The sequence below is a fragment of the Humulus lupulus genome, chromosome 7 (genome assembly GCF_963169125.1).
Source record: "Humulus lupulus chromosome 7, drHumLupu1.1, whole genome shotgun sequence".
In the NCBI taxonomy this organism is placed as follows: domain Eukaryota; kingdom Viridiplantae; phylum Streptophyta; class Magnoliopsida; order Rosales; family Cannabaceae; genus Humulus; species Humulus lupulus.
In genome coordinates, this window is record NC_084799.1 from 2,282,481 (window position 1) to 2,404,376 (window position 121,896).

Below are 121,896 nucleotides of genomic sequence, written 5' to 3' on the forward strand. Positions count from 1 at the left end.
TGTATGGTGAGGTTGGTTGTGGAATAACAGAATTTGGGAAATGAAAAATGGTAGGTGTAAGAGAGGAGGTGGGGTTGGGAGAAGTAGAGCGAGATGAGGTAAAAGTGGGGAAGGATTTTTCATTAAAAAAACAATGTGTCGTATGATGTATATTCGATGAGTATGAGAATCTAAACATAGGTATCCCTTGTGATTGATGTTGTAGCCTAATAAAATGCAATGTGTAGAGCGGTATTGCAATTTATTTTTGTTATATGGTCTTAGGCATGGGAAACACAAGCAGCCAAAAGATTTAAGAAGAGAATAGTCAGGTGTTTTGTGGTAAAGAACCTGAAATGGAGAGGTAGAGGTAAGAACTTTGGTGGGAAGCCTGTTTATAATGTAAAATGTTGCACAAAAGGCAACACAACCAGTAATGAAGTGGTAAGGAGGCATGAGCTAATAATGATAGCTCGGTTTCGACAACATGTTGATGTTTTCGCTCTACTTTACCATTTTGTGGGGATGTATAAGGGCAGGAAAAACGATGATGAATACCACGAGACTGAAGAAAGGGGATAAAAGATCTGAATTCCCCACCATTATCAGATTGTAGTTCTTTAATAGTGGAGTTGAATTGATTTTTAACCAAAAGTTTGAATTGTTTGAACATAGGCAAAGCTTGATCTTTTTGTGTTAAGGGCATAAATACAAGTGAAACGAGAGTGATCATCAACGAATAAAAGTGCATAACAAGTGTCATCTGTGGCAGGGATAGGGGAAAGACTCCATAAATCTGTGTGAATCAAAGCTAAAGGCCTAGAAGCATGAGAAGTAGATAAAGAAAATGGAAGTTTGTGACTTTTGGCAAGTTGGCAAGAAGAACAAACATGGTTTTTATTATATGAGAAATCTTTATTACATTGTTTGAGTACAGAATTGACTATATCAACATTAATATGTCCCAATCGAGCATGCCAAATAGCAGCTGGGGGCAAATTTTCAGTTTGAAAATTAAGAACAGAATGAAAAGCTACAGTAGAGTAAGTTTGTTGAGGAAGAAAGGCACAATTGTTAGGTGTAGCTGGAGAGGAATGGAAGTCTCTGGCAGCTTGGATAGTGTATAGGCCATGTTCAAGGGAGCCTTGATGATGTAGACTCTTTGTGGAGAGGTCCTTAATTTTGTAGAGATTGGAGTAGAATTCAATGTAAAGATGGTTGTCATGACAAAATTGAGAAACAGATAAGAGATTAGTGGCTAATCTTGGAGCATGATATACATTTTTCAAAGTAAAATTATGAGTGGAAGTATTTAAAATAAGAATGGCCAGTAGATTGTATAGGAATGGTATTATCGTTGCTAACAGTGACTGAATCTTGGCCAGTGTAGGGATTGGTGTTGTCAAGATTGGTTGAGTTTGGTGTCAAATGATGTGATGCCCCTAAGTCAAGCAACCAGGTATCATCTTGAAGAGTGCTTGGAGTAGCAACCATTGCTGAAACAGGCGGAATACCAGATGTAGCTGAAGTTGATGGAGCTGGCAGATTTGGGTCAAAACACCGATAACAATTGAAGGCATTATGACCAGGTCTTTGGCAAAGTTGAAATTATGCGAATACCATTGGAAGAGTTGGGTAGAGTGAATCCATTGCCTCTGCCTTGAGAGAGATTCATTGAGGAGCCACGACCAGGTGTAGGACGATTCCATGGTTGAGAGCGATGAGTTTGAGATTGTCTGTAGGTAACATTGGCAGAGACGGTGGCGGCTTCATCAACTGAGTTTTGTTGATCCAGTAATGACTCATGTGCCAAGAGAAGGCTAGTGACATGTTCAAAAGTGACACCTTTGGTTTTGGATGTGATGGAGACTACGAATGAGTTATATTCAACACTCAAACTAGCAAAAAGGTAAAGAATATGGTATATTTCTAAGACCTTTTCAGAGATAGCAGCAAGTTGATTAGAGAGGCCTTTTACCTTCAAGATGTAGTCAATCATCGACAGGGCTCCTTTCTTGAGCGTTTGTAGCTGGAGTCGAACTTGCATAATTCGAGCATTCGATGTTGTGAGTAGATTTGGCGAAGACCGGACCAGGCTGCAACACTTGTGGAATGATCGACTATTTGGGGCATTATCTCTGGAGTTAGTGAGGAGAAGACCCAAGAAAGGATTAATCGATCTTTCTGCCACCAAGTGAGAAATATAGGATTTGTGCTAGTGACGCCGTCAACGGTCTGAGGAGGAGCCGTGGATGAGTCGCCCAAGAAATCTTTGATTGCATTGGCGTAAATCACATTCTCCATCTGAGCTTGCCAGAGGAGAAAAATTGTTTGATCAAGTTCGACAGCCAAAGTGGGGTTAAGCGCTTGTTGACGCCGTTTTTCGTCAGCAGATAAAAGAAGAGAGCACGTAAATAATTAAAGACAATGGCTAAAACAAACAAACGAATCAGACACACGGTTTTTACGTGGTTCAGCAGTTAAATCTGCCTAGTCCACGAGTCTCTGTTATTAATCTCAAGATTATCTCTGAACAATTCTTTAGCATGAATTCTCCAGAGTTTTCTCTCAAGGATCAGAATTTCGGTCCTTTACAATGGTGCATGACTTCTCTATTTATAGAGAAGGAAGAATACTATCCCACATATTTTGGGTAGTTACTCTTTTGTGAATAAAAATAAATGGCTTTAAATGCCAATAATCAGATATAAAAGGAAACGTTCCCCAAAGATCAGGAAACGCATAACTGACTAAATAATATCCCACGATTCTTGGGGATTACATCAATAAATGAGGATCATATCCCATATCTACAACACTTGTAGATATTCAAGGTAATCATAGCGTATCTCCAAGGCTTCAGCATCTAAGGTTTCACGTCATTGTGCGAGCCACTGACATTTCCCGAGCTGACATTGCTTTCGAGATGGCATATCGAGCTCGAGATCCCTCCTCCGAAGTTGTTCCTGAAGATGAGGGGCCCACAGAGCTATCCTTTGAGATCGAGATCATTTCGAGGTCACCATATTCGAGGTCTGTATCATACTTTGCAGGCTCCGATTTACAATCGTAGAGCATACCCTAACCCTCACGAGACCATTTAATGCGAACTCAGCTTTCGAGGTCATATTTGCTATGGCTCGAAATCTGGGTATAACATTTTGCCCCCTCAAAAGTATTTGTTCGAATCTTAAGAGAAGGAAACTTTTGAACTACTCTTTTCGGGAACCATACCGTCACACTCTTAAAAACGGACACGTGCCAGATGGGTATTGCTCACTTTAGGTACTTGAGTACCTTGGGAACATGCCCACGATCGTTCGTCTGACAGCTTTTCGGCGCCATCTTATCACCGACTCCCCTCCATTCGATCTGTTGAGGATTTTAATCAACGCTCCTGATTAATTCGGTTTTCCCACCTATTTATACAAGACTCCCTCTTCGTCTTCTTCACATTTGCTCATCACAGACCAGAAAAAAGAAAAACACTCCCTAAACCTCTTACCACAGTTTATGCTCATTGCATGTTTTCCAGGCCGAAGAAACAAAAGAATCCTGGTTTGTACGAGTCAGTGAGTTCTTTCCTGCAACCTCTTCTCCACTCGACGATTTCGCTGCACTCCCCATTACTGTGTAAGTACGCCATTTTTGTTGTTCCTTTTATACTGTGCTTGCTGTGTATGTTAGTTTACGTTCTTAGCATGATGCGATAGGAGGGTTTGAACCGATAGGTTTTTAGGTTTTCTGGATTTTCACTCTGGAAGTTCGTCTCTGGTTTATATCCAGATTCGACGTTTGAATGTGGTTTCAACTTTCTGGGTTTTGATTCAACTTTATGGGTTTTGAAAATTTTAGGCTATGTTTCTTGTACACCAAGTTTTCGGGTAAAAACCCTTATTCTTGACAATTACACGAAACCCGAAAAAGCCCTTTCCTGGCTAACCGCCACCTTTCTTTCCCTTGAACTTCGGGATTTTCAAAAAAAAATCATCCACGTTCTTTTTCTTCCCTGTGGAACACGCGCTCTGACCCTTTAGTGAGGGTCTAAATTCTTAGTTTCTTGTCCTTAAATCTCCGAGCTCATTCTGTCGAGCTCGTGATCCTTGCATGCATGGCCCTCACCATTTTTTCTTTCTCGTTAGATGTCACAGAATCCGGAAAGACGGTGGGGGTCACTACGAGCAATTCCTTACGAGCCCAAATCTCCGAGCCCGGAATCGATCTTTGCCCGGAACCAGCGTCGAATTAAAGAATACGAGATCGCACGGGAGCAAGAAGACATTCGAGCCCACTATCGTCGCCAGATAGACGAGGTCATCGAAAAGAAGAGAAGGGTTCTTCGAGAAGCCATCTATCCGGAGCCGGACCCCGGACCTAGGCCAGTTCCCCTCGACCCCGCGTTAAAAGTCACGGTAGCATACCACCCGGGGGAACTTCAGTTTTCCTTAATGGCGGAGCCTTCATCTTCGCAGCCTAGGAGGGAGATGTTTGAAGCCGAATTCTACCAGAGCTCGGTTACCACCTCCGACCAGATAACTGACATCCTGGCCATTCATGGCCTTAGCTCGTTGAACACACTGAAGTGTCGAGCTCCGACAAGGCATGAACGGAGCTGCTTCGCTCCTGGGGGCCGCGATTCCAGTGTGAAATACGCGGCCTGGAGCCAGGAACACCTAAAGGCAGGAGCTTTGCTGCCCCTGAAGTCCTTTTTCAGGGACTTTATCGATTTCGTTGGGTTGGCTCCATTCCAACTCAACACCAATTCATACAGGGTGCTGTCTGCCCTGAGGTCCTTGTTTCACGAGCAGGGGTGGACAGGACCTTCACCCCAAGAGATTTTATATCTCTTTTGCTTGAAGAGTAATCCCTCCCGAGCTCGGGGAGGAGATGGTTTCTACTATCTTTCGAGCTACCCCAAAGAGACAAAAATCTTTGAAGACCTTCCGAACCATCCCCCTGACTTCAAGAGGGCTTTTTTCTGGACAGACGGTCTGTTCCCGTCTCGACATCGTTCGTTTAGGCGAATTCGTAAGTATTCTCGTTACTTTCTATTTTTGAGCTCGAATCTTTATCCCGTGAATCCATGTTTAGTTGAAGTGTATCTCGCCTTTCGCTAACTTTCAGCGTCCCACCCCCGACGAGACAATGAAGGAGCACAGAGAGAGCCTGCTCCGACTCCCTTATGGCAGGAGGTCTCTCTCATTTCTGCTACATGAGGACAAGCTTCGAGCTTGTGGCTTGTTGGGACAGGGCCAGTCAACCTCTGACTGGTCCAGTAAAAAATACGAACGCTGGGAGGAAGTGCCTCTGCCCACAGGCATCCTTCCTCCGAGGAGGGAAAAGAAAGCATCTCTCCCAATTCGCTCGAGAAGTCCGCGGTCGGGAAATGAGGCCAATGACGAAGCCTCGAGCTCGGACTCCGATGGAGGTAAAACCCTTCCTACTTCGCGAATGTGGTCCCCCACTTTATTAAAACACAGGCCCAATAGACTAGTCTCGTGCCCACAGGATAGATACCACTTCTACATATGGAGTTGGGTAGATGACTGTGTCCATAGGTTTGATAGTGGGCTCGGGAAATACGACACTATGTATACCACGGACGAGATGTGGAATGGGATAGCTGTGCAGTATGGGACCAATGACTATAGGGACCTTTCGAGGTTATCACCAACTTATAGGGAAGGCCCTCCCCCCGCCTCTTCTGAAGACGGGGGAATTTCATGGTCCCCAAGCTCAAGCTCGGGGGAAAGTTCCAGTTAGGTTTTTTCTTTCACCACTCTATATATAGTGTTGAAGTAACTTGTATTTCTTTTACTGACTCTGTGATGACTTGTGCAGGCAATATGGACTCCGACCTCGACGCCCTCATCGACAATGCGGGTGCCAAGAGGAGCAAGCGCCCCAGGGCAAGGGGACTGACAACTAGTCAGCCTGGGAAAAGCTCCAAGAGATCTAGGAAAACGCCTCCTCCTCCCCCGCCGGCTTCGAGCTCTGCTGCTGCGTCGACTGGCCAGACTAACGCCCCCACGACGATACCACCCTCGCAGGCCGTCGTTTCTGTGGTGGCGCCGGCCTCGCAGACTGGTATCGCTGCCGTGGTCGAATCCCAACCTCCTGTGGCGGGTCAAATTCCTTCTACCCAGCTCGTCAAAAGACCTTCTGCTTCCCGAGCTCAGAAGCTAACCATTTCCACCCATATGGATTCGTATGTGGTGGACAATGCTGCCGGTCCTCACGGGTCTACGCTGATCTCGGATGTAATGTCCCGGATTGGCCAGAGCTACGGCAATTTCGAGGCTCCTCAGTGGCAGTGTCTAACTGGCACTCGGGACCGCACTGTCCTGTACGAGAAGAGTATCGAGCACACTGCCGCGGTAAGTATCCTATATTCCCTTTGCTTACATTTATACTGTCTCGGGGCTAATGATGGTTTCTTCCTTTTTTCAGGCTCTTGCTTTCACTGCCCAGCTCAATTACGAGCTGAATAACGAGGTCCATTCGAGCAGGACCCTTGCCCAAGAGGAGAGGGACCTCCACCTTAGAGCGAATGATGACCTGAAGGCGGCGAACATTAAGCTCGAGGCAGTGGTTAAGGAGCGTGAGGAAATGGCCAAGGAGCTTGGGAAGCTGAAAAATGAACTCGAGGAGCAAAAGAGAGACAACATCCAGCTTCGGGAGACCAATAAGAAGCTCGAGGAAAACAAGGCCGTCACCCTCGACCTCATGGAGGATATCAAAACCCGCCTTACTGCCGAGTACAAAGAAAAGAAGGAAACGACGGTCGATTCAGCCATGTACCGGATGTGGGCCTATAACGAAGAACTGGACACCAGCTTTTTGGGTCCCCACGAGGCGCCGTTCCTTGAACGATGGAATGCTCGGCTCGAGAAGGAAGAGGCTGAACGGCGTGAGAAAGAGAAGGCTGAGCAGCTCGAGAAGGAAAAGGCTGCTCCGAGTACCGTTTCGGAGGGAGCTCAGGAGGATAGTCATGCTATTCGTCCTGAGGGGTCCGGTGCCACTGATGCTGAGAAGGCCAAGGAGACTCCTCTTCTTTGAATCTGACCTCGGGGAGATCAGTTTTCGGGGCTGCGTCCCATTATTTCTGTAATTATTTTAACTTATGCCCACAGGGCTGACACAATTCCCTTTATTATTCTTTTATATGCTTACATTTCTTGGCTCGAAATATTTTGCATATTTTTATAATTGATGGACCGGTTATGTTTATTTAATTCATACAAACATAGTTTAGATTTAGGCTCGAAATTCGATGCATTCATGCATAGTTTATTCGAATTATCCGTTTCCGACCTCGTTATTTATCAAGGTCGTACATTACTTTAACCATGAACTAAAAAGTACTTATATGGCATGTAATATGAATGATTTGGTTAATCTTTTAGTCACTTTTCCTCATCCTTAGTATCTTAGCTCCGAGGTTATGAGTTCGAAACTATTTTAAGATGTTCCAGCCTCGATCTCGACATATTTCGTGATGGGTTTAGGCTCCCATTTATCATTGATCGATAATTTGGCTGGTTTGTTCCAAACCTGTTATGCTTGCACATCTGGTTAAACTCCAAACGTTTTTTGTCTTTGGTAGCTCGGTAATGTCCGAACTATCTAAGCCCGCGTACTTGGTTATTTCCAAATACTTAATGTTTTTGATAACTCGGTTAAGTCCGAACTATCTAAGCTCGCTCGGTTAAGTCTGAACTATCTAAGCTCGCGTATTTGGTTATATCCAAATACTTTTTTGTTTTTGATAACTCGGTTAAGTCCGAACTATCTAAGCTCGCGTATATGGTTGTATCCAAATACTTTTTATATTTTTTATTTTTTAAGCTGGAGGTATGTATACCAATGTTGCCCCCTTAATATCCTATGAATGTGACCATAGGTTATTAAATTAAGAGAGATTGCAAAAATAAAAATAAATTACATGTGAAACAAAGTAGACTCTTTATTTGAAATTCAAAAACAAACTAAGTACAGAAAATCATGGTTACGGGCGACACTTCCTATACTATTGATAATATGGTCTAAGGTGTTCGCCATTCCATGCTCGAGGTATCAGGCTCCCATCTAATCTCGCAAGTTTGTATACGCCAGGGCGGATGACTGATTCTATCTGGTATGGTCCTTCCCAGTTTGGCCCGAGTACTCGTGCTGCTGGATCTCGGGTTGCTAAGAATACACGTCTCAATACCAGATCTCCTACTCCGAACTTTCGACTTCGAACCCTTTTATTGAAATATCTTGTTGTTCGTTGCTGGTAAGCAGCATTTCTCAGCTGAGCCTCCTCCCTTTTTTCTTCGATCAAGTCTAGGGTTTCTTCGAGCTGAGTATGATTGGAACTTTGGTCGTAAATCTGAGTTCGAATCGTTGGAATTTCGACCTCAATGGGCAACATTGCCTCGCAGCCGTATGCTAGAGAAAATGGGGTATGTCCAGTTGATGTCCGAGCTGTAGTTCTATATCCCCAAAGGACTTGGGGTAATTCCTCAGGCCATCGTCCCTTTGCTTCTTCCAACTTTTTCTTCAAGGAACTCTTGAGAGTTTTATTAACGGCTTCGACCTGACCGTTCGCCTGAGGGTGAGCCACTGACGAAAAGCTCTTGATTATACCGTTCTTGTTACAAAAGTTGGTAAATAAGTCGCAGTCAAACTGGGTTCCGTTGTCAGACACAATCTTTCTTGGCACTCCATATCGGCATACGATGTTCTTTACCACGAAATCTAGGATCTTCTTTGAAGTTATGGTCGCTAGTGGTTCAGCCTCTGTCCATTTTGTGAAGTAATCAACCGCGACCACAGCATACTTTACTCCTCCTTTGCCAGTTGGGAGTGAGCCTATGAGGTCGATGCCCCATACCGCAAAAGGCCATGGGGACGTCAACATGGTTAGTTCGGAAGGTGGAGTTCGGGGTATCGTGGCGAATCTTTGGCACTTGTCGCACTTTTTCACGAACTCGAAAGAGTCCGTTTTAATGGTTGGCCAGAAATATCCTTGGCGTATAATCTTCCTGGATAGGCTGTGCCCCCCGGTATGATCTCCGCAGAACCCTTCATGAATTTCTTCAATAATCTTCTTTGCCTCGGGGGGAGTCACGCATCTGAGCAATGGCATGGAATACCCTCTTCTGTATAGTCTTCCATCCAGGATGGTGTAACGAGGAAGTTGATACATTAGTTTCCGAGCCTGACTTCGATCTTTTGGAAGAATTCCATTTTCGAGGTATTCAACGATCGGGCTCATCCAGGTCGGTTCTGTCTCGATCATGCACACATCTTCCTTGTCTGGCTCAGTAATGCTGGGTGCTGACAAGTGCTCTACGGGCACAACATTCAGCTCCTCATTTTCGGCGGAGGTGGCGAGGCGAGCTAAGGCATCTGCGTTTGAGTTTTGTTCTCGGGGAACCTGTTCGATTGCATAAAACTCAAAAAACTCCAATGCGCACTTTGCCTTCTCCAGATAAGCTGCCATTTTTGTGCTGCGAGCCTGGTACTCTCCCAAGATTTGATTAACTACGAGCTGAGAGTCGCTGTAACAATGTATAGCTTTGGCCTTGAGTTCCTTTGCTATTCGTAGTCCCGCCAGTAAAGCCTCGTACTCAGCTTCATTATTAGATGCTTTAAAGCCGAACCTTAATGCAGAGTGAAATTTGCTCCCTGTAGGAGTGATCAGAATAACTCCTGCCCCCGCTCCATTTTCATTTGACGACCCGTCGACGTAAAGTTTCCACAGCTCGTGGGCCGTGGTTGTTACCTCGTCATCAGCGATGCCGGTGCACTCCACTATGAAATCCGCCAACGCTTGTGCCTTGATGGTCGTCCTCGGATGGTAGGTGATCTCGAATTGTCCGAGTTCAACAGCCCACTTTAGGAGTCGACCAGACGCCTCTGGTTTAGACAAGACTTGCCTTAGTGGTTGATCTGTTAATACCTGGATAGGATGTGCCTGAAAGTAAGGGCGGAGCTTTCGAGATGAGTGGATTAGACTGAGGGCGAGCTTCTCCATCAGTGGATACCTTGACTCTGCCCCCAGTAATCTTTTACTGATATAGTAGAAGGGTTTATGTATTCTCTCTTCCTCTCGGACGAGCACCGCGCTTATCGCGTGTTCGGTAGTTGAGAGGTACAGGAATAGTACTTCTCCCGTCTCAGGCTTTGATGGGATGGGCGGTTCGGCTAGGTGCTTTTTGAGCTCCTGAAAGGCTAGCTCGCACTCATCTGTCCATTCGAACTTCTTACTTCCTTTCAATAAGTTGAAGAATGGGAGACCGCGGTCTGTTGACTTCGAGATGAACCTGCTCAGAGCTGCCATCCTGCCAGTCAGGCTTTGAACATCTTTATGCTTCCGAGGCGAAGGCATATCGATGAGGGCCTTTATCTTGTCGGGATTAGCCTCGATCCCACGAGAATTGACAATGAAACCCATAAATTTTCCTGAAGACACCCCAAAAGTGCACTTCTGAGGATTCAACTTCATGTTGTACTTTCTGAGCACGCCAAAGCACTCTTCGAGGTCATCAACATGGTTCTTGTTAAGTTGAGACTTTACAAGCATGTCGTCAACATAAACTTCCATGTTGTTCCCTATTTGCTCTGAGAACATCATGTTTACGAGCCGCTGGTACGTGGCTCCGGCATTCTTGAGTCCGAATGGCATGACTTTGTAGCAGTAGAGCCCTTTATCTGTAATGAAGCTCGTATGCTCTTGGTCGGGAGCATGCATGGGAATCTGGTTATATCCAGAATAGGCATCCATGAACAACATCAGACCATGCCCCGCCGTGGCATCCATGAGCTGATCAATTCTCGGCAGGGGAAAACAGTCTTTCGGGCAGGCCTTGTTGAGGTCCGAGTAGTCAATGCACGTCCTCCATGTCCCATTGGGTTTCGGGACCAACACTGGATTGGCCACCCAATCAGGGTAAAAAGCGTCCCTTATAAAATTATTTGCTTTCAGCCTGTCCACCTCCTCCTTTAGTGCTTTCTTTCTGTCTTCATCCAGCTGCCTTCGCTTTTGCTGCTTCGGGGGAAAGCTTTTGTCTATATTCAATGCGTGGCTCGCTACATTAGGGCTTATTCCCACCATGTCAGAGTGGGACCACGCGAAGACATCCTGGTTTTTCTTCAGAAAGCAAATTAATTGCTATTTTGATTCGTCTTGGAGGTGTTTCCCGACCTTCACCTTTTTTGAGGGATCAGATTCATCGAGCTGAACCTCTTCGAGCTCCTCCAAAGGTTGGAGGTCAACCTTCTCTTCAATCCTTGGATCGATCTCCTCATCAATTTCTAGAACTGTCCCATCTTTATTCTGTATGACAGCAAGTGCTTCCGCGCTTGTTTGTTTCTTTCCCCTTAAGGAAATGCTGTAGCACTCCCTTCCTGCCAATTGATCTCCTTTCAATGTTCCGACCCCGCTTGGAGTTGGGAACTTAAGGGCTAGATGCCTTACAGATGAAACTGCCCCCAGCCCGACCAGGGCGGGTCTCCCGAGCAGTACATTGTAGGCAGATGGTAACTCTACCACCACGAACTCCATCATCTTGGTCACCGAGACTGGATAGTCTCCCAAGGTCACAGGGAGTTCAATGGACCCCATACAGGCGGTTCCTTCTCCAGAAAAACCGTACAAAGTGGTTGCACAAGCCTTCAGGTCGCGAAGGGAGAGTCCCATTTTTTCTAGGGTTGCTTTATAAAGAATGTTAACTGAGCTCCCATTATCTATGAGAACTCGGCGCACTCTTTTGTTGGCAAGCTGTAGGGTGATGACGAGTGGATCATGATGAGGGAACTGGACGTGGGAGGCATCCTCCTCGGTGAAGGTTATAGGCTGAGTCTCAACCCTTTGGCTTTTTGGTGCCCTTGGTTCGGGTTCATATGGAGACCCGTCCCCTGTCTTCAGCTCATTCACATATCGTTTTTGAGCATTTCTGCCCCCTCCTGCGAGATGAGGACCTCCCGAGATGGTTATTACGTCCTCTCCATCTATCGGCGGAGGCCTGTCCTCATCCCGAGATCGGGAGTTATTATTCTATGCTGTCGGAAGCGTGGCTACTCTCTGGCTAGCAGTAGCCTGTCCAGTATTCTGGTTTTTGACGTACTGCCGGAAATATCCTCTCGAGATCAACCCTTCGATCTCGTCCTTCAGCTGTCGGCACTCATCAATTGTGTGGCCGGTGTCCCTATGAAATCGACAGTACTTGCTGGAGTCCCTCTTGGACTTTTGATTCCTCATAGGGTCCGGACGCCTGAAGGGGACCTGGTTTTCATTAGCCAGGTATATGTTTTCCCGAGACTCGTTGAGCTCGGTATGCACTTTATATACGGAGAAATACCTTTCTCCTTTTTTCTTCTTTCCTCCATCAGCCTCGGGATTATTTCCCTCGCTCTTTTTCCTCTTGGAAGGATTCTCCGAGGTAGGCTGTGTAACTACTGGGTCAACCGAGGTTGAGGCGGAGTTAATGTTTATCGTTGTAGTTTCGGTCTGCGAGGTCGCCTTGAGTGTTGACCTCGCTTCCTCTACATTGACAAATTTCTGCGCCCGTCTGTTAAACTCGGTTATCGACCTCACCGGTTTCCCTTGCATGTCATCCCAAAGGGCACTCCCGGGCAAAACACCAGCTCGAATGGCCATCAAATGCCCACTGTCATCCACGTCTCGAGCTCGGGCGACCTCTAGATTAAATCTTGTCAGGTAGCTCTTTAGTGTTTCGCCCGGTTGTTGTCGGACGTTAGTCAAAGTGGATGCTTCGGGTCTGACTCCCATCATAGCTCGGAACTTCTTCTTGAAGTCTCTAGACAATTGATCCCACGAAGTTATAGAATGTCTCTTGTACTTCTCGAACCAACTCTTGGCAGGCCCGGCCAATGATGTCGGAAACAACATACATCTGAGCTCGTAACCCACGTTACTAGCTTTCATGATAGTGTTGAATGTACTCAGATGGCTGCATGGGTCGGTTTTTCCTTCAAACGCTGGGACGTGAGGAATCCGGAACCCTTGGGGGAACTGAGTGTTAGAAATATTGGGAGCAAATGGCTCGAGCTCCTCATCAGAGTCCTCATATCGACCGTTCCCTCGCTCATTCTTCAAAAGCCTAAAGGCTTTTTCGAGCTGATCGATCCTTTCTTGTACTGGGTCCTTAGGCGGTGTTTGGAATTGATAGTCATTAATCGCGATCCCAGGCTCGCGTCTCCGTGAGGGATCTCTACGCCCATTCAGATGATTCCTAAGATCCGGGTTTGTCTGGTCTCCCTTTCCCCTGCTCTGATTCAGGTGATTGCGCAGGTCGGGATGGCTATTGTGATTTCCAGTATTTTTACGACCCCGATCGTGTTTACTGACAGACCTAGTTTCTCCGGACTCATCACTAGTGAAACTCATCGATCGGTCATTCCGTGGTGGATCCTTTCTACGTCGCCTTGTCCCTGCAGTGCGAGATCGGGACGTTTGACTTCTCTCGGATGGCGCGCCTTTTCGCCCCTGGAACGTCTCCCTGTTTTCTTGTCTTTCCCCTGTACGCCCTTGATCCTGATCTCGATCAGGTTGAGCGTTCCTGCGGGGAGGTGAAGGATATCTTATGGGAGACGGAGGAAACCGTATAGGTGACGGTGGTTGCCGTCCTTGCCTCGGCCTGGAGGGTCCAGAATTTGCCCGAGATGGGCCAGTTGCGTTTGGTGCACTACCAGGAACCTGAGTCCGAGCCTCGGCAGGAGCTCGATTGTTCTCAGTTCCTGCAGGCACTTCCACAGGTGGATTAGGCGGGACCCGAGCTCGGGTACTCCTCTGAGGCCTAGAAGGAGCAGATGGCTCTGTTGGTGCTGGAGGTTGCGCTGGCCTCCTTGTGGTAGCATTTTTTCGTGGATGCCCACGGGGCCTCCGGGGAGGAACGTGCACGTCTCTTGGAGGAGGGACTTGGTCTTCGCGCGGAAGCGGGGGCTGAGCCACCTGCGCTTCCGCGGCTATCCTAGTCAACTCCTCGTTACGTTTGTTGGCATCTGCCAGCAGTTGTTTCAGCTGCCGATTCTCCAATTCTACAATAGGGACATAACGCTCAGGGTTATAATGCATGTCCTCATCCCTTGGTTGTGGAGGTGGTCCCCGGGAATCGGAGGACCCACTCCTTTCTTCAGCGTCCGGGTTCTCCATCGGTTGTTTTCCAGGACGCCTTGGGTAATTTTCTTCAGGAGTGTTCTGATTGTTTGCAGCCATGAATCTCTCTAGGATGGATGCTTGAGGCTCTCAATGAAAGCACCAAACTGTTGACGCCGTTTTTCGTCAGCAGATAAAAGAAGAGAGCACGTAAACAATTAAAGACAATAGCTAAAACAAACAAACGAATCAGACACACGGTTTTTACGTGGTTCAGCAGTTAAATCTGCCTAGTCCACGAGTCTCTGTTATTAATCTCAAGATTATCTCTGAACAATTCTTTAGCATGAATTCTCCAGAGTTTTCTCTCAAGGATCAGAATTTCGGTCCTTTACAATGGTGCATGACTTCTCTATTTATAGAGAAGGAAGAATACTATCCCACATATTTTGGGTAGTTACTCTTTTGTGAATAAAAATAAATGGCTTTAAATGCCAATAATCAGATATAAAAGGAAACGTTCCCCAAAGATCAGGAAACGCATAACTGACTAAATAATATCCCACGATTCTTGGGGATTACATCAATAAATGAGGATCATATCCCATATCTACAACACTTGTAGATATTCAAGGTAATCATAGCGTATCTCCAAGGTTTCAGCATCTAAGGTTTCACGTCATTGTGCGAGCCACTGACATTTCCCGAGCTGACATTGCTTTCGAGATGGCATATCGAGCTCGAGATCCCTCCTCCGAAGTTGTTCCTGAAGATGAGGGGCCCACAGAGCTATCCTTTGAGATCGAGATCATTTCGAGGTCACCATATTCGAGGTCTGTATCATACTTTGCAGGCTCCGATTTACAATCGTAGAGCATACCCTAACCCTCACGAGACCATTTAATGCGAACTCAGCTTTCGAGGTCATATTTGCTATGGCTCGAAATCTGGGTATAACAGCGCTTAAGAAAGGACCACAAATTGTTGTTGAGAAATGGAGAGTGCAGAAAGAGTGAAGGTTGAGTCGATGGAATGCGATGGTGGAACGACATTGGAAGCCTCAGTGGTCGCCATGAACGAGGCGAAGAATAACTCAAAAAAAAATAATAATAACAGAGAGTGGTTGGGAAGTAAGAAAGTGAGAACGGAAAAATGAGAGAAAATGGATCATGAAAGCACTGATACCATGAAAGGCGTAATGAAATGAAATGGCTCTAGATCTCAAAAATGATATAGGCAAGCATGTCTTAATTATATATGAGCAAAAGACTACAAAATCAGTACAAGAGAGTTTGTTACGGTATATGAGAAAGCCCAATAGAGTTGAAATTAAAATAACAGAATTGGTTAAAATAGTAACAACATAACTAATCTTGATATTAAGACAAGACTCTGTCTTAGTGTCTAATAGCCCACCCTTACTCACTCAAGCATTCTAAAAGCTATCCAACATTCTCTAGAACAACCAGACTAATCACTTGGAGGTCCCTCGCCACCACGCTACGGTGGATTTATTTGTTTGTTTGTTTACTTTATATTTCTCTTCACTTGAATTGTTTACTGACTTAATCGTTAAAGTCTCTTCGACCGGCACCACTCTAGTGCCACAAGGCTTTCACGGTTTTTTTTTTTGTTGTTCTACGTGTTATATGTATCGTGATTCATCTTTTCGGTCATTATAGATTTTGCCGTCTATAATTATAATCTCCATTATCTTTATAAGATTGTTTATTTTAAGGGACTTTATTAGATTGTTTTATTCACAAAATTAGTTAAAATTAATAAGTAACACATTGTACAAAAATAAGAAAATATAAATGTTGAGGTAAAATTCTAAATGCATAAATAATTATCAACTTCTTGATATTAAAATTAAACAAGTCATAAACAAACATATCATATATATGTTATGTTGAGTGTTTTTTTGTTTTATTTAATGGAAAATTTTAAATTTTGTGTATTTTTATCATTACTAGAAAAATATTTTAAGATTCTTCTTCATCAATTCATATTATCATTATTAAATTTGGTGGCACTTGATGTGAGATATCTTCTCCAAACAATATAGTATAGAAGAAACAGGTACAATGCAGGTGATAAGGCTAAGAATTATAAATATTGCATAAATTTTATTTTTTATGTATTTCTTTATAAAATAAATGACTTATCGGGATTTCTCGTCCCATTATATTTTCGAAAAGAAATATGTGAATGTTGGAACGAGGATTAAAATGGTTAGTGAAGACGAAAATTAGAGAAGAACTCTCTGCTAATTTTTCGTCCTATGTGCATCTTTTATTGTATTGAATGAATTTTTATTTTTATTCCATTTTTTTATTGTACTATAAAATATAAAGTTGTCATTTTCAAACTCAAATCCACACTTGGTAACATTATACTTTGAAAATGGTGTTGGGTTGGAGGGTAAAAACATATCAAGAAATCACTATCCATCAAGAGTAAATATAAAAAAAATAAAAAAAAACTAAAGTGAACTTTCCAAAGAGGTTGTTCTTATATAATCAACAATTTTGTCCTTTAATTTTATCTATGAGTAAATACGAGATTTTGAGGTCAATAATATATCGTGAAAGTTATTATAATATTTTTAACCTTAATATAAATATAAAATTCTATAAAAAAATTTATCCAAAAAATTCATTATTTTTTTAATAATGTCGCTAATTTCATTAAATCAAAGCATTTTCAAACAATAAAAACATAATTTCAGTATGAATATCACCCCACTAATACTGCGATCAACTTATAAACAAGAAATTCTCGCTAATATTCATTATTGATTCTTTATCTTTCGCATATTCCTTAGCTTACTTTATATTTTTTATAGGTCATGTTAATGATTTTTTATATATATAAATGGCCTATCATACATGAGAAACATATTATAGGTTTTTCTTCATTATCTATGCAAAATAATAATTTTATTTTATTTTAATTAGATCGTCCTAAGTTGTGAGAGACTTTATAAAAAAAATATTATTTTTATAAAATTTATATAATTTTCAAAATTATGGGGTCTTTCTATATGTAAAAAAATAGCATTTTTTTTTAAATTTGGGGTCTCATTGTGTTGGGGCCCTAGGCACAGATCTGACCTGCCTCGGCACGACCGAACCTGTTCACTATTAATATATCTTATTTTAGGAATGAATATGATAGTAAAACTTATTTATAATAACAAAATAAGTATAAATACTAAAGGAAAATTCTAGAGTGTACCCCATGTTTTTTGAGATTATTGGTGCACCCTTCTTCTGTTTTCGGTATTGGAATAATTTTCGGCGTAATTTTTTTTATGATTGTGTACTGTAGTTATTTAGAACATCCTGCAAATTTTCAGAAAAATTTGAATAATTTACAATATCGAAAATATAGTTAAAAAATATGTTATCTTCCACGCGCTTAAAAAAAAAACAGTCACGCGTGCAATAGACTATTTGAACATTGTTTTCGGCACTGTAAACTATTCAGAATTTATCGAAAATTTACAAGAGACTCTAAATAATTATAATATACATGGTCATAAAAAAAATTCGCCAAAAATTATCCGGTATCAAAAAACAAGAGAGGGTACACCAGTATGTCCATTATTATCTAGTTACATACAAAAAATTCAAATAGATGTTAGTTTGTATCTTTCATCGTTGTGTTAATATTGATATATTTTGTTTCCATAATAGTTTTGTATATTTTATTTAGTTTCATATAACAAATAAACAGTTTTGTATATTTTATTAAAAATAAACGTATGAGAATAACAAAATGTATAAAATGTATACTGTAAGAATAAATAAAATAAATATTGTTAGAATATTTATATTTAAAATAAAATAAATATTGTTAGAATATTTATATTGTTAAAATAAAATAAACAAATATATTTCTTTTCTTTTTTTTTCATTTTTCTTGCTAAACTGTTGAGTATTTTACTGAAACTAAACATTTGTATTTATTTTTCTGAAACAGTATAACAAACATGATCACTTTTTCCGTTTACTATGATATTTCATTCATTAAAAAAATAATATATTAAAGTCACAATTTATTTATATTAAAATAAATATTAAAAAATAATCTCTATAATATAAATAAAAATTGATATAATATAGTATTAATAATGTTATATAAATTTATAGTTAATATAAATGTAATCCAATATTCCTTTTTTTTCGTAACAAAAGAATAAAAATTTATTTAAATTGTAGAATGAAGAAAACAATAAAATAAAGATTTAACATTATGAACTAACAATGGCGCCATATACAAAAATTATCGTACTGTAGAGAGAGCAGTTAATAATACGATAGGGCGCGATGCATGGGATAATTGCTCTGCTCATGTTTTCGTGTGAATTACGAGGATGACAAGAGATTTAAAAGCGAATTTGCCGGTTCATAATATCATAATCACCAAAAGCTTTCATTTTTCATTAGCTCCTCTCCTCTCCTCTCCACCAAGACCAAAGCTTTATCTCAAGCCTTTAAAAGGGTACTCTTCTTTTCTTCACTTTATCTGTATTTATATATGTATTTGTATGTATATGAATGAAGCACAGAACTGGGTTTGTTTTTCCTCTGCTGAATTTGATGTGGGTTTGTTTCAGAATTTAACTTCATAGTATTTTTCTCACTTTTTCTCTGTGAATTATTGACCCTAATCAGCAGTTTTGTGATGGGATTTTTGTTGATTTTGTTATCGGGTTTGACAATATTTTAAACGAGGATATCGCTTGTGGGAAGGTAGGACCACTTTTTGTTACTCCTTTTCTACTCAATTAATGCACAACTGGTCTGGACCTTTCATTTTCTCATTTATTATATGAACTTTTTTGTTTTCTCTTTGAGATTTTAATTCTGATGTTGGATAGTTAATGTTTTTAAATTTATGACTGTTGGTGTTGATACTGGAGGTTTATTTTTGAAAGTTTGAGACTGGAGTTCGATGTAATTGCTTTTGTGTTGTATACATATTTCAAAGTTTTTTTTGGTGAGAAAAGACTGTTTCATTACCAAGAAAATACTGTTTTATATTGCAAATAAAATCCTATTTTGATTGTTTTTTCATGTTGGATCACCTGATTCCCATAGTTTGTAAACTTTGTAGTTGTTGTGATTGTGAATTATTAGTACAATTCTTGATGTATTTTTACTTTGAAATTGTTTTTGTTACCTTGCTGGTAAACTGGAAGTCTTTAATTATACATGACACAAATATGGATTTGAGCCTAATTTTCTAAAATATATCATTTGCTTATATGTGTATACAAGGTCACCTAGTGGAAGTTCAAAACTTAAAAGCAGCTTAGACTTAAAAAATCAAAGATTGTTTAGTCTAAGTAGCCGTGGTTCTTATAAGTTATAAAAAATGTGTTGATTAACTTTAAGATAGTAATTTAATTTTCTCATCTTTGAGTATGATTTTTGTAATTTTGTTAGGCAATTATTGAGTGCTAAAGAAAATATTTAGGAACAATTCTCTCTTTAAAGCAACAAATTGACCATTGTAAACAGGTCAAAAAGGAAGCTGAGTTGACCCTACCCGAACATGACCCATTTATAGACATGTTGCACGGGGTGTGTTGAGTCGTGTCGTGTCAACCAATTTATAAACATATCATGTCTTGAAAACTTCTGTCATTTATATATATTGTTTAATAGGCTTTAGAGGTTCACCTTAAGAATTCATTTGTATGACGAATCCAGAATATGTGTGCTAGTTTTTTATCCCTATTGAAATTGATGGGTTTGAACAACTGCAGTGTACAGATGGAAGCTAATGGAGTGGCTGAACTTAAAGAACCTCTATTGGAGTGTTCGGATAGTGATAGTGTTGTAATCACAATCCCTGATTTGGTTCACAAGAAAAATGAGAAAATAAGCAGCATTATGTTCAGAGTAAGAGGAATGGAATGTGCATCTTGTGCAGTATCTATAGAATCTGCGCTTAAAAAGCTTGATGGAGTTCGCAGTGTCATGGTATCATCACTTCAAGGTCAGGCTGTGATCAAATATGTGCCAGAGCTGATTAATGTAAGCTATTTCTTTTGAACTCAACATGTTCTGTAAATGATACGGAAAAGTTTTATATATATTTATATAATATGTTTGAATGTGAGAAATGAGAAGAAGTTTATGTTTCTTGCATACTGTTTTAGTTAGTATGTTTTTTCAGTCATCCTGATCATTATAATCTATTATCAATGTTAGTTTAATTCTTACAATCATTATTAATCTTGTTCTGATTTGCTTGAAGTTTGTGCATTGTTCTTCCCACTTTGTGAAACATTTTTTATTTAAAAAAAAGAGTAGTGTATGCTATTATTTATTTATTTATTATGGTGCGAGTTTTTTGTAATTTATAATAGAGTAAAGTCATTCTTGTCTTTAGAAATTATTGAAAGGATTTATGATGAAGATTTTTTATAGGCAAAAAAAATCAAGGAAACTTTGGAGGACACAGGTTTTACAGCTGATGAGTTTCCAGAACAAGACATAGCAGTATGCCGGTTGAGGATTAAGGGAATGGCATGCACAAGCTGCTCAGAGTCTGTTGAACGTGCTCTACAGATGGTCAATGGAGTCAAAAAAGCAGTCGTTGGCTTAGCACTTGAAGAAGCAAAGGTCCATTTTGATTCAAGCGTTATTGATACTGACCACATTATAGAAGCAATAGAAGATGCTGGTTTTGGAGCCACTCTCATTAGCTCTGGGAATGAAGGGAACAAAGTACATTTAAAACTTGAAGGCGTGAATAATAAAGAAGACATAACTGCAGTAAAATCCACTCTTGAGTCAACTCTGGGTGTGGTTGATGTTTCTTTTGATATGACAGAACATAAGGTAACTATTAGCTATGACCCTGATATAACCGGTCCGCGATCTCTTATAAAGTGCATTCAAGAAGCAGGACATGTTCCCAACAATTTTAGTGCAAGCTTATACGTTCCTCCAAGACAAAGAAAGGAAGAACAGTTGCATGAAATTCGAGTCTTTAGGAATCAATTTTTGATGAGCTGCTTATTTACAGTTCCAATATTTATGTTCTCAATGGTACTGCCTATGCTTCCTCCTTATGGTGATTGGCTAGACTATAAGATTCACAACATGCTCTCAATTGGGATGATTTTAAGTTGGATCCTTTGCACACCTGTGCAGTTCGTTGTTGGCCGGAGGTACTGTATTAGTATTACAACTTTCGCATAGTTTTTGTTATCATTTATGGGTATCTTAAACATTTTTAGTATTTTGTTATTGTAAGAATATTCTGATCATAGAAAAATTTCAAATAACAATAATATTTTCCTGTGTTTTCATTTCAGGTTCTATGTGGGATCATATCATACATTAAGGCGAAGATCTGCTAATATGGATGTTCTGGTTGCACTAGGATCTAATGCTGCATATTTCTACTCTGTTTATGTAGTGATTAAATCATTGACATCAGAAACATTTGAAGGCCAAGAATTTTTTGAAACTAGTGCCATGTTGATTTCTTTTATCCTCCTAGGAAAATATTTGGAAGTTGTTGCTAAAGGAAAGACATCTGATGCCTTAGAAAAGCTTACCGACCTTGCACCAGATTCTGCTCATTTGGTAACACTAGATGGAGATGGAAATGTCATCTCAGAGATGGAAATTAACACTCAATTGATACAGAGAAACGATATTATCAAGATTGTTCCGGGAGCAAAAGTTCCTGTTGATGGGATTGTCATAGACGGTCAAAGCCATGTTAATGAGAGTATGATTACAGGAGAGGCCATTCCCATTGCAAAGAAACCGGGGGACAAGGTATAAATAACTTGCTTGGATCTTATTTCTATTATGTAGAATATGTTATTTGCAGCAATACAAATAATATTGTTGGGATAGATAAAGGATACAAGAAAAGTAGGGGTAATGCCGTCCTACAAAAATGCGAGTTTTTTATTGGGAATGCAATGTGTAATTTTTTCTCAATTTTTTGTTTTATTTTGATGTCATGATCATAGGTTATTGGAGGGACCATGAATGAGAACGGATGCTTACTAGTTAAGGCCACCCATGTTGGATCGGAGACTGCTCTTTCCCAGATTGTTCAACTTGTGGAAGCTGCTCAGCTTGCCAGAGCACCTGTCCAAAAACTAGCTGATCAGATATCAAGAATTTTTGTTCCAACAGTGAGTTTTTATGTTTAATCTGCTGTTTTTGTCAAATGACTATCAATATTATAGGAATCTGAATGAATTACTTCATTTAGCAAAGATAAAATTTAAATGGATAAGGTAAAGCTCAGATTCTATAGAGTCTGAAATTTCTTTTAGGAACAGAGGATATAGATGCTGATTATAGATAACACTGCTATCTATTAAATGATTTTGCTTTAATTTTTTTTTTGAGAAAAAAATCATGTGGAATTTTCTCTGAATGCTTGCTCATGGTTGTGCTTTGAATTGTGTTATATGCATTATCAAATAACAAGTTATAAAGTACCGACCATTATTTTCACACTTTTGCACTTAAGAACTAAGAGGTGTCAAAAGGCCATCCACCATTGCTTTTCAGTATTACTTTTTTTTTCTTCTATCGAGTGACATAATGTTTGTTACATCAGGTTGTTGTTGTCGCTATTATAACCTGGTTGGGATGGTTTATTCCTGGAAAGCTTGGTATATTCCCTAAGCATTGGATACCAAAAGACATGGATGAATTTGAGCTTGCTCTGCAGTTCGGTATTTCAGTTTTGGTGGTTGCTTGCCCGTGTGCTCTTGGTCTCGCAACACCAACAGCAGTCATGGTTGCCTCGGGAAAGGGTGCTTCTCAAGGTGTCCTTATTAAAGGTGGTAATGCACTTGAAAAGGCACACAAGGTAATGCTGATGATGCTTGGTGATGATAATTTGGGCTAAAGGATAACATATCTAATATATCAAATTTCTCAATTGAGTTTTCATATTCACCAAAGTGGTTCTTAATTTGAGCTGTTGTTTATGTTTCATTCATAAAGTCTGGTTTGCTGTGAGTAGATTATTTAATCGGAAATTTCTTGTGCAACAGATCAAAATTATTGTCTTTGACAAGACAGGAACTCTCACGATCGGGAAGCCTGTGGTAGTTAGTGATGTGCTCTTTTCTAACTTTCCAATGGAAGAGGTGTGTGACATGGCCACAGCTGCAGAGGTGGGTGCCCATGCTTTTAAATTTATGAAATTTGTGTTTTACATATTATTTCTTCAGTTAGATATCGAAATTAGCACAAGAAACCTCTGCAGCCCAGAATTTAGATGACCTGAGAGAATCAACTTGCATTTACAAAATTATTATTAGAGAACTTGATACTCTCTAGTTTGATGGTATTTCTTTTGTAAAATATTTTCTTCCCTGTGCAGGCGAACAGTGAACACCCAATTGCAAAAGCTGTGGTGGTGCATGCCAAGAGGCTGCGCCAAAAGTTTGGGTCCAATGGTGAATTTATTGCAGATGTTAAAGAGTTCGAGGTGCACCCTGGGGCAGGAGTGGGCGGAAAAGTTGGCCATAGAACAGTTTTAGTTGGTAACAGAAGACTCATGCGCTCTTTTAACGTCCCAGTTGGTCCGAAGGTTGAGAGCTATATTTCAGAAAATGAGCACCTGGCTCGGACATGTGTTTTGGTCGCCATTGATGGGGAAGTTGCTGGAGCTTTTGCTGTAACTGATCCTGTGAAACCAGAGGCAAGGCGTGTCATATCTTATCTGCGCTCGATGGGCATATCCAGCATCATGGTGACTGGTGATAACTTGGCCACAGGTTCTGCGGTTGCAAAGGAGATTGGGATTGAGACAGTGTTCGCTGAGACAGATCCAGCAGGAAAAGCTGACAAGATCAAAGAATTACAGGTACATTTTCCCCTGTAAATATGCATCATGCTGTAACAATATTGAAAGGTCAAATAGGATTCTTACCCCTTAAATTATGAGTAATGATATGTGCACCCAAACATTACACACAGTGACGTGTCACTGTTTTTTAAATCAGTGGGTCTCAGTTTTAATAAATGTGGTGGTTAGACTAATCTGCCACATCATTGTATGTAATGTTTGAATGTTTGAGTGTATATTTTGGGTGCACATATTATTACTCTTAAATTATTATCTTATAGAGTTATGCCTCCGAATTATTTGGCATTGCTCCATAAACTAATTAAACTACTAGAAATAGATCCTCTATCGAGAAAGATGATGTCGTGTGTTAGGAAATAGACAAATAAGATTTTTGCCCCCTAAAGTATCAACATTGCAGAGTTGTGTCCCTGCAAGGATCTATCTTTGTTAGTTTAATTAGTTCGGAAATCTTTTTTGCAACATGAAATAGTTCGGGGGCACAATTGGGTAACGGTGATAATTCAGGGGAAAAAATCTTATATTTATGAAATGTATTTAGTTCTTTCCTAGAGAAAGAATGGAGTTACTTATAGTAACAATAGAATATTAAGAATTATGAGTAACTATCTTTGGAATTGATGATTCCTATGTTTTCAATGGATGCAGATGAAAGGATTGACTGTGGCAATGGTGGGGGACGGCATAAATGACTCGCCAGCATTGGCTGCAGCTGATGTTGGCATGGCCATTGGTGCTGGAACCGACGTAGCTATAGAAGCAGCTGACATAGTTCTGATCAAGAGCAACTTGGAAGATGTTGTTACAGCCATAGATCTCTCCAAAAAAACCATGTCTAGAATTCGGCTAAATTATGTCTGGGCCCTTGGATACAACATCCTTGGCATGCCAATAGCGGCCGGAATCTTATACCCTTTTACCGGAATCCGATTGCCACCTTGGCTTGCTGGTGCTTGCATGGCTGCTTCCTCCCTTAGTGTGGTCTGTTCTTCGCTTTTGTTGCAGTCTTATAAGAAGCCTTTGGAAATTCAACATTCTTGAGGCTCCAACTGACTTCTAAAACCATAACTTGGCTAATTTTTAGTCTCTGTTAGCTTCCATTGTGTACATTTTCATTGATGCATTAATGAAAAAACTAGACTAACTTCTCATGATTTTATGTCAAAGCTATTGCAATGACAAAAAATATATAGGTGTTTGGCAAAATAATATTCTTTTTGACAATGTTTTACAAAGTAAATTTTCTCACACCAAAAACTATATACTCAACATTACATTCCAACAATGGCTAATCAAGCATAGACCAACTGGGGCTAGCTGACATGACTATTTTCTTTTTCAAAAAAAAAAAATTTGTTTTTTTAATTTTAGCCCTATTTTTAAAATAAAATTTTACTAACACACCATTGCATTTGTAAATGTAATATTTCATATTTTACCCTCTATTTAATTTCGCCTCCCATTGATTAAAATCCTAATCCTCAAGAAAAAATAGAAAGTAGTATAATTTTATCACTTTATATAAAAAATTTATATAAAAAAAATATATGGATAATGGAAATTTTTCTTTTTAACAGTATTTTTTGTTAACTTTAATAAAATATTCTAAATATTTAATAGAATATATTTTTAATATTAATTAAAAATATATATTTATTAATTATATTAATATAAATTCGAATATTATGAAATATTATTATTATAATAATATTAAATATAAAACTACATATTTAATAATTATATTAATATAAATTTAAATATTATAAAATATTATTATTATAATAATAATTAATTCAATACTAGATATTAATACTTATATTAATATAAATTTAAATATTTTAAAATTGCACTTAAGTACCCATTCTTTTTTTTGTCACGGCAATAATACCAAATATTTGCTAATTTAGAAAGCTAATTATTTCATATATTAATTGACTAATTTTTAAAATGTATAAAATCAATTTTAAATTATTAAAATCTGAAAAAATTAAATAGAAAAATAGAAGGAATAAACAAAATTGAATTTATATTTAAGGGTAAATATTAGTAGAAATTTAGTGTTATTGTTGTAAATATTCATTCATTTGTTTTGAAAAATATATATAAAATCAATTTTAATTTATAAAGGCATATAAAAAAAACTAATAAAATTTTAGAAAAAGATTGAATTTATATTGAAGTACCAATATTAGTAGAGATTTAGTATTATTGCTATATATGCATTACTTAAATAGTTTTTATAAAATATATAAAATCAATTTTATTTATAACAAAAAAATATTTAAAAAGATTTGGTTCTTAAATGCAACTATTAACAAATATTTGATATTATTGTCGCCAAAGTAAAATAATTAATTGGTACTTAAGTAAAACTATCAATAAAGATTTGATATTTATGTCACTAAAAAAATAACTGGTATATAAGTGAAAGTATTTGAAAACATTTGGTATTTTTGTTGTCATTATGCCAAAAGAGTTATCATATTATATATATATATATATATTTAAGAAACTATAAATAATGCTTTGGTTTAATTTTTATTTTAATATGTTTATGTCATTTTTTTATATATAATATTATTTATTTATATGATAATGATATAAATTTAATAAAAATAATTAATAATTTTTATAAATAAAACTAAACAAACGTGCATTGCACATTGTTTGTATCTAGTAAAACTTATAACAACTACAAATTTATTGACAAATAAAAAACTAAAAAACTCTTATAAAACTTTAGGAATTTTTTTTTTTATCATTTCTTTATGCTATTTTCTCTCATAATTTTTTTTTGCTAAATTTCAAGATCAAAACAAAACCTAAACTATTGGAGCAATTAAAATGATAATATTATTACTTTGGACTAATTTATATTTATATATGAATTTGTTTGCCACTTCACAAATCACTATTTTTTTTCAATAATTGGTACTCTTGAAAAGTCACCCTTATTTTATGTTTACGATTTTAAAATTTGGTATTCTTGAAAAATCACCTCTTTTGTGACAGATCTAAATTGGGCCCAACAAATTATTGACAAAAGTTCGGCCCAATATTAAGCTTAACGGGTCCAAAGTCAAACAAAAAGTCAAAACCCCAGTTAGGGTTTTTGCTCTTCATCTTGCTCGTGGTCTAACGACTTGCAAGCCTCTTCATTTTTCTCCATTTGCAGGAAAAATCTACCGTCGATATGGATGCAGAGTTCGCAGGTTTTGTTTTTTGAACCGTAAATTTGTGATTTTTATTTGTACATATGTAAATAGTTTCTGTGTTTATCTCGATTGGTGTCGAAATGTGTTTTGTTAGTGTAATATGGTTTTCGTGTTATCACAATTTGAATTTGAACCTAAGCTTAGCCTATTCCATTGCTTAATTCATGCTATCAGATGATAAAGATGGGAAATCATCAAAGTCCAGGGGTCAAGCAAAAGAGCATAAGGAGCAGCTGGAAAGACTTAGGCAAAAGGTTAGGAGAATTTTCTTCTTCTTCATCATCTTCTTCTTTTTCTTCAGTTGGTTGAGTTATGGTGGTTGGTGTCATTACTAGTTAGCTTATTTGTGCAGGACCCAGATTTCTATGAATTCTTGAAAGAGCATGACAAGGAACTTCTACAGTTTGAAGATGAGGATATTGAGGTAAGTATGCAAAAATGTGTGTTTTTTGTACTCAACTTGTAAATGCTTCTGATGGGTTGTTTTAGAAATGGTTAAAGTTTTTGCCATTTTATTGCAGGAGGAAATTGATGATGATTTGGAGGAGGAAGAAACCGAAGTAGATGTTGTTGATGATGAACTAAAAGATGGTGATGATGATGAAACTAGTGACCTTGAGGTTGCAGAGAAGGAAGAAAAGCCATCTAAACGCGTTATAACAGCTACCATGGTTGATGAATGGTGTAACTCGGTTCGTAAGGATGGAAAGATCTCTGCTATTCGTACTCTTATGAAAGCTTTTCACACGGCATGCCATTATGGTGATGACAGTGGAGATGACCCTTCATCAAAATTTAGTATCATGTCTAGCAGCGTTTTTAATAAAGTAATGTTGTTTGTACTGAGTGAAATGGATGGAATACTTCGAAAAATGTTGAAGCTTCCTTCTTCTGGTGGGAAAAAAGAGATCATACTAGAATTGAGGAGCACTAAACAATGGACGAACTACAACCATATAGTGAAGTCATATCTTGGAAACGCCTTACATGTTCTGAACCAAATGACAGACACACAAATGATAGCATTCACTCTGCGGCGTCTTAAATATTCTTCGGTATTTTTGGCTGCTTTCCCAAGTCTCTTAAGGAAGTACATCAAGGTATGACATAGTTCTTTGACATTGTTATTGCTTTAAAATTGATGCTAATTATTGGTGTAAGGGATTTGTATGTCAAATATATATTTGTTTTGGTTTTGTCACTCCTTTAGTATGGGAATAACTGATCCTTTTACATTTTCTTTCAGATTGCACTTCATTTTTGGGGTACAGGGGGAGGTGCCCTTCCTGTTGTCTCCTTTCTATTTTTAAGAGATCTATGTATTCGACTCGGGTCTGATTGCATAGATGAATGCTTTAAAGGGATATACAAAGCATACGTTTTGAATTGCCAGTTTGTAAATGCTGCGAAGTTGCAACATATCCAATTTCTTCAGAACTGTATTATTGAACTTTTTGGGGTGGACCTCCCAACTGCATATCAACATGCCTTCATTTTCATTCGGCAATTGGCTATGGTATTGCGGGAGGCATTGAATACAAGAACCAAGGTATTGATAATTTCCAAATCTTTAGATAACATTCGGCCTTTTGACTTGTTAATTCTTTGCATCATCTATGCATATTTGAATTTAAGAATGGTCTTCAAGTCTTTTTTTCTTTCTAAAACTGACTATTTGATCAATAAAGAGTTCTCTTTTTGTCATGAATAAATAAAACTGTCAGCTTTTTCCCAATGCTTTCATTAGATAAGGGGTAGAAAGTTAGCTAGATGCTTTTCTAATTTTCTTTATTTCGAGTAAATTGTCTTGTTTCACTTGTGCTATGCTCTTGGTTATTTTGTTCAGGAAGCCTTCCGTAAGGTTTATGAGTGGAAGTTCATGAGTTGCCTTGAGCTCTGGACTGGATGTATTTGTACCTATGGCAAAGAATCTGACTTAAAGCCTCTCGCATACCCACTATCTCAAATCATTGCCGGGGTAGCACGTCTAGTTCCAACTGCCAGATATTTCCCTCTTAGATTGAGATGTGCTAGAATGCTCAATCAAATAGCTTCTGCAACTGATACTTTTATACCCGTTTCCATGCTTCTATTGGACATGCTCGAAATGAAAGAACTGAACAGGCCCCCAACTGGAGGCATTGGCAAAGCAGTTGACTTGCGTACAATACTCAAGGTATGTATGACCATGGACATCCTTCTTCATGCCATTTGACTTTGTCTTTCTTAACACGTTTTGAAAATTTTTGTGCCAGGTTAGCAAGCCAATTGTGAAGACCCGAGCATTTCAGGAGGCATGTGTCTTTTCTGTTATTGATGAGCTTTCCGAACACCTAGCTCAATGGAGCTATTCTGTGTCTTTCTTTGAGCTGTCTTTTATTCCAGCTGTACGGTTACGTAACTTCACCAAGTCCACCAAGGTTGATAGGTTTCGAAAGGCAATGCGACAGCTTATCCGTCAGGTAATTTCTTTATGTGGTGACCAAATTTGCTCTGCTTTGATTTTAGTGTTGCTCAAAGGTCGTCTTGGAGTGGTCTGTGAATTGATCATTATTGACATGTACAAAGAATGCATCTAATGTTCAAACTCCTTTATTTCTCAGATTGAGGCTAACTCTGTATTTACAAATGAGAAACGCATGTCAATTTCTTATATGCCAAATAGTCCTGCAGTGACATCTTTCCTCGAGGTATGTACTATTTTTCGTGTAGAGTGTTACATCATGAATTTCGTATTGTTTATTTTTGCTATTCATTAGCAAGCTTGGCTTAAGATTTAGGAATACGCTAAGTTCTCTTCGATTGATTTTTTGTTACTGAATTCTATCAAAACAGGAGCAATCCCACACAACATAATTGGAATTTTTTCATATTTATTTTGTTATCATGAACTAATTCTAGTTGATCAACTGAAGAACTTGTTTTTGGCTGTTGTAGGATGAGAAGAAGGCAGGGGCGAGCCCTCTGTCACAATTTGTTTTAATTTTACGCCAAAGAGCACAACAAAGAAACAATTCCTTGATGGAATCCAGGTTTCTTATTAATTTGTTTTTTCAAAAGATTTTTATATTCAATTTTTTTTCATGGTAAGAATCCAAATCTAATATGCTGGTAATTTCCAGTGTTGTTGTTGGTGAAAACTCATCCTTCTTTGGGAATAAGAACAAGACGACAGACAGCGATGACGACGAAGAAGACCATACCCGAAATGAGGAAGGCACAGTTGTGTTTAGTTCCTCCTGGTTACCAGGAACTGATTCTAAGTATGGCTATCAGATTCTCTCACTCTCTCTCTCTTTCTCTTTCTCTCTCCTGGCCTGATATGTGTTCTTAATTTGTGTTATTTTGTTAAATTAACAGGGATGAAAAACCTAAGGAATCGAAAAAGAAGAGAAAAAAGAAGAGAAAGACAGAGCAACTGGATGATGATCAGTTGGCTGTGGATGAAGATGTTGTCCAGGACTTGGTCCTGAGTTCTGATGAAGACGATTCATCGATTGACGGCCATGGCCGGTCTAATGAGGAAGATGAAGATGGGAAACCACCATTGCCTCCAAAACAACAAACCAAGAAGCATAAACAATCCACACATGCATCAAAGAACAAAAAATTTCATGCAAACAAATCAAGGAAGAGAAAGAGGCCAAGTTCTAATAAAGGAGATTAAAAAGATCATTTAAACAATGAGTTCTTTCTTTATGCAATTTTGAGGTCAAGTTTTGTTTTGTTTATGTTATTATTTTATTTAGCTTATTATAAAAAAGAAACAAAAATAGTCAAACACCTTTTTTTAAGGTAATTTTTTTACTGGTGTTCTGAAAAATTAATACACAAATATGTTAAAGCGGCCGTTTATACAGTTTAGCTTAAAAAGATGGAAATTGAGGTTGTATATAAAAAGAAAAAAAATTATATTTTTTGAACTTAACAAAAATTAATGTATTTGGTTTTTTTTCTTTTTTCACCATTTTATTTCAATAGTATAGATTTCACTTTCACTCTTACAATATTGAACCCAAGCCCTTTTAGTGGGGGTTTGTTACATCTGATCATGTCAATTTTGGTGTTTCAATTCATGTTTAAATAATTAATACATCTCACATTATCTAAAATTGGCAATTATTAAATTGACTTTTCAACTTTATTATTTTTATTTTAATGTTTTAAATGATGACAGATATTCATTCGTTGAACATAAATTGAAAACACTAAAATTGAATCAGGAATCTTAATTATTTTTTGTTATGGTTTTTTTTTTCTAAAATCAAAATTACACTCTACTAGTGACTTACACAAATTTGTGTCTTCCATTTGCAAAGGTAGCGACCCACCACTAATGACGCAAGAATTCATCGTTTAGATGGGGAACGAGGAAGGACCGGGACAATTTTTCATCCTGTAATGTTAAACGGGGTGAGGGTGAGGATAACACTTCCCACCTTAAGGGGCTTGGTTTAAATTTTTTATTTATTTTTTCACACTTTCTTTTATGTATTTTATATTTTTATTGATATGTTATCGTAATATAGTTTTTAAAAATTTTAAATTTTATTTAAGACTATTTAATATTTTAAATTATAAATATTGTATAATATTTTAATTTTTATATAATTCACTACTTTTAATTTTAATTTAATTTCTTTTTAAATAAATTGATCTCCTGTGGGGACTCTCCTCCCCGTCCCCAACTAAAATAAGCAGCAATGAGGGTTGGGATGGATGTTAGAATTATAAATAGGAGCAAGGAGGAGAACGGGGTCGAGGATAATACTCCTTGCCAATTCCTCACCCCGAGTGCATTCCTAACCACAATCCAAACCAACATTATACATATTGAATTGAGTTTTTACGTCGATTTTATACAATTTTTATTTTGTGAAAAGTGATATTATGATATATAAAAAATTATGTCTTATTGTACAATGAAATAGATATATATATTTTGGTTCTCTAGTTGGTAGCTAAAGTTTTTCTAAAAAAAATATATATTAATAATATGATATCATTAATGATACAATATTTTAGTATAAATAAAAACAACAATTAATAAATATTTACAACAACAAAAGTGCTTAATGTTAATTAAACGCCCTAATTTTTTTTTGCTAACATACATTTAATTATATAGTTTATATATACATAAAAATACAACAATGTTTATTAAGTAGTTTGAAATTAAGGTCGCCTTCAGAATGTCCTCATCTTTGATCCTCAGCTGGTGATAATCAGATCAAAGATTAATCTTTGAAAATACAGTCTTACCTGGCAACTGATCAAACAAATCATCAATCCTTGGCAGTAGATACTTGTTCTTGATAGTCAGCTTGTTCAACTCTCTGTAGTCAATACACATTCTTAGAGAGCCATCTTTCTTCTTCATAAATAAGACTAGTGCACCCCACGATGAAAAATTGGGCCTGATAAAACCCAAGTCTAATAGTTCCTGTAACTAAACCTTTAGTTCCTTTAATTCTGCTAGAGCCATCCTGTATGGTGCTCTAGATACTGGTTTTGTCCCTGGTGCCAATTCAATGACAAATTATATCTCTCTGTGGGGCGGTAACCCTAGTAGTTGTTTGGGAATACATTCAGAAACTCACAAACTAACCTGGCCTCCTCGGGTCCAACATGCACACCCATAGTGGTATCTACCACACTAGCCAGAAATCCAATGCAACCACCTCACTATCTCCTAGAGACTACCAGATCCCCAGTGGGCAATAAAATCCCAAATCCCACTGCATATTATTCACATGGCCTACACAACCTATCAATTACTCTACTAGATACAAAGGAATGTGTAGCCCCATAATCAATCAAAACAGAATAAGAAGTGCCAACACTAGAAAGCTGACCTGTCACTACTGAGGGTCGAGCCTCAGCCTCTGATTGTGTCAATGTGAACACTTGAGTTGGAGCCAAGTAGTTTGCCTTCTTTGGTTCTTCCTTCTTCACCCTTGGGCAATCTTTCTTAAGGTGGCCAATTGTACCACATAAAAAGCAGGCTTTCGCCCGACATTCTCCTAGATGACGTCTTCTGTATCTGGCACATTTTGGATAAGTCCTCCAACTCTCATTACCTCCCTGGCGGCCAACCTGTATACCTCATGGCCTCCTATTTGGGCCTAGAATTGTAATGATATCTGGTGTCTTCCTCTTCTGGTCACTAGGGCCTTCGCCCATACCAGTTATTGGGGTTTTATGTTGTTGCAAAATTAATAGTGTGTGCAAGTGTACACAGTCGTCAAAACAAGTAATAAAGTGATAAGTTAAGTATCGTCTCCACAGGGATTGAAAATTGGAAATTAAATCTCAAAACTAATTACTAACAATTTGTAATGCCCCACGTCCTGGAATGACGACTGGTCCTACAAACTTACACGAGTCTTTCCAACGTGCTTTGTCCTCACTCGCACGCTTCCTGGGAAAACTTCCCAGGAGGTCACCCATCTTGAGATTGCTCAAAGTTAAGCAGGCTTAACTCTGGAGTTCTCAAGTGAAGGGCCACCGAAAAGTAGATGCATCATCATGGGTAAATGATTTAATTGGAGTTGAAACGGAGCCTTAAGTCAACAATTGAAAAAAATTCCCCTTTTCGATGCCAATTTTCGCAAGTTTTTGCCTTATATTCGTACATCTCTCAGTATTTTGATCGTATCACCCTCTAAATAGCTAGAATTTGCATGAAATTTTATACATAGTAGCCTAAGGCAGAGGGCTACAACTTTTGTGCCCATGACCCTCGCATATTCCATAGTATTCCCTTTTAAAACCTTGTTCGAATTCATAATATAGAAATCGAACATTTCTGAAAGGGGTACCCCTGTGGTGAATTGGAGATTTAACTAATTTCTCTGAAATGTATTACACTCGTGTTCAACTCATTCGATATTTTCCCCCAAGAGATCTCATGTTTAAATGCTTCTATTGGAATTGAAACGGATCCTTAAGTCAACATTTGAAAAAAATTTATCGTTTTCGATGGCAATTTTAGCAAGTTTTTGCCTTATATTCGTACCTCTCTTTGTATTTTGCCTGTATCACCCTCTACACAGCTAGAATTTGCACGAAATTTTATATATAGTAGCCTAAGACATAAGGCTACAACTTTTGTGCCCATGACCCTCGCATATTCTATAGTATTCCCTTTCAAAACTATGCTCGAATTCATATTATAGAAATCGAACATGTCCGAAAGGGGTACCCCTTTGGTGAATTGGAGATTTCACTAATTTCTTCGAAATGTATTACAATCGTGTTAAAATCATTCGATATTTTCCCCCAAGAGATCTCATGTTTAAATGCTTCTATTGGAATTGAAACGGATCCTTAAGTCAACATTTGAAAAAAATTTCCCTTTTCAATGGAAATCTTCGCAAGTTTTTGCCTTATATTCGTACATCTTTGAGTATTTTGACAGTATCACCCTCTACACAGCTAGAATTTGCACGAGATTATATACATAGATGCCAATGACATAGGGCTACAACTTTTGTGCCCATGACCCTCGCATATTCCTTAGTATTCCCTTTCAAAACATTGTTTGAATTCATATTATAGAAATCAAACATTTCTAAAAAGGGTACCCCATTGGTGAATTGGAGATTTCACTAATTTCTCCGAAATGTATTACACTCGTGTTCAAATCGTTCGATATTTTTCCCCAAGAGATCTCATGGGTAAATGCTTCTATTGGAGTTGAAACGGAGCCTTAAGTCAACATTTGAAAAAAAAATCCCTTTTTCGATGGAAATTTTCGCAAGTTTTTGCCTTATATTCGTACCTCTCTTTGTATTTTTCCTGTAGCACCCTCTACACAGCTAGAATTTGCACGAAATTTTATACATAGTAGCCTAAGACAGAGGGCTACAACTTTTGTGCCCATGACCCTCGCATATTCTATAGTATTCCCTTTCAAAACTTTGCTCGAATTCATATTATAGAAATCGAACATTTCTGAAAGGGGTACCCCTTTGGTGAATTGGAGATTTCACTAATTTCTCCGAAATGTAGTACACTTGTGTTCAACTCGTTTGATTTTTTTCCCCAAGAGATCTCATGGGTAAATTCTTCTATTGGAGTTGAAACGGAGCCTTAAGTCTACATTTGAAAAAAAATTCCCTTTTTCGAAGGCAATTTTCGCAGGTTTTTGCCTTATATTCGGACTTCTCTCAGTATTTTGACTGTATCACCCTCTACACACCTCTAATTTGCACGAAATTTTATACATAGATGCCTAAGACATAGGGCTACAACTTTTGTGCCCATAACCCTCGCATACTCTACATTATTCCCTTTAAAAACTTTGCTTGAATTCATATTATAGAAATTGAACATTTCTAAAAGGGGTACCCCTTCGGTGAATTGGAGATTTCACTAATTTCTCTGAATTCTATTACACTCGTGTTCAACTCGTTTGATATTTTTCACCTAGGGATCTCATAGGTAAATGTTTCTATTGGAGTTGAAACGGAGCCTTAAGTCAACAATTGAAAATTTTTTCTCTTTTTCGATGGAAATCTTCGCAAGTTTTTGCCTTAAATTCGTACCTCTCTTTGTATTTTGACTGTATCACCCTCTGCACAACTAGAATTTGCACGAATTTTTATACATAGTATCCTAAGACATAGGGATACAAATTTTGTGCCCATGACCCTCGCATATTCTATAGTATTCCCTTTCAAAACTTTGCTCCAATTCATATTATAGAAATCGAACATTTCCGAAAGGGGTACCCCTTTGGTGAATTGGAGATTTCACTAATTTCTCCGAAATGTATTACACTCGTGTTCAACTCGTTCGATATATCTCCCCAAGAGATCTCATGGGTAAATGCTTCTACTGGAGATGAAACGTAGCATTAAGTCAACATTTGAAAAAAAATTCCCCTTTTCGATGGCAATTTGCACAGGTTTTTGCCTTATATTCGTACATCTCTCAGTATTTTGATCGTATCACCCTCTACACAGCTTTAATTTGCACGAAATATTATACATAGTAGCCTAAGACAGAGGGCTACAACTTTTGTGCCCATGACCCTCGCATATTCTATAGTATTCCCTTTCAAAACTATGCTCGAATTCATATTATCGAAATCGAACATTTCTGAAAGGGGTACCCCTTTGGTGAATGGGAGATTTCACTAATTTCTTCGAAATGTATTACAATCGTGTTCAAATCATTCGATATTTTTCCCCAAGAGATCTCATGGGTAAATGCTTCTATTGGAGTTGAAACGGAGCCTTAAGTCAACATTTGAAAAAAAATTCCCTTTTTCGAAGGCAACTTTCGCAGGTTTTTGCTTTATATTCGAACATCTCTCAGTATTTTGCCGTATCACCCTCTACACACCTTGAATTTGCACGAAATTTTATACATAGATGCCTAAGACATAGGGCTACAACTTTTGTGCCATAACCCTCGCATACTCTACAGTATTCCCTTTAAAAACTTTGCTCGAATTCATATTATAGAAATCGAACATTTCTAAAAGGGGTACCCGTTCGGTGAATTGGAGATTTCACTAATTTCTCTGAATTCTATTACACTCATGTTCAACTCGTCCGATATTTTTCACCAAGGGATCTTATGGGTAAATGCTTCTATTGGAGTTGAAACGGAGCCTTAAGTCAACAATTGAAATTTTTTTCTCTTTTTCGATGGAAATCTTCGCAAGTTTTTGCCTTATATTCGTACCTCTCTTTGTATTTTGACTGTATCACCCTCTACATAGATAGAATTTGCACATAATTTTATACATAGTAGCCTAAGACAGAGGGCTACAACTTTTGTGCCCATGACCCTCGCATATTCTACAGTATTCCCTTTCAAAACTTTGCAAGAATTCATATTATAGAAATCAAACATGTCCGAAAGGGGTACCCCTTTGGTGAATTGGAGATTTCACTAATTTCTCCGAAATGTATTACACTCGTGTTCAACTCGTTTGATATTTCTCCCCAAGAGATCTCATGTTTAAATGCTTCTACTGGAGTAGAAACGGAGCATTAAGTCAAAATTTGAAGAAAGAAAAATCCCCTTTTTGATGGCAATTTTCGCAGGTTTTTGCCTTATATTCGCACATCTCTCAGTATTTTGACAGTATCACCCTCTACATAGCTTTAATTTGCACGCAATTTTCTACAAAGAAGCCTAAGACATAGGGATACAACTTTTGTGCCCATGACCCTCGCATATTCCATAGTATTCCCTTTCAAAACTTTGCCTGAATTCACATTATAGAAATCGAACATTTCCGAAAGGGGTACCCCTTTGGTGAATTGGAGATTTCACTAATTTCTCCGAAATGTATTACACTCGTGTTCAACTAGTTCGATATTTTCCCCCATGAGATTTCATGGGTAAATGCTTTTATTGGAGTTGGAACGGAGCCTTAAGTCAAGATTTAATAAAAATTTCCCATTTTTGATGGCAATTTTTGCAAATTTTTGTCTTATATTCGTTCATCTCTCTGTATTTTAATCGTATCACCCTCTACACACCTCGAATTTGCAGAAAATTTTAAACATAGATGCCTAAGACATAGGGCTACAACTTTTTTTCCCATGACCCTCGCATATTCCTTAGTATTCCCTTTCAAAACATTGCTTGAATTCATATTATAGAAATCGAACATTTCTAAAAAGGGTACCCCTTTGGTGAATTGTAGATTTCACTAATTTCTTCGAAATGTATTACACTCGTGTTCAACTCGTTCGACATTTTCCCCCAAGAGTTCTCATGGGTAAATGCTTTAATTGGAGTTGAAACGGAGCCTTAAGTCAACATTTGATAAAAATTTCCCATTTTTGATAGCAATTTTCGCAAGTATTTGTCTTATATTCGTTCATCTCTCTGTATTTTAACCGTATCACCCTCTACACACCTCGAATTTGCACAAGCTTTTATACATTGATGCCTAAGAAATAGGGCTACAAATTTTGTGCCCATGACCCTCGCATATTCCTTAGTATTCCTTTTCAAAATATTGCTTGAATTCATATTATAGAAATCGAATATTTCTAAAAAGGGTACCCCTTTGGTAAATTGGAGATTTCACTAATTTCTCCGAAATGTAGTACACTCGTGTTCAACTCGTTCGATATTTTCCCCCAAGAGATCTCATGGGTAAATGCTTCTATTGTAGTTGAAACGGAGCCTTAAGTCAACATTTGAAAAAGATTCCTTTTTTCAAGGGAAATTTTCGCAGGTTTTTGCCTTATATTCGAACATCTCTCAGTATTTTGACCGTATCACCCTCTACACATCTCGAATTTTCATGAAATTTTATACATAGATGCCTAAGACACAGGGCTACAAATTTTGTGCCCATAACCCTCGCATAGTCTACAGTATTCCCTTTAAAAACTTTGCTCGAATTCATATTATAGAAATCGAACATTTCTGAAAGGGGTTCCCCTTCGGTGAATTGGAGATTTCACTAATTTCTCTGAATTCTATTACATTCGTGTTCAACTCGTTTGATATTTTTCCCCAAGGGATCTCATTGGTAAATGCTTCTATTGGAGTTTAAACGAAGCATTAAGTCAACATTTGAAAAAAAAATTCCCCTTTTCGATGGCAATTTTCGCAGGTTTTTGCCTTATATTCGGACATCTCACAGTATTTTGACCGTATCACCCTCTACACAGCTTTAATTTGCACGAAATTTTCTACGAAGAAGACTAAGACATAGGGATACAACTTTTGTGCCCATGACCCTCCCATATTCCATAGTATTCCCTTTAAAAACTTTGCTCAAATTGACATTATAGAAATCGAACATTTCCGAAAGGGGTACCCCTTTGGTGAATTGGAGATTTCACTAATTTCTCCGAAATGTATTACACTCATGTTCAACACGTTCGATATTTTTCCCCAAGGGATCTCATGGGTAAATGCTTCTATTGGAGTAGAAACGGAGCCTTAACTCAACATTTGAAAAAAATGTCCCATTTTCGATGGCAATTTTAGCAAGTTTTTGCCTTATATTCGTATCTCTCTTTGTATTTCGCCTGTAGCACCCTCTACACAGCTAGAATTTGCACGAAAGTTTATACATAGTAGCCTAAGAAAGAGGGTTACAACTTTTGTGCCCATGACCCACGCATATTCTATAGTATTCCCTTTCAAAACTTTGCTCGAATTCATATTATAGAAATCGAACATTTCTGAAAGGGGTACCCCTTTGGGGAATTGGAGATTTCTATAATTTCTCCGAAATCTATTAAATTCGTATTCAACTCGTTCGATATTTTTCCCCAAGAGATCTCATGGGTAAATGCTTCTAATAAAGTTGAAACGGAGCCTTAAGTCAACATTTGCAAAAAAATCCCCTTTTCGATGGCAATTTTAGCAAGTTTTTGTCTTATATTCGTACATCTCATTGTATTTTGACCATATAACCCACTACACAACTAGAATCTGCGCAAAATTTTATACACAGAAACCTAAGACATAGGGCTACAACTTTTGTGCCCATGACCCTCGCATATTCTATAGTATTCCCTTTAAAAACTTTGCTCAAATTCATTTAATAGAAATATAACATTTTTGAAAGGGGTACCCCTTTGGTGAATTGGAGATTTCACTAATTTCTCCGAAATGTATTACACTCGTGTTCAACTCGTGCGATATTTTTTCCCAAGAGATCTCATGGGTAAATGCTTCTATTAGAGTTGAAATGGAGCCTTAAGTAAACTTTTGATATTTTTTTTGCTCGAATTCATATTATAGAAATCTGGCTACAACTTTTGTGCCCATCACCCACGCATATTCTATAGTATTCCCTTTCAAAACTTTGCTTGAATTCATATTATAGAAATCGAACATTTCTGAAAGGGGTACCCCTTTGGTGAATTGGAGATTTCTATAATTTCTCCGAAATCTATTACACTCGTATTCAACTCGTTCGATATTATTCCCCAAGAGATTTCATGGGTAAATGCTTCTATTGGAATTGGAACGGAGCCTTAAGTTAACATTTGAAAAAAAATTCCCCTTTTCGATGGCAATTTTTTGAAGTTTTTGCCTTATATTTGTTCATCTCTCAGTATTTTGACCGTCTCACCCTCGACACAGCTTTAATTTGCACGCAATTTTCTACATAGAAGCCTAAGACATAGGGCTACAACTTTTGTGCCCATGACCTTCACATATTCTATGGTATTCCCTTTCAAAACTTTGCTCGAAATTATATTTTTGAAATCGAACATTTCTGAAAGGGGTATCCCATTGGTGAATTGGAGATTTCACTAATTTCTCTGAAATGTATTACACTCGTGTTCAACTCGTTTGATATTTTCCCCCAAGAGATCTAATGGATAAATGCTTCTATTGGATTTGATAGATAGCCTTAAGTCAACATTTGTAAAAAAAATTCCCCTTTTCGTTGGCAATTTTCGCAAGTTTTTGCCTTATATTCGTTCATCACTCAGTATTTTGCCCGTATCACCCTCTACACACCTTGATTTAGCACAAAGTTTTATATATAGATGCCTAAGACATAGGGCTACAACTTTTGTGCCCATGACCCTCGCATATACCATAGTATTCCCTTTTAAAACATGGCTCGAATTCATATTATTTAAATCGAACGTTTCTGAAAGGGGTACCCCTTTGGTGAATTGGAGATTTCACTAATTTCTCTTAAATGTATTACACTCGTCTTCAACTCGTTCAATATTTTTTCCCCAAGAGATCTCATGGGTAAATTCTTCTAATGTAGTTGAAACGGAGCCTTAAGTCAACATTTGAAAAAAAATTCCCCTTTTCGATGGCAATTTTCGCAAGTTTTTGCCTTATATTCGTACATCTCTCAATATTTTGAACGTATCACCCTCTACACAACTTTAATTTGCACGTAATTTTAAACATAAAAGCCTAAGACATAGGGCTACAAATTTTGTGACCATGACCCTCGCATATTCTATAGTATTCCCTTTCAAAACTTTGCTCGAATTCATATTATAGAAGTCGAACATTTCTGAAAGGGGTACCCCTTTTGTGAATTGGAGATTTCACTAATTTCTCTGAAATGTATTACACTCGTGTTCAACTCATTCGATATTTTTCCCCAAGATATCTCATGGGCAAATGCTTCAATTGGAGTTGGAACGGAGCCTTAAGTCAACATTTGAAAAAAATCTCCCCTTTTCGATGCCAATTTTCGCAAGTTTTTGCCTTATATTCATACATCTATCAGTATTTTGACCGTATCATCCTCTACAAAGCTTTAATTTGCACGAAATATTCTAAATAGAAGCCTAAGACATAGGGTTACAAATTTTATGGCCATGATCCTCGCATATTCTATAGTATTCCCTTTCAAAACATTGCTCGAATTCATATTATAGAAATCGAACATTTCTGAAAGGGGTACCCCTTTGGTGAATTGGAGATTTCACTAATTTCTCCGAAATGTATTACACTCGTGTTCAACTCGTTCAATATTTTTTCCCCAAGAGATCTCATGGGTAAATGCTTTTAATGTAGTTGAAACGGATTCTTAAGTCAACGTTTGAAAAAAAAATCCCCTTTTCGATGGCAATTTTTGCAAGATTTTGCCTTATATTGGTACATCTGTCAGTATTTTGACTGTATCACCCTCTACAAAGCTCAAATTTGCACGAAATTTTATACATCGATGCATAAGACATAGGGCTACAACTTTTGTGGCCATGATCCACGCATATTCTATAGTGTTTCCTTTCAAAACTTTGCTCGAATTCATATTATAGAAGTCGAACATTTCTGAAAGGGGTACCACTTTGGTGAATTGGAGATTTCACTAATTTCTCTGAAATGTATTACTCTCGTGTTCAACTCATTCGATATTTTTCCCCAAGAGATCTCATGGGTAAATGCTTCTATTAGAGTTGGAACAGAGCCTTAAGTCAACATTTGAAAAAAAATCCCCTTTTCGATGGCAATTTTCGCAAGTTTTTTCGTTATATTCGTACATCTCTACGTATTTTGAACGTATCACCCTCTACATAGCTCGAATTTGCACGGAATTTTATACATATAAGCCTAATACATAGGGCTACTAATTTTGTGCCCATGACCCTAGCATATACTATAGTATTCCCTTTCAAAACTTTGCTCGAATTCATATGATAGAAATAGAACATTACTGAAAGGGGTACCCCTTTGGTGAATTGGAGATTTCACTAATTTCTCCGAAATGTATTACACTCGTGTTCAACTCGTTCAATATTTTTTCCCGAAGAGATCTCATGGGTAAATGCTTTTAATGTAGTTGAAACGGATCCTTAAGTCAACGTTTGAAAAAAAATCCCATTTTCGATGGCCATTTTCGCAAGATTTTGCCTTATATTGGTACATCTGTCAGTATTTTGAGCGTATCACCTTCTACAAAGCTCAAATTTGCACGAAAGTTGATACATAGATGCATAGGACATAGGGCTACAACTTTTGTGGCCATGATCCACGCATATTCTATAGTGTTTCCTATCAAAACTTTGCTCGAATTTATATTATAGAAGTCGAACATTCCTGAAAGGGGTACCACTTTGGTGAATTGGAGATTTCACTAATTTCTCTGAAATGTATTACACTCGTGTTCAACTCATTCGATATTTTTACCCAAGAGTTCTCATGGGTAAATGCTTCTATTGGAGTTGGAACGGATCCTTAAGTCAACATTTGAAAAAAAATCCCCTTTTCGATGGCAATTTTCGCAAGTTTTTTCGTTATATTCGTACATCTCTAAGTATTTTGAACGTATCACCCTCTACATAGTTCAAATTTGCACGGAATTTTATACATATAAGCCTAATACATAGGGCTACAACTTTTGTGCCCATGACCCTCGCATATACTATAGTATTCCCTTTCAAAACTTTGCTCGAATTCATATGATAGAAATTGAACATTTCTGAAAGGGGTACCCCTTTGGGGAATTGGAGATTTCACTAATTTCTCCGAAATGTATTACACTTGTGTTCAACTCGTTCGATATTTTTCCCCAAGAGATCTCATGGGTAAATCCTTCTACTGGAGTTGAAATGGAGACTTAAGTCAACTTTTGAAAAAAAAATTCTTGAATTCATATTATATAAATCAGGCTACAACTTTTGTGCCCATGACTCTCGCATATTCTATAGTATTTCCTTTCAAAACTTTGCTCGAATTCACATTATAGAAATCGAACATTTCCGAAAGGGGTACCCCTTTGGTGAATTGGAGATTTCACTAATTTCTCCGAAATCTTTTACACTTGTGTTCAACTCGTTCGATATTTTTCCCCAAGAGATCTCAAGGGTAAATGCTTCTATTGAAGTTGAAATGGAGCCTTAAGTCAACATTTGAAAAACATTTCCACTTTTCGATGGCAATTTTCGCAAGTTGTTGCCTTTTATTCGTACATCTCATTGTATTTTGACCGTATCACCCTCTGCACAGCTAGAATTTGCGCGAAGTTTTATACATAGAAACCTAAGACATAGGGCTACAACTTTTGTGCCCATGACCCACGCATATTTATAGTATTCCCATTCAAAACTTTGCTCGAATTCATATTATAGAAATCTAACATTTCTGAAGGAGGTACCCCTTTGTTGAATTGGAGACATCAATAATTACTCAGAAATCTATTACTCTCGTGTTCATCTCGTTCGATATTTTTCCCCAAGAGATCTCATGGGTAAATGCTTCTATTGGAGTTGACACGGAACCTTAAGTCAACATTTGAAAAAAAATTCCAGTTTTCGATTGCAATTATCGCAAGTTTTTGCCTTATATTCGTTCGTCTCTCATTATTTTGACCCTATCACCCTCTACACACCTCGAATTTGCACGAAATTTTATACATAGATGCCTCAGACATAGGGCTACAACTTTTGGGCCCATGACCCTCGCATATTCTATAGTATTCCCTTACAAAACTTTTCTCGAATTCATATTATAGAAATTGAACATTTCTGAAAGGGGTACCCCTTCGGTGAATTGGAGATTTCTCTATTTTCTCCGAAATGTATTACACTCGTGTCCAACTCGTTCGATATTTATCCCCAAGAGATCTCATGGGTAAATGCTTCTATTTAATTTGAAACGGAGCCTTAAGTCAACATTTGAAAAAAAAAATTCTCCTTTTCGATGGAAATTTTCGCAAGTTGTTGCCTTTTATTCGTACATCTCATTGTATTTTGACCGTATAACCCTCTACACAGCTAGAATTTGCGCAAAATTTTATACATAGAAACCTAAGACATAGGGCAACAACTATTGTGCCCATGACCCACACATATTCTATAGTATTCCCTTTCAAAACTTTGCTCGAATTCATATTATAAAAATATTACATTTCTGAAAGAGGTACCCCTTTGGTGAATTGGAGATATCAATAATTTCTCCGAAATCTATTACACTCGTGTTCAACTTGTTCGATATTTTTCCCCAAGAGATCTCATGGGTAAATGCTTCTATTGGAGTTGAAACGGAGCCTTAAGTCAACATTTGAAAAAAAAATTCCAGTTTTCGATTGCAATTATCGCAAGTTTTTGCCTTATATTCGTACATCTCAATGTATTTTTCCCATCTCACCCTCTACACAGCTAGAATTTGTCCGGAATTTTATACATAGAAGCCTAATACATAGGGCTACAACATTTGTGCCCATGACTCGTGCATATTCTATAGTATTCCCTTTCAAAACTTTGCTCGAATTCATATGATAGAAATCGAACATTTCTTAAAGGAATACCCCTTTGGTGAATTTGAGATTTCACAAATTTCTCCGAAATGTATTACGCTCATGTTAATCTCATTCGATATTTTCCCCCAAGAGATCTCATGGGTAAATGCTTCTATTGGAGTTGAAACGGAGCCTTATGTCAACATTTGAAAAAAAAAATCCCCTTTTCGATGGCAATTTTCACAAGTTTTTGCCATATATTCGTACATCTCTCAGTATTTTGAACGTATCACCCTCTACACAGCTTTAATTTGCACGGAATTTTATACATAAAAGCCTAAGATATAGGGCTACAACTTTTGTGCCCATGACCCTCGCATATTCTATATTATTCCCTTTCAAAACTTTGCTCGAATTCATATTATAGAAATAGAACATTTCTGAAAGGGGTACCCCTTTGGTGAATTGAAGATTTCACTAATTTCTCTGAAATGTATTACACTCCTTTTTAAATCGTTTGATATTTTCCCCCAAGAGATCTCATGGGTAAAAGCTCATATTGGAGTCTAAATGGAGTTTTAGGTCAACATTTGAAAAAAAAATTCCCCTTTTCGATGGCAATTTTCGCAAATTTTTGCCTTATATTCGTACATCTCTCAGTATTTTGACCCTATCACCCTCTACACACCTCGAATTTGCACGAAATTTTATACATAGATGCCTAAGACATAGTTCTACAAATTTTTTCCCCATGACCCATGCATATTCCTTAGTATTCCCTTTGACAACATTGCTCAAATTCATATTATAGAAATAGAACATTTCTTAAAGGGGTACCCCTTTTATGAATTTGAGATTTCACTAATTTCTCCGAAATTTGTTACACTCGTGTTCAATTCGTTTAACATTTTTCCCCAAGAGATCTCATGTGTAAATGCTTCTATTGGAGTCGAAACGGAGCCTTAGGTCAACATTTGAAAAAAAATACCCCTTTCGATGGCAATTTTCCACGTTTTTGCCTTACATTCGTACTTCTCTCAATATTTAGACCGTATCACCCTCTACACAACTCAAATTTGCACGATATTTTATACATAGAAATCTAAGACATAGGGCTACAACTTTTTTTCCCATGTCCCATGGATATTCTATAGTATTCCATTTCAAAACTTTGCTAGAATTCATATTATAGAAATCGAACATTTCTGAAAGGGGTACCCCTTTGGTGAATTGGAGATTTCACTAATTTCTCATAAATGTATTACACTCGTGTTCAACTTGTTTGATATTTTTCCCCAAGATATCTCATGGGTAAATGCTTCTATTGGAGTTGAAACGGAGCTTTAAGTCAACTTTTGAAAAAAAAAATTCCCCTTTTCGATGGCAATTTTCCCATGTTTTTGGCTTATATTCGTACATCTCATTGTATTTTGAGTGCATCACCCTCTACACAGGTAGAATTTGCACGATATTTTATACATAGAAACCTAAGACATAGGAATACAAATTTTTTTCCCATGACCCTTGCATATTCTATAGTATTCCCTTTCAAAACTTTGCTCGAATTCATATTATAGAAATCGAACATTTCTGAAAGGGGTACCCCTTTGGTTAATTGGAGATTTCACTAATTTATCTGAAATGTATTACACTCCTGTTTAAATCGTTTGATATTTTCCCCCAAGATATCTCATGGGTAAAAGCTCCATTTGGATTTGAAACGGAGTTTTAAGTCAACATTTGGAAAAAAATTCCCCTTTTCGATGGCAATTTTCGCAAGTTTTTGCCTTATATTCATACATCTCTCAGTATTTTGACCCTATCACCCTCTACACACCTCGAATTTGCACGAAATTTTATACATAGATGCCTAAGACATAGGGCTAAAAATTTCGTCCCCATGACCCTCGCATATTCCTAAATATTCCCTTTGACAACATTTCTCGAATTCATATTATAGAAATCAAACATTTTTAAAAGGGTAACCCTTTGGTGAATTTGAGATTTCACTAATTTATTCGAAATTTGTTACACTCGTGTTCAATTCGTTTGATATTTTTTCCCAAGAGATCTCATGGGTAAATGCTTCTATTGGAGTCGAAACGGAGCCTTAAGTCAACTTTGAAAAAAAAATAACCCTTTTCGATGGCAATTTTCCCAAGTTTTTGCCTTATATTCGTACATCTCATTGTATTTTGAGTGTATGACCCTCTACACAGGTAGAATTTGCACGATATTTTATACATAGAAACCTAAGACATAGGGATACAACTTTTTAGCCCATGACCCTCGCATATTCTATAGTATTCCCTTTCAAAACTTTGCTCGAATTCATATTATAGAAATCGAACATTTCTGAAAGGGGTACCCCTTTGGTGAATAGGAGATTTCACTAATTTGTCGAAAATCTATTACACTCGTGTTAAACTCGTTCGATATTTCCCCCCAAGAGATCTCATGGGTAAATGCTTCTATTGGAGTTGAAAAGGAGCCTTAAGTCAACATTTGAAAAAAAAAATCCCCTTTTCGATGGTAATTTTCGCAAGTTTTTGCCTTATATTCGTACATCTCTCAGTATTTTGAACTTATCACCCTCTACAAAGCTTTAATTTGCACGTAATTTTATACATAAAAGCCTAAGACATAGGGCTACAACTTTTGTGACCACGACCCTCGCATATTCTATAGTACTCCCTTTCAAAACTTTGCTCGAATTCATATTATAGAAATCGAACATTTCCGAAAGGGGTACCACTTTGGTGAGTTGGATATTACACAAATTTCTCATAAATCTATTACACTCGTGTTAAACTCTTTCAATATTTTTCCCCAAGAGATCTCATGGGTAAATGCTTCTATTGGAGTTGAAAAGGAGCCTTAAGTCAACATTTGAAAAAAAAAAAAATCCCCATTTCGATGGCAATTTTCGCAAGTTTTTGTCTTATATTCGTACATCTCTCAGTATTTTGAACATATCACCCTCTACACAGCTTTAATTTGCACACAATTTTATACATAAAAGCCTAAGACATAGGGCTACAACTTTTGTGACCATGACCCTCGTATATTCTATAGTATTCCCATTCAAAACTTTGCTCGAATTAATTTTATTGAAATCGAACATTTCTGAAAGGGGTACCCCTTTGGAGAATTGGAGATTTCACTAATTTCTCTTAAATTTATTGCACTCATGTTTAAATCGTTTGATATTTTCCCCCAAGAGATCTCATGGGTAAAAGCTCCTATTGGAGTTTTAAGTCGACATTTGAAAAAAAAATCCCCTTTTCGATGGCAATTTTCGCAAGTTTTTGCCTTATATTCGTACATCTCTTAGCATTTTGACCCTATCACCCTCTACACACTTTCAATTTGCACGAAATTTTACACATAGATGCCTAAGACATAGGGCTACAAATTTTGTCCCCATGGCCCTCGCATATTCCTCAGTATTTCCTTTGACAACATTGCTCGAATTCAAATTATAGAAATTGAACATTTCTTAAAGGGGTACCCCTTTGGTGAATTTGAGATTTCACTAATTTCTCCGAAATTTGTTACACTCGTGTTCAATTCTTTCGATATTTTTCCCCAAGAGATCTCATGGGTAAATGCTTCTATTGGAGTCGAAACGGAGCCTTAAGTCAACATTTGAAAAAAAAAAATACCCCTTTTCGATGGCAATTTTCCACGTTTTCTCCTTATATTCGTACTTCTCTCACTATTTTGACCGTATCACCCTCTACACAGCTAGTATTTGCATGATATTTTATACATAGAAACCTAAGACATAGGGATACAACTTTTTTTCTCATGACCCTAGCATATTCTATAGTCTTCACTTTCAAAACTATGCTCGAATTCATATTATAGAAATAGAACATTTCTGAAAGGGGTACCCCTTTGGTGAATTGGAGATTTCACTAATTTGTCGGAAATCTATTACACTCGTGTTAAACTCATTCGATATTTTTCCCCAAGAGATCTTGTGGGTAAATTCTTTATTGGAGTTGAAACGGAGCCTTAAGTCAACATTTGAAAAAAAAATACCCTTTTCAATGGCAATTTTCACAAGTTTTTGCCTTATATTCGTACGTCTCTCATTATTTAGACCCTATCACCCTCTACACACCTCAAATTTGCACGAAATATTATACATAGATGCCTAAGATATAGGGCTACAAATTTCGTCCCCATGACCCTCGTATATTCCTCAGTATTCCCATTGACAACATTGCTCGAATTCATATTATAGAAATCGAACATTTTTAAAGGGGTAACCCTTTGGTGAATTTGAGATTTCACTAATTTCTCCGAAATTTGTTACACTCGTGTTCAATACGTTCGATATTTTCCCCCAAGAGATCTCATGGGTAAATGCTTCTATTGGAGTCGAAACGCAGCCTTAAGTCAACATTTGAAAAAAAATACCCTTTTCGATGGCAATTTTCCACGTTTTCGTCTTATATTCGTACTTCTCTCAGTATTTTGACCGTATCACCCTCTACACAGCTCGAATTTGCACGATATTTTATACATAGAAATATAAGACATAGGGCTACAACTTTTTTTCCCATGTCCCACGCATATTCTATAGTATTCCCTTTCAAAACTTTGCTCGAATTCATATTATCGAAATCGAACATTTCTGAAAAGGGTACCCCTTTGGTGAATTGGAGATTTCACTAATTTCTCCGAAATTTATTACACTCGTGTTCAACTTGTTTAATATTTTTCCCCAAGAGATCTCATGGGTAAATGCTTCTATAGGAGTTGAAACGGAGCTTTAAGTCAACATTTGAAAAAAAATTCCCCTTTTCGATGGCAATTTTCACAAGTTTTTGCCTTATATTCGTACATCTCATTGTATTTTGAGTGTATGACCCTCTACACAGGTAGAATTTGCACGATATTTTATACATAGAAACCTAAGACATAGGGATACAACTTTTTTTCCCATGACCCTCGCATATTCTAAATAATTCCCTTTCAAAACATTGCTTGAATTCATGTTATAGAAATCGAACATTTCTGAAAGGGGTACCCTTTTGGTGAATTAGAGATTTGACTAATTTCTCGGAAATCTATTACACTCGTGTTAAACTCATTCGATATTTTTCCCCAAGATATCTCATGGGTAAATGCTTCTATTGGAGTTGAAACGGAGCCTTAAGTCAACATTTGAAAAAAAAATTCCCCTTTTCGATGGCAATTTTCGCAAGTTTTTGCCTTATATTCGTACATCTCTCAATATTTTGAACGTATCACCCTCTACACAACTTTAATTTGCACGTAATTTTAAACATAAAAGCCTAAGACATAGGGCTACAACTTTTGTGACCATGACCCTTGCATATTCTATAGTATTCCCTTTCAAAACTTTGCTCAAATTCATATTATAGAAATCGAATATTTCTGAAAGGGGTACCCCGTTGATGAATTGGAGATTTCACTAATTTCTCTGAAATGTATTACACTCATGTTTAAATCGTTTGATATTTTCCCCCAAGAGATCTCATGGGTAAAAGCTCCTATTGGAGTTGAAATGGAGTTTTAATTAAACATTTGAAAAAAAATTCCCCTTTTCGATGGCAATTTTCGCAAGTTTTTGCCTTATATTCGAACATCTCTCTATATTTTGACCCTATCACCCTATACACACCTCGAATTTACACGAAATTTTATACATAGATGCCTAAGACATAGGGCTACAAATTTTGTCCGTATGACCCTCGCATATTCCTCAGTATTACCTTTGACATCTTTGCTCGAATTCATATTATAGAAATCGAACATTTCTTAAAGGGGTACCGCTTTGGTGAATTTGAGATTTCACTAATTTCTCCGAAATTTGTTACACTCATGTTCAATTCATTCGATATTTTTCCCCATGAGATCTCATGGGTTAATGCTTCTATTGGAGTCGAAACGGAACCTTAAGTCATCATTTGAAAAAAAATACCCCTTTTCGATGGCGATTTTCCACGTTTTCACCTTATATTCGTACTTCTCTCAGTATTTTGTTCGTATCACCCTCTCCACAGCTCGAATTTGCACGATATTTTATACATAGAAATCTAAGACATGGGTCTACAAATTTTTTTCCCATGTCCCACGCATATTCTATAGTATTCCCTTTCAAAACTTTGATCGAATTCATATTATAGAAATCAAACATTTCTGAAAGGGGTACCCCTTTGGTGAATTGGAGATTTCACTAATTTCTCCGAAATGTATTACACTCGTGTCAACACGTCAATACTTTTCCCTAAGAGATAACATGGGTAAATGCGTCTATTGGAGTTGAAACGGAGCCTTAAGTCAACATTTGAAAAAAAAATCCCTTTTTCGATGGCAATTTTCGCAAGTTTTTGCCTTAATTTCGTTCATCTCTAAGTATTTTGACCGTATCACCCTCTACACTGTTGTAATTTACACAAAAATTTCTACATAGAATCCTAAGACATAGGGCTACAACTTTTGGGCCCATAACCCTGGCATATTCTATAGTATTCCCTTTCAAAACTTTGCTTGAATTCATATTATAGAAATCGAACATTTCTGAAAGGGGTACCCCTTTGGTGAATTGGAGATTTCACTAATTTCTCCGAAATGTAATACACTCATGTTCAACTAGTTTGAAATTTTTACCCAAGAGATCTCATGGGTAAATGCTTCTATTGCAGTTGAAACGGAGCTTTAAGACAACATTTGAAAAAAAATTCCCCTTTTCGATGGCAATTTTCGCAAGTTTTTGCCTTATATTCGTACATCTCATTGTATTCTGAGTGTATCACCCTCTACACATGTAGAATTTGCGCGATATTTTATACAACTATTTCGATATTTTTCTCAAAGAGATCTCATGGGTAAATGCTTCTATTGGAGTTGAAACGGAGCCTTAAGTCAACAATTGAAAAAAAATTCCCTTTTTCAATGGCAATTTTAGCAAGTTTTTGCCTTATATTCGTATATCTCTTAGTATTTTTACCATATCACCCACTACACAGCTAGAATTTGCACGAATTTTATACGTAGAAGCCGAAGACATAAGGCTACAACATTTGTTCCCATGAACCTCACATATTCTATAGTATTCCCTTTCAAAACTTTGATCGAATTCATATTATAGAAATCGAACATTTCTGAAAGGGGTACCCCTTTGGTGAATTGGAGATTTCGCTAATTTCTCCGAAATGTATTACACTCGTGTTCAACTAGTTCGATATTTTTCCCCAACACATCTCAAGGGTAAATGCTTCTATTGGAGTTGAAACGGAGCCTTAAGTCCACATTTAAAAAAAAATTCCCCTTTTCGATGGCAATTGTCGCAAGTTTTTGCCTTATATTCGTTCATCTCTCAGTATTTTGATCGTATCACCCTCTACACACCTCGAATTTGCACGAAATTTTATACATAAATACCTAAGACATAGGGATACAACTTTTGTGCCCATGACCCTCGCACATTTCTTGGTATTTCCTTTCAAAACATTGCTTGAATTCATATAATAGAAATCGAACATTTCTGAAGGGGTGCCGCTTTGGTGAATTGAAGATTTTACTAATTTCTCCGAAATCTATTACACTCGTGTTCAACTCGTTCGATATTTTGCCCCAAGAGATCTCATGGGTAAATGCTTCTATTGGAGTTGAAACGGAGCCTTAAGTCAACAATTGAAAAAAAATTCCCCTTTTCGATGGCAATTTTAGCAAGTTTTTTCCTTATATTCGTATATCTCTTAGTATTTTTACCATATCACCCACTACACAGCTAGAATTTGCACGAATTTTATACGTAGAAGCCGAAGACATAAGGCTACAAAATTTTTTCCCATGAACCTCGCATATTCTATAGTATTCCCTTTCAAAACTTTGATCGAATTCATATTATAGAAATCGAACATTTCTGAAAGGGGTACCCCTTTGGTGAATTGGAGATTTCGCTAATTTCTTCGAAATGTATTACACTCGTGATCAACTAGTTCGATATTTTTCCCCAACACATCTCAAGGGTAAATGCTTCTATTGGAGTTGAAACGGAGCCTTAAGTCCACATTTAAAAAAAATTTCCCCTTTTCGATGGCAATTGTCACAAGTTTTTGCCTTATATTTGTTCATCTCTCAGTATTTTGACCATATCACCCTCTACACACCTCGAATTTGCACGAAATTTTATACATAAATGCCTAAGACATAGGGATACAACTTTTGTGCCCATGACCCTTGCTTATTTCTTAGTATTTCCTTTCAAAACATTGCTTGAATTCATATAATAGAAATCGAACATTTCTGAAGGGGTACCGCTTTGGTGAATTGGAGATTTCACTAATTTCTCCGAAATCTATTACACTCGTGTTCAACTCGTTCAATATTTTTCCCCAAGAGATCTCATGGGTAAATGCTTCTATTGGAGTTAAAACAGAGCCTTAAGTCAACAATTGAAAAGAAATTCCCTTTTTCGATGGCAATTTTAGCAAGTTTTTGCCTTATATTCGTATATCTCTTAGTATTTTTACCATATCACCCACTACACAACTAGAATTTGCACGAATTTTATACGTAGAAGCCGAAGGCATAAGGCTACAACATTTGTTCCCATGAACCTCGCATATTCTATAGTATTCCTTTTCAAAACTTTGATCGAATTCATATTATAGAAATCGAACATTTCTGAAAGGGGTACCCCTTTGGTGAATTGGAGATTTCGCCAATTTCTCCAAAATGTATTACACTCGTGTTCAACTCGTCAATATTTTTCCCTAAGAGATATCATGGGTAAACGCGTCTATTGGAGTTGAAACGGTGCCTTAAGTCAACATTTGAAAAAAAATTCCCCTTTTCGATGGAAATTTTCGCAAGTTTTTGCCTTATATTCGTACATCTCTTAGTATTTTTACCGTATCACCCTCTACACAGCTAGACTTTGCACGAAATTTTATACAAAGAAGCCGAAGACATAAGGCTACAACTTTTGTTCCCATGACCCTCGCATATTACATAGTATTTCCTTTCAAAACATTGCTTAAATTCATATAATAGAAATCGAACATTTCTGAAAGGGGTACTGCTTTGGTGAATTGGAGATTTCTCTAATTTCTCCGAAATGTATTACCGCGTGTTCAACTCGTTCGATATTTATCCCCAAGGCATCTCATGGGTAAATGCTTCTATTGGAGCTGAAACAAAGCCTTAAGTCAACATTCGAAAAAGATTTCCGCTTTTCAATGGCAATTTTCGCAAGTTTTTGCCTTATATTGGTAAATCTCTTAGTATTTTTGCTGTATCACTGTCTACACAGCTAGAATTTGCACAAAATTTAATACATAGAAGCCGAATACATAGGTCTACAACTTTTTTGCCCATGACCCTCGCATATTCTATAGTATTCCCTTTCAAAACTTTGGTCGAATTCATTTTATAGAAATCGAACATTTCTGAAAGGGGTAACCCTTTTATGAATTGGAGATTTCACTTATTTTTCCGAAATGTATTACACTCGTGTTCAACTAGTTCAATATTTCTCCCCAACACATCTCATGGGTATATGCTTCTATTGGAGTTGAGCTGGAGCCTTAAGTCCACATTTGAAAAAAAATTCCCCTTTTCGATGGCAATTTTCGTAAGTTTTTGCCTTATATTCGTACATCTCTTAGTATTTTGACTGTATCACCCTCTACACAGCTAGAATTTACACGAAATTTTATACATAAAAGCCAAAGACATAGGGCTACAACTTCTGTTCCCATGAACCTCACATATTCTATAGTATTCACTTTCAAAACTTTGCTCGAATTCATATTATAGAAATCGAACATTTCTGAAAAGCGTATCCCTTTGGTGAATTGGAGATTTCACTAATTTCTCCGAAATGTAATACACTCGTGTTCAACTCGTTCGATATTTTTCCCCAAGAGATCTCATGGGTAAATGCTTTTATTGGAGTTGAAACGGAGCCTTAAGTCCATATTTGAAAAAAAATTCCCTTTTTCGATGACAATTTTCGCAAGTTTTTTCCTTATATTCATACATCTCTTAGTATTTTGACCGTATCACCCTCTACACAGCTAGAATTTTCACAAAATTTTATACATAGAAGCCTAAGACATAGGGCTATAACTTTTGTTCCCATGACCCTCGCATATTCTATAGTATTCCTTTTCAAAACTTTGCTCGAATTCATATTATAGAAATCGAACATTTCTGAAAGGGGTACCCCTTTGGTGAATTGGAGATTTTACTAATATCTCTGAAATCTATTACACTCGTGTTCAACTCGTTCGATATTTTCCCCAAGAGATATCATGGATAAATGCTTCTATTGGAGTTGAAACAGAGCCTTAAGTCAACATTTATAAAAAAAAAATACCCCTTTTCGATGGAAATTTTCGCAAATTTTTGCCTTATATTCGTACATCTCTCAGTATTTTGACCGTATCACCCTCTACACAGCTAGAATTTGCACAGAATTTTATACATAGATGCCTAAGACATAGGTCTACAACTTTTTTCCCATGACCCTCGCATATTCTGTAGTATTCATTTTCAAAACTTTGCTCGAATTCATATTATAGAAATCAAACATTTCTAAAAGGGGTACCCCTTTGGTGAATTGGAGATTTCACTAATTTCTCCGAAATGTATTACACTCGTGTTCAACTAGTTCGATATTTCTCCCCAATACATCTCATGGATAAATTCTTCTATTGGAGTTGAAACGGAGCGTTAAGTCCACATTTGAAAAAAATTCCCCTTTTCGATGGAAATTTTCGTAAGTTTTGCCTTATATTCGTACATCTCTTTATATTTTGACCGTATCACCCTCTACACAACTAGAATTTGCACGAAACTTTTTTCATAGAAACCGAAGACATAGGGCTAGAACTTTTGTTCCCATGACCCTCGTATATTCTATAGTATTCCCTTTCAAAACTTTGCTCGAATTCATATTATAGAAATCGAACATTTCTGAAAGGGGTACCCCATTGGTGAATTTGAGATTTCACTAATTTCTCTTAAATGTATTACACTCGTGTTCAACTAGTTCGATATTTTTCCACAACATATCTCATGGGTAAATGCTTCTATTGGAGTTGAAACGGATCCTTAAGTCCACGTTTGAAAAAAAATTTCCCCTTTTCGATGGCAATTTTCGCAGATTTAGAGAAGAAAAGAGATTTTAGGGCAGATTTATTAATTAAGAAAAATTGGTGTCTAAATCAATAAATAAGTTTAAATTAAGGTTCAAATTATAAATAATTAATTAGATAAAGGAATTAAATAATTATTTAATTAATTCATTAATAGAAAAGAATACAGGCATTTATTTTAAGTAAAATGGACTTATAATTAAATGGAAAAATTTCACGGGCCTAAAGCCCATGAGAATTTCGACATAATGGCTTATATTATCTATGATTTTATTGATTTTTTAATTAAAATAAATGACCTAATTGAGCCTATAAAATGAATGCTAAGTGAGAGTTGAAATCAGATTTTTGAATCACTTGTTTTTTTGAGAAGATCAGAATATCTATTCTTAATGCTCTAGATTTTAGATTCTCTGTAAAACATAAGTCCTTTTTCTAAGCCTCAATATTCTCTTCTATTCTTCTTCTCTTTGTATCTATCTCATGTGTTGAGAATTGTCCACACTAGTCTAGGTGGTTCTAATGATACTTTGGAAGGCTGTGAAGAAAATTGAAGATCAGTTCAGTTTCTTGGTCATACCCTGGGACAAAAAGGATTCAAGGGTTAGAGAAACTGAAGGAATGACTAATACATTCCGCTGCGTATAATGTAAGTGTTCTTATCATTATCTCTGTTTAAATTCAATTGTAGAAACATGTTCTAGGTTGTCTTATATTAATGTGTTTATTATATGATTTACATGAAAATAATTAAGATCCTGTGTAAGTTTTCCCAACAACATCTCCAATAAAGGGAGGTCCCACCCTCCTAGTGTCCCTTTTGGCCTCGCTCTCGCGTCAAATCTTGTTTTCAGTGCCTCAGCAGTAAGGACCTTCTCCACTACCTGAGCATAAGTTATCACTCCAGCAACTGAAGTAATTTTAACATCCTGGGTTATCATAATGTTTAGCCTTCAAACAAATCTCTCCTTTCTTATCACATTAGTTGGCACCAAGTCTGCAGCATACTTGGCCAACCTATCAAATTTTAGAGCGTACCTTGTAACATTCATGGTGCCCTACACCAGATTCCTGAACTCATTAGCCTTTGCAGCTCTGACTGCATCGTTATAGTATTTCTCATTAAATAGTTCTTTGAATTCCTCCTAGCTTAGGGTTTTTACATCTCTGGTCTGGGATACCACTTCCCACCAAATTCAAGCATCCTCCTGAAACATGAATGTGGCACAGGCCACTCTGTCATTACCTGCCACCCCTATAAAGTCCAGGATGGAGGTGGTCATACCCATCCACTACTTAGCTCTCAACGGATCTGGCCCTTCCTCAAAGGCAGGGGGCGCTGTTTCCTAAAGCGCTCATAGCGAGCCTCCCACCTATTTTCAGCCCCTAACTGTTGCTATAATACTGGTGCCACAACAGGCAACTAGTGCAGTGTTCCCAGCTGAAACCTGCTGCTGTCTCAACAGGCGGATTTCTTCTTCCTGCCTTTATATCCTAGCTTTCATACTAGCAAGCACCTATTGCCAGTTCTTAGGAGCTGGTGGAGGGTTCTGACCCTGATTGTTGTCTCTGACCTGACTTCCAGTGCCGACTAGTTCATTTGATTGCCCTGGAAGCATACTTCCAAGTCTATATCTACAATCAATGACTCGACACATTAAGTAACAATAACGGTGGCCACACCACTCCCACGATCCAAGACCGGACAACTAAGCATACACATGCAATAACAGTGCTAATAAGCAGTCAATAGCTTTCACATATAACAATCATGCTAATAAGCAAGTTAGTTTGTATTCATGCTCAATCATGGGTCTAATAAGCACATTTTTCAATATTCATAACACCAATAGTGCTAATAAGCACATTTCTTATCAAACACATAACAACCAAGGTCAGACCCTATCAGTATAACTCATGCTTCCTAATCAAGCATGCAAATAATACATTCATATATCAAATAGGCAAGTAAACACAATTTAACATAAATAGTTACTGAACCCTGAGTCGAGCTTGTCTTCAGCGGTGAGTGTACATGCCTAGCTAATCTTCAGGAACCTTTAAACTTAAACCGCTTTGATACCAAGTTGTAATGTCCTCCTAATCCAAGATCGTTACATTGTGTAATTTAAATAGTGCTTAACTCGCTAAACAAGTCATTTGGACTTAAACCATGTAATTAAAACTAACCACATGTTTAGGTACTAAAAATTTTGGTCAAAAGTCAACCATTTCATTAAAAGAGTTTGACTTCAATACATGGGATCCCAACATAGTTTAAAACAGTTACAAACCCAAAAATGTATACAAAAGCTGACCTAGGCGGCAAATCAAGGTCCAACCCTAGTTCGAACTGCTTACCTTGGCCCTGGCGGATGAGCAGACCGCATATGTAAAATGATTACAAACCCAAAAATGTATACAAAAGACGACCTAGGCAAAAAATCAGGGTCCAACCCTAGTTCCAACTACTCACCTCGGCCATGGCAGACGAGTAGGTCGCATATGTACATTCTGCCCCTGAAGCTCTTCAACTCATGGCTGGTCCAACTTTTGTTTTCCTTTACCTACACCATTTAGCACCCGTGAGCCGAGGCTCTGCAAGAATACATAATCATGCTTATAAGGAGTACATTATCATATTATAGATTCATAATCAGCATGCCTAGCAGTAATAACCCTACTCATGCATGCAATTAATCCAGATAAGTGACTATAGAGTCACACTAGGGCCTATTGCCCAATGTCTCAGATAACCAGCCTTAGAGTTGGCCAAGCAGGTCTGATGCTTAACATTCCAGATGAACATAGGGGCGTTCAAGCGTATATCTCACTTTCGGGTTGGCTTAATCCTATCGACCAACGTTTAGTACGCTATTGTCACCCTCGACTTATCAGCTGAGTCCCTCAACCTTCAACTGATAAGTCGATTCTATTAACTTTTGATTGATAAGTTGCGTCTATTGACCTTCAAATGATAAGTCGAGTCTATTAACCTTTGACTGATAAGTCGAGTCTATTAACCTTTGACTGATAAGTCGAGTCTTTTAACCTTTGACTGATAAGTCGATTCTTTAATCTTCAACTGATAAGTCGAGTATTTTAACCTTCGATTGATAAGTCGAGTCTATTAACTTTCGACTGATAAGTCGAGTCTATTAACCTTCGACTGATAAGTTGAGTATATTAACCTTCGACTGATAAGTTGAGTCTTTTAACCTTCCACTGATAAGTCGAGTCTTTAACATTCGACTGATAAGTTGAGTCTTTTAACCTTCGACTAATAAGTAGAGTCTTTAACCTTCGACTGATAAGTTGAGTCTTTTAACCTTCGGTTGATAAGTCGAGTCTTTAACCTTTGACTAATAATTCGAGTCTTTTAACCTTCAAATGATAAGTCAAGTCTTTTAACCTTCGACTGCTAAGTCAAGTCTTTTGAAACAGATATGTTCTTGACTATTAAGCCAAGCTCTTCATCATATAACACAGATGAATCCTCAACTTATAAGCTGAGCTTCCCAATCAGATATACAGACAAGCAGTTAGTACATAACACAGGTAAATACAGCGCATTTAACATGTTTAATAAAACATTCTCAACATAGTAATAATCCTGTACTATAACCAGATCGAGCCCTAAACGCATACTGGGTGCAGTTTTCTTACCTCTAGTCCAAGCATGAGTTAGTTAACCACGACCCTCGAGTACGATCCTGTTTCAATCCATAGCTGTACTCTAGTCACAACCATAATAAATGATATTCATAACTATCGAGTAAATAAAGACCTCCGGATTGAGTCCTAGCCTCCGGGATCTTGAATTATACTAAACCTGGTCGTAGAATCATTCCCAAGCCCTTATGTTTGAGTTCTCGCCACTCAAAACCTACTTTGGCCAATATTCCTATTTTGAGTTGCGGTGCCCCTCATAAGTGCCGCGACTCTCCACAAGTCAGAGAGCCTAGCCTCTCCTTATTCTAGACACGGGCTGCGCGCGATGGCGATTCAGGGAGTCGCCCAGGCTCCTGGGTTCATGAGGGTTGCGGCGCCCCAAGAACAGGGCCGCGACGCGACCCCATGAACCCAGTTTTCTCAAAGCTAAATCCTCCAAATCTCACCCCAAAACAGTACCAAACCCATAATTCAATCCAAAAACATCATCAATACATCCCAGGCAGCAAAACCCAACTCACAAATGGATCAAAACTCACCATAACCATAAAATTCAATCAAGCTTAAGAAACTTTTAAAACAACAAAAACTCAGAAGTTTAGGAGATCGAATTACCACTGATAAATCTGTTTCCAACTAAATTCCCAGGCTATCAAGCTTATAATCTTCCCTAGAATCAATATGACTCTAACCTTGCTTAAACCCGAGCTCTACTCAAGCTTCCTTCGAAAATGCTAACGAGCATGAAGAGTGAACGGGAGAGAGAGAACGAGAGTGAGACTACTTGAGTGTTTTTTTTTTCCGAGTTAATGAACTCAGCCGAACACTTATATACGAATGATCCTAAATGACCAAAATATCCCCACTCAACCTGTTTTCCTCTCAACACCCCGTAAGGGCAAACATGTCATTTTTACTCTCTAATCCTGCTCTATACCCAAATTTCCTCAAATAAATCTGCTAAACCCGGAATATTGCTATTTCTCCCAAAATATGACTCACGCTATAATGAGTCCCGATGGCTATCTAGATCACCCAAAATACCCGTTAGCTCGCCCCGAGCTAAGTATTTCTCCCCGTTGTGACTAAACCACTACTTGCTCCCTAGGATTGTTTCGTGCCGAATAACTCAAACATATCCACAAAATAATTTGGCCCTAATCAATATGTACACATATGGAGAGATTAAGGTTGTTGGTCATGCTGGGAAGTTTCACTATTCTCAGCTGTATAACAGCTCACTTTGCCAGCAGCAAGTTGGCTATCACAAAGCTATCTGGTGCAGGCTGTCATTGCCTAAACATCAGTTTGTGATGTGGCAAACTGTCAATGCTTATCTTTTAACTTGTGATAACTTGGTCCGGTTCAAAGTGATGCTTGATTCTCAGCTGTGTCCAGTCTGTGGAGTGGTTAATGAGTCCCATGGCCACTTGTTTTTTTATTGCTATCTGTCTAGGCAAGTTCTCATATTAATTTTTAGCTGGCTGGGGTTTCAAACTTGGCCAATTGACTTTCCTAGCTGGCTGGTTTAGCTAGCTAACAGGCGGTTTGGTGTGATAGCAGACATCATATTCTCGGTGCTAGCAGCTGTGGTGTATGGAATTTGGAGGAACCAAAATCGGTGTGTTTTTGACAGTTTGTTCTTAGACAACAAACAACATAACTACTAATATAAAAGGCAGGATGAAGTATAGGTTTTTCGTTGTAAATAATAGGAAACTCTTAGCCCATGAGCAAAGGTTTTTAGAGAGATTAACCATGTAATTTTTGTTTATGGGTTTGGTTGTTTCTTTTAGCTTGCGTTGGAGGATTTCCCTTTTGGTTTTGGTTGTAGTTTTGACTGGTGTAATGACCCACTACTCTAGACTTTTGGACCATTAATGAAACTATGCATACAAATCCTTAACAAAAACTTACATTTGCGAAAATACCATATCTTTATTGGAAACTTATAAAAACCAATGTTAAAACTTACATAAATTTAAGTTAGGATATGGGTACCCATTGTCTTTAAAACAAAACATAGCTTAAAGTGAAAAGGAGTTACATAGAAAGTGCGGAAAAATACATGTAAAACCATAAAAAGGTAAAACAAGACTACATCCTCGAAAGATCGAACTCTCGACTCCTTGAATCCATTCACCATCGATACACATCCTCTAAGCGTCACGAATCTTTCCACCTCTAAAGCTTATTTCCTGCACATAAACAGAAAGGAATGAGCCTAATGCCCAGCAAGGAAAAATCTAACACTTAATCATATACATAATTTCATAAGAAACATAAAGACTTAACATAATACATGTAACATACACTTATTATAATGGCCATTATTACTTGGGGTCCCATAGACTAAACAAGCATATGCCCATGGAATTAGTGGGGTCCTACTAGCTAAGTAGGTCATATGCCCATAACCCATTTGGGGTCTTGTTAGTCATATGGGTCATATGCCCAAGCCTACAAACATATACACATATCATAACACTTTTAATAACATAAAACATATAGATAACATAAGCACATAACATATTGATTCTAGCCTATTTTCCTTACCAAAGTTACCGGGATATAATGGACTGATTTGGGACTTTTTGGAACACTCCTAAAACCATAATGAACAAGAGTGAGTCTAAAGAAAGGAGATGAAATGAAAGAGAATAGGAAGACTAAACCATTAAAAGAAAATATGCTTACCACAACTTAAGTGCTTAAGAACTTGGATTCCCTAACCAAAATAAGAATGAGGTTAGGAAATTGAGTAAAAGACTAAGAGAAAGGAAACATAATACAGAAAGGAACTAGAGTTTTGGTTACCTCAATGATTTGCAAGATCAATCTAACCTCCACCGAAATACTATAGAACTCACTTCCCAAAGTGTTTGATAAGCTTATGATGTTTAAGCTTATAGTTTTTCCCAAACCAAGTGTTTACACTCTCACACTCACTTAACACTAGCAGCTTCTGAACTTAGAGCAAATGGTGAATAATGGCTGGGTACTAGGTCCTATTTATAGAGTTTGGGAATGAAAGTATCTTGATTTTACTTGAATAAAAATAATGGCTTTTTAGGTGAAAATCATTTGAATAATCGTTCAGCAGAGGCTGAAGACTCGTTCAGAAGATGCTGGACTGTTGAAGAAGTTTGAATGGCTGAAAGGAAAAGAATTCAAAAACAATTGAACATGTGCTGAAAGAGGCGATATATCGCCCCCTGTAGGCGATATATCGCCTGGGCCAGTATGCCCGAGGCGACCGTGTATCGTTTCGTGTTTTTCGTATATACGTGCTGCGACATATCGCCCCCTATAGCTGCGATATATCGGCACTCGCTGAATATTTAAACACGAAATTACACATTTTTAGCTAAGTTTGAATGGAGTAAACAGCCTTGACTAAGCCCTCAACGTATTCAAAGCTGCTGACTGACCCTATAACATTCAAACTTTACTCCTTATTAAATTTAATCCTCAAAAATACTTAATCCTTAATTACCATTCATAACATGTGCTTAAAATCCTATTGGTTGATATCTAAACCTTATAGTATAATAAATATAATCCTTAATATCAGTCACTTTAATCAAACCTTAGGTTATACTTAATATTCTTAAACTATAGATTAAACTTAGAAAATCTATAAGTACTATTATGAGTGTCCAAATAATTCCCGGTCTGAACCAAAAATCCATAGTAACAAAGATAATGCTATAAATACTATCATACTATTATCTATCTTAGCTAAGTAAAGTTCTTGGACTCTACAATTGGTTTGTTCATTGTTTGATTTGCTAGCAGATTAATGAAGTATCATTCTTCTTGATCAAAAAAAAGAAAGAAACGGGCCCACATGCATGCTTAATACACCTAAACATGCCAATATAGTCATATTATAATATAACTCACATAATTCATATAATCATATATAATAAGCTATATACTAATATAACACATGCAATTCACATAAATATTTCAATATTTCATTTTTGGACCCATAATCAAGGCACTAAGCTTTATTAAGAATTTTTCGACGTTACAATAATTAATTTTTATTTCTATACTATTCAATAGTTCAAATTTAGGATTTAAAAAAAAACATTGATAAGCCTTAAATGTTGTCTTATGTATAGGCTTTTTTTTTAATGGCTTGAGATTGGTATTTAAGGATTACTAGGTTGATAGATTTGTAATATATATTGAGTACTCCATTCAACAAGTAATTTTTTGTTTTCATTTCGATTACTCTTTTGAAAAATATTAGAATGTTTATGTGCTTTTATACATGGCAAATGCTATACATTTCCATAGCTTTTATATTATGAATCTCAGAATAATTGATAACTTTGTTTCAATTTTTGACTAGAAAAAAAGTAATAATAAAAAGAGAGATTGACTATTCAAAAATTCATATTAGAAAAGAAAAACCAAAAAATTATCGAAGAAGGTATGACAAAGTGAAAGGTTTATGTTTGAAATGTTATGGGAGAAACCAATATTTTTTTTTAAATAATATAATATATATATGTAGACACCAATGAACTAGACTAAATACAAAGAGAGTTAATTAATCAAAGTATACATAACAAATAATTTTAAGCTATGATATCTTTAAAATTTTAAAAATGATATCAAATTTTCCTATAAATTAAATAAAAAATTTAAAGAACTCATACTTATTTCAAACTTCCTCTTTGTGATTGCAGATCTACTTAGGTTCGTATTAAGCTAATACGTTATTATTAGTCGATTCTTGAGGCTACTTTAGAAAATTTTCATATTGATATTGTTTATTTTTAATAAGAGTATCTTACATAAAAAAAAGTGCGGGAACATTGACTCAATTATAAGAACATACTCAATCTACCTGTTGCCAATTAACTTTAAGAATGTTACACAAATAGATCTTAACATGGTATCAGAGCTCAATAACTTCAACAAACATAAGCTCTTTACTGTATAATATAATGAATTGCTCAAGATCTAGTTATAACAAAAAAAGAAGATATTATTTACATTTTGTTATTGCATCAAGGGTATAAATAATCTTTATATCTCATAACTAATTCATTACTAAAAAAAATAATTATTGATGCTCTTAGATGTTGGTAAAAAACTTTTATGACATCAATAAATATGTTCTCATTATAAAATGTGTTAAAATTGAGAGTCAATAAAAAATTATTTTTGTAAATACAGACATTTTAAGAGCTTTTCGATAAAGCCTTGTAAAATTGTTCTCAAGTTAAAAACAATTATATTGAGTATTGGCACTATTTCTTAGTTGCATATACATTGACACATTTTTCTGGCACTGATGATGAAAAGTATAGATGAAAACTACATATTTTGTAGTTCAATTATAATAATAAAAAAAAATAACTTTACTAAAATGAAGTAAAATTTCCCAATAAGCAATTTTAGAAAAACAAAATATGAAGAATTAAACTTTAAATTATTTAATGAAAAAAATGAATATTATAATATAACACATAAAAAAGACAAACACAATATACTATAGAAAAAAAATCTAAAGTCAAATTTTTAGTTGTAGAGTCAAATCTTTTAGTTATTCATAAAACAATTCAAAAAAGGAATAATAAAATTAGAAGAATAAATAAGGCTAAACATTAATTATTTTGACGTTACAATATAACGTAAAATTTCACATAGTTTCTATTTCTGACATACAATATTTCTCCTTTTGCGAAAAAATAATAAGTATGTTACCATTTAAAGATGAATAAATAATGTTTAAATACATCTATAGTTTATAAAAATTAAAAATCTTGCCATGGTAGAATTGTATTTTAACTTTATTTTTTGTCAACCAAAAATAATTACTACCTAACAAATGATTATAGAAAGGTTACCAAAGGAAAAAAAATAGAATAGGATATTTTATCTGTCATCCTTATCAACATCTATATGTGGCGTGGTAGCAACCCTCAAACCTATTCCATAGAGATAAATTCTTAGCCGTATGATTGATTTACAAAAGAGTAATAATATGTGCACCTAAAATATATACTCAAACATTACACACAGTGACGTGACAGTTTAACCTAGCCAATCACATTTATAAAATTGAGACCCACTATTTTAAAAAACAGTGACATGTCATTGTGTGTAATATTTTAGTGCTATTTTGAATGCACATATCATTACTCTTTACAAAATGGGCCAATCATAAAATCCATTCTTATATTGATATCTTGACCATTGATTCCCATATGAACAAGCACAAAGAATGGTGAGTGTTTTAACATAAATATAAATTAGAGGCAATTCTAGTCATATAAACTTAATGGTATGGAAATCCTTTTAACATAAATTATGTTTTTTTAATATACATTTTTTTCCCTTAAAAAGCTTACCCTTATACCTTCCCTTACACTATAAATATAAAGCCTCTCTCCTTCATACAAGACACAAAAACAAAGGTAATTTGTGGGAGAGCCATTTGAAAACAAGAGTGAGGTAAGGCAATAGCTATCTTCTATACAAGTCTTCTCTAGTTTTTTTTTTTCTAAAGCTCTTTTCAATATTTTTTATTTTATTTTTGGGTTTTATTGAAAGATCTTTGGCAGATAGTTCATCTTGTACTTGAGATCTTTGCAAGACAATAATCTTTTTTTTTCTTCTCTTTTGCAGGGTGAAAAAGATATTTTTTTTTATTAAAAAAAATACAATTTTTTCCTTTCTCAAAGGACAGTACTTTTTTGTACAATACTGAATCCCAAAAGATCAAAAGGAGTGAGATCTAGAAGAGAACTATTTTTTTGGTATAAATATCCTCTTTCTCTTAATTTTCACCAACCCATCTCCATATATTATTTTACTCATCTCTCTTTGAGATTGTTTTATTTTTCCATGGAGAAGGATTGTATTATTTTACTCATATGTGTTTCACTAATGGTGGTGTGTGCTTTGGAAGATGGCTTATCTTGTACTTGAAATCTTTACAAGACAATAACATCTTTTTTCTCCTCTTTTGGGTATAGATATTTTCTTTATTAAAAAAATACAACTTTTTTCTTTTCTCACAAGGACAGTACTTTTTGTACAATAGTGAATCCCAAAAGATCAAAATGAGTGAGATCTATAAAAGAACTGTTTTTTGGGTATAGATATTCCCTTTCACTCACTTTTCACCAACCCATCTTCATATTAATTTATTATTATTTTACTCTTCTCCTATTGAGATTGTTTTTATTTTTCCATGGAGCAAGATTGGATTTTTCATATACAATAAGGTTGATGTGTTTTGTTGTCATATTTTTTTAGGGACTGTTTGGGTGTTTTACATTATCGATTACTTATCATCATTCTTATATTTGTGTCATTATTTTATCAAAGGATCCATATAAAATATATCCAAAGCTAGCGATAAATCAAAGATTTGATCGGTATACAAATAATCGATATAAATAAAAAAAATGGATCAACAAACCAAACAGTACTATTATTTCTTCAAAGCTTATCTTTTTTTTTTTATAATATTATCTTATATACATATGTACATTTTTATATGGATAATATTGGATTGAACTTATAGACAAAACACATGTAATCGTGTGTCTTTATTTGTTTACATATGTAGTTTGCGTCAGCTTTACAGGTCATTTCTGTTTCATCTCATCAAGTATATATGAATTTTTCGGTTTCAAAATTATTGTTATTATTCTCTCACGGAGAAATTTGTGAAAATGACATATTATTAAGTAGATTTGTAGTCTGATATACTTTTGAATTTTTTTTGCAAAATGACCTCTGTCTAAAATTCGATCAGTTGTCTAAATTTTTCGACCAGTTGTCTAGAATTTTCGACCGATACTTTATTTGAATTTTTCGACCACTTATCTAAATTTTCGACTAGCTGTCTAAATTATGAAAGATCATTTTGCAAAAAATTATTAAAACTCAACTAAAGCACAAAATAACTTTAAAAAATAAATTATTTTTCCAGAAGACCCTATCGAAACACCCAACAAACACATATTGTCTTCTTTTCATTTTTTTAAAGCATTTAATTATATTATGCACTTATATTTGCTTGTACATATCATCAAATAAAAATATTTATATTTTGTGAAAAATTTGGCAGATCTATATCGATCAACATATCATCGTAGTTATGGATAATCATCATGATTATGAATTCTGCTTAAAGCAATTTGAGATGGTCCAAAAGGGGATGGGAATGGGCATGGGTGCCTATAATCTTGGCCATAGCAAAGAAGACATTAATGGCTCTGTGGACCTTACTCTCCAATTAGGCTTATCAACTTATCACAAGAACCAAAACAATAATCTCAATATTATCTCCCAAACCCAATTGATTCCAACTCTAAATAATATTCTTCCTCAATCACAACCACAACAACAACAACAAACCCCATATTTTAACTATATCGAATATGTCTCTGGTGCTCTTAATTTTGATCAGGTATGTACTCTCTCTTTTCTATATATATATATATATATATATTTATATTGTTTATATATATAGGAGAATTCTGTATAGATGCTTCACTTTAAGTCTTATCAGTGGGGCTCTCAGTGTTCTCGACCCGTGAACAGTTTTCGGTACGATTTTTTTATGACTGTGTATATTGTAACTATTTAGAGCATCCTGCAAATTTTCAGAAAATTCCGAATAGTTTACAATACCGAAAACTAAGTTCAAACATGTTGTTGCACGCGTGACTAATTTTTTTCATACGCGTGGAAGCAACATATTTGAACCTAGTTTTCAGTACTGTAAACTATTCGGAATTTTCTGAAAATTTACAGGATGCCCTAAATAGTTACAATATGCACGGTCATAAAAAAAAATCGCGCCGAAAACTTTTCATGGATCGAGAACACTGAGAGCTCCATCAGCAAGACTTAAAGTGAAATTCCTATAAAAAAAAATTGTCATATATATTAGTGATTTATATGATTTATGAGTTGAGTTTGTACATGCAAAACATCAATATGCTTATGTAGCGAGTACTACGTGAACAACGCATTTTTTTTTGTCATTTACTATGGTTTTCCATAATTAATAGTGGTTTTGATTTTAATATATTTTTCTTATTCTTTGATTCCAATTCCTATTTTAGGCATTTAATGATTCAATGGGTCTACACATAAGAATAGTTTTTGTCATTTTTGGTAGGGAATTAACTATACACAACATACAAAAATTAATAAAATAAAGTCAGTCAAAGGTAGTATGCGTACGTTTTAGAAACTTCATTTAATGATGAAAAGAAAATATATATAGAGCATGTTTGAAGTTTCTATAAAGATCATAAAATAAAATAAAATAAACGTATTATTAGGTATGTAACTATATATTTATATAGAAAAATATGATGTCCCATATGATTGAATATGAAGAAAACTTACTATATGATCATTGACACATATATATTTTTATTAATAATGTGTTTTTTTTTTTTTTTTGGATATATGTGTATCAATAGGCTATACCATATGAGGCTGAGGACAATATGAATATGATGAGTAATGGTTTGGATAATAGTGGTGGCAATAGTGGTGGTGATGCTGGTGTAAATATTGGTCATAATGCTATGATGAATTATCTTCAAGAAAACAATGCATACTTAACTAGGAGTGGAAGCTACAACAACATTACTTCTTTTTATAATGCACTTGAAGAACTAGTAACATTATCTCCTCCTTCTTACAATTTGAATTTTCTCAAAGCCCTTTATACTTATACTACAAAACTCCTTATAACTATAATAATAATGACACAATTTTTTTTTAGGAGACACAACTAGAGCCAAGGCAAGACTATGTTCCCTTCAACTTTATTTGTACTGCTCCTTCTACTACCATATCTCCTAGTGTTGATGGTGTTGCTCTTGGCGGTGCTGGTGGTGGTGGTGCTAGTGCTAGTGGTGCTATAACTGGTGGTGTTGGTTCTGGTGTTATTGCTAGTGGTGCTAGCCCTAGTAGTGCTGGCCCTGGTTTTGTTGCTGGTATTACTGGTGACGGTGCTATGGCTCGTGGTGTTGGTTCAAGTATTATAGATGTTGTTGGTGCTTGTAGCGGTCCTAGTAATGCTACTAGCCCTATAGGTGTAGGAGAATCACCGTTGACCAGTAATGCTACCCGAAGGAAGAAAATGAAACGTGTTCTTGATATGAAGGAGCGGTTTGAAGAGGATCGTGGTGATAATTTGAAGAGGTGCTCTAACCGTAATTGCGGTACTGACTCTACTCCTATGTGGCGCAAAGGTCCTCTTGGCCCTAAGGTTCATACACATTTTGATTTTAATTATAACTATTTATTATATATAATAAGTGTATTTTATTTGTTTCTTTACTTTAAGTATGTTAAGTACTTTGGAAATTTGATAATCATCATTTATTATTATGTGCTATGTAGTAGGGGGTGTGTTCATTTTATGTGTCTATGTACTTATAATTTATTGTAAATTATTGTTGTCTATAATTATATATATATAAATATAAAATTATTAATTGAATTTTATATATTTCAGAGTTTATGTAATGCTTGTGGAATCAAATATCGGAAGCAAGAAGAGAAGAAGGCATAGGAGGAGGGCAACACTACTTGAGTAGTTTCTTGGCTTTGCAACCGTTCCACCCTTGAAGATCAATATTATTTACAATAATAAATTATTATATAATATTTGAATTTAATTTTAAAGCTATGTTGGAACAATATTTTAGAAATTCTTCAATAAAGTACATTGATAATGATGAATACACATTACCATAAATTTTTACTTAGTCATCGATTCCATTTGAAACAACACCTCATGCATAAAGAATAAGCATAAAAATTCATCAAATTCTCCAAAATCAACATTATATATTGAAAGAAAATTGCATGCCATATTATTTTCATAAATAACATGAGACATCAGTTCTCATGAACTGACCATAATTGATTTTGACTACTACATTGTGAAATTGTGAAATTCAAGATTTTTTTCCTTCATAATTGTTTAATCATATCTATGGCTTAAAAATGTTGTCTTCTGTATATTTTTTTTTATGGTTTGAGATTGATTTTTAAGGATAGACTGATGGATTTGTAATGGAATTGGGTATTCTGTATTTTTACAAAATTAAGCTTTGGTACCTTTTTTTCTATGAATAATCCTGATATAGTACCTTTTAATTTGAAAATAAGTTAAAAATAGTACACTACCCTCTGATAATTATTGAAAATGCCTAAATTGCCCTGATTGAATTATTTAATGGTATACTTATTATTATTACTTTAAGTTATATATATATATATGATATGTGATATATATAAATTTTCGAAATTTGTTTTCAACATAGTAAATTATTCGGAATTTCTTGAAAAATTTGCATGGTGTCTTAAATGATTACAATGTACACTGTTATACAAAAGAATTATCAAGGTGTAGAGAAAACACAAACTGACTGCACTGATGTTGTAAAAAAAATGAATGCGTTGTAGTCTCTCCCATAAATTATTATTTTTATCATTTGTATTGAGTTTTTTTTTACGTAAAAATATATATGATATATATTAAATAAAAATTATATATGTATAAGATACATATATAGGGAGCTTCTTAGTTAGGGGCATCACTTATGCCCTTACCATAAGGGCATTTTCAATTTTTGGTATTTGGAGAGATTATAACCCAATTTTTTTTATATGACAGTGTATATGATAGTTATAGTAGGCATCCCGTCAATTTTCGGGAAATTATGAATAATTTACAGTATTAAAATCAGAGCTTAAATAATATGTGTTTTCCACGCATATAAAAAAACCAAGCACGCGTGCAAGCAACTGTTTAAACTATAATTTTGGCAGCATAAATTATTCTTAATTTCCAAAAAAATTGGCGGGAAACCTGTATAACTATATTTTATACCATCATACAAAAAAATTGTGTTATAACCAAATATCGAAAATAGAAAATGTCCTTAGGATAGGGGCAAAAATAATGTCCATACCTAAGAAAATTCATATATATATATAAGTGTTGTTATTTGGCACCTTAAGGTGTCCAACACCACATGAGGTGACACCTTACAGTTGGTTAGCAATATTCCACAATAATTATTAAATTAAAATGTGTGAAACCCGATATTGAATTGCATCAATAGCGGTATGCCACCTCCTTGTGGTGTTGGGCACCACTTGTTCCCCTTAGTAATGAGAATTACTAAGGGGCACTAGTAGTGTCCAAAACCACAAGGAGGTGACATATCGCTATTGGTGCAATTCAATATTGGGTCCCACATATTTAAATTTAATAAATATTATGGGGTATCGCTAACCAATTATGAGGTGCCACATCGTGTGGTGTTGGACACCTTAAGATGCCAAATATCAATTCTTAAGATGTACAACACCACATGAGTTGGCAGCCCATGATTGGTTAGCGATATCCCATAATACCTATTAAATTCAAATAGGTGTATTACACCCAAATTTCGATAATGGAAATTTTGATCTCAAAAGTCAGGCTCGTAAGGTGTAAGCCCGAAATAAGTAGATTCGTCATATAATCTTCATTAATGAGAATATTAGGGACAGTCTTGCTGAGTATTAAAATGACGACGTCGGAATTGGTGAGCTCGGAGGCGTTCCAAGGTTACAAGTCAAGCTCGAAGCTACAACGACAAAGGTTCAACACTTGTATAGATCTACTGGTTCAGTTTCTTCCATCAGACAAGACAACTCGAGTTCAGGCATTATCAGCTCAGGAGGGATGATCTCGATAAAGTCTCTTGCTAAGACCAAGGTAAACCAAGTTGACGAGCTCGTGGTGGATGACCGATCTCGAAGACATTCATTCGAGGTCAATAGACACATGTGAACGCAGTTACTATTTGAATATCCCTATATATAAGGGATTGGTTGTAATCTGTTAATAAATCCCGAATATCGTGGGATTTATGCACGTATTGTGTAATTATATGCATTTAATTATATTTATTAATTTGCGATTTGGATAATAACTCCCCTGAAATGTGAGGGGAGATATTCTGTAAACCACTCTATAAATAGCGTGGAACAATTCATTTGTGGGCACAGAAAAATTTGTATGGGGAAGACTCTGTAAAATTGCTTCCAAAAAGCTTTGAGAGAATTCCATAAAGTGAATAACACCAACTCGTGGACTAGGTAGATTTTAACAGCTGAACCACGTAAAAATCGTGTCTTTTATTGTTTGTCTCTTTTGGTATTTTGTTTAATTGCTCTTCATTTCTAAGTTGACGAAAAACGACATCAACAGATACAAATTTAATAAATATAATTGAAAAATTATATAAATAAAACTAAGCAAACAACGTGCTACTTGTATCTAGTATATTTAATACATATTAACTTGTGTAGAAAAGAAAAAATTGAATAAAAATGAAAAAGTAATAATTTATATATGATATATGATATATATATATATAAAACTTTAACTAATAATAGTGATTTCAATAGCTATTAGTTAATTCAATGAGGGTAATTTAGACATTTTTAAAAAATTATTAGAGAGCAAGGTATTATTTTTAACTCATTTGCAAATTAAAGGGTACCAAATGAGTATATCCTCTTTGTAATATTGACTCATTTATGAAAATAATATTTGTAAGTTAAGATACATGTATTTATAAATATCATTATTATTATTATTTCATTTTATTAGTCTTTTTAATGAATATTGGTATGTCAATATATTTTAGACATGGCAAATGTTGCACATTTCCATAGCTTCCATATTGTGAAAATATGAATAAATAATAACTTTATTTTAATTTTTTATGAGAAAAAAGAATAATAATAATGGGATATTGGTTATTTGAAATATTTAATATTAGAATAGAAAAATAAAAAACTTCATATTGAATGAATGGTGACAAAAGAGTGGTTGGTGATTGAAATATTACGATAGGAAAAAAAATCTAAAAATAATACTATGTTATGATTGTGATTAAATGAACTATATAATTCTAATAATAGTATCCACGTTCCTAAAAATGAAATAAAAAATTTAAATGTCTCATACTTATTTGCAAGCTCTCTTTGTAATAGTGATTTTTTTTCTTCTAAGAGAGTGTCCCACATCAAAAAGGTGTGGCAACATTAACTTATTTATAAGAACATAAGTTACTCAACTTCTTGCTATTTAATTTTAAGATAGAATCTTATATAGATGTTAATATGGTATCAGAGCTCAATTCTTCAACGACCATAAAAACCAACCCATACAAAATAGTGAGAAAAAAAACTTGCTCAAGGTCCGATTAAAATAAAAATGAAAAAGATAATATATATTTTGTGATTGTGTCAATGGTATAAAATCTATTAATAATCAAGTGCACCACATAATTTTGCATTACCTAATATTCAAGTCAATTTTCATATCTCATAGCCAATTCACTAAAAGAAAAATATTATACTGATGCCTTTTGGTGTTGGTAAAACTCTTTTGCTAATAAAAATGTTGAAGCTAAGCGTCGATAAAAAAACCATTTGTATGAAATATTTTTGTCAATGATGATAGTCCAAGAGTTTCAATATGTTCAAAATGGTTTTCAACTTTTTTAAAATTTATACTAAGTACCAACACTCTTTCTTTGTTGCATCTTCATTGATGTCTTTTTAAGTACTAATAACGAAAATTGTCGATAAAAAATACATTTTTAGTAGTGCAATTATAATAATAAAAGATTAAATTAAACAAATTGAAGTAACATATCATAATAAGAGATTTTTAATTACAAAAACATAAAATTAAACTTTAAATTATGACAGCACAATGATAGGATGAAAACGTGTACACACTTATATCTTCAAGCACAATGTACACTCGTCATTGATTTCTCATATATAAAGTTAAATTTTTAGTTATCCCGGGCAAAAATTCAAAACATTGAATCTGGAAAAGGAATAATAAAATTGGAAGAATAAATAAAGCTAAATATTAATTATTGTGACGTCACAATATATAACGTAAAATTCCATATAGTTTTCTATTTCTAGCATAAAATAATTCTATTATTACAATAAAATAATAACTATGCTACCATTTGAAGATGAGTAAATAATGTTTAAATACATCTATAGTTCATAGAAATTTATAACTTTCCCATGGTAGAATTGTATTTTCAGTTTATTCAACCAAAAATAATTACTACCTGACAAATGATTACAAGAAGGTTACCAAAGAAAAAAAATAGAAGAGGATTCTCTTTGTAAATCTTATCAACATCTATATATGTGGTGTGGTAGGTGACCATAAGGCCTACTTTATAAAGCTAAATTCTTAGCTGTCAGAGAAAAATATCCCACATGGAAAGTGTGTGAGTACATTCAACAATACATAAGAGTATGTGTTACTCCATTCATCACTAATTGGTTTTGAGATGAAATCTCATGCTTCTTACTATGCATATCATTCTACTTCTAGACCACTTTCCACATTCTAAAACTCTAACGAGTATGTATCTGATCTAAATCCAAAACCAGTTTAAAAAGAGAGCCAAAAGAACTACTTGTGATTTGGGGATAGTGAGCCAAAAAGAGTCACCACTTGTGATCAAGTCATCCAAGATTGATGAGCAAAAATAGCCACCATCTTGAGGGAGGATGTTAGAGAAAAATATCTCATATGAAAAGTGTGTGGGTACATTCAACAATATATAAGAACATGAGTTACTCCACTCATCACCAATCGATTTTGGGTTTTTACCATGCACTCCATTCTACTTCTAGATCATTTTCCACATTCTAACATTAGCCATATGATAGATTTACAATATGGGTCCATCATGATGTTAATGATATCTTGACCATTAATTTTCATATGAATAAGTTCATAAAATGATTAGTGTTTTAACATATAAGAGTTGGAGGCCTTTCTAGTCATGTGAACTTAATGGTATAAAGATCCTTTTAACCCTTTTTTTTTTTTAATATATATTTTTTTCTTAAAAATACTTACCCCTTAGACCATTCTTTCACTATAAATAAAGCATATATCCCCCTCCATACAACACACAAAAACAAAAGAAATTAGTTGTATACAAGAGTTTGGCTATAGCTGTCTTATGTAAGTCTTTTCTCAAAATTTTACTTCTTTTCAGTATTTTTATTTCATCTTATGTTATTCTCTAAGATTTGGGTTTTATTGTAAGATCATCCACTAATGGTGGTGTGTGCTTTGGCAAATGGTTCATTTTGAACTTGAGATCTTTACAAGACAGAAACCTATCTCTTTCTCCTCTTTTTGTATAGTGAAATAGATATTTTCTTTTTTGTTTTTTATTTTTTTTGAAATAAAAGAAGCCATTTTTTCATTTCTCAAAGGAGAGTACTTTTTTTTATACAATATTGATTTCCAAAAGATCAAAGGAGTGAGATCTAGAAAGACAACTACATTATCTTTCACTCAATTTTCACCAACCCTCTTCATATATTTTTTATTTTATTTTATTATTTTACTAATCTCTCTTTGAGATTGTCTTATTTTTCCATGGAGGAAGATTGGATTTTGCATTTATATAATGAGGTTTCACTAATGGTGGTGTGTGCTTTGGCAAATGATTTATTTTGTACTTGAGATCTTTATAAGACAATAACCTCTTTTTTCTCCTATTTTGCATAGTGAAATAGATATTTTCTTTATTAAAGAAAAAACATTTTTTCCTTTCTCAAACTTCGTACTTTTTTGTACAACACAAAACTCTGAAAGATCAAAAGAAGTGAGATCTAGAAGAGAAATATATTTTGTGGGTATAGATATTATCTTTCACTCAATTTTCACCAACCCATTTTCATATATTATTTTAGGCATCTCTCTTTGAGATTACTTTATTTTTTCATGGATTTGTTTGGCTGATATATATTATCGATCAATTATCTCCAATAACCGATATAGATTAAAAATGGATCGACATTCCAAACCATATTTTTTCAAGGCTTATTGCTCTTATAATTCATTATATATATATATATATATATCTGTATTGCTGGATTAAAATTATAGGCAAAACACAAGTAATTGTGTGTAATATTTGTCTACATATGTAGTTTATGTCAGCTTTACAAGTCATTTTTATTTCATCTCATCAAGTATATATGAATTAATTTTTGGCTTCAAAATTAACGATGTTATTCTTATATATTATATAGAGTTTATATTTGTTTGGATAATGTGTTTTGTTTTATTATATGTTTGGATCATGTATTTTATCTTATTATTTATTTGGACTCTGTATTTTGACAAATTATTTTTTAGACTATGTATTTTGTAAAATAATTCAAATAGACCCCTAAATCCGATTTTGATGAATAGAAAATTGAATAATATAACACAGTTGACAGACAGAATGATTGTGTTTTTGTTCTGAGTTATTAGTTTGATGAATTATTTGCAATTTTAGATATTTATTTGAACTATTTTACAAAATACAATACCCAAAAAATAATTTGTCAAAATACAGGGTCCATATAGTTAATGAGACAAAACACAAATTCCAAAAAATATAATCCCTATAATATAATACAATACAATATAAGATAACTCATCCAAACACCCAAAACAACCATACATAATGCTTATTCTCTTATATTATACATTTATATTTGCATGTACATATTATCAAATATTTAAGATTATATATTGTGAAAAATTGACAGATATATTGATCTTTATATAATTGTTATACATGGATAATGATGATCGTGGTAGTGAGTATTACTCAAGGCAATTTGAGATGGTTCAAAAAGAGATGATGGAAATGGGTTCCCATAACCTTGGCCACAACGAAGAGGACATTGATGGCTCCGTGGACCTCACTCTCCGATTAGGCTTTCCTGCTTATCACAAGAACCAAAATAATCCTAATATTATCTCCGAATCCCAAATGTTTCCTCCTCTTAATCCACAACCAGTGCCAGAGCCAGAACCAGAACCAGAACCAGAACCAGAGACTGAACTAGAGCCAGAGCCAGAGCCAGAACCAGAACCAGAGACTGAACTAGAACCAGAACCAGAGCCAGAACCAGAACAAACCCCTTATTTTAACTATATCGAATATGTTACTCGCCCTCGTGATTATCAGGTATGTATTTTGTTTTAAAATAAAAAGAATTATTTATTATATATATTTACATTAATGATTAAACAATTTATGTTAAGTTTAGTACATGCAAAACATCAATGTATGTATGTATGTGTAGATAAGACTACGAGAACAACACAATTTTATATATATTTTTTATTCTCATTGTAAGTATTTAATGATTCAATTTGTCTATATGTGAGAATAGTTTTTGTCATTTTTGGTAGGGAATTAATTATATATACATGACACATATGCTAATGAAAAAAGTCAGTCAAATATAACAAAAAGGTACTATATGTATACGTACGTTTTAAAAGTGTTATTTAATGATGAAAAGAAAATAGAGTACGTTTGAAAGTCTATATAAAGAAAAGAAAAAAACATATTAGGTATTTAACTATGTATATGGAAAAATGAAATGGCATATTCTAATTTGTTTATATATGGTTCTACTATTGTTGTTGTTTCTTGTGGTGTTGGTGATGGTATTGGTGGTGCTAGTTCGCTATTGTTGGCGGTGTTGGCTCTGGTGTTACTGCTAGTGGTATCGGTCCTGGTATTGCTGTTAGTATTGTTAGCATTGGTTTTGTTGTTAGTATTGGTGGTGGTGCTACTGGTGCTATCGATTCCAGGACCCGCCCTGAATTTTATGGGGCTCAATACAAAATATGATATTTTTCAAAATTAATGACCTTTTGTGTATAGAAAAATAATAACATTTTTTTTAAATTAGGCCTTTTTAATTGGGGGCCTTAGGCACAGATCTGGTTCACTTATGCCCAAAAACGACCCTGGGTGTCGGTGGTGGTGCGCTAGTAATGCTACTAGTCCTAGAGTTGTAGGAGATTAGACTAATAGTGCTGATATGGAGGAGTAGACTGAGGAGGATTGTGATGATGATCACGAAAGGTGTTCCAATCGTAATTGTAGTACCGACTCTACCCCTATGTGGCGCAAGGATTTTCTTGGCCACAAGGTTCATTGATATTTTGATTCTAATCATTATTTATTCTATAACTATATTAATTATTTAGTATCAAAGTTGGTGATGATAATAGTACATCATTCGTACTTTACTTTAAATAGGTTATGTAGTTATGTAGATGTGAATTTGTTAATCAATAATTATTGTTATTGGCTTGTTATTCAATTAATTTAATTATGTTCTTGTGTGTTGATTTCATGTGCATAGTCTACCAATAATTTATTGTAAATTAATGTTGTCTCTTAACATTTGTTAATTGATTTTTTTTTATTTCAGAATATGTGTGAGGTTTGTGAACTCAACCATCGAAAGCATGAAGAGAATAGAGCAGCAATGCTTAATTACTAGCTTGGCTATCCCCTTGAAGATCAATAATGTTACTATGAGACATTAAAACTTATGAAGTTATTATATAATAATGTTGAAACTATGTTTGTAATTTTAATTTGCTATGGTTAAAGTACTCTTTCATATTTTCCAAACTACAAGTTATTTGTCATTATTGTTGTTGAATTAATCTTAATTATTTAATGCAATATTTCAATTCCCAATTCATTTTCATGCTTGAATACAGTATTTATTATAAAAATTATTATTATTATATATCTTTAAGTTACATATTAATGTGACGGTTTTATGCGACAAAATGTTGTCGTTTTAGTAGAGAATTATGTCGTTCTTTGTTAAATTCTTCCTTTCGTGTAAGAGCCCAAATACTTAGACTGGAAATGAATAGGCTGGATTGGAATAAATAGGATTATGTTGAATCCATTACTTTGTTTGATATTGTACTAGATTTAACTATTTTTTTAAAGTAAAAATTCTAAATAAATAAAAATTTGAATAATAAAAATATTGATATTTTAAAATAATAATTTTATTTAAAATAAACATTTATTACTAAAAATTATTTAAAATAATATTCAGATATATTATATCAATCACAATCCCAGTCCCCTCCCCTGTAACAAACGGGGCCATAGAGTGTTAGCCTCATTAACTAAAAAAATATTTTTTGTTTTTAAAAACTTGTTATACCTATTTTTGGAGTATCACTACCCATCAGCTCAAATCACGCCTAGAGCCTAGTCAATTGTAACTTTGTATAATTCTTGGGTCAAGTCCAATAACTTAAGAGAGATTTGACTTTTAATGCATTAAGTGGTACTGTATAACAAAATGATACCAAACTAAAAAAACATCACATTTTTATTCTAGTATTCTTTGGATTCCCAAAAATGCCCCTATCATAAATTTCCCACTAATTTTCTCCCATTGTCTTCTCCCTCTCTATCTCTCACATTTTCTCTCTATATCTCTCAAGCTCTCCTACACAAAAAACATAAGGCAACTTAATCTATACAAATTTTCAAGCTTGGATTTCAGGGGCAAGTTGTGAATCATTTCAAGGCAAGAACTTCATTTTGGATTTCGGATAAAAATCGTATGGGTAAGTATATATTTGTTATATGTAGTGAGGAAACTTGTTTATCAACATTGCTTTTGTTATTTCGAACAGATATGTGTATGCCTTCATGTTTTATTGTAATTTTTCACTGTCGAAATGGATTTTCGTTCCTTTCTTGGTTTTTTTTTTTTCTGGGTTTTTTGTCTGCCTCGATAGGACTTGATGGTCCTCGATGGACCTCGATAAACCCTCATATTTTTATATTATTTGTCTACCTCGATATGCCTCGATGAGACTCGATGGTCCTCGATAAAACCATCACACATTAGGGAAAATGACTACCTCGATAAGACTCGATGGTCCTCAATAGACCTCGATAAAACCCTCACATTAGGGGCGTTAATGGCTTCCTCGATGAGACTCGATGGTCCTCGATGGACCTCGATAAAAACCTCAGACTTTTAGGAACAATGGGTACCTCGATGAGACTCGATGGTCCTCGATGGACCTCGATAGAGGCATAGAACTTAATTTATGTAGTATATGCCTCGATGGGACTCGATGGGTTGACCTCGATAGTTTGATAGTTTGACCTCGATAGGTTGACCTCGATATGAATCGATTTTTTGCTGTCTGATGTTATAGTTTTAATTTTTGAACTATTTTTTTTTTGTTTTTTTGATACAGATTCGTCTGTTTCCATATTTGTTGCATTCAATGGTGTTTGGGAATTGGAAAATAAGGATTGGATTTTCAGAGATGCTGAAAATCAAGTTCTGCCTTTGGAGAAGGGTGTGACATATGAGCAACTGCTTGACATTTTGTACGAATAGCTTGAAGTGGATAAATGTGTGCATGACTTGAAAATTGAGGTCCCGTACACATGCCAATCACAATCCGTCATGTGCGTGCATTCATTGGGTTAGCATCGAACTTTGTAGAGAAGTTGATTAATCTATGTGTGACATTGGTTAAGAATGGAGGTATAAGAAATGCACCAGCCTCTCCTAGCATTAATAAATAAGTTCGATTTGAAGAGAACATTTCTCCCCCATGTCATGGTTTCAAAGGAACTCAAAGTGAGGTTGGAACATTTGTTCCCGAGACAAATCCAGACGTCACAGTCCATGATGATATCCTGGTTAGAGATCCGCCATATTTGCATGACACAGCGGAGTACGATTCCTATGGCTACAACCCTTATGTCAATGACGATCTTGTTGCTGATGCAACAGATCTTGGTGGGCCAGATATTAGGGCAGATTTTCCAACACAGAGTTCAGATGTTATGGTAGCTGAGGAGTGCAGAATAGAAGATCGACAAACACCTGGGATCAATAGTAGTCATCTAGGTCCAAGTAGAACCGATGATAATTTTAGATGGAGTTCTCCATTGTACTTAGGTGAAGATTGTAGAACATGGAGTGCTCCCATGTTCACCAAAGAGAATATAGAGGCCTCACATCAACATCATTCCTCAACCAGCAAAGCTTTAGGAGAATTGCACCTTGGAAAGTTCTTTCAGTACAAGCTTGAATAGAAAACCAAAGCATCCATATTTGTGATGAAGAATAATTTTGAGTTTATGGTGAAGAAATCTAGGACTGATGTGTGGTACATTACCTGCAAGGATCCTGATTGTGGTTGGAGATTGAGGGGTAAGAAAAAAATGCGATCTGAAATGTTCGAGATTACTGTATACAACGAAGTACACACTTGCTCAAAAGAATTTTGAGATAAGGACCACTGTCAAGCATCACTGTGGGTTGTTGGACACCTAATCAAGAGGAAATTTGTTGCCGATGGTACTCGGCACATGGAAAACAACATAAGGGAGGACATGAAGCACCATTTTGGGGTCGAAATGAGCTATGAGAAGGCGTGGAAATGCAGAGAAAATGCTCTTATGAATGTCAGAGGACACCTGAGGAATTATACTCCAAGTTACCTAGATACCTATGTCAGTTGGAGCATAAGAACCCGGGTACAATTACTGATTTTGTAGCAGAATATGGTCATTTCTTGTATTGCCTCTTTTCCCTCTATGTTTCTGGGCATGGTTTTCAGTACTGTCGTCCTGTAATTTGTGTGGATGACACATTCTTGAAGAATAAGTATGGTGACCACATGCTCTGTGATGTTGGGTTGGATGCAAACAACCAATTGTTTCCAATTGCGTTTGCATTGGTGGACAGTGAGAACCATAACTCTTAGACTTATTTAATGAGAAAATTGAAGGAAGCCATAGGGGACATTAAGAACCTAGCTTTTGTATCGGACAAGCATAAAATCATTAATCATGCTTTGGAGCATGTGTTCCCATATGCTTATCACGGTGCATGTTACCATCACATCTGTATGAATGTGGTGGCAAAATTCAAAACTGAACACTATCAAGACATCATGGAGTGTGCAGCGTACGCATTTCAAAGAACGGAATTTCACAAGTTCTTTGACAAGATTAAGGTAATTGATCCGCCCATTGCTCAATATCTTAATGGAATTGGTTTTGAAACATGGAGTAGTGCTTATTTTCTTGGTAACCGATACAATATCACGACGAGTAACTACGCAGAAAACTTTAATAATAAAACCAAGGAGGCAAGGAGCTTTCCAGTTGCCACTTTTCTTGAATTCAATAAATTCACTCTTTAGTCTTGGTTTGTAGATAGACGTGAAAGAGCTGCAAAAGCAACAACTGTTTTATCACCTGAGATGGAAAGTGATTTGAAGCAAATAGGTGATTGATAACTCTACAAAATAGAGTTATTTTACCATATTTTATATGCTAATTGTTGCTTAGTTCTTGAGTTTTTAATTAACTTATTAAGTTTTTTATGTAATTTTTAATTTATTAGTGTTAGTGTAGTTTTATAGATTTTTATATGTTTTTATAGATATTTTATTATAATATGTTGTAATTTAATTATATGAAATTTGTATTGTTAAGTTAGAAGTTAAAAATATAATTTTTTTGAACTTAAATGCTTTATTAAATTAAGTTATAATCAATATTTTCAAATAATTAATATGATTTATTTATAATTGAAAATATTTGATTGTTATTTAATTTATTTTTATCTTGTAGGAATTATATTGCAAGCTTGAAAGAAAGAAAAGTAAAGAAAATTAAGGAAAGGTGGCATTTTTAAAGTAAAGAAAGAAAGAAAAAGTGGCATTCTTGAAAATGCCATGATCAAGCCATGGGCCCAAGCCCAATTTCTCCTTACCATCAAGCTTCCACGTGGCCTTCACTCCAAGCTTCCTCCTTCAACATATATGACTTCCACCAAGTCACAAATCACTCCACAAGCTGCTCCAACGTGCCAGCATCTCAGCCCAACGTGGGCCTTCCTCCTTCAGCAGCCCAACCAGGCCCGGCCCGCCTAGCTGCTCCCAGCTGCCATTTTTCAGCAATCCAAGCCCACGGTTCCCAGCCGTGCCCCAGCCGCCTGTCACTGCTGTCCATACACCCCTTGAGCCCATAAATGTGCTCATTGTCCCCTTGTCTAAAATGCCACCTTTTCACCCATTTTCTACACACTTTTTACCCCAAAATCATCATCACTCCTACAATTTACCCATATTTACCATATTATTATTAATTTAATCAATTTACTTAATTTAAATTGATTATTTTAATAATCTCATTTTGGCTATAAATAAGGGTTTTGAAGACCATTTTTGGGGGTGCTTAATGTTTTGGTTACCATCTTTTTCTCTCATTTTCTCTCTACCATTCTCTCTTCCATTTGGGTTTTTCAAGAGCATTTTGCAAGTATGTATGTCTTTTATTTTGTAATTTCTATGCTAGTTATGTGCTTCTAATCTTTTTCATAAGATTATTAAGATCATGATGAAGCAACTTGTAACTAGGTAATATTTATGTTGTATGTTGATTTCCCTTGTAATACAACAAAGTTTATGGATTTTTCTTCTACATATATTTCTTTCATCTTAAATATCTTGTATTTTAGATTGTTAGAACATATTTGCACTTTGTTCTTCATTAGTGCATAAACATAATATTCTTTGTGTAAGATGTGTCATTAAATTGTACACATCCATGCTTAGAACAAAAATATTATGTTTTGCCTTATAAATAATGTTCATTGATTTATTTGTTATTTCATTAGATTGATTTACACTAAATGCTTTGAAATTATAATTTTGAAAAGTGAAGAAAAATCCTATCTTTTTATAAGAAAATTGTGCTTAAAATTATAAATATTTTTGGAAAATGATAGTTTAAATTATTTTAACTATCACTAAAACTTGGGAATCAATATACTAATAAATATTATTAAACTTACATTTTGTGGATTCTAGTATCTTAATAATCTTTTCTTTTAACACTTATTTTCAACTCATTATTGGTTTATTTTCATTATCTTAAATAGTTTTATTTTTCAATCTTTTATTTTATGTTCATAATATTGAAACTTATCAATCTTTGGAACTAGGTTAGAATTTATTACTTTTGATTTAAAATAGTTTCATTTTCGATTTTAGACAACTCCTTTGGGTTCGACATCCTTGCTTACGATCACTATTCTATATGGACGATTCGTGCGCTTGCGATATATAAATTTTTAAACATACCCGTTTTGGGTCCATCAGTGATAAAGTAATTTTCCTGGATGTCCAAGTCCTTGGTCATCATGAATTTCTTGTGGTCGATGGTAATGGTGAGGGTGAGGTGAACTTGGCCATAAAATCATGCTCTTGTTGCATGTTCCAAACCATTGGGATACCCTGTGTACATGTTTTTGCTGCAGCCAGAAAAAGAAGCATAAACATTTACTCCTTGTGTTCCCCTTACTATAGAATCTAGGCATTGAGGGACACTTATAAAGAAACTATTTACCCTGTTGGGAATGAGGATGAATGGATAATCCCTAATCACATTAGAGATACGGTTGTCGGCGTCCCCGTTGAGAAAACCCTTGTAGGAAGGCCCAGGAAGTAGAAAGTGGGTAAACGAAAGACAAACCTCTATACTTCACGCGGCGAAAAGATCGTCAAGCCACGTAAGTGTAGCAGATGTGGTGGTAGTGGGCACAATAGGAAGTCATGTATAGCTAGGCTTTAAAAATTTGTGTAATGTAATTATTCAATTGATTTTGCTGCATTTATTATATTCAGTACTTCTTCTAATACTTTGTTGGTTTTGATCTAAATATATGCATTTATTATTATGACTCTATCAAGGTCAATCGAGTCCTATCGTACATATGAACGGTCTACAAGAACATTTTAACCATAGCACTGGTACCAACTTGTAACACCCCCACTTATTTTAGTTAAAACCATATCTGAGGTGTTACGTTTTAAAACTATATCATAATTATTTTCAGCAGAAATCTGGATTTTTTTTTAAAGAAAACTTATTTCACATTATGTACATTAAACATAAAGTGTGTCTCAAACATATTATACATAAGTATTAAATAACTAATTTTTTTTTTCAAAACATAACTTCTCACTTTATTACAAACATACACACTGATAAACTGAAATAACCCACAAAAGGTCGATATGTTCATATGTACAAATCAGGGTGAGGACCATGCTTCAGTTCTCCTTTGTCATTCACTCATTTCTTTCTCTACCTGCAACACAAGACAACTGTGAGCCTAAAGCTCAGTAAACAAAGTAATGCATGCAAGACTAATGATTACACAATGTCAATGGACATACACAACTTTTTTTTAAATTTTGGGCCCCTTAATATTGTGCACACTGTTTGATTAGGCCAATGCCTGCAGGGCTTTTTACACATATAATATAAAATCTCATGGGTTCTCCTCCGGCTAGCCATCACCACAGTAGGGCGCATTAAAAACCTTATTCCATCGTTGCCCCGTCGGATTCAAGAGTTAAGGCGGCCACACACTGTGATGTCAATACATATAACAATAACTCATATGGAGGAGAAATAAAAACGAGAACATGGAAAACAATATAATTGGTTCACTAAAACCTAGCCCAAATTATTGGGCTACCACTATGAGCCTAACTATAGGCCTCCATTTACACTTACTTACATTCTCATTTGTCTTTTCAAAACAGTGGCACTGAACTTAAACTTCTAATTACAACTTACTTTTATGTTGCATAAAACTTGCCAAGGTATCACATAATTAATCATCATAATATCATACATGGTCTTATATCATACAATAATTCACTATATCACTATTATGCCATGCATACAAATTTATGATGAAATATCAATGTATGTTAATACCACTTACTCACAACATATTCATATAATGCATACTTTCACATAACATGTAATTCTTGTGTTGCAGTTGATTACTTTATTACTTACCTTCTGTCCAAAATATATTTCACCGTGTAACAAGTGGTGTCTTAGGTGTTGATGTGCTTATCCTGACAATGGCATGAATCTCACATCATAATGATGGCAGTAAGGCATTGAACTATCATTTAAAAATATCCATAAAACATCATATCCAAATCAGGCCTAAATTGCCTTAAACCACTTAGATCGAGCGTTAGATTTATCTTAGACACTTGGAGAAATTTTGATAGAGCTTCCCCTTAATTTTAGCTATCCCCAAATATCAAAATCAATTAGTAATCAACATCAAATAACCTACCTGTTGACCGCGTTTTTGGCCAACGACGTGTGAATGTCAAAAATGACAAAAACCTTCAAGAGAAATAAACGACACAGATGATTTTATAGTGGTTCAGCCCCAATATGATGGTAATAACCTAATCCACTTAGAGTTGTGATTATAGATCTGTACTCAAGATCCGATGAACCTGAGTCAACTGAGTTTCTTCAGTGCAGATTACAAGAATACAAAATACAAGAATTCTCTCAGAAATGCAAGTACTCTCTCTCTAGAAAATTAGAATTCGAAAAAGCTCCAAAAGTCCCATTTATGATGCCATAAGCCTTGTATTTATAGGCTCAGGATCATACAGATGATATCCCCCCATAATCGCGATATTTTATTATTCTCATTATATTTAAATTACAATAATATTCAAAATGTAACAGTACACTATATTCGTGGGATAAATGAGAGATTCCCGCGCAAGCCAAGATCGATTCTTGCTGAAGCTGTTTCTGGGATCTCTTACGTAGCCCTGATCTGTCTAGTCGATCCATATCTCATTCAAGCTTGGTCAAACACACCTTCACTGGGAAGACACGCACTTGACTGGGCAGGCATGGTCATGACTTGGCCGGACATGGTCATGACTAGTCGGACATGGTCATGACTGGGCAGACAAGGTCATGCCTAGGCAGACAATCATATGACTGGTCGGACAAGGTCATGCTTGGTCAGTCATGACACTTGACTGGTCAGTCGAATTTCTTAATTGGTCTACCGGGTCACTCCTAAGCCAGATCACTTTATCACAACTCTGAGGAGCCAATATATTTATTGACTATTAATGTGTCGTTTACGGACCATGTACTGCCACTAGTCACCTCTATCGCCACGTCATCAATCTCCAATTTTTGGGGATAACATTTGCCCCCCAAGTTTATTATACGATTTTCTCGTATGATAAACTTTTCCTCTAGTAAAATGTTCTTGAGGTCATCCAAAAGCTCCCATCCGGTTGATAACTTTCACGTAAACTCCCACGACTGAACTTGTCTTGTGATTTCTTCAATTTTTTTTTTTTTTTATCTTGTTGTATTATGTGTTTTGGATGAGAAATGGTGTTTGTGCTAGATGGAATTTAGGGCCTTGCTTTTTTTTTCGGCTTAGGGTTTATGGTGAGGTTCGGGTATGAGACATGGAATATTGCCGTTTGGCCATTGTTTTTTTTTTCTTTGTAAAAAGTATGGTCCGATCGGACCATACATTAGCCCCTTGGTCTCAAGATCCATCCGACTGAATGCTAGCATTGGCTTGGACTAGGCCCCTCGGACAGCCTTGGACACACACCTCGGCACCATCGCTCCTTGGACGCTAGGCTTCTCTCCTCGGACGCGCGTCTTCTCCTCGGGCGCACGCTGGCTCCACGGACACAAGTGCTGCTGGTCGGACACCCTCGGTGTGCCCCTCGGACACCAGGCGAGCTGGTCGGACACCCTTGGCGTGCCCCTCGGACACCAGGCGAGCCGCTCGAACACCCTCGGCGTGCCCCACGGACACCAAGCAAGCTGCTCGGACACCACATGGGCCATTCGGACACCAACCTTTTTAAACACTTTAAGCAGTTTTAGGCATTCTTAGGCATTTGCTTGGGCACATGGCATAGCCATTTAAGCCTATGCCTAAAACTTTCCCTACCAAAAACCACCAAAGCACCTTGTTCGAATCTCCCAAAAGTATTTTGAGAGATTGATTTCTTTCAATCAATCTTGGGAAAAATTGACATCTCTTCTCAAAGAGATTTTTTCACTGCGTGGTAAATATTTTTACTTTGCATTCATTTGCTCGTGTTTGTTTGATTTACTCCAGGGACTCATCGATGTTATTTATGCTAAACAACAGAGTTTCCTACTCAATCGGTGATACATGCTTAGCCGACCAGGGAAGTTGTATCTACTCTCCCGAGCAGAAAAACTTTGCACCTGATCAGCTAAACCTAAACCTTGCACACGGCTAGTAGTTTGCTCTTTATTCTTGTGAAGACAATTGTTGCTTAGCAGCTTTGATATTTTTCTCGTATAGCCGAGCTGTTGACATTTATACTTTACTTTTCTTTGCTAATTTAAAACATTCTAAGTCTTTTTTAGACTTAAAAAGTTACAAGTTTTTTGTGAATAGTAAAGTCACTATGATGTATGCCTTATATTTTCGCATGAGTACTTAGTTTTCTAACTTAGAAATTTTAGACATTTCATAAGTCCATACTAAGTATACTTTCTCACACTCTTGTTGCTCTAACATTTTATGAGCATAATGTTTATTGTCACACGAATATCTGCTCCTAACTTGAAATTTTAAAAATTCCAAGTTACTTAAGCTTTGTCAAACAAGTTAGCTTAATGGCCTTTTTGGACTTCAAAAATTTACAAGTCAGCCTAAAAACATATATATTAACTCGTGCTCTTATTGCATGTGTTAAATTATATACCAGTATATCCCATGTGACCCCCCAAGTTTTCGAGGGTTGAAAGATCCTTAGTCACTTGCTACTTGACTGAATCTGTTCGAGTAGTTAATTACTCGTGAAACACATAGAAGATATGGAAAATATTCGAGTAGTTGAACACTGCTTGAATGTATCGACCAGTTGAACACTGTCCAATTTTGCCGACCAGTTGAACACTACTCGAATAACTAACACACATGCATATTTGTAGCAAGAATCGACCACGCTGCACGTAGTCTCTTTTATTACTCGTAAATTAAAAGGACAAAACATGTCTAATAACGAGTCTTAAACAACCAAAATTGTTCGAAAATAAAATGACTAGTTAGCAAATAACCAGCTCATAAAACAAACTTAAATAACAAGTCTAACAACTCGAAATCAAGCTACCACTCTGAAAGCGGTATTTAAGAATAATATATCCTCTGATGCTCGCCACTCCAGTGGTTTCTGATCCTAGCACTTCCACTCAGAATACCCTTCCCTTGCTTCGATGCTATCCTCAGCTAAGTGTGGACCTCCACATATAGTGTCTAAGGTAAAGTCCACAGGTCCGGGTTGCAAGGGTGGAGATCTTTGTCGTCTGAAACTAGGATTGCTGCTGCCTCCTCCTCCTTGGGGTGTCTCTGCCTGGTACTTCCTCAACTTGCCCGACCAGAGAAGAAACAATTACGACAGTCATCTTTGTTGACTGTCGTAATTGTTAGAATATTTATTTAAATGGTATATAAAATCAACTAATTGATTTAATATATCAAAGTCAATATTTTATTTATTGACAAAATATTCTAATTAATAGTCAACATTATTTGTTACCTGATTTTGTTGTTACTCGATTTTTCATATCCCAACTGATTGAGAAAATGTCTCAATCTGTGGCAGAGACTCTGATGGCAGGTCTCACTCTATAAATATAAAGTACCGGTCTCCAAGCTCACTGTTCATTCTGACTTTCAGTAACTCCATCTAAAAAAGTTAGTGAGAACTTGGAAGCCCGTGTATTCGTTCTAACTTCTGTTTCTTTTCTTTTGTAGATCTAAAGCTAGATCTTGGTTATCAATTGCAATGGCTGGAGGTATATAATATTCGATCATATTTTTGTATATGTTCATTCTATATAATATTCGATCTAGTTTTTTGTGAATAGTAAAGTCACTCTGATGTATGCCTTATATTTTCGCATGAGTACTTAGTTTTCTAACTTATAAATTTTAGACATTTCATAAGTCCATACTAAGTATACTTTTTCACACTCTTGTTGCTCTAACATTTTATGAGCATAATGTTTTTTTTCACACGAATATCTGTGATGGACCCAAAACGGGTATGTTTTAAATATTTATACTCGCAAGCGCACGAATCGTATTTATAGAATAGTGTTCGTGTAAGCACGAGGTCGAACCCAAAGGAGTTGTCTAAAATCGAAAAGAAAACTATTTTAAACCAAAATTAATAAATTATAACCTAGCTCCAAAGATTGATTAGAATTTGTGACAAGAAAATAAACTAAAAGATAATAATAAAGATATTAAAGCCAATCTATAATCATAAATTAATAATAGAAACCAAGATAGTAAAATAAGATTATTAAGGATTAGAATCGACAAAATATAAATTTAATAATATTTATAAGTACATTGATTCCCAAGTTTTAGTGATAGTTAAAATAAATCAAGCTATCATTTTCCAAATATATTTATAATTTTAAGCACAAGTTACTTCTAAAAAATATAGGATTTTTCTCCACTTTTCAAAATTATAATTTCAAAGCATTTAGTGTAAATCAATCTAATGAAATAACAAATAAATCAATGAACATTATTTATAAGGCAAAACATAATATTTTTGTTCTAAGCATGGATGTGTACAATTTAATGACACATCTTACACAAAGAATATTATGTTTTGCACTAATGAAGAACAAAGTGTAAATATATACTAACAATCCAAAATACATGATATTTAAGATGAAAGAAGATATTTGAAAAAGAAAATTCCATAAACTTTGTTGCACAAAATAGGAAATCAACATACAAAATAAACACTATCTAGTTACATATTGTTTCATCATCACCTTAATAATCTTAAAAAGATTAGAAACTCATAACTATGATAGAAATTACAAACAAAAAAATTACAAACATAAATAGGAAAATTTGGAGGAGAAACCCCCAAATTTCCTCTAAAAATACATAGAAAATAACCAAAAAGAAGAAGAAGATGAAGAGAATTGAGAGATTTTGAATGTGTAGAAATTATGGTATAGTAACCTCCCTCTAAAATGGACACCCCAAATCCCTTATTTATAGCCAAAATGAGTATATTAAAATAATCAATTTAAATTAATTTAATTAATTATAATATGGTAAATAGGGGTAAATTATAGGGTGTAATAATGATATTTTGGGGTAAAATGTGTAGAAAGTGGGGTAAAAATGTGGTATTTTTGACAAAAGAGACAAGGGTACAAAAGCATTTTTGTTGGGCTCAATAAGTGGCATGCATGAATGTGGTGGCTTTAGGGCTGCTTTGTGTGAGGCGGCTGGAAGGAGGTGTGTTGGTGCTTCATGTGATAGCCGAATGTTGGTGATTGAAGCAGCTGGCTAGGTGAAGAGAGCTGGCAGGAGGCGTGGACTGCTGAAATGGTTGATTGCATGGGAGGATGATCTTGGCTGGGCATCTTCATGGGCTGAAGGTTGGGCCTGCATGTGAGCCTTGGCTGAATGTTCTTCAAAAATATCACTTTTCATTTCTTCTTTTCTCAAAAATGCCACCTTTCTTCCTTTTTTTTTCCCTTACTTTTCAAAGCCCAAAATTGCAACTTCCCTACAAAATAAACATAAATTAAATCATAATAAAATATTTTCAACTATAAAATAAATCAATTTAATTCTTTGAAAACATTAATGTACGCCCTGATTTTCCCACGGGCTGATTAGCAGGCCGAGTTACTGACTAATCACAATTAGTCCATGAACATCCCCAAGACCGGAGCCCCCGCTTCGAGGTCGTACCTTCTTAGCTCGAGCAATCCCTAAGGACACGCCAAGGTTGCCCAGGAATGGGGGAAAGAACCTGAGGGCCGAAGGTCGGGTCAACACACGCAAGATAAACGTGCATATATCTGACATCACGTGTCTGATATCTCCCTAACTTCTCGGACACGCAGCGGGAACGTGCATGTTCTGAAACCCACGGCTGGGTTGGGCCGTGCGGCCCATTATCTTCTTACCTATCGATTTGACCATACTTATGTGTCAGGTTTAGGAATTAATCATGAATGTCACAGAGTTGATATGACAAATAATAAGGTCACGGGATGACCTCCTTACCAACTTCCAAGTGCCTTCTCCTATAACTATGGAGAAGCTGGGAGTTGATAGGGGTTGGGAAAAATAGTCTCTGAATAGATATATGCTTTGTAACCAGATACCCAGAATATATCAATAATATTGACTAGTGGAGTAGAAGGATTTTAACCTTTGAACCACTTAAAAACGTGCATTGAGTCACCTAGTTCATTCTCTAAGATTTTACATCTGCGACGGTTCTATATTCAGCACTAATACCTTTCTCTTCTTCTCTTAATTACCTGTTGGTGAAGAACCGCGTCAACAGTTTGGTGCTTTCATTGAGAGCAAGTTTGATTAGTGCTGCCACAAACATCCAACTATGGTGACTACTCGATCTAGGCATGGCAACGAGACAGAACAGCATGATGGGCAGGAGGCTCATCATATCGCCATCCCTGATGAACAAATTCCTGAAGTCCAGCAGCGGCCAGGAAAGCAGCCAGCGGGCCAAGACGATACTGGTAGTTCGGCGCCCTGGCCACCTAATCTGAATCCGTGTTATTATACTGCGGTGGAGATGGAGAACGCTCAGCTGAGGAGCCAGTTGGCCACTGCTAGTCGGCAAATCCAGGATATCCTGGCCCGATTTCCCCCTCTCACAACCAACGCTAACGTTGGAGAGAGGCAAGGTGAGGCTCCTAAGTCTCGTCGGGGTAGTCGGTCCAGGCATAGCCGCTCGGATAGACTTCCAGCAGCCAACTCCACCCCTTCATCGTACCATCGAGACGCAAACTTCGGGGAAATGCCTGGGACCAGACAACAGCAATACAGCCGCTCGGTTAGGACGTCGACTCCTAGCTCTCAACCATCCACGAGGACGCCCAGGAGAGCTCGAGGAAATTCCCGGAGGAGATCCGAGGAGGGCCAAAGACGTCAGCCCATCGCCGAAGATCGTCCTGCGCCTCGTCCAGGTCGCTCGGCGCGGGACCAGCAAGCTGGCAGAGCCGAAAGGCCCCCACCAAATTTGATCCGTCCAGATGGAACCCGGATCGCTTCACCAGTCAAGCATCCTCCATCTCCGATCAGATATCCGTCTCCTCCTCGGCCCGTCCGAGACATCCCAGCTTACGGGAGTAGTAGGAGAAACCCACCATCAGCGGGACCTTCCCGGCGTAGCAGGGCGCCAGAAGAAAGCCCAGGTCCTCACCACCAAAGACGGACTCCAAGTCTGTCCAGCAGGAGTCATTGGACCGGTAGTCGCTGGAGTGATCTCTCTGGAGGAGATCTACGTCAGCGACTAAGTTCGGCACAAAGCCACCAGACCACCCAGGGAGGCGACCTTCGAGATTACCTCAACTCTCACAGAGAGGACAGGGCTAGAGATGGTAGTCAGGCTCGCTCGGGGGGGGGGGGGGCCCGATTCGAAGTACGTAACGGAGGTAAATGTCCCAAATAACCTATCTCAAGATAGGAGGGGCAATAACCCACCTAATATGTACAATGGATCCGGAGCTGCTAAACAGCCCCGGAATAACCAAGGATCTCAGGATCAAACCCTCGAGCACCTCACTCAGATGGAGGAACTGATGAAGAAGCTCTTATCAGAAAAGGAAAAAGACGAATATGATTCGGGAGACGAGATGGAACTCTTCGCCCCCAACATAGCAGCGACGGCATACCCACCTGGTTTCCGTATGCCTCATTTATCAAAGTTCAACGGGGACGGAGATCCATCGGACCATTTAGGGATGTTCAACACCTTAATGATGGCCCATAATATTGGCCCGGAGCTCAGATACTTGATCTTCCCCTCCACACTGACCGGACATGCCCGACAGTGGTTCAACCAAAGTAAAAAACAGTCAATCAGCTCCTGGAAGGCCTTCTCAGCCGATTTCAAAAGGGCATTCCGCGCCTCCCAGGTCGCCCGTGTTCAAGCCGACTCCCTGGCCAATGTGAGATAGCAGCCCGGCGAGACGCTGAAGGCCTACCTGAGCAGATTCGCGAACTTCGCTGCCCGAGCTAGGGACGCGGATGATAGCTCCAAGCTCATGGCCATGAGAACCGGAATCCTTGTCGGAGGAGACCTATGGAAGGATATACAGAGGAAGGGAGTCAGCTCGGTTAACGAAATCCTTAACAGAGCCCAAGAGTGGATAAACTTGGAAGAAGCAGAAGCCTCAGCCGCGGGAACCAGCCAGGTTCCCGAGCAGCCCACCGGAGTAGGGACGGAGGTCATGGCAGCGACCCCAGGCGCCATACAGAACAACCAACCGGGTGGAGGCAAAAGAAAGGGAAATGGCGAAAACAATCAGCAAGGCCAAAAGAAGAATAAGTCTGTAGACAAGTTTAACCCCGTGTTCGCGACATATACCGAACTCACCCAGTCCAGGGAAGGTATCTTCCTGGCCAACTCTACTCGGGTCCCCTGGAAGAGGTCGGAACCATTGAAACACCACAAGGGAAAGAGAGATACTTCCAAGTTCTGCCGTTTTCATAACGACGTCGGCCACAATACCGACGATTGCAGGCATCTCAAAGATGAGATAGAGACTCTCATCCGAGCCGACCCCTTGGCTCAATACTCACGGAACAGGGTCCCAGCAAGTCGACCTGCTCCAGACGTCCCAACCAGTCAACCTGGGGCTCGGATAGATCAGGACATCCCTCCTCCCGTGATCGAAGGAGAGATATCCACCATCTCTGGAGGACCGCATATGGCTGGCACGAGCAGAGGCACCCAGAAGAGATACGTGAACGAACTAAAAGCTCACAACGGAGTGGAGTTCATCCCGGAGCAGCGTCAGTCAAAACAGCAACGATTAGAGAAGCAACCGATCACTTTCACGGAGGAAGATGCAGGCCATGTCCAGTTCCCTCATAATGATCCGTTGGTGGTAACAGTCCAGCTCGCCAATCGGAAAGTCAGAAGGGTGCTGGTGGACAACGGGAGTTCGGTGAACCTTTTATTCCGCTCCACCTTAGAGAAGATGGGTCTGACTGTCGCCGACCTAAAGGCGACCTCCATGATGCTGTATGGCTTTTCGGGAGAAGGATCGGCAGCAATAGGGACGATCGAGCTGGTGATCACCCTAGGGGAAGAATCTCGGACAGTCTCTAAACTACTTGAGTTCGTGGTCATTGACTGCTCCGCTGCCTACAACGCCATTTTGGGCCGACCTACGCTCATAGCTTTCGAGGCTATCACTTCCATTCGACACCTCGCCATGAAATTCCCTACTTCAATAGGAATCTGCACCATCAAGGGCGATCAGCTCGCTTCCAGGGAATGCTACAGCATTTCCTTGAAGGGAAAATCTAAACCCGGGCAGCTGGCTATGGCCATTCTGAGTGAAGAGGAATCCCAGGAGCCCTTGGCGGCTCCTGAGATTGAAAAACCTCAAAACGCCCAAGGGGAAAGTGCCGCCCTTAGTGAGGACATTGACCCCCGAATAGGCGAAGACAGGTCCGAGCTCCAAGCTATTGAGGAGCTCGAGGAGGTGAACCTTGATCCACAAAATCCGTCACAGACGGTCAAGCTCGGGAAAAACCTCTGTAGCAAGAGGAAGGCGGAGCTGATTTCGTTCCTCCGGGATAGTTTAGATGTATTCGCACATGGTAGGGATCAGCCCGAACAACCCGAGCTGAAGCCCTTAAGGAAGAGGTGGCCCGATTCAGAAAATGTGGTTTCATCCGAGAAGCGAAATTCCCTATTTGGGTCGCCAACCCCGTGCTAGTTCCAAAGCCCAACGAGAAATGGAGGACCTGCGTTGATTTCTCCGATCTGAATAAAGCCTGTCCCAAGGACTGTTTTCCCCTCCCAAGGATCGATCAGCTGGTGGATGCCACGGCGGGACACGAGCTCATGTCCTTTATGGACGCGTACTCAGGGTACAATCAGATCGCGATGAACCCGGCGGACCAAGAACACACCAGCTTCATGACACCGACTAATGTCTATTGCTACAAGGTCATGCCATTCGGTCTGAAGAACGCCGGCGCTACCTACCAAAGGCTAGTAAACAGAATGTTCTCGGACCAGATCAGAAAAAACATGGAAGTGTACGTCGATGACATGCTCGTCAAGTCAAAGACTGTCGGCAACCATGTTTCTGACCTGGAAGAATGTTTTAGAATACTACGAGAATATGGCATGAAGCTCAACCCCCAGAAATGCACTTTTGGTGTCGCATCCGGGAAATTCCTAGGGTTCATAGTTAATACCCGGGGAATCGAAGCAAACCCTGACAAGATCAGGTCATTGCTCGAGCTTCCTTCGCCTAGGTCGCGAAAAGATGTCCAGGGTCTGACAGGAAGAGTGGCCGCACTGAACCGGTTCATTTCCAAGTCAACCGATAAGTGTTTGCCCTTCTACAACCTGCTCCGCGGAAACAAGAAGTTTGAATGGACAATAGAATGCGAAAGCGCATTCCTCGACCTGAAGGCGCATCTGGCTGAACCGCCCGTGCTATCCAAGCCCAAGGCGGGAGAGCCTCTTTTCCTCTACCTGGCCGTCACTGAGGACGCGGCTAGCGCCGTACTAGTACGAGAAGAGGACCAAGTTCAGAAGCCAGTCTATTACATTAGCAAGAGACTCCTCGGGGCAGAATCACGATACCCACTGATGGAAAAACTGGCATTCTGCCTAATCACGGCCTCGCGAAAGCTCAGGCCGTATTTCCAATCCCACTCGATACATGTCATGACCAATCAACCTTTAAGGCAGGTTTTGCAAAAGCCTGAAGCATCGGGACGTTTGTTAAAGTGGGCAGTCGAACTCAATCAGTTCGAGATGTTCTATACTCCACGAACTGCCATAAAAAGTCAGGCCTTGGCCGACTTTGTGGCAGAGTGCACGGGATTCCAAGAGAATCCAGCGGAGGACTCATCTCAGCTCACTTCGCCCCAATTGTTATGGAAGATCTTTGTAGATGGTTCATCCAACGAAAACGGCTCCGGGGCCGAAATCATCCTGATATCCCCCGAGGGACATATGTTCCACTCGGCGCTAAGGTTCGGGTTCAAGGCCTCCAACAACGAAGCGGAATACGAAGCTTTGCTGGCCGGCCTAAGGATAGCCAGGGAGTTAAAGGCGAGCTCAGTCCAGTGCTTCAGTGACTCCCAGCTCGTGGTTAACCAGGTCTTGGGCGAATATCAGGCACGAGGGCCCAAGATGGCCGCCTATCTGTCAAAGGTAAAAGCCGAGTTGTCTGTGTTTGGGCGAGGATCGATCGAACAGATACCTCGAGAACAGAACACCAATGCAGATGCTCTTGCCAAACTCGCCACCTCGGGAGAGACGGAGACCCTGGGGTTGGTACCAATAGAATTCTTGGAAAAGCCAAGTATAGAAGGATATCGGGCAGAGGTCGAGATGGTCGACGCCAGGCCGACCTGGATGACCCCTATTCTTGAATATCTCGCCGAGGGCAAGCTGCTCGAAGGACGTAACGACGCACGGCGAGTCCTATATCAAGCTCCGAGATATACGACAATCGATGGAGTGTTGTACCGACGTGGGCACTCTTTACCTCTCCTCCGATGCGTTCTTCCAAATGAAGCGAGGGCCATCCTGCAGGAAATTCACGAAGGCTTCTGCGGAGACCACACTGGGGGGCAAAGCTTGGCCTTAAAGGTTCTTAGGCAAGGCTATTACTGGCCAACTCTGTCCAAAGACGCGATCTCATACGTGAAGAAGTGCAACAAATGCCAGCGATTCGCTGCAGTTGCCCGAGCTCCTCCAGTCGAGCTAAGGATGATCTCAGCCCCTTGGCCGTTTGCTGTCTGGGGAATAGACCTGGTGGGCGCCCTGCCCACTGGAAAGGGCGGAGTCCGTTATGCCGTAGTAGCCATCGATTACTTTACCAAGTGGGTCGAGGCCGAGCCGTTGGCAACCATCACGTCTAAAAAGGTGCTTGACTTCGTGATTAAAAGCATCATCTGTCGCTTCGGCCTGCCCAAGAAGATCGTCTCCGATAACGGCACTCAGTTCGATAGCGACATGTTCACCGAGTTTTGTGAAAGGCACGGAATTGTGAAAAGCTTCTCCTCCGTGGCCTATCCTCAGGCAAATGGCCAGGTCGAGGCTGTCAACAAGACTCTAAAGGCGAGCCTCAAGAAAAGATTAGAAGAAGCAAAGGGAGTCTGGCCGGAACAGCTCCCCCAGGTCCTGTGGGCATACCGGACCTCGCATCGGACTCCTACGGGTCATACTCATTTCTCCCTAACCTTCGGGAGTGAAGAAATCCTCCCCGTGGAAGTTAAGGTTCTGTCGCATAGAGTTCAGTCCTACGACCAAGATCGGAACCACGAGCTCCTATGCCATTCCCTAGACCTCGTTGATGAAAGGCGAGAGGATTCGCAACTCCAGCTCGCCCATTATCAGCAGAAGATCACTCACTATTTCAACTCTAAAGTCAAAAAATGCGCCTTTAGCATTGGCGATTTGGTCCTAAGGAGAGTTTTCCTGGCCGGGAAAGATCCCAAAGAAGGAGTTTTGGGACCAAACTGGGAAGGACCATACCAGGTCATCGAAGTCATCAAGGAAGGAACTTGTAAGTTAGCCCGACTTGATGGAGGAGCCATACCACGGACCTGGAACGCCATCCACCTTAAGAAATATTATCAATGATCCACTTGTAAGGCCTGGAAGGCCACTTTCTATATATTAATAAAAAATCAGCTTTTTACACACATTTGCAATTGTAATCTTAAAGTAACCATGAAAGACCATTTCCCAGTTACTTGGGGGGCATATGGTACCTGGATATAACCAGGTCTCCTTAACGACTTAGATGTTGGTTTTTATCTATGGATCGTTGCTCTTCCTAAAGAGCTCGAGACACGGATAAGGGTTAACGCTAACTAAGTCCTATCCTGGTTTTAACTGGGTCATAAAACTTGGAGGTTAACTTAAATTTATTGATCGTGGTTCTTCTTAAAGAACTCGAGATATGGATAAAAGTTAACACGAACTAAGTTTTCGAAATAAGTTCCTGGTTTTAACTGGGTCATAAAACTTGGAGGTTAACTTAAATTTATTGATCGTGGTTCTTCTTAAAGAACTCGAGATATGGATAAAAGTTAACACGAACTAAGTTTTCAAAATAAGTTCCTGGTTTTAACTGGGTCATAAAACTTGGAGGTTAACTTAAATTTATTGATCTTGGTTCTTCTTAAAGAACTCGAGATATGGATAAAAGTTAACACGAACTAAGTTTTTTTTTTAAAAAAAAAAATATATATAATGTAGCCAAAAGCATGAAAAAAGCCTAAGTTAAAAAGTATGGATTAAAGGCAAAGCGTCTCGAGGTGAATACACCTCATCCAAAGGTTACACAAAACACTTAAAAATATCCGAAGGTAAAGAAGGAAAAAGCATCCTAAGCCCCATCGGTTGGCCCCTTGGAGGTCGCCGTCTCACCATGCTCCGCCGCGCCAGAGGCTTCCCCAGTCTCCGAGGGCGGGGCCTCTTTGTCGAGGCGAGCTTGGAACTTCACCAGCAGGCGCGCCCAGAGACTCGATGGCATGAAATAGAAGTCAGCCTCCGGGTTGTGAGCCTAGCAATGGTAGAACAGATCCTGCATGGACTGATCCGAGGTGGTCCGTTCAGCTTCCAGGGCGGCCTGGGCCTCAGTCTTCGCTGCCTCGAGGTCTGTCCGCGAGGTGGCAAGGGAGGTCTCGAGCTCTTGGACCTTCGAGCGTGTCCTCTCCAACTCGGCCTTCGAGGTCGCCAACGCATCCTTTGCCGCCTGAGCCTCCTGGAGAGCGGCCTGGTGCTCGGTCCTCATTTCCTCGAGCTGAGCTCTGGCCCTGGTAATGCTCCGGTGGATTGCAGCGACGCCCTACGAGAAATGAAAGATAAATTGGCTAAGTGGAAAAATAAGGCGATATGTAGAGGTGAAAGCTTTAAAAGAACGGGGCAGCTTACCGTTAGGGTCATGCCCATTGAGGACTCTATTACGTCAACCGGGCTCATTGTCTCAATAGCTCGGAGCTCCTTCTCCTTGAACTTGTAAAAATGGCTGACGGCGTAGTTCGCCGATTCGTACACCGTTCCCCGGAAGTCCTCTGGGATCTTCTCCAGGTCCTGGGGATCGATCGGGATGCGTACCTCGGGGGCTACCACGACTGGGGTCCCGGTCTCCATTCCTCCATTTTGGGGGGCAGGCAGAACTCGCTGAGGCGGTGGAGGCATTTGTCCCGCTCCGGCAGCTGGAAGGATCGCTCCTAAGACCTGGGCTGGCGGGGTTTTCTCCTTCTCCTTTGCTGGAGACTTCGTGGAGACCCCGGCGGAGCTCTTAGAACCCCGGAGCCTTTTCAGTCTTGGCCCGGCTGAGGGGTTCCCCCCGAAGACTATGCCCCGCAAACTATCCTCGGGCTGAGACATCTCTTCTGTCAAACAAAAAACATGGTTATTACAAGTTAGCAATCATACAAAGATAAGGACAAAAGTTTAAAGCTAAAAAGCATGTGAATACTGAGGGAGCCCTACCCCCCGAGCTGGAAGAACCTAAGACGATTATTTCACGAACTGGCGCAGGTTCTAGGTCCGGTTCTGACTCAGGGCTAGACTCTTCTACATACTGCCTAAGCCCCGAAGCATAGATACCCCTCTGGAGTGATGGCCATGTGCGTAGATTGGTCCCATACTCCTCGAATAAGATCGACCTAAAAGCTAGGGTGTTATCTACTACTACGGTACCCCTAGTCCGGCTCTCTTGGTGATCCAGCACGAGCCGGTCAACATAATGGAGCAGGAGTGTGTTCAGGTCCGGGTCCCTTCGGTGACGGTGGACGATCTGCCTAGGATTGAACCTAACCAGCCGGGGGTCTGCAGTGGCCCTATCTACATGCTTAAACAAGTAAGGGTTACCTTGGCCGGAAGGACCCGCGGCTGCCCCGGATTGGATCCTCTCCTCCAAGGCCCTCTTCCTATTCCTCACGAGCGGAACTTCGGCCGCCTCGTCCTCCTCGTCTTCCTCTACTGCGACCTCCTCCACGATGATAGGTCTGTTGTCACGGGCTGGGGGCGGCCCCCGGGGCCTCTTCAGATTCAGGGTCTGATTTGGGAAAATCAGTTTGCAGAACACCATCGTCTCGTCCGTCACGAGCACGCGATAGTCCTTCTCACTGGGGGGCAAGCCCGCCAGTGTTTCATATTGGCCCCCGAGGGTCACAGACTTTTCAATCCTAGCGTAGATGGCTGCAAGATTGGCTGGAATCAGAGTGGAATCCGGGAGAAGCTAAGATAAAATAACACTCAAAAGGCAAGCTAAGATCGGAGGATACTTACGAGGACGATTGAAGTAGTGGTAATCGCAGTTCCGGAACCCAGTTGACATGAAGAACTGGTCCTTTAAGTCATTTGGGTGGCTGGGCAGCTCGATGACTGCCGCCGTATTGGGAAAACGGGTTAAATAGTAAAACCCGTCACCTCGCCCCCGTTGATCCGGGCTGGCTTTGAGGCAAAAGAAATATAAAATATCAGCAGGGGTAGGGACCTCCCACTCCTGCTTCTTGAATAAATACCTCAACCCTGCCAGCAGACGGTAGGAGTTGGGGGGGAGCTGAAAAGGGGCCAACCCCACGTAGTTCAGAAAATCAGCGAAGTACTGATCCAGGGGAAGGAAGGCCCCTGCCTTGAAGTGTTCACCACTCCAGGCCGCGAACGACTCATCGAGCGGCGTGCAGCTCCTCTCGCCATCCGAGGCAGGTCGGGCAATAACGGAGGCTTTCCCCAGTGGAATGTTGTGACTGAGGAAGAGTTTGTTGATCTTCGTCTGGTCGGTTATCTTTGAGACAATTCTCTTCGCCTCAAAGAATGCGTCGGGGGCCACCTCGACCTCCTTTTCCACGGCCGGGCCGAAACGGGGGATCGGGGAGCTGGGCATCACCGCCTTTCCCTTTTCCTGCCGGGAGGCCGAGCTTCCAACGTTCTTCTGGGGAAGGTTCTTTTTCGGAGCCATCTGGTCGCCTAGTGAACAAAAGAAAACACTTTAGAAAAGGCGACCCAAGCAGGAGAAAGAAGCAATTATTATTTGCACGAGCTGAGGTAAGCCCAGCCCGTGGAGAGTGGAACCACGCGGTTCAGTGAACACGCGCGTATACTCCCAACAGATCCCAGATTACTCGGAATTTGCGTGTCAGGGGGTTCAGAATAGAATTTTCCTTGGGGGGGAAAGTTTCAACAGGCGGAAAATTACAAAACCGCTTAAAGGCGTGTTCCCTAAGCTACCTGGTTTTGCATCCAAAAATTCTCAAAACTCCTACCCAGAAATTTTTCCAGAAAAAGCATCCTGAAACCCATACTCTAAAGCGATTTCCCACAACAAATGTACCCTAACCTAAAATGGGCTGTCACCCCCCATATTCACACAACCCAGAAAACCCTTGCATGCGGCTACAGTGAAATTTTTTACCTAAAGCTACAGTAGCATGCTTTCAAAGTGAACAGGGTCAGAAAACTTACAATGTATGGCTGGGAGGTAGACGAGGGCGTTGCGTTGGTAGGAGCTTCGTCGGTGTAGTAGCTTCCAAAGCTTCGGAGAAATCCGTGCGCCTCAGCTTCGTGAGCGATGAAAATGGCAGCAACAGTGTTGAGGGTTTCGTTCTTCTGAAATATGGAGAGGGAAGAAGAAAGGAGATTGGGAAAATTTCGAATGAAAGGATGGCCCGTGCGTAGGGTGGCCACCCCCTTTTTATATACGTGAAGGATCACGTGTAGAAGGCTCTTGGATGACCCTGGTGAGGGATCCGAGGCCTTCCACTCGAAATACGAAACGACGGCTGGGCATGGGCTAGGCCATTAAATGCGGTTCTCGTAAGACGTACCGTCACCACCCACGACGTTCCACGTATCAGACGCCTGCGTAAGGAGTGGAATGCGAGGAGTCTATGGGGAAGTCTAAAAGCCCCTACTGTGGTCTTATATACGACGTCATGTACCACGAGCAAGAGCTTGGGGGGCAGATGTACGCTCTGATTTTTCCACGGCCTGATTAGCAGGCCGAGTTACTGACTAATTACAATTAGTCCATGAACATCCCCAAGACCGGAGCTCCCACTTCGAGGTCGTACCTTCTTAGCTCGAGCAATCCCTAAGGACACGCCAAGGTTGCCCAGGAATGGGGGAAAGAACCTGAAGGCCGAAGGTCGGGTTAGGGGAGCAGCTCGTGGTACGAGCTATATACGGAGTTCTGACCCTCTGTAAAGTCAACACACGCAAGATAAACGTGCATATATCTGACATCACGTGTCCGATATCTCCTTGACTTCTCGGACACGCAGCAGGAACGTGCATGTTCTGAAACCCACGGCTGGGTTGGGCCGTGCGGCCCATTATCTTCTTACCTATCGATTTGACCATACTTATGTGTCAGGTTTATGAATTAATCATGAATGTCACAGAGTTGATATGACAAATAATAAGGTCACTGGATGACCTCCTTACCAACTTCCAGGTGCCTTCTCCTATAAATATGGAGAAGCTGGGAGTTGATAGGGGTTGGGAAAAATAGTCTCTGAATAGATATATGCTTTGTAACCAGATACCCAGAATATATCAATAATATTGACTAGTGGAGTAGAAGGATTTTAACTTTTGAACCACTTAAAAACGTGCATTGAGTCACCTTGTTCATTCTCTAAGATTTTACATCTGCGACGGTTCTATATTCAGCACTAATACATTTCTCTTCTTCTCTTAATTACCTGTTGGTGAAGAACCGCATCAACAATTAAAACCTTTAAAAACTAGATATTTTTTGTATTTATAATAATTTTTATATCAAAATTTAAATTTATTATTCTTTAACATATTTACAAAATTAATTATATTATTTTTTAGCATATTTATAAAATTTGTATGAGTTAAAAAATAGTTGTTTTATTAATTGAAAAAAATTAATGAATATAATAATTTTTAAAATATTAAATTATGCAAATATATATATACATATTTATAAAAATTAATTTTTTTCCCGCGAAACCAAAAAAATTTCATTTCCCTCTTGTTCTTCCTCTCTGTTTCACACAGAGAAGGCTCAGTCTCAGTCTATGCTTAATCATTTCATCACCTTGAAAGCTTAGGAGAAGAAGAAGAAGAAGAAGTCGAAGGAGCGTTGTCCGTTCTTGGCTTCAGAAAGCCGAGACTTAGCCGAGGCCGACAAGTGGCGCCAGCAGATGATGCGCGAGATCGGTCGCAAGGTTGCTGAGATTCAGAACGAGGGCCTCGGCGAGCATCGCATCGCATCCAGGACCTCAATGACGAGATTAACAAGCTTATACGGGAGAAGTCCCACTGGGAGCGCCGTATCGTGGAGCTCGGTGGCCCCAATTACGCTAAGCACTCCGCCAAGATGACTGACCTATAGACGGCAATATTGTGGACGTTCCAAACCCTAGCGGCCATGGTCCTGGCTACCGGTATTTTGGCGCGGCAAAGAAGTTACCGGGGGTTCGGGAGCTGTTCGAGAAGCCGCCGGAGCTGCAGAAGCGGTGGACGAGGTACGACATTTACAAAGAGGTATTGAATTTTTGTTTCCTTTTGGTTCAGTTTTTGGTATAAATCAACCAATTTCAGTCTTTTGAGTGGCCCATAGTTAGATTTCCATATTAAAGAATCCAATGACCAGATTTTTTACAAGTTTTGGACTTGCAATCCATGATGAAGTATCTGTTTTTGATGAAATTTATGATAGGTGGGTTATGAATTTAGGTAATTTTGGGGGTGCTTACAGGTTTAATTTTGTGTGTTTTAAGTTATATAAGATTTGTGGTCCTGCTTTGTGCTAACGTTCTTCTAATGAGAATCTGGATCTCCAAACTAATTTTAGGCTACATGTTTTGATTTTTGTTCTTCTAATGAGAACCAACCTCTACCCATATACACTAACACCCATATCTATCCATGTATATCTTGGAAAATATATATATATATACAAACCGCTATATACAGTTTATCAGATAGAACAAGACACAGACAATTTAATTAGACAGAACAGAATCAAATGCTTTAACTTAGTCGAAAGTATTGATGGTATTAGCTAGGTGTGTTTATGGCTGTTATATATAATATGTTAGGTATGAAAAGACAAAAAGGGTATTGATGAGAGAAATGAGTGACCTGAACCAGCAGCTTCGACTAGATTTGGAGTCCTTAATTTTTAAGACTTAGATTTGGAATAGTGCAACTAGCTTCGAGAGACACTATCATAGACAATGACTGAAATTGAAGCTCTGGCGTTTGCTCAGCTGCGCTTTTGTCTCTATTATTTGTATGATAAAATCTTAAGCAACACAAACATCCTAAACAACACTCCTAATATAACAAGAACAAAAAATGATACAAAACAAGCAATGAAAACACTAGAGAACAAGGAAAATTTATCATCAAACACATGATGTTTACTTGAGGAATTTCATCAATCAAGCAAATGGACTGTAAATACATTATTCAAAACTCTTTTACATACCTGACTACAAGATAAGCTTTCTGTGGTTCAAAATGGTATGGAGTTGGTGCAAAATGGCGTGAGCTTCACTGTATCGTGGGGGAAGAAGATGCTAGTTAGGGCTATGGATTGAGTTTGGGTAACTGTGTCGTGAGTGCAGCTGATGGTGGCGAAGATGGAGATAGTCGGAGTTGCCATAGTCGCCGGATCTAAGGAGTGCTTTGAGGAGAGAAAAAAGGCTGAGTGTGTGTGTTTCAAGATGGTGAAATGAGAGGGGTATAATAGGTATGTTAATGAAATATTAGATATTAAGGTCAAAATCTAAAATAATGGGTAAAAACGAAAGGGGTTTCCTTAACTAAAAATAGGATATTTTTTGTTGTATAATATTTGGATTCAACTACTATAGTGCATGGATCTTAATTTATTATTTTTATTTATCAAAATATAATTATGATCAGTTGCACACCCACCTAAGTAAATTTTATCCAACATTAGGGTGTTATATATATATATATAAAATGATAAAACAAAATGGGTTAATTAGTTTTGTAAGGAGATAACATTTGTCTAAAATAAGTAAAGGCACTGAAAGTTTGTTCTAACTTTTATTGTTTTTCACTACTCACTATAGAGAGAGACTATTTATTATACATGTATTTCTCTTGTTTTTTTATTTATTTAATATTGAAATTTGTTTTGGATTTACTACGTTACCTAAACTAAATTTGTTTAAGTTAATCAAATTTGAGCCCTTCAAATGCAGAAAATTAGCTTCAATAATCTTCATGCAACACAAATCATTTATAAAAATGTTTGATTTTTATAATAGCCAGATATCATTCCTTTAATCTCTCCCAAAATTAAGTATATCTGTCTCATGCTATCTATTACATGATATGATCTTGAATTTATATCTTTCTTCCTCTCATCTCATCTCATTCATTTTTTTTTTAGAATTTTCTTCATAAAAAAAAAATGGATCAAGATGATTCGTCTAGCATGATTTCAAGTGCCAAAACCAATATTATTATTGGTGGTTCTAATACCCTAGCCGCCACCACAGTTGAAACTTCAGGCTCAAACAACACCAATTATGCCGCTCATCAAAATGTACAAAGGAATAACTACTTTAAGAGAGCAAGGCACGATCATCATCAAAATCATCATCATAATCACCATGATTATGTTGATCAAACGGCTAATATTTGTGACATTAGTGATAATAACAATAATATTATGAATATTGGCTCACCCTCGGCGAAATTCAAAGGTGTTGTGCCACAGCAAAATGGCCATTGGGGTGCGCAAATCTACGCCAACCACCAAAGAATTTGGCTTGGAACGTTCAAGTCAGAGAAGGCGGCCGCCATGGCGTACGACAGCGCTGCCATCAGACTCCGAAATGGGGACACACATAGAAATTTTCCATGGACAAATCTCACTCTCCATGAGCCTGATTTCCAAAGCCATTACACTATGGAAGCAGTTCTCAACATGATCAAAGATGGTTCTTATCAATCAAAATTCGAAGAGTTTTTAAGAAACCAATCTCGAAAAAAGGAAGTTGTGGAGATTAATAGTGTAAGTACTACTCGTCATCATCAAGATCACGATCATCATCTCCATCCTCATCATCATCATTTCAACCAACAAATTAGGGTTCACGGAGATGCACAATTTTTGTGTAGACAACTCTTTCAAAAGGAGTTGACACCAAGCGATGTTGGTAAGCTCAATAGACTTGTCATCCCTAAAAAATATGCTGTGAAGTATTTTCCTTACATTAGTGAATTAGATAACAATAATAACACAAACAACAACCCTAATTCGAATATTGCCAACAATAGCAACAATAGTTGCAACAATACCACAAATAATAGCAATATTGTGGAGACTACTACCGAAAGTGGGGTTGAAGATATTGAGCTAGTTTTCTATGACAAGCTAATGAGGTCTTGGAGATTTAGGTATTGCTATTGGAGGAGTAGCCAAAGTTTCGTCTTCACAAGGGGTTGGAATCGTTTTGTAAAGGAAAATAATTTGAAGGCCAATGATGTTATAACTTTTTATACATGTCATAAGTGCAATGTTCATGGAATAAGGGATGAAAATGGCCAAATTTTTTGCTTAATTGATGTTACTCATAATGGGGTTATTGAAAGCCAAAGGTGTTTGAATAATAGTACTAATAGTAATATTGAACTGATGAAGGTTGATTTGGATTTGGATTTGGACTTGGACTTGGACTTGGATCATCACCATCATCCTGAGGATAAATTTGATCATGAACCCATAGCCATTACTACTACTCATCATGAGTTCAAATACAAAGAAGCAGAAGCATCTAGTAGTGTGGAGGGGAAAAAGTTTAGGTTATTTGGTGTAGACATTAAGTGATGATAAAAATTGTCAGGTTGTAACTTGTGGAGGCTTTACTTGATAATTGGTCTTATATAAATATATATATATATATATACCAATTATGCACCAAGTTTTTTCAATCTTGATTAGATTGTAATTTTTCTTTTTCAGCATTAGATTTTTTTTTTCCTTTTGATTTAAATTATTGCAATGTACTATTCTCTGAATTGGCAACTATACAATGCCTGCCAATATTGAAAAGATTATAGTACCTTTGAGCTACTTAATTATCTAGGATGTAGTATTATATTGTTTGGCAAAATAGATTTTTTTTTTAATATTATTTTTGTAAAATAATATTCTTTAATAATGTTTTGCAAAATAATTTCCTCGATACACTCGATAATTTGTTGAATCACTCGCACTACTACAAAAAAAAGTTTTTATGACACTCGATGTATGCAATGACATAAAATGGTTATTATGTCACCCATAAACATGATATAAAGTCAGTGTTGTAATATCTCCAATTGAGATTAAAGATATAGAAAATTACTTTGCAAAAAATTATATATAAAAAGTATTTTGCAAATTAAAATTATATTTATAAAAAACTACTTTCACCAATTTATATTTAGTACACTTTTGTTCACAACATGCATGTATAGTAAATCATGACATGTGTCCACCATTAATATATAAGTTGTGGGAGTATGATATCATATTCCATAAATATATATAGTATTTATATATATATGAGAATTTTTTTTTGAAGGGTCTTCACTTTAAGCTTTATCAGTGAGATTTTTAGTGTTCTTGATTTGTGAACAGTTTTCGGTGCGATTTTTTTTTATGACCGTGTATATTATAATTATTTGGAGCATTCTGCAAATTTTCAAAAAATTTCGAATAATTTACAGTACCGAAAACTAAGTTCAAACATGTTACACACGTGACTAATTTTTTTATGTGTGTGAAAAACAAAATGTTTGAATCTAGTTTTCGATACTGTAAATTATTTGGAATTTTCTGAAAATTTACAGGATACTCTAAATAGCTACAATATACACGGTCACAAAAAAAATTGCGCAAAAAACTATTCACGGGTCGAAAAACACTGAGAGTCCTACCGGTAAAGTTTAAAAAGAAGCCCAAGAATTATTATATATATATATATATACAAAACTGTAGTTTGAAATCATGTGAAAAAACATGCAAAATGTGGGTGATATTAATAGGTTAGGATATGTTTGAAAAGAGCATAATTTCATAATAACTAGTATGCATTTTCAGTCCAAATTGGAAAGGAACAAAGGAAAAAATTGTAATAAGGACAGGTCCATATAGCACTAAGCTTTAATGACTTATCAAATCAAACATTGGAAATGTCTTATTCAAGGGGTTTAATTTTTTTTTTAGGTGTATAGTATAAGATAAGCTGTCTCCCACTAAAACATTTGACTCTCTCTTTTATTTCATCACTAACTAAAGACTACTTGTAATTCCTTTACAAACTTTTTATGGGCTTCTTTTAGTATTTTCACCCGAAACAAAAATAGGGAAAATTGAAAGCTAATATATATATATGGAGCGAGTACAATGTATCTTATTTTTTTGTAACACCAGTATATTTTTTTTCTATTTCAGCACTTAAATAGTTATAATCTCAAATTTTTTTATATGATGGTATACATTATAGCTATCTAGAACATCATACAAATTTTCAAGAAATTCTGTATCGAAACAGGGTATAAACTGTCTATTGCACGCGTGCCTATTTTTTTGTGTAAGCATGTAAAATTTGACAGTTTGAACTCTGTTTTCAATTTCGTAAATTATTCAGAATTTTTTGAAAATTTGCAGGATATTCTAAATACCTACAATATACACCGTCATATAGAAATTTTTTAGATTATATCTATCCAGGTGCCGAAATAGAAAAAAGATGTATCGGTATTACAAAAAAAGATATGCGTTGTAGTCGTTCCCTACATATAAATATATATATATATATAATGATGATGATATATATTAATTTGATGAGAACCATCCATATTCATTTTGATTTATATTGTTTGTGATATATGGAAGAGAGACTCCAAATTGTAACATTTTGGACCTACCATATTATATATACCAATTACCAACATCTATGTATTGTTGCCTAGTTAGGTTTGGGCACTGTGTGTGTATATATATTTATATAGCTGGCTACCACATATGTAAATTAAATTAATTATGATTTTTTTTTCATTGAAAAAAAATCACTCTCCATACTTTTTTGGCCTTTTAGATAGTCCCAAGTATACTATCAATTAGCTATAGAGGCTTGAGTTGGATCCCCCACAACAAATGATGGAGCTAGAGCATATAATTCTATCTTCTCGAGCATAAACGATACGTGTTGGACATCTTCAACTTAGTAATTTTCATTCATTATTTCTTGAAACTCCACACTCGACATTGTTAAATCCATCGTATTTAACATGTTTCTTCTCATTTCACTCCATATTATATACTTGATTATTAAAACTTGAAATATAAAAAAAAAACAAGGGTAAATCTACACAAACTACAGTGAAAATACTCGAACGACATCTTAAATTACTCTCTAAAACTAACCTAAAATCAACCTAACACCTTCATGTTGGGTTTTAGGCAGTCCTGAGTACTACCAATTAGCTATAAAGGTCTGAGTTGGATCCCCTTGATGTTGGATCATCTGTTCCTATCCACACAAGAGATGAACCGTCAAGGCTAGCTCGAACATTCCACGACAAATGTTGGAGCTAGAGCATGATCCCACCTTCATGTAGGGGTTTGGTGAGATTCGAACCCTCTAAACCAACAGAGAGTATATGTCTAGAAAATGCATCATTATCACCACACCGCCCAATTGGTGGTAATTAAACTAATTAGGTAAAATAGAAAATTTTGTAATTTATAAGTAGTAGTACCACTCACTCACCATGGTCCAAGTGTCTTTCAATTCTTTTATGGGCTTATATTTTTTTTGATCTTGTATTTTGTCTCATTACCTGTTTGGACTGTGTGTTTTGAAAAATTACTTTTTGGACCCTATGTTTTGTAAAATAATTAAAATAGAACCTAAACCCAATTTTGGTCAATGATTTCTCAACTAAAATTACAAATAATTTATCAAACTAACAATTTAGAACAAAAATAAAATCATTATGATTAAAATATATTCAAATTTTTTCTTCATCAAAATTGAGTTTAGGGTTCTATTTTACAAAACATAGAGTCCAAAAAGTAATTTATCAAAACACATAATCTAAACAGATAATAGAACAAAACTCAAAGTTCAAAAAAATATAAACCTTTCTTTTATATTTTGTTCTTCATCAATATCATGTAGATTCATGTGGTCACCATCGTTTTCTTCTTCTTTATATCTATTATATAATTATAATTATATAGTATTGTAGGCGTGCTTAAAGTTATATATTAATTAAGAGAGCTTTTTATGTCCCACAAAAAAAAAGCCATAAAATAATACATAAACTCAACTTTCTTTCTCATAATAATATGCAAACATCTTTCTATATTTAGTTATAATTCATGTGTCTCAACTCTTATAATATTAACTATGTATATACATAGTACACTCTTTCACTATATTATGAATTTTTTTTAGTATACTTCAAACGAAAAAAGAAAAGTTCTTACTAACTATTATATTTATGTATATAATCAAATAATTAGGCGATTGACTCGTGAAAAACAAAACTAGTGTAGAAATTAGCTGTCAACATTTCAGCATTTCTTTTTTTTTTTCATATATTTTATTTTGTTATTATTTGAATTAAGACCACGAAAACTAATAACTACATGTTTTCATATATATATATATATATATACTAGATACAAACAATGTGCAATATTCATTTTTTTTTAGTTTTATTTATAAAATTTATTAATTATTTTTATTAAATTTATATTAATATCAATTAAATTTTGAAATAAATATCTTATTTTAATTAAATAATTTATTTATTTTTATTTAAGTTTATGCTTGTTATAATTTTTGAATTTGGAAGTGACAACAAGAGATTATATATTATATGTTTACTGTAATATTAAATATTATTAGTATATTTTAAATTTAAGTTTCTTACTAATTTTTTTTTTTTCTTAAAAATCAATTTGTTGCTAATTCACAATAAATTATATTATATGTTTAATATGATATTATTCAAATATGTGAGTTTAAGTTTAATTAAATTTTATTTAAGTTATAAAATTTTTATTATTTTTAAATAATTATCATTGTAAAATATCATATTTTAATTTGTTTAATTATTTATTATTTTAAAACAATTATCATTGTAAAAGATCTGAAAAATATCATATTTTAATTTGTTTAATTATTTATTATTTTAAAATAATTATTATTATAAAATATCTTCAAAATATCCTATTTAAAATTTTTTATTTTATTTTATTTAAGTTTAAGTGTTTACAAACTACCGTTAAATATAAGAATATTCTGTTAAAGTTAACTTTAAAAAAATAAAAAAAACCATTAAAATCAAGAATTTCCGTTATCTATACATTTATTATATAGAAGAGATATATTTTTTGGATGATGATGGTATTATTAATGATATAGGATTTTTTTTTGTATGGGCTAAAAAAGAGGCATATCGGTGCACTTCTTTTGTGTTCTCATATTGTAAATATTTTTCAGCATGATTTTTTTATGATCGTATTTATTTCAGTTATTTGAAACATTTTGTGAATTTTCTAAAATTCTAAATAATTTACAATGTCGAAAATAATGTTCAAACAGGTTGTTACACGCGTGATTAATTTTTTTTATACGTGTGGAAAACAAATTGTTTGAACCTAATTTTCGACGGGAACACAAAAAAAATGTATCAGCATCTCTTTTGTAGCCCCTACCATAGAATACCATATAGATATATATTATCAAAAGTGATATATACAAAACATGAATTTTAAATAACAAAATATAAAGGGTGGACTAGCAAATAGTTGTTCATGTGACATTAACCCATTTCCGAGTGATATAGAAAGACCCAAGTTGATGTGTAGGTGGGTTACACTATTCCAAAAATTATAATCATAATAATAACAATATTTTTTAAAATAAAAAAGATATTATAAATATATATCAATATCTATCTTTTTCTTGGCTTTAATCCAAACAAAATGTGGGCATGGGGCATACTAACCTAACTAAAGGGAACGATTCGTTTGCCACTTCTCCGACAATTCATTTTTTTTTTTCGAATTGTAGTTTATCTGTTTTTTTATACGTAATATATCCCTTTTATATAAAAAGAATGTAGATTAAGAAAATTTTTAGTCTATTTTGTTAATTTTAATGGAATATTCTAAATATTTAATAGAATATATTTTTAAAACTTATTAAAAATAAATATTTATTAATTATATAAATATAATTCAAATTCAAATATTGTAAAATATCATTATTATAATAATATATAATATAATTTCTCAAAATATATATATATAATTCAAGACTAGATATTTAATAATTATAGAATTTTCTTTTAAAATAACTATTTCTAATTTAGAATTTGTCATATTACTATTCTAGAATTTTCTTTCAAAATATTGATATTTTTTTTTTTACAAAATAGCTTCTATAAAAAAAATGTACATTTCACAACCGTTATTAAAATAATTTATTTCTTAAGTAAATTGATAATTTAATTATAAAATCACAAAATTGATGCATACATTGGTAAAGTTCTTAGTTTAATTATGTCTATTTCATACATGCTCCAACACCAACAAAACTATAGGGAATTAGTTAATTGGTACTATGACTTTGTGTAACCACAATTAATTCACTAATTAATTAATTATCAAAACTAATTAACTATCCGAAATTAAAGTATAAGAGATCAACAATGTGTAAACGATTTATATGTACAACAAATAGCACATTTTTAACAAAAAAAAAAAACATTTTCTTAAAAACAAGAAATACATCAGCAACTATAGGAGGTTATAACTATTTTTGAAAACAACTTTTCACCTCCTCTTATCAAAAAGACATTGTCAAAATTAAAAACTAAATATCAAAATTAACTCTCTCTCTTATCATCACTACGTACTGTATTTGAGCACTTATTAGTTTGGATAATTAATTGGACAAAATCAATTGGGATATCAACTAATTAATAATATTTTATTATACTTTATCATTTTTTTTTATCTTTTATTTGTATATTAATTTCTTGAATAATGTAGAAGATTCCATTTGAATTTTACATAGAAATCGTTCTTAATTCAATTGTTTAATAATTCTCTGTACACATATTAATTATATATATTAAATCAATTTTTAATTTTTCGTAGTAATCCAAAGGGTATAGAAGAGTGTCCAATAAAAAGAATAAGAAAAAGTCATAGTTATTTTTAACTGAGATTTTGTAGGGAAAAATAATAAATTATTTAATGAGTTGTCACACTATTTTGCACTCATTCTTTTTGTGATCGGAAATATGAAGTTTTTGAAAAAGAAGAAGAAAATTAGTGCAAGAGAAAAAAAAATAGCACAAAATGAGGGAACACTTTAATAATAATATGCACCGAATCAAATATATCCAAACTCGAATCAAATATGTTACAACTCTAAACTACTCAACTACTTTATATAGGCTAAGTGAAAAGAGAAAATTCTCTTATAAATAATGTGGGACAAAAAAACCCAATTATTTTTCAATAATATTTTATCAGTCCCTTGTAATAACTTTATCGTTTTTTTATTAATTTCTTGAATAATATAGAAGATTCCATTTGAATTTTACCTAGAAATCTTTTGTTTAATAATTCTCTATACACATATTAATTATATATATTAAATCAATTTTTAATTTATTGAAGTTTATCCAATAAAAAGAATAAGAAAAAGTCATAGTTATTTTTAACTATAGGTGAGATTTTGTAGGGAAAAATAATGACTTAATGAGATTTTTTAGGGTTAATAGAGAATTATTTAACGTGCTGTCACATTATGGTGTGGTTTAATTAGTGTGTGAAAAACTCGCTTATTAGCTACTGATTAATTACACTTGTCCACACATAAATGACAATAGCATTTCCGGTGACTCTAACAATTTTCCGGTCACCATTTCACCTTTCTTTGCCGTCGCCGGAATCCGCCAACATCCCTAAACAAGTTACTTTCTCCATCACCAAATTCAAAAGGTTTGACATAATTATTATAATTAGTTTTCCTAATCATCTTTTTTCTATTTGTTGATCTTGTATATTATCGTATTATTCAAAAGTGAAATTGAGGAGAGATTATCACTATCGTGATCACTATACATCGATCACTACAAATCAAAATCATAGATAGAGATCATATATGTATGTATGTCATTTCGACGTGGAAATGAAAATGGCATTCATGGAATTGATGACCAAGTTTGTGGTTTAAACTCATTCTAAGCAAATTTCTTCTATTCCTTTTGATTTAATTTTATTTTTTTTATGTATTTTTGTTTGAATAAGAGGATCATCAATAAAGTAGTAATGAAAATGACTAGTCTTTTTTCTTCCACCCCCATTATACTTATTACTCTCATTATTATTATTATTATTATTATTACTCCATTATTTGTTTCTCTATATAATGGACCTCTTATAACACTCCATTCTTCTCATCAACCAAGCTTATTATTATTATTATTATTGTTCTTATTATATAAGCTAATTAATAATCCCTTCGAGGTTTCTCTCTATGTTTTTCTTTTAATTTTATATATATAGTTGTTTGTATCGTGTGTTTTGTTTTAGTCATTATTAGAATGTTGATCATAATATTATTAATTATTATCAAAAATCTCAAAACACAATTGTACTTTTGTTAATTGTTCATTATTAGTCTCTTTATTATTATTAGCAAACTATTTTTCTATTAGTGCCTTTGAATATGAACTTTTATTAATTTAACAAAACAATTGCAGAAGAATTCTTCAACGGTAGCTATGGATTCACTTAATGTTGTCAATGAGGCTGTTCTAATAAAAAAGGTTAGTAGTAATCATGACCAAATTCATTTGAACTTTTTGTATCCATAAAAGCTATAGTTAGTAATAGTATATACATGTCATAATTTTATATATTTATATATATATGAGCATATATAGTAAAACTAATAATTTTCTCACTTTTTCTCTGGTTGTACTTGAGTGAATTGGAATTGGAATTGAGGAACTATATAAGAACTAGATGATATATAGTTCTTTTTCTTGCTTCATTCTAACTATGTAACATTATTATTCTTTTTCTTTTGAAAAAATTACTATGCAACACATGCATTGGACAATTATATCTTTGGCCCCACTTGGCCAACTTTTTTATTTAAAAAAAAAAACTTCCAAGGCCAACTTTAATACTTTGTATTTTATATTATGCCACTATAGTAAATTATTTATTTACATATATACTACATTTTATTTTCTAAACTATATATAGTAATAGCATAATAACAAAAGATAAACCTATTTTATAAGTCTCTTAATAATAGCTCTTCCATAATTGAATTTCATTAACATTTGTAAGATTAAAATGTCACTTTTTATAAGAATAATGATAGGTGCACACTCAAAATACACACAATGATATAGCATACATTTTAAACCATTCAGTTATTTTTAAAGTGGGATTCGCTATTTATTTTTTTTATATGTGGTTTAATATGTATATATATCACATCAATGTGCGAGACGAGTGTGTCCCCTAACATTATTGATTTTATAAATATCACATATATAACAATTAGTGATTTTATAGTGTATTCTAATATTATTAATTAGCATCCCATGACTATATTCTTATTATTTCTTTTTTATGATAATAATTTATTTATTTTTCTTATCTTATCAAAAACCAATATATATATATATAGGAAAAAGGAAATAATGCAAGTTTTGGAGATGAATCAGAGAGTTTCCAAGAGAACTGCAACGAAAGTAATAATAAGGCGATGGCAACCTTTGCTACTGATGCTACTACTGCTGCCATTGATAAAGGAGGGTGGAAATATGCATATCTCTTGCTAGGTACGTAACACAGAATATCTATATATATTTATATATATACATGAATGAATATTGACTATATATATATGTATATAATGCAGTGAATCAGGGGCTAGCAACATTAGCTTTCTTTGGGGTTGGAGTGAACTTGGTACTGTTCTTGACGAGAGTTCTTGGGCAAGAGACGGCCGATGCTGCAAACAACGTCAGCAAGTGGACTGGCACTGTTTACCTGTGCTCCTTAGTTGGTGCTTTTCTCAGTGATTCTTACTGGGGCCGCTACTTCACTTGTGCCATCTTTCAACTCATCCTTGTTCTGGTAAATATATATATATATATATATGATCACTTTACATCTTTAAGGTAGTTTTCTTGATATATACATATAAAAATATATAAAATATATATTTGATTTGATACTGACAAACACACTATGGTGTACAAAAGTACATGGTGGGGAAAAGTATGGTTTTCGGAAGAGTCTAAGTATGGTTATTTCAATTTTAGTTTATATATTTTGGGGTGTGATTGGTTAAGGTAGTTTATATATTTGGGAAGGTAGTTTATATATTTGGGGTGTGATTGGTTTTTTTTGTTATTTTAATTTCACATATAAGTAGTTTGTGTTCTATAACCTATAAAAAAAAAACCAAATTATAATTTATACTTATATAATTTGGGTATCAATATCAAATATATTCAAAAAGGTAGAAGATTAATATAGGAAAGAATGGGGAGTAAAATTTGTTATTTAGTCAATGTGGGACAAACTTACACTTTTATTATTTAAATAAAAAACCTTACAGACATGATAAATAAAAATCAATAACACCAAGGACGGAGCCACTCGTATGCAAAGGGTGATCTTGCCCCCCTTAATTTTTATTTTTTTAAAACATTTTAGGTACTATTTTGTATTTCAATCTTATTTTTTTTAAATTTATATATTGGCCCCCATCCATATTTTTTCATTACATTTGCCCCTTGCTTTGGTTTGATATATATATATATATATATGTACATATTTTTGATAAACACACTTCGTATATATATGGTTGGGAAAACTATATATACAACAAAAAAAATTAGTAAAAAAAATATCATTTTTGACATATTTTTTTTACTTATTGCTATTTACAACTATATAGGGCTATGGCACCCTTGAAAAAATTTATTTGTAAATCAAATTATAGGTATTTTTATTTTGACCCTCACAAACACTATTATTTTTCAATAGTATTTCTATTATAATTATTATATGATCTTTATTAAAGAAATTACTTTATATATATTCTGCCTTCACTAAAAAACAAATCGCTAGCTCCACCTCATGGTGACTGTAGGGGGGCTTCAACCCCCTTAATTTCTAATTTTTTTATAAAAAATATTTTTATTCATAAAAAGTTTCCAATTTTTTTTTAATAAATAGTCCCTAAGCTTGCACTAAATTAAAAGAAGTTATATAGCATCTCACTAAAATTTTGTTATGCCACTATATAAATAATCAACTAGCACATGTAATTATTTTTACAAAATAAATTTTTTTGTCAAGTAATATTATCTTTTATAAATTTAGTATCGTGTTGAACCATGGTCATAGACATAGCTTGATAATATTACAACTCTCCTAAAGAGGACATTACAAGTTTGAATTACCCTTCCGAATTGTCAAAAAAAAAATACTCGATATTCATTTATTGTCCTCTTATGATTGGTTAGCGATATCTCATAATATTTATTAATAAAAGCCTATTTTAATGTGCAGGGAGTAGGTCTACTATCACTATCTTCATGGTTATTCTTACTGAAACCAGCAGGGTGTGGTGATAGAGAAACAAAGTGCGAAACCACCTCCACTTTCGGCATAGCCATATTCTACGCCGCCATATACTTGGTGGCCTTGGGATACGGCGGACACCAACCCACTCTAGCCACCTTTGGAGCTGACCAATTCGACTGCGAGAACAACAACACTATCAAAGAGAAAGAAAAAGAAAAGACCAACAAAGCTGCTTACTTTTGCTACTTCTATTTCTCATTGAATCTTGGCTCTCTTTTCTCAAACACCATTTTGGTCTACTATGAAGATATTGGTCAATGGACTTTGGGATTCACTGTCTCCTTGGCCTCGGCTATTATAGCTTTGGCCTCTTACTTGTGTGGCTCTAGTGGTTATGTGTATATCAAGCCTTGTGGAAACCCTATTCCACGTGTCGCTCAGGTATTCGTTGCGGCCGCGAAGAAGTGGAACCTTAAGAAAGTGTGTGCTGAGGAGTTGTATGAGATTGAAGGCCATGAATCTGCCATCAAAGGAAGTAGAAAGATTTTTCACAGCAATGAGATTTCGTAAGTTTAATTATATATATAATATCATCATTATATAATCAGTATTGTTTTGTGATAATTGTTTAGTCAAAACACAAAATATATATTGTTTGATAAAATTTAGGATAAGTGGTTAAATTTTACTTCTTTGTTATGATTTGAAAAACGAATGTCTTTTGATAATTATTTATTGTGTCTAGTGTACCAAGAGAATGTTACTTTGTAATAAAAAATCACTAAAAAATATATATATATTAAAAAAATGTCTATTTTGTTCCTAAAATTTATTGTAATTAATAAAAATATATTTAATCGTAATAACAAAATTATATGCTTTTGTGACTTATTGTAGTAATGGCATATAGATATAATAACATTCTTTAAGTTACAAATCCTTCACTTTTAATCATGAATTATGTTGTGAGTTGGTGGAAAAAAAATATATGCTAGTTTAGATCATAAATTTCCAATAGAATAAAATTAAACTTAAATTATGTATCAAATTTTATTGTCATGTAGATAAATTCGAACCAAGTAAACAATATCAATATGATTAACTTTGTTTGAAATTATCAACTCTATTTTCTTATTAATTAGTATATATAATGATAACAAATAATATATATTATGTTTCAAAAATTCAGGTTCTTGGACAAAGCAGCAACTTTAACTGAGGACGACATAAGAGGCCCCAAGAATCCATGGAGGATTTGCACAGTGACACAAGTAGAGGAAGCAAAATGTGTACTGAAAATGCTACCAATATGGCTTTGCACCATACTATACTCAGTGGTGTTCACACAAATGGCCTCACTCTTTGTAGAACAAGGTGATGTAATGAACACAAAACTTGGAAACTTTCACATCCCAGCTGCAAGTATGTCAGCCTTTGACATCTGCAGTGTCCTCATCTGCACTGGAATCTATCGCCAAGTCCTTGTCCCCATAGCCGAAAGACTAAGTGGAAACCCTAAAGGCGTAACAGACCTTCAAAGAATGGGAATAGGGTTAGTGATTGGGATGTTAGCCATGCTGGTGGCAGGCATAACAGAAATTGAAAGGCTCAGACATGTTACACCAGGAGAGGATAAGAGCTCTAGAAGCATATTGTGGCAAATCCCACAGTATGTTCTGGTTGGTGCTTCTGAAGTTTTCATGTATGTTGGTCAACTTGAGTTCTTTAATGAACAGGCCCCGGATGGGATTAAGAGCTTTGGTAGCTCTCTTTGCATGGCTTCTATCTCTCTTGGGAATTATGTTAGTAGCTTGCTTGTTAACATGGTTATGGACATCACTGCTAAAGGTGACAATCATGGTTGGATCCCTGATAACTTGAATGATGGTCACATGGATAGGTTTTACTTCTTGATTGCAACTTTGACTGCTCTTGATCTTGTCTTATATGTGTTTTGTGCTAGGTGGTATAAGGGTATCAACTTGGATGATGCTAATGATCAAGTTGAAGAATTAGAGGATCGTGATCGAGTTTTCGAAAGAGTCTAGAGTATTTTAGTTTATATATTTCTATATTATCCATTTAGAACAATGAACTAGTAACCATGACCTATATTTGGGGTGTGATTGGTTTGGTTTTTCTTTTTTTGTTATTTTAATGGGTGTGATTGGTTTTTTTTTTTTTGTTATTTTAGTTTTTGTTCTATAACCTATAATTACCTATAAAAAATGCCCAAATTATAATCTTTATTTATATAATTTGGGTATGAAATATATGTAAAAATGTGAAGATTAATATGGGAAAGAATGGGGAGGAAAATTTGTTATTTAGTCAATGTGGGACAAACTTACACTTTTATTATTTAAATAAAAAACCTTACATTTTTATTTTTCTAATTATATGACATGATAAATAAAAATCGATAACACCAAGGAAGGATGGAGCCACATGTATGCAAAGGGTGACCTTGCCCCCACAATTTTTATTTTTTAAAACATTTTAGGTACTCTTTTGTATTTCAATCTTATTTTTTTTTAAATTTATATATTGGCCCCATCCAAAGAATTTCTTTACATTTGGCCCCCCTTGCTTTGGTTTTCTATCTCCATTCATAACACATTTAAACCAAAATTAATATGCAACTTAATAGGTGGAGTGTTAGCTTCCTAGATTAAGGATTTTACAATTGTAATTT

General features: G+C 36.1%; 3 protein-coding genes and 1 pseudogene across 8 annotated transcripts; all 4 read left to right on the forward strand.

Annotated features, from left to right (window-relative positions):
* Positions 1–18,428: 18,428 nt before the first annotated feature.
* LOC133790296 (copper-transporting ATPase HMA4-like) lies at positions 18,429–25,116 on the forward strand. 4 transcript variants are annotated; one of them, XM_062227896.1, is made up of 10 exons: positions 18,518–18,595; positions 18,772–18,846; positions 19,866–20,136; positions 20,533–21,278; positions 21,426–21,897; positions 22,098–22,265; positions 22,700–22,954; positions 23,142–23,264; positions 23,474–23,959; positions 24,611–25,116. In XM_062227896.1, the coding sequence occupies exons 3-10, from the start codon at positions 19,873–19,875 to the stop codon at positions 25,001–25,003; spliced, it is 2,907 nt and encodes a 968-aa protein (XP_062083880.1). In that variant the 5' UTR covers positions 18,518–18,595; positions 18,772–18,846; positions 19,866–19,872; the 3' UTR covers positions 25,004–25,116. The 4 variants fall into 4 exon arrangements, with proteins under 4 accessions (XP_062083879.1, XP_062083880.1, XP_062083881.1 ...); XM_062227897.1 differs by having other exon boundaries at positions 18,547–18,595; positions 18,769–18,846; XM_062227895.1 differs by lacking the exon at positions 18,772–18,846 and having other exon boundaries at positions 18,429–18,595.
* A 1,927-nt stretch (positions 25,117–27,043) lies between these two features.
* Positions 27,044–31,716, forward strand: LOC133790298 (nucleolar complex-associated protein 2). Of its 2 annotated transcripts, XM_062227900.1 has the most exons (12): positions 27,044–27,174; positions 27,352–27,431; positions 27,530–27,601; positions 27,699–28,277; positions 28,424–28,726; positions 29,024–29,353; positions 29,433–29,639; positions 29,781–29,867; positions 30,115–30,209; positions 30,300–30,440; positions 30,538–30,888; positions 31,497–31,716. In XM_062227900.1, the coding sequence occupies exons 1-11, from the start codon at positions 27,156–27,158 to the stop codon at positions 30,842–30,844; spliced, it is 2,220 nt and encodes a 739-aa protein (XP_062083884.1). In that variant the 5' UTR covers positions 27,044–27,155; the 3' UTR covers positions 30,845–30,888; positions 31,497–31,716. The 2 variants fall into 2 exon arrangements, with proteins under 2 accessions (XP_062083884.1, XP_062083883.1); XM_062227899.1 differs by lacking the exon at positions 31,497–31,716 and having other exon boundaries at positions 30,538–31,027.
* Positions 31,717–77,354: 45,638 nt separating this feature from the next.
* LOC133789610 (uncharacterized) lies at positions 77,355–108,669 on the forward strand (annotated as a pseudogene).
* A 7,630-nt stretch (positions 108,670–116,299) lies between these two features.
* On the forward strand, positions 116,300–121,531 carry LOC133790299 (protein NRT1/ PTR FAMILY 7.1). 2 transcript variants are annotated; one of them, XM_062227902.1, is made up of 6 exons: positions 116,300–116,410; positions 117,289–117,442; positions 117,523–117,740; positions 119,187–119,767; positions 120,391–121,049; positions 121,165–121,531. In XM_062227902.1, exons 1-6 carry the CDS (start codon positions 116,366–116,368, stop codon positions 121,215–121,217), a joined length of 1,710 nt encoding a protein of 569 aa, XP_062083886.1. In that variant the 5' UTR covers positions 116,300–116,365; the 3' UTR covers positions 121,218–121,531. The 2 variants fall into 2 exon arrangements, with proteins under 2 accessions (XP_062083886.1, XP_062083885.1); XM_062227901.1 differs by having other exon boundaries at positions 120,391–121,531.
* Positions 121,532–121,896: the final 365 nt, after the last annotated feature.

What these genes read in the sequence shown, in the direction of transcription:
- LOC133790298 (XM_062227900.1), top strand. An exon ending in TGCGACAGCTTATCCGTCAG is followed by an intron (nt 29,640 to 29,780) that starts GTAATTTCTTTA and finishes TTTATTTCTCAG; the next exon opens with ATTGAGGCTAACTCTGTATT. An exon ending in AATTCCTTGATGGAATCCAG is followed by an intron (nt 30,210 to 30,299) that starts GTTTCTTATTAA and finishes GGTAATTTCCAG; the next exon opens with TGTTGTTGTTGGTGAAAACT.
- LOC133790296 (XM_062227895.1), top strand. Translation starts at nt 18,468, where the DNA reads ATGACAAGAGATTTAAAAGCGAATTTGCCGGTTCATAATATCATAATC. An exon ending in CAGTTCGTTGTTGGCCGGAG is followed by an intron (nt 21,279 to 21,425) that starts GTACTGTATTAG and finishes TTTTCATTTCAG; the next exon opens with GTTCTATGTGGGATCATATC. An exon ending in ACAAGATCAAAGAATTACAG is followed by an intron (nt 23,960 to 24,610) that starts GTACATTTTCCC and finishes CAATGGATGCAG; the next exon opens with ATGAAAGGATTGACTGTGGC.
- LOC133790299 (XM_062227901.1), top strand. Translation starts at nt 116,366, where the DNA reads ATGGATTCACTTAATGTTGTCAATGAGGCTGTTCTAATAAAAAAG. An exon ending in ATATGCATATCTCTTGCTAG is followed by an intron (nt 117,443 to 117,522) that starts GTACGTAACACA and finishes TATATAATGCAG; the next exon opens with TGAATCAGGGGCTAGCAACA. An exon ending in TTCAACTCATCCTTGTTCTG is followed by an intron (nt 117,741 to 119,186) that starts GTAAATATATAT and finishes TTTAATGTGCAG; the next exon opens with GGAGTAGGTCTACTATCACT.